We start from the raw sequence: 144,179 nt of genomic DNA, 5'->3' as shown, positions 1-144,179 counted from the left end.
CAGAATCCTGCCTCCCGCTTCGGTGAATACTTAATGCTTCAGAGAAATGACAAGGGACATCATAGTGCTCCTGACCCATTGAGCAGCACTGCTGAGTGGGTATAAGAATGCCCATGGCAATCAATCAGTTTGCTCACAGAATGATGGGATTTGATTACTTTCACTCAAATACAGTGCTTTTCACCAGGTAAAATGCCTCACTAATATAAATGGAAGAGCTCACCCTCTGGATACTGTGACGAAGTGGGACTGTTCTTAATGTTTTCTCTGAATATTGTGGGGGTGCCTCAGTTTCCCCTATGCAGTTCTTAAGTATCTAGGTGGTGGGATAAGGGTGTATGATCATTGCAGAGCCCTAGAGGGCAGGTGTGTGCAGGGGTCTGGACACAGAGAATGGCCAACACCGTTTCCTGGCAACTAATGGCCTGGCCCTTCCCCACTGCAAAGTGATAGCTAAAGGGTTAAAGACAAAGAGATCAGGTGACCTCCTGGCCCGGGAAAGGGACAAAGCCCAGAGGAGGAGGGGTGGGAGAGAGTTTCAGTTTGGGCTGGCTGGGGACATGGAGTGAAGTGCAGACGGGGTTGTCTGGCTCACTGCCCCCCAAAATGGACCCGGCTGAGGGGTCCTGTTCTCTGTACCTACAAGCTCTGTGTTAGACCATGTTTCTGTCATCTAATAAACCTCTGTTTTACTGGCTGGCTGAGAGTCCCGTCTGACTGCGAAGTTGGGGTGCAGGACCCTCTGGCTTCCCCAGGACTCCGCCTGGGCGGACTCACTGTGGGAAGCGCATGCAGGGGCAGAGGATGCTGAATGCTCCGAGGTCAGACCCAGGAAGGTGGAAGCTGTGTGTCCTGGAGACAGTCTGCTCGCAGAGAGGAGACCTCACCAGAGTCCTGACTGGCTTCAGGAGGGACTGGTAGGGAGCAGTTCCAGAGCATCGCCCTGGGACTCCGTGACAGTTACCAACTGGGATATAGATACAATGGACCTCCATCCTAGAGAGCAGATCTGTTTGTTGGCAGGGAACTTGCCTGATGAACAGTATTTAAGTAACCTGCACCCCTGCTAAAAACAGCATGAAGCAGAGGTGCCCCCATTGCTGTGATTGAGCCCTTGTCTTCAGGCAGGAGCAGACCATTCACAAGAGGACAGAGATGGGACATTAATATCTCAGTTATCAGACTGAGGCAGGTTAAAGGATATTTATCAAATGGCTGTTTTAAAATGTGCTACAATGTGTTTCTGGCCACTCCAGCAGAGAGTGCCTTGATAAGCAGGCAGGTGAAATACATACCTGGAGAAACACCCCATGGGGGTTTGCAGAGCACCCAACAGGGTTTGCAGGGGTGGATTCAGCCATTAGTGACAGCCTAGCCTGAGCAAAGGGAAACAGCAGAAGCAGGGCAGACCGAGATCAATTTAAGGACTGAATCTGCTCCCCTCATCTATGCAACCCACTGAAGAGCTATTGAACCAGATCCTCAGAGGTTACAAACTGGCATAGAACTATGTTGATTTACACCAGGTTTGTGTTTGGCTCTGTACTTTGTCCTTCTGTAACCCCTTCCATCCACAGACCTAAGAGCACTTTACCAACTACAGCTATTAACAAATTATATCTCAACACCCCTGTGAGGCAGAAAATTAATATGTCAGTTTTGCAGATGGGGAAGCGAAAAGGCTAAGGCACATCTTCAGGCTGAGTGCAGGAGCACTTATCACAATTGCGCATGCTCCACTTCATATGAATATTTAAATAGCCATTGAAGCAGGGACTCCTAAGTCTCCCAGGCAGAGCACTAACCACTAGACTGCACAGTCACACACTCTCTGACGCAATGAATAGTGAGGTATTTTATACCAAGTGGAACGACTTCACCAGGACAAATTGAGAGAGACTCACCCCATAATTCCCCATAGCCCAACTCAGTAAGGAAGCAGGAGACCAAACTTCAAAGCCCTGCTCCAAATCAGGCAGAGTGGGGATTTGAACCCTGCTTTCCCATATCCCAGCTGAGTTCTTGACCCACTGGGCTATTGGGAAGGAGGAGAAATTACCACCTGTCATGAATATGCGTGGGGGGAAAGAGTAGCAATCTTTATGTATGCCAGCCATTCAGTAATATAAAATCCCTCCTTGGCAGCTGTACTGGATTGCCTTACCTGTAAAGGGTTAAGCAGTTCAAATAACCTAGTTGGCACCTGACCAGAAGGACCAATGAGGAAGAAAGATACTTTCAAATCTTGTGGGGGGAGGATTTATTTGTTGTTCTGTGTGGTGTTCTCTCTCTGGACGGAGGGAGAAGCCAAGCAGGTAAAATATCTCCTGAAACATACCTGGAATAATCCATCTAAAACCACAGAAACTGAGTAGGACAAGGAAATGCATTAGGTTATCTCTTGTTTTGGCTTGTGAATTTCCCTATGCTAAAGAGGTAGTTTCATTCCTGTTTTGTAATTGTGAAGCTGAGCCCAGAGGGGAATCCTCTGTGTTTTAAAATCTTATTACCCTGTAAAAGTTACCTTCCATCCTGATTTTGCAGGTGTGAGTCTTTTACTTTTTTCTTTATAAATAAAGTTTTTCTTTTAAGAACTTGATTGATTTCAGTGTCCTGAAGACAAAGGGTCTGGTCTGTGCTCACACTGCTAAGGCAACTTGTTGGTATTTTATTCTCAAGCCTCCCCAGGAAAGGGGAGGACAGGGCTTGGGGGGATAGGGATTCCAAATGACTCTTCCCTAAATATTTTGTGTAAATCACTTGGTGGTGGCAGCAGTATCAGTCTAAGGAATTGGTGCCTTTAGAGAAGTTTTAACTTGAGCTGGTAGAATATAAGTTTAGGGGGTCTTTCATGCAGGTCCCCACATCTGTATCCCAGAGTTCAAAGTGTGGGGGGGAACCCTGACACCACCACACCTCAGATGTGTTTTGTGCAGTGCCCAGTGGACCTGCTCTGAGACGGCCTCTAAACACACCTCTGAGATGGGGCCCTACAAGCAGGATAGGCAGGGAAATGCCTAGCTGAGGATTCTGCTAGGGTTTAAGCACAGAGCAGCTTGGCAGGGTCAGGACTTAGACCTGGTGCACACACCCACCAGCAGAAGTTTAGGTGCTTAAGGGATTTTAGTATCAGAAATTTAAGCATGTAGGGAATTTAGGTACCAACAGGGTTAGGGGGGCACCTGAGCAGCAGTTCTGAGGATCTAAATTTTGGACTTAGGCACCTAAACCCTTTATGGAGCTAGCTCCAGGCCATCTTTCCTCTCACATAATCAGACCAGACATGTCATGTTTAGGCAATACAAATGCAGCAACATCATATGAATGGCTTGATTTCCATCACCTCCCAATCCCATTCACCACAGTTCTGTTTCATGGCTGACAAAGCAGTTTCCACTCCTTTGTCTACCTACCCCACTCCAGGACTTGTGCAATATTCCTTGTTTACTCCTGCACAGAGCACCAGCTGCAGGCCCATGTGCCACTGAACCCTCGGTGTTTGAATGGAGCTCAAGGGATGCTTTGAGGTGGTGAATTCATACCAGCCCGAGAGAGTTTAGCAGACAGCCCCCCCAGCTCAGTCACAAAACCCCACTACTCCAAATGTCACCAATCCATTGCCAGAGTGACCAGACCACCACAGAGAGGATGGTAGGGGGAAAGAAAAAAAACAACAACAAAACAACAACCCAGAAATAACAAAGTCACTGTAAAAAAAGTGGGGTAGGTAATCAGTCTTTAGTACCATTATCTACACCCAAAGTCTTCAGCCCCATTTCCATACAAGTTCACAGTCTCCTAGGGAGGCGGGTCCAGCCTATACCCCCTCCCTCCAAAGTCAGTACCTTTTGTCCAAGGTGATTGCTTCCCCTCCTGACCCTTTCTGGGGCAGCTTTCCCCCCTTAGTGTGCCTACCACATCCCAACCTCTTTGGGTGTTACCTTTCCTGCTCTAGGCTGTGCTGCATCTCTCTTTTAGAAGACCCACCCCCTCCCATTCTCAGCAGCCTTAGAAAGTTGGGTCATTGGGGCCAGCTGTGTCGGATTGGGGTTTTTTCTCCCACTGTGGGACAGTTCACTCTGTCACAGATGCAGAGGCTTTGTGCTAGCCCTAAATTCCACTTAAACCAGGGGCCAAAGGCTCATGCTGGCTCTCTGCACAGGGCTGAATTTCGGCTTTGCTAAGCACCTGAGCAGCCTTTAACCAGCTACTAAATCTTCCCAACCAGCTACTAAACTTTCCTGGCCAATGTAAACCACCCACCCACCCTCCTTCCAGCCTAAACAGAGCTCAGTTGTTGCAGTCTTGCATAGACTAGAAGAGACCAGCACGACCATCTAGTCTGAACACCTGCACGTTGCAGGCCACAGAACCTCGCCCACCCACTCCTGTAATAGACCCCCTAACCTCTGGCTGAGTTATTGACGTCCTCACATCATGATTTAAAGACTTCCAGTTACATAGAACCCACCATTTACACCAGCTTAAACCTGCAAGTGACCCATGCCCCATGCTGAAGAGGAAGGTTGACCCCCACCCCAGGCCTCTGCCAATCTGACCTAGGGGAAAATTCCTTCCAGACCCCAAATATGGTGATCAGTTAGACTCTGAGCATGCAGGCAAGATCCACCAGCCAGACATCAGGGAAAGAATTCTCTGAGGTAACCCAGTGCCTTCCCCATCTAGCATCCTATTTCTGGCCATTGGAGATATTTGCTACTAGCAATTGCAGATCAGCTATATGCCATTGTAGGCAGTCCCATCACAGAATCATAGAATTGTAGGACTGGAAGGAATCTCAAGAGGTCATCTAGTTCTCAAGAGGTCATCTAGCAGTCTGGTGGTCTGCACTTGAACAGGACTAAGTATTATCTAAACCATCCTTGACAGGTGTTTGTCTAACCTGCTCTTAAAAATCTCCAATGATGAAGATTCCACAAACTTCCTAGGCAATTTATTCCACTACTTAACCACCCTGACAGTTAGGAAGTTTTTCCTAATGTCCAACCTAAACCACCCAACTGCAATTTAAGCCCATTGCTTCTTGTCCTATCCTCAGAGGTTAAGGAGAACAATATTTCTCCCTCCTCCTAGTAGCAACCTTTTATGCACTTGAAAACTGTTTTCATGTCCCCCTCAGTCTTCTCTTCTCCAAACTAAACAAACCCAATTTTTTCAGTCTTCCTTAGGTTATTTTTCTAGACCTTTAATCATTTTATTGCTCTTCTCTGGACTTTCTCCAATTTGTCCACATCTTTCCTGAAGTGTGGCACCCAGAACTGGACATAATACTTCAGTTGAGGCCTAATCAGTGCATAGTACAGTGGAAGAATTGTTGTGTCTTGCTTACAACACTCTTGCTAATACATTCCAGAATGATGTTTGCTTTTTTTGCAACAGTGTTACACTGTTGACTGATCTTTAGCTTGTGATCCACTTTGACCCCCAGATCCCTTTCCTCAGTACTCCATCCTAGGCAGTCATGTCCCATTTTGTATGTGTGCAAAGGATTGTTTCTTCCTCCATGGAGTACTTTTCATTTGTCCTTATTAAATTTCATTCTATTTACTTCAGACCATTTCTCCAGTTTTGTCCAAATCAGTTTGAATTTTAAACCTATCCTCCAAAGCACTTGCAACCCCTCCCAGCTTGGTATCTTCTATGCCATTGTCTAAATCAGGTATTCTCAAACTTCATTGCACCGCAACCCCCTTCTGACAAGAAAAATTACTACATGGCCCCAGGAGGAGGGTGTGACATTCTGTACCTCAGGGGAACACCCTGCACCCCCATGTTCATCCTTATAATATGATTGTGTGGTATCTAATTCAAAGTTTGTCATGTCAGGTGCCTTCGGAAGGCTCACGATGTACTGAGCATTGTTGTTATAGTAATGTTATACGTTGTAATTTCATGTATATAGTTATGAGGCTGAAAATGTGTCCTCATCACTTAAAACAAGCCCAGGCAAAACTCTCCAGGAGCAGAGGGGCAGTGCACACCTTATCAGGGCATGTGTGGGACAAACCCAGCACAGCCTCACAGGAACAAAGGATCTATTGGACTCTCGAGTGAGTCACCCCCCTTCCCTTGGTCAGTTTGGGACTATGATGAGGTAATGCTCACCTGACTCTGAAGGGGGGGCAAAGCCAAGAGGGAAGAAAGGACATGATAAAAGGGAGAGACTTTTGCCATGCTCTTCCTCCTTCTTCCACCTCTATCTACAGACACCACCACAAAGCGCTGATCAAAGGGGACAACCTGGCTGAAGGGTAACCAGCCAGCATGTGGTGAGAAGCATCTAAGTTTGTAAGGGCACTGAAAATGTTCAGATCAGCTTAGAATGCATTTTGCTTTTATTTCATTTGACCAAATCTGACTTGTTGTGCTTTTGACTTATAATCACTTACAATCTATCTTTTGTAGTTAATAAATCTGTTAGTTTATTCCACCCGAAGCAGTGCATTTGGTTTGAAGCATGTCAGAGACTCCCCTTGGGATAACAAGCCTGATACATAGCAATTTCTTTGTTAAATTGATGAACTCATATAAGCTTCCGGGATCCAGCGAGCATAACTGGACACTGCAAGATGGAGGTTCCTAGGGTTGTGTCTGGGACCGGAGATATTGGTTAGTGTCATTCGGTTGCACGATCCAAGCAGCGGCTGGCCAAAAGCACTCACTCATACAGCTGGGACCAGCTTACATGCTAGAGGCTGTGCGTGAATGGCCTGGGAGTGGAGGTTCTCACAGCAGAGCAGGGTAAGTCTGGCTCCCAGAGTCGAGGATTGGAGTGACCTAGCAGATCACCAGTCCAGATTACACCAGGGAAACATCACAGTGACATAGCGAGCAGGGTTTATGTATGGCTTGTTACTCCAAGTGGAGTTTGTGATGGGTTCAGTCACAGAGACCCCCTTGAGACTGTCTCCGGATGTGCCAAGATTACCTCTGAACCTGTTTTCCCTGCCAGCTTGGGACTCCAGAAACCTGTTTTGTTGAGCCAGACACATTAGCCTGCTGCAATCCAGACCCAGGGTCTGGTCCTTGCCCCCAAAAGCTGCAGACTTTAATCAAAAACTGTTCAGCATGTCACCTATCTCCAGCACCCAGACACCCAGCTCCCAGTGGGATCCAAACCCCAAATAAATCTGTTTTACTCTGTATAAAGCTTATACAGGGTAAACTCATAAATTGTCCGCCTCTATAACACCGATAGAGAGATATGCACAGCTGTTTGCTCCCCCAGGTGTTAATCACTTACTCTGGGTTTATCAATAAACAAAAGTGATCTCATTAAGTATAAAAAGTAGGATTTAAGTGGTTCCAAGTAATAACAGACAGAACAAAATAAGTTACCAAGCAAAATAAAACAAAACATGCAAGTCTAAGTCTAATATATTAAGAAACTGCATACAGGTAAATCTCACCCTCAGGGATGTTCCAATAAGCTTCTTTCATAGACTAGACTCCTTCCTAGTCTGGGCCCAATCCTTTCCCCTGGTACAAAGTCCTTGTCAGTTCCAGCTCACGTGGTAACTAGGAGATTTTTCATGACTGGCAGCCCCCTTTGTTCTGTTCCACCCCCTTTTATATCTTTGGCACAAGGCAGGAATCCTTTGTCTCTCTCTGGGTTCCCACCCTTCCTTCTCAATGGAAAAGCACCAGGTTTAAGCAGGATTCCAGTATCATGTGACATTTTCACATGTCCTGTGAGACTTCATTACCTACTAGCTGGCACACAGGTATACAGGAAGGCTTACAAGTAAACAGAGCCATCTACAACCAATTGTCCTAGTCAATGGGAGCCATCAAGATTCTAAACCACCATTAATGGCCCACATTTTGCATAACTACAGTAGGACCTCAGAGTTATATTTCATATTCCTAGTTTCAGGTACAAGAAAGATACATTCATACAGATAGGATGACCACACTCAGTAGATTATAAGCTTTGTAATGATACCTTACAAGAAAACTTTTGCATAAAACATATGCCAGTTACATCATATCGACACTTATAAACATATTTTTATAAAACATATGGAGTGCAACGTCACAGAGTTCACACTTTAAGCACTGATATTTGTGATTATAAGTGAGTCTTAAGTGCAGTGGCTAAGAACAGTCAGGAGGAGGTCACAGTTTTGTTATTTTCTGTTTGCTTCTTTCGGGAAAGGGAAGTAGGAACAGAAAAGCAGAAAGATGGGTGAAAGCAGTGAAACAATTGTGAAGTTGGAGCTTTTTAGGCTGCAGGTTGCAGAAAAAGAGAGGGAGCACCAGAGATTCTTGCAACTGAAAGAACTGGAGATAAAAGAAAAAAGAGAGAGAGAGAGAGAACACCAGCTGGACCTGCCAGAGAAACAGACCTAGAGGCCCCCAAACCCAACAACTCCCATCGCTCCAAAAAATCCACAAGTGGGAACACTTATGTCCTGCATACAGTGAGGAAGATGGTATTGCTGAATATCTGACTACCTTTGGAAGGCTGTGTGTAATACATGAAATCCCTGACGATAAGACAGTTCCTACCCTGATTGCAAAATTAACTGGTAAAGCTTGAAATGTATTCAATGGAATGCTTATTGAAGATGCTTTAGACTATTGTAAATTTAAAAATACTGTTTTGTGAAGTTTTCAGATTACCCCCAAAACATATAGAATTAAATTTAGGAATCTTAAAAGGGATTTTGGGATGAGTAATGGGGAATACGTAAAGAAAATGAAAGATTTGTTGAGAAAATGGGTGAGGGGTAAAGAGGTGGCAAGTTTTGAAGGAATACTTGATCTTGTTACTCAAGAGCATTTCCTAAGCATATGTAAGGCCAAAGTAAAGCAGTGTCTAGGGGATAAAAATGTAAAGACTGTGGCTGAGGTGATGTTTTTAAGCCGATGGGAGAGCTCTCTCCTGTCACCTTAGAGTGTCTTCATCAGACGTGCTACAGTGTGCAAGTTTGTAGGGTAGGCCTGCCCTCTGTGATTCAGCTTAATCACCTCCCACTGTTTTTAGTTCCTGGAGGAGCTGTGGTAACCCTCCCCACATGGAGTAGAACACAATCAAACCCAAACCATTAATAGATTTAGTACAATATGCCTCCCAAAGATATTGCATACAACTGTCATATCTATACACAGTGATCACGTCACCTCTCAACCTGCTCTTTGACGAGCTGAATAGGCTGAAAGCCTTCAGCCTCACATTGTAAGGCTTGTTTTCCAGCTCCTCAGTCATGTCTGTGGTCCTCCGTTGAACTCTATCCAGTATTTCCACATCCTTCTCAAAGCATAAACACAGGTATTCGACATGCTGTGTGAACAGATAGGAAAGACCAGGATGAAGATGATGCCCGGGTTACGGGCTGGAGTGACAGACAGGATGGAGTAGTGTCCACAGTGACTGAAAAAGGAGGAGTGGGGAGGGGGGTTTTATGGGATGGGGGAGATTAGGATCTCTATATTAGTTATGTTGAACTTGTGTGGCTAGCTAGACAGCCACAAGGAGGTGTCAGAGAAACAGGCCAGGCGTTGGACTGAAGGAGACATGTCTGGGGTAGAGATGTAGATCTGTGAGTTGTTGGCCTAGAGATGGCAGTTGAATTTGTGTTTGGGGGTGAGATTACTCAGGGATAAAGTGAAGACTGAATAGAGAAGAGGACCAAGGACTGAGCCCAGTGGAACCCCCTCAGAAATTTAGAAGGGGGATGTGGAGGATCCTCTGATGGACACACTGAGGGAGCAATTAGAGAGGTAGGAGAAGCAGGAGAGCACACTATCATGGCAGCCAAGGGGACAAAAGTGTGGTTGATGGGGTTGCAGGCAGACGACTGGCCAAGGAGAATGAGGATGGAGTACTAGTTCTGACCTCTGGCAAGGAAGACATCACTGGAGACTTTGGTGAGAGTGTTTTTTCCATTCTCCTTTTGGCCCGCTATCAACTCTAGACCACTGTCTGCCAAAGCATCATCCCATTCCCCTGCCCAGGGCATATTCCTTGGGCCTTGGTCTATTAATCACAATTTTAGGTCAGGGGAGCAGCATTTATGAAATTGCTCCAGACTTATAAGCCTCTTTAACATGTGGAGCTCCCCAACCAGCCTCCCCTCATTTTCACATGTAACCCCTTATCTGGATTGCCCCTCAATATAGCTCACATCCCTTTCCTCTGACCCCCCTGGGGTTTCTTCCTGTATGCCTCAGGTGTCAGTTTGAACTTTTGTAGCACAGCCTGTTTACAGTGTCCATAACTGCCACAGACCTCCGTAGGCATCTGGGTGAACGCGTCTAGTGCCTGGAGAGCCACTGGACCTGGTCCTTGTCAGCCACTCAGTTTAACTTACAGCTCCGCTCAAAAGCATTTATAGACTCATCCATACCATCCCCATCCCTATAGCGAGGTAACCATTCAGAATTGATGCACCTGCGGGGCCAGGTGACTGTGGTCTGGTCCCACCTACCGCTAAGGGTGCTGCTCGCATGCTGTCTCCATGTCCAGTCCATGTGGCCTCTGCCTCTCTCGGGCACTGAGCCATCTGGCCTCCAGTTGCAGCTGATCTCTCTGAAGCTATAGTGGTTCATATCATTTCTGATATGTTCAACGTAAGCCTAAGAATTTTACAAAGCAAAGAGCGAGGGTCTGGAACAAAGTTATTTTTATGTAGCCAGTGCAGCAGCCATTATGTGCTCAGCAGCAGCTCACACACTGCCCTAGACATTAGAACCAGTTTTTTTTTTTTTTTGCCAAAGGCTTAATCTTTATTGTATTTGCTTATATATAAAATGCCCCTCCAGTGCTCAGGGCATTGTATAGTCTTGGCACAGAGTGCAAACGGTGGGCCTGTCCTGCTATCAATACAACACACACTCACAAGAGACCTCCACCCTTCCAGGAGTTTTCCTTCATTCTTAGGAAACAGCAGATGTAAACCTTAGCCAGAACTCCCTCCTGAGTCGGCTCTTGGTAGGGTTTCTCCATGCATGACCTCTTCATCCCTCCCCCAAAGCTTTCCATTGCCTTAGAGCAGTGGTTTTCAAACTTTTAAGGCTGCATATCCCTTTCCAAATAATGTAGTCTACCATGTACTCCCATCTGAGATAGGGTCATAATATACCTATGATTAGCTTGCCAAGTCTTACTAAATAAAGTGCGTTGTCCGCCATTACAGGATATTTCTTGCGTATCCCCGACAAGAACATTCATACCACTAAGGGTCTGCGTACCCCAGCTTGAAAACCACATCCTTAGAGTGACACTCAACCAGTTAACTCCTCCACTAGGGCTAAGGAAGCCCAGTATGACTGCCAAGGTGAATCAGTAAAATCGAGAGATACAGGGAGGCTGTTAACTGGCAGTTGCTACAAAGGAGAAGGCTCTTGCACCAACAGTGACAAGGTTGTGAAAAGGGATGCTGGTGCCAAAGGAGCAGAAGGAGATGGGGAGGGGAGATGAGGAAGACGAGAGCCTTAAGACAGGATGGGGAACATTCATGGAGGGTTTTAAAATCCTTGAACTGGATCCTGAAGTGAATCCCAATGTGACTGCATTTGAGGGTGAAGATGATATGGTCCCACTTCTTCACCTGTACAGTGGTCGCAGCATTCTGCTCACACCAGCTGATGTTGGGAAGATCACAGAACACGGGACTTCAATAGCCAAGGTGAGAAAAACTGAAGAGGTGGTTGAGAATTTCGGTAGAGATGGAGTAGAGCAGCCACAGACAATGCTGAAGAGGGGGAGTTACAGACATGGAAGATGTGATGGAAGAAGAAATGTTCAGGGTCAGGAATGATGCCAAAGCTATGGAGAGCTGAGGCAAGGGGAAAATCTGTGTCAAGGAGGGTGTTAAAGGAAATAGATCGATCTTGAGGAGGCTTCTCTTGCCCAGGAGAAGCACTTTCGTCTTCACACTATTTTGTTAAATAAAGTTTAGATGAAGCCACAACTTTAGTTGATCATGACAGGTGGCGTGGGTGAACAAGGAGAACTGACTAATGGTGTCTGGCAACTCCTGCCATCCTTGGGCAGGGATTGAGCCACCCCATGCTCAGCGCAGGACTCAAGAGTTGACTGCAAAGGTCATTTTAAGCCAAATTTACATCTCATGGTCCTGGAGCAAACCAAGGGCCAGGTCACCCCCTGGCACAAGCCTGAGCAGCTTCAGGGCTGCACAAACTTGGGCTGGTCTATAATAGCCCCAGAGGGGATGTCATGGTGACTGAGGATTACTAGACTGCACTGGCCACCCTTGGCCCTTTTAGTCACACCCTCATACCAAGGGCTGAAGGGGTTGGCATAAAGGTGGTCCACACCACCCAGGGGTTCCCCTACATTGTGGGAATTCCCATGTAGCTGCTGATGCCAACTTTATGGCTGCTTGCCACTGCTTGTACAGGGCCAGGCATTGACCTATACGGAGTCAGAGGCCTGAAAGAACTAACCTGGCCCCTCCACCCAAGTGGGAGGGAGGGGATTTGAAAACAGACTGGAAAATGGTCAAATCTAACCCTAAAGGCCAGCCAAATCAAGGAGGAGAGATTTAAAGTGCAGGAAAGGCCAAGCACCCAGGCTCAGGGCACCACCCATGGGATCGCTGGGCAGCAGCAGAGTTACCGGGGGCCAGCCACCTTCTTCCAGGAAAGCATTTCAAACGCAGAGACAGGACTTGCCCTCCAGTGGCTCACCTGGTGGGGCCGGGGGGAATGCTGGGGGACCTCAGGGGGCAGTTTTCTGTCTAGTTCTGCCAAGCCCCGGATTGCTGGACTCGGAACCTCTCCCCCCACCTCCCCTTCGCTCCAGCCTCTGGCTGCTTGCTCCGATCTGCATGTGAGCTTGGCTCGGGCCCCAGCGGCTCTGCCGGCTGACGGCGAGTGCGTGGGAAGCCCGGTTCCAGCATCGCCGCCTTGCAGCCCTGCAGGCAGGACAGTGAAGCGCAGCCGGCTCCGCTCCGCGGCAGCCCAGGGTGAGCGCGCAGCAGGGGCCAGAGCCGCAGCGCCGAGCAGGGAGCTGGGTGCAAACTCCAGAGTTGCTTCCGCCGCTCGGATGCGCCTGGGAGCTGTCTGCAGCCGGGCGAGGGAGACAGCTCTCGGCCAGGCACCTCTTGCCTGCGCTCTTGGGAAGAGTTGGCGCTGGAAGACGGCGAGAGCCCCTGCCGTCAGCCTGAGCACCGCCGCGGGGCGTTCCGCAGCTCCGGGCGGCGTGTCAGAGAGGCGTATCATAGCCCTGCACAGCTGGTGAGGAGGCGGGAGAGGCGCGTGGGGCCAGAGCCCCGAGCGGGATGGGTGCGGGGGCTGCAGGGTGTTTCCGCGCGGGCACGTGGGGGGGAGACAGGGAGTGGGACCGCTCGCTGCTGGAGTGCGCCTGTTGTGGGACGCTCCCAGTCCCAGGGCAACAACCAGGAGGTCTTTGTGGGGCTGCCTGTGTGTGTGTGAGAGAGAGAGAGTGTGTGTGTTGGAGGAGTGTGTGTGTGTGTGTGAGGGGGAGTGTGTGACTGTGTGTGAGAGAGAGGGAGACAGTGTATGTTGGGGAGTGAGTGTGTGAGAGAGTGTGTCTGTGTGTTAGGGGAGTGTGTGTGTGTGAGAGAGAGAGATTGTGTGTTGGAGGAGTGTATGTGTGTGTGTGTTGGGGCAGTGAGTGTGTGTGTGAGAGAGGGAGACAGTGTATGTTGGGGAGTGAGTGTGTGTGAGAGAGAGATATTGTGTGTTGGAGGAGTGTGTGTGTGTGTGTGTGAGGGGGAGTGTGTGACTGTGTGTGAGAGAGAGGGAGACAGTGTATGTTGGGGAGTGAGTGTGTGAGAGAGTGTGTCTGTGTGTTAGGGGAGTGTGTGTGTGTGAGAGAGAGAGATTGTGTGTTGGAGGAGTGTATGTGTGTGTGTGTGTTGGGGCAGTGAGTGTGTGTGTGTGAGAGAGAGAGATTGTGTGTTGGAGGAGTGTGTGTGTGTGTCGGGGGAGTGAGTGTGTGCCTGAGTGCGTGTATTAGTGCGCTGTCTCTCTAAGAAGAGGCACCAGGACACAGACACGCTCCCCTTGACCCCCACTGCAGCTCAGCAGAGACCAGGTACAAAGGCTGGGGGAGAGGGACACTCCGACATAAGCAACGTCCCCCCTCCGCCCCCCACTCCCACAGGCTCCAGCTCCTGAGCTTGGTCAGGGATGGCTCCATGGATGGGGGGCGGGGGGTGAGGCAGGAGCAGTGGGGGCTAGAGATGGCCGTGAAGCAGGGCAGTGGGGGAGTAGGTGCCCCCCCTGCAGCTCAGTCTGTCCACTCTCTCCAGGTGCTGCTGCACTTGCCTGGTTCCCTCTAAGCCCCACTGGCTGTCGGAAGGTTGGATGAGGAGGTACCAGCACGATGCCACGTTGAGTACCATGCCCTGGGCAGCAGCCCAGACTGCTCTCCCCTAAGGCCGGCCCGGGTAATATCTCTGTGTGTGGGTGTGTGCGTGCCACTCCCCAAGTGTAATATTCTCAACGTACGTGTTTGTGATCCAACAGGCCTAGGCCCTTCTCTGGGGCATCCTCCGGATCACTGCAGGAAGCCTGGCCATGCCAGCCCTGACTGTGTGTGCGCATCGTGCACCGATGTGACCCGTTTGTCTGGATATTTGCCCATGGCTCGCCCCTCTCAGGAGGAGTTTCTGGAGACTCAGCATGTGAGGAGTCAGAGAACCAGCACCTGAAGAGAACTGGAGGAGCCCAGCTCACCACCCTGTCCCAGCCCGTCTGCCTTGTGAAGAGAAGAACCTGGCCAATGTTGGGTAACAGCAGCAGCCCCAATTGCACTCTCTCCAGCCCACCTCTTCTGGGGGAGATCTGCAAGCTCTTCGTCATGGTCCTGCTGATCGTTGCCATCACCCTGGGCAATGTGGTGAGTCTCCTGGTCTTCCTGCAAGCCAGGCAGTTCAGGACCTCTCAGGGCTACCTGAAAACCTCCTTGGCCCTGGCTGACCTGGCTGTGGGGCTCATTGTGGTGCCCTACTCCATATACAGGGAGGCGAGCAGTCTAGCCTCTGGCATGGGGCAGGGAAGCAGCAGTTATTCTATCCCATCCTTGCCCTGCTTCATCACCGGACCCATCTTCGCCGGCTGCACCTTCGTCTCCATCACCACCATCTTTCTGCTGTCAGTGGAGAGGAGCGTGGCGGTGCTGAAGCCCCTGCACAAGAGGGCGGTGATTACCAAGCGGCGGACGGTCTGGCTCATCCTGCTCTCGTGGTCCGTGAGCTTCTTGCTGGCAGTGGTGCCTATGATCTCCAGGTCGGACATCACCTTGCAGTATAACCCCTGCAGCAAGATGTGCACCTACACCTTCCCAGCAGGCAGGCTGCCTGGCTCCGCCTGGAACGTCATGCTGCTCTTCCCAGCCTTCGACTTCTCCCTGCTGGGGGGCACCTTCGTCATCAACTTCATCACCTTCGCCGCCATCCACCAGTACTGCAAGGCCCGCAGGCAGCTGGGCAGTGAGGCACAGCATGGCAGCCACCTCTCCTCTGACATCACCGCGGCCAAGACCATTGGCATCCTGACCTTTACCTTCTCGGCCTCCTTCAGCCCTGTCGCCGTCTTCGTGGTGGGCTCCGTGCTGGGCTACCAGTGGTGTCAGTTCTCCTTCTACGTCTTCTGGATTCTGACCTCCAACAGCTGCTGGAACGTGGCCATCTACAGCGCCTGGGACCCCAAGTTCCGGCAAGGAGTCAGGGAGCTGTTCAGCAAGCCGGTGCTGAACTCTGCCTCCCAGCGCCCCAGCCGCTCCACGGAAGGGGACAGCTCAGCTCCAGCCTGTGTGGCTGTCCTCAAGGAGATGTTTCACCCAGAGAATGCCTGATGTGAGCTCTATGCACAACACTTTGCCAGGAAGGCCCCTGTGTTCCTATCATACAGGCCCCTGCAGCCACAGGAAGTCAGTGCAATCTGGGTTTGTGCCAGCAGCTCAGCTCTGCCCCACCAGCTGGGGCTGATGGGGAAGTCTTTATTAGGCTACTTATTTTTGCAGAGCGATGTCATGAGCTGGGATCTTGGGGAAAGGCATATTTTCAGTGCTGTTATGTGTGTATGGATAACTCGGTAACCATTTAACTCTTGCAGAGACAGGTTTTCTACCCCATGGATTGAAATTGCAGGAGTACATGGCTAAAACATAAACAAGGAGGGGGCAAAATATGATTTCAGACTGTTTGTGACAGCACTAATCTTCCAGAAATGAATGGAAATATGTTTGTCAGGATTTCTTCCCCACTCTGAACTCTAGGGTACTGATGTGGGGACCGGCATGAAAGACCCCCTAAGCTTATTCTTACCAGCTTAGGTTAAAAATTTCCCCAAGGTACAAACTTTGCCTTGGCCTTGAACCCTATGCTGCCACCACCAAGCTTCTTACACAAAGACCAGGGAAAGAGCCCACTTGGAGACATCTTTCCCCAAAATATCCCCCCAAGCCCTACACCCCCTTTCCTGGGGAAGGCTTGATAATAATCCTCACCAATTTGTACAGGTGAACACAGACCCAAACCCTTGGATCTTAAGAACAATGAAAAATCAATCAGGGTCTAAAAAGAAGAATTTTAATTAAAGAAAAGGTAAAGGAATCACCTCTGTAAAATCAGGATGGAAAATACTTTACACGGTATTCAGATTCAAAACACAGAGGATCCCCCTCTGGGCAAAACCTTAAAGTTACAGAAAACAGGAATAAACCTCCCTCTTAACACAGGGAAAATTCACATAAAACAAAAGATAAACTAATCCGCCTTGCCTGGCTTACCTATACTGGTTATAATATTGGAGACTTGGATTAGGATGGGTTGGAGAAGATGGATTTCTGTCTGGCCTCTCTCAGTCCCAAGAGAGAACAACCACGTAAACAAAGAGCACAAACAAAAACCTCCCCCCCCCATCCCCCTGCAAGATTTGAAAGTATCTTGTTTCCTTATTGGTCTTTTGGGTCAGATGCCAGCCAGGTTAGCTGAGCTTCTTAACCCTTTACAGGTAACAGGATGTTGCCTCTGGGCAGGAGGGATTTTATAGCACTGTATACAGAAAGGTGGTTACCCTTCCTTTAATATTTATGACAATGTTTCTGCTCTGTGCTGAGCTACAGGGTGGCCATATAATGTAAGGAATCCACCATACCATGTAATTAACATCCCTTACATCGTTATTGCTAATTTTAAAATGGTTTTTAGAGATGCCATAAATGTGCAAGATCCTTTACAACTAGGGGGAAAACAGATTTCCCTACCCTGAGCCAACTTCTCTCTTTCCCCCAACCACTCACACTTCCACTCTTATAACACCAATAAAGCATTGGCAGGGTTTACCTTGAAGGTCCTGTGTACAGTAACAGGCTTACAGTGGCACAGCTGTTAGATGAGATAAAACTCTGGACAGCGGATCAGGTAAGAAAAGGAGAATGCAATTCTGGGGCCTGCGGTGTGAAGTGGTGCTCGCTGATGTTGACAGAGTGGAAAACATTGCTGGAAGAAGGAGGTTTTAAGTCTTCTGTGAAATGCTGCTCTATAGCTGTTGTTTGTAGAATGCCTATTTGACATGCCACGGGACAGATGCAGTATCTTTGGGGGACCATATATTGTATTAAGTTTATGGATGTTTTAGATCTCATTGTGAGCCAGAGAGTCTATGCAACTCTGTGGGGGGTTACCACAGCTCCTCTGGGAACTGAAATGAATCACTCAGGCTGTAAACACCTCCAGAGAGGTACCACCCAGTAGGGAGGTTTGCCTAGACTGGTTCAGGCTGGGTGTTCCAGGAAGCGAAGAAAGGGCTTTTGGTATACAAAGGCTGAGTTTGGGGTGACTCAGGGGCCTCCTTTATGATTCAACAAACAAACAGACAGGACCTTCTGTCCAAGGGGGAGCCAACGCTTGCAGAAGGGTTGGAAAGACTTTGGCTTGCTACAGCCCCATAAGACTGATGGGTGATCTCGGAACAGTCATTGTTTTTTATGTATTTTCTCAGTAATGATTTTGCCTTAAGAACAGATGCTTTGCTTTGTTAAGGTTAGTTGGTAACTAGTGTACACTTCTTGTAGCCCACAGAGAAAGGTTAACCACAAGAGGAAATCAGAGTGAAGTGCAGAGGGCCTACTGCAAGCCCTCTGTCTGGAGGGAGCTAGAGAAGCAGGTCTCTGCCTGAGAGAGGTGATGTCTAGGAAGCCTGAAAACTTTAAGTGGGTGCCCTCGAGGAAGACCAGGAGTGGAGTCAAAGGAACAGTTAACCCTGCAACTGTGACATGCTGTGGCAGCGGGACAGTGGGAAACTGCTAGTAAAGGGCCAACAGCAGAGAACGCAAGTACTGTAGAAGGGGAAAGCACAGTGAAAAGTCTCATTGTCTTTTCTGGAAAGAAACAGTGAAGCTAGAATCAGGGGGAAATAAGAACATAAGAATGGCCAAACTGAGTCAGACCAATGGTTCATTTAGCCCAGTATCCTGTCCTCTGACAGTGGCCAGTGCCAGGTGTTTCAGAGGAAATGAACGGAATAGATCCATCCTACGTCATCCAGTCCCAACTTCCCCCATGGCCCCATTTCATGGAGTTGTACTCACCTCTCGCGAGCGCCCCCCCTGGCCGAGTGCATGTGTTTGCACTCTCTCTCTCTTGGTGGTGTGTCTTTGGAGACTCAGCCTTCTGTCCGAGTCACACACAATCTGTCTGTGCAATGAAAGCAAAGCAAAACCCCTTCTGGGGTACAAGTCCAACAGGGATCTCTCTCAGTTCCCCCTGTAATGTCTCCCACAAGTTGTCCCTGCTCTGGGATAGAGCAGCGCTCTGGGATAGAGCAGTGCTCCAAGGCTCCCTCCCTGGAGGTAATGTCTTTGCCCTTTTAGGACCTTTCTGGCCACAACTCTCTAGCAGGGCCACTGCAGTTCAGTTTCCACCTCTGGGGGTGCCTCAATGTCCAGGCCACTTACCCTAGTGACTAATGGGAGTTGGGGGGACCCAGGCCCACACACTACTCCAGGTCAAAGCCCAGGGACCCTGTAGAGAGCAGCCATCTGCTGTGTCCCTTTAACTAGATCACACGGCTTCTCTAAATTCCCTGGGCCACTTCCCCGTGCCGTCTTCACCCTTACCTCAGGGCATTGTTCTAATGGGAGTCCCAGTAGCTAGCCCCGAGCCATCCACTCTCGTCCAGCTCTAGCAAGGACCTGTTCTCAGTCTGGCTCTGCAGATCTTCTTATACTAGCCTGCTTGGTTGCTTGGGCCTTGATTGGTTGCTTCCCACACAGCCATTCTAGGCAGCTTGGAGGACGTCTCTACTGCCCTTTTCTGGGGTGGGGTGTGTCGGGGCCACAAGGCCTCCAGCAGGGACATCAGGGCCTAGTCCACCCCATCACACTCCCACCCTTGCTCCACCTCTTCCCCAGAGGCCTCGGTGGAAGAGGTGGAGCAGGAAGGGGTGGAGCAGGGGGAAGAGGTGGAGTGGGGAAGGACCTTGTGATGGAGCAGGGGGCAGGGCCATCATCAAGGTGCCGGTGGCCCCTCCCATTTCTAGGGAGCTTCTGGAGCTCACGTCCAGCATCCCCAAACTCTTAAAAACTTCCTTTTGGTCTGTGCTGAATTACAGCTGTGAAACATGGACATTCAAACAATCAATAATGAAGAGACTACAATCCTTCGAATTATGGTGTTCCAGAAGAATTCTGAAAATATCAAGGCTAGACCATGTAACCAGTGGAAAAGTACTGGAGATTATTGGAACTCAGCAAATGGTAGTTAGATATTTTATGAAAAGAGAGGTTTGATTTGTAGGGCATATTTTAAGAAGGTCAGAGGGCAATGCATGTGTATGGGCACTGGAAGGGAATGTTGATGGCAGAAGAACACAAGTCAGGAAAAGATGATCTTAGATAAAAAATGCGGTACCCTGGGTTGATCAAAGGATTATTCATCCACAAAGAGATTAGCAGAGGACTCTACAGAATGGGTTACCATGGTTGCAAACCTCCAGTAATGGAGATGTCACATAAGGAGGAATCATAGAATCATAGAATATCAGGGTTGGAAGGGACCTCAGGAGGTCATCTAGTCCAACCCCCTGCTCGAAGCAGGACCAATGCCCAATTTTTGCCCCAGATCCCTAAATGGCCCCCTCAAGGATTGAACTCACAATCCTGGGTTTAGCAGGCCAAGGCTCAAACCACTGAGCAGTAAGCAGTGTAGCTCCACTGAGGTCAAACGGACTATGCTCATCCCCATCAGCCAAAGAGCTTGTGCTACCTGTTTGTCTCTGGTTCATCAGTTTTGCTCATCTTTCTAGTACAACAACACTGCCAAAATATGACGAGTGCGGAGTGGTCTGCATTCCAGCGGCAAAGATCAGATGCCATGGACTGCACAGAGTTACAGATAAAATTAAGGTTTCAGAGTAGCAGCCGTGTGAGTCTGTATTCGCAAAAAGAAAAGGAGGACTTGTGGCACCTTAGAGACTAACCAATTTATTTGAGCATGAGCTTTCGTGAGCTACAGCTCACTTCATCGGACACATTCAGTGGAAAATACCGTGGGGAGATTTATATACACAGAGAACATGAAACAATGGGCGTTACCATACACACTGTAACCAGAGTGATCACTTAAGGTGACCTATTACCAGCAGGAGAGCCGGGGGGAGCGGGAGGGAAGCACCTTTTGTAGCGATAATCAAGGTGGGCCATTTCCAGCAGTTGACAAGAACGTCTGAGGAACAGTGGGGGGTGGGGGGTGGAATAAGCTATTAATCAGCATTCAGAAATGCCCTAGTCCCTACATAATTTGTGTTTTGGGGACTATATCTCCCCCTTCCACAAATACAAAAGTAGCAATTAAGGATGCACCTAGGTGACCAGAGAAGTGTGAGAAATCAGGACAGAGGGTGGATGCACCTCCTATTGAAAGACAATGAGAGCTGGGTGCCTGCTCTACTTGAGTGTCCCTGAAAATCTCCCCCTTCCTGCCCTGAACACCATAGACATGAGGAGCACTTTTAGCTCTTTATATCTATCAAGCAATTTACATGTTTCCAGGCTGGAGCCAGGAACTTGCTCTTGACTGTGAGGCATCAATGGAAACTTTGCAATCAATTTGTTTTGGCAGCCATTCATTTTCACATTAGAAGAGGTTATTTCAGAAGTTCATCTTCTAAGGGATTCCCAGCTTTCTGAAGTTAGCTGAGCTTCTGTTCACACACACTGACAGAGAGACAAGGAAATGTACATTTTTCCTTTGACAGCTATTAAACCTGAGCTCATCACTGAGCTAAACCATTGTATTAATTTCCATTGCAAATGAGATGAGTGTCTACACCTACTCTAGTGATAAAAGGCCAAACATTTCTACTACTTAATTAAATGAACACATGTTTGAATCATGAAGCTGGTAAGTGATTCCATCAGAATAGCATCATTACCAATTGTAACATATTGTTATGGGTAACTAGACATCTTTTGAATGTTTTTGGCAGCAGCATGTAATACTGTCAAACTTTGTCATTCCTTTCACCTGGTATACAGTTGATGTTCTTGTAAAATTTGAAATGCAAATTTAGATGCAGTAACCCTTGGAAATAAAACCAGTGAGGATGCAGATTCATATGCTGGATACTTGTACATATTTTTATTTATTGTGGGCAAATACTGTTTGTGTTACAGTAATGAATGGATTGAGGAGATAGATTTAGTACCACAAAATCATATGTACAAAGCTGAGAGCCATACAGTACAGACATAGGGTCTGATTTAGTGCCGCCCTATACCTGGTGTCATTATTTACACTAGTGCAAAGCTACCATTTTGATTTGCACTTGGTTTGAACTGACAAAAATGACAACATGAGATGCAGAACAACAATGAAGTGGGCCTACATTATTTAAACTTAACTCTCCCCATTTTTACAAGCAAAACCTTAATACCCAACAGTCAAACAATTGACCATTGCTGCTACTTGAGTGTATTCATTTAAATGTGATTTGCTTACAATGTGTGCATGTTCCTTTCTAGTATTTCTTTTATTCCTGCCTGGAAAAAATCTTCTTCCCCCCTCATCTTGAAAGAGAACCATTTTTAAGCGGAATAAAGTGTCTCTGAATAGCTTTTGTGAACCACCAACATCCCACAATGAACAGGTGAATTCGGAGAGAATTGGGGGTTTCTAAAGAGCGATTCTAGAAAGAGCACCAGATTACCTAGGAACTTATGTCCAAGAGCAATTCAAAAGTACATTACAAGCAAGTTATCAAAGGGCACTAGACTTACTAGCTCATCCTTGATTATAATAGCCAACAAAAAATAATAATAGATTCTTATTGGAAATTGTTAATATACCAATTTCTTACCTTATTTCCTAGGATTCTTTGTATCAGTTATCAGTTTCTGTGACCTTAAAGTAACTACTTTGAACCAGATCCTGCCACCCTTACTTTTCCACACTCCTGTCTGATATAGCTCTGCCAGCAAAACTTTCCAGTGGCTGAATGTCAATGTCATTGAATTTCAATAAGACTCAGGAGCCTAAGGCCCAGATCCACAAACAGATCTGGGATTTGGGTGCCACTGAGATTCTCAAAGCCCCACTCAGCTGGCACCTACACAGGGAGGTGCCTACATTTCCACTGTTAATGACCCGGCGGCACCTAAGTTTCTGCTACTGGGCATGCACACTGCCATCTCAGTCCTAAGTCCCAGTAGGAGTCTCCCTCTAGGCATTTCCCCACCTATCTCATCTCTGCGGCCCATCCTGGAGGCATTCTCAGAGCACACCAGGTGGTGGGCAGGCGGGGGAGGGTGAGGCAGTAGCCTCACCGAACACACTTTAGCCCAGTGCTTAAGGTACTCACCCAGGATGTGGGTTCAACTTCCCTTTCTGCCTGATGTGGCAAAGGGATCTGAATTCAGGTTGCCACCTCTCAGCTGACTACGCCTCAGCCACTGGATCACAGTGTCTCTCTCACTTTCATTTTTGCCCAGAACGTCCCATAGTTCAGGCACAAATGTCAGGGTTTGTCTACATGTGGAATTACAACCTTGTGTTAACACATGCTAATGATCACGCTTGTCAGGTCTAGCATAAGCAGGGCACAAGCATTTGCTGCTGGTCCATATTTAACCCTAGGGGAGCTGACTTGACTAGGAAAAAATGTGGGTTTAACATTCAAAGTAGCTACAATATTTCAAAACACCATTAGCACCCAGTGTGGGCACTGTGTAACCACTTTAAAATCCTGCTAGCTGGCTGTGTAATGACAAGGTTGGCGCCACAGTTTAAACACAGCTAGCAGCAAACGTGTCTGTCCTCTGGACTGTGAAGTGATACTCTCAGCTCTGGCATCCCTGTCCTGCTTAACTTTCCCGCAGCCCAGCTGGATCCTCATGCAGCCAGAGGGGCATCAGGGATGGCCTGCAGCTTCTGCTCCCCATCTCTGCTGGAGGCTGCTTCAGCATCTGTTCTGCAGGTAGCAAGGTGGCCTCTTTGCATCTCATCTCTCTGTTACCCTGCTGGATCTGAGTGGGTAAGGAAGGAGCAGCTGGAGGGGAGGAGGAGACAGAAGGAAAAGATAGACAGTGAGGGTCTCAGTCCTGGCCCTAGGCTCCCAATTCTAGGCCTGCAGATGCTGTCACCCAGCACCTAGCCACAGCCCCTCCGAGTACCCTGCCACTGCTGCCTGAGGCAGGGGGTGTGCCGGAGGATCAATGACTTGTCAGGCACAGAGCTGCATAAAACTAGGCAGCTGTGTGTCTTGTCTGCACTAGTTGTTACAGTTGCATTAGTTACCAAGATTATAATTCAAGATACATAGACAATTCCCAAGGGAAGAAGGAGGCCCCAGGTATGCTCAACTCAATTTGTTCTTTTAAAGGCCACATCCTGACCCCATCAAATTGCAGTCAATTGCAAAACTCTCCTTTGATGTCAAAAGAATCTGGATTTAGTTCTTATTGCTTTTATAGTTTATTGATTTGGTTTTGCACTCTGACAGCAAATGTATCTGGATTGCAACCAGATCTTGAGAAGGAGAGAGAATCCCTCTGGATTCTTCTCCTTTTCCCATTTATAAGGGCACAGTCAGATTTAAATCAAATCAAATCACAGGGTCAAATCCATCCCTGCTGTAAGCCCCAATGGAGTTACAACAGGGGTGAACTTGCACCATGCTTTAAAATCATTAAGTGTCTATGCTACTAACCTTCAGTCAAAATTTCCAAATCTGGCAACCTAAAGTTAGACTCCTGTCAAGGTTCCTTCCGCACTCTGAACTCTAGGGACGTGCATGAAGGACCCCCTAAGCTTATTCTTACCAGCTTAAGTTAAAAACTTCCCCAAGGTACAAACTTTGCCTTGTCCTTGAACCCTATGCTGCCACCACCAAGTGTGTTAAACAAATAACAGGGAAAGAGACCACTTGGAGATGTCTTCCCCCAATATATCCCCCCAAGCCCTTACACCCCCTTTCCTGGGGAAGGCTTGGTAATAATCCTCACCAATTTGTACAGGTGAACACAGACCCAAACCCTTGGATTTTAAGAACAATGAAAAATCAATCAGGTTCTAAAAAGAAGAATTTTAATGAAAGAAAAGGTAAAAGAATCACCTCTGTAAAATCAGGATGGTCAATACCTTACAGGGTAATCAGATTCAAAACATAGAGAATCCCTCTAGGCAAAACCTTAAGTTACAAAAAGACATAAAAACAGGAATATACATTCCATTCAGCACAGCTTATTTTACCAGCCACTTAACAAAAGGAAATCTAATACATTTCTTGCTAGATTACTTACTAACTTAACAGAGTTTCTGAGACTGCATTCCTGATCTGTTCCCGGCAAAAGCATCACACAGACAGACAGACCCTTTGTTCCCGCCCCTCCACCCCAACTTTGAAAGTATTTTGTCTCCTCATTGGTCATTTTGGTCAGCGAGGTTATCCTAGCTTCTTAACCCCTTACAGGTGAAAGGGTTCTGCCTCTGGCCAGGAGAGATTTTATAGCACTGTATACAGAAAGGTGGTTACCCTTCCCTTTATTTTTATGACAACTCCCAAACTCATATTTAGCACCAAAGTAAATTTTATTTGTAGATGCCTAACTATAGATTTAGGAGCCTAATTTTAGGCACCTAGCTTTGAAATTTTTGTCTTTGGGGTACTAAAACTGAATTAAAACCAGATTAATTTACCTTTACCATCCAAGCTGTTGGCTTACTTTCTACATTTCTTTCCATTTAGACAGCAAAAGCAACCTGGTTGGTTTCACCCGTGAATATATGTTTCATTTTCCGGCTCTCCTGCACTAGCTCAGTGTTGCAATGGTTGCAAGGGAAGGCTTACATTGGAATTGTTCTTCTTCCACTTAATTTAAACCCATTTGCACATTAATTGAAAGACAGGGTAAGAAATGGAGCAGAGACAGGGCAGAGTGAAATAACACAGGGACACTGAAAAAAGGAGTAGACAGAAAAACCTTAATGAGAACATAAATAGCCTGTATATTGTACATAGGGTTCCTGCTTGTGGCAGTCTCACTGGGAGAGTTCTGGCCCTACGCAGAACAGCCTTTAGTTAGAAAGACAAGGAGAATGAGAGAATATCTTTTATTGGACCAACACATTTCAGACCAGACGCTGACGTGCTGTAAATTAGCATATGCCGATTTGCACCAGCTAAGGATCTGACGCTATATTTTTACACTGCATCTCCTTTGGGGGAAAAATGGGTTTACATTAAAGGATGGAAAGGTTTGCAAGTCGAGCTAGGTTTGTGAACCCTGTGACCCTCCCTGCAAAAAGAGATAGGGACCGACTTTCAGCAGTGCTGAGAATCCATGGCCCCAGTCAAACTCTGTCGGGTTGGGGGCACTTCTATTCTCCACCCTGGCGCCAACTCACTGGATGACTTCAGGCAAGTTACTTCCCTGTTCTGGGCTTCAGCTCCCCCCAGCACTAAGGTGTGAAATAGTTCCTTGCTCCTGGGCTGGAAAGTGTAATGCAGGCAGGAGTGGGTGTCTGAAGGCCTGTCTTCCCCACAGGTGTGAGGTGAGGACAGAGTTCCAGCCTCCATCATGACCGCCCTGGTTGCTTTACTCTGCCCCCTGCCAATCGCTGCTGAAGCCCCTTACTCAGAGCATCTGGCCCAGGGCAGAGACGTCAGTGTCATTCTGGGCCTGATTTTCAGAGATGCTGAGCACTTCAGGTCTTACTCAGGCAAAACTCCCACGGATTGCAAGGAACCCAGCGAGCTAATCTCCAGCGCCGTCACAGCAAAAGCTGCTGGCCTTTGGGCTATTGCTAGGCTGCCGTGCAATCCTGTTCGCTCCTCCAGCCCTACATTAAAAACCCTTCGGGGTGGGGTGGGAACAGGAAGAAATGGTGGCAGGGGTTTAATGGAGAAATGTAAGGCACTGGTGATGATGCTCTCAGTGCATCATGCCCTGGTTTGGTTGCCTTCTCTAAGGGAAGTAAGAGCCTAAGGGACTTCACTGGGAAACTGTTGCAAAGAAGTTGGCACTCAGTTCCCCAAGCCTGGCGTACAGCGTGAGCACAGGGGGAGGGAGGGCACCGAACCAAGCGGTTCTCCCACACGTGACTGTTCTCAAAGCTGCATGTGTGCTCGGGGCATTTCCCCACGGCCACTTGCAGGGGCTCTAGCCTGTGGGACAGCTGGGCACACCACAGTGCTCTTGCAAAGCCCCCTCACGCCGATCCAGGCTGGACCCCAGCCACCAGTCCCCGAAGAGAAGCAGGTGCTCGTTACCTTTGGCATCTGCCCTTCGGGTCCTGCCACCTCCAGTCTCCTCCTCGCCCCCAAGAAGAGGAGAGCAGCGATCCACAGGATCCCCAAGAGAGACAAAGCCAGCTGGAGATTCGGCCATCTCATTGGTCAAAAGTCCCGCCTGGCTGGGCGCTGCGTGGGGCGGGGGAGGAGGAGGTACCAGGTGTGGAGGGGGTTGGGGAGTGGGGAGGGAGAGGCTGGCTCAGAGCAGGAGGCAGGAAGATGTTGGTGTGTGCCTGGCTGGCAGCCCCCCAGGAGTAGGGGGAGGTGCTGCCGGCTGCACTGTTTCCCCTGCCGCTGTCAGCCACGGCGTCCCCCAGCTGGGAGCTATAGCGTAAAAAAAAATTGGGGGGCACTGCTTTTTGTCACCCCCAAATCTTGGTGCCCTAGGCGGCTGCCTAGTTCGCCTAGTGGTTACACTGGCCCTGGGTTTACTTGGTCCTGCCTCAGGGCAGGAAGCTGGACTAGATGACCTCTGGAGGTCCTTTCCAGCCTGACATTTCTATGATACTATGATCATCCCTATCAGCAGATCAAGGCCGGCAGGACCTAATTACATGTGATTAGGGACTGGAACAATAGAGACTGCCATTAGAAAACCAATCAGAACCATTCTGTATCTTATCTGCACAGAAAGCTGGCAAAATGCCTAGGAGGCAGTTTACAAAAAAAAAAAAAAAATGAATTAAAGCAACAAAAGAGATTAAGGGAGAGGGGACGCCGACAGGAGAAATCAGAACAGGAGACTGGTTCACGTCAAAGTGAAGGCAATTATGAGGAATTGAGAGTCGGAATGTCAAATTCCCCCCATATGCATTCAGATCACGTCCCACTCCCTATTTCTCAGCAAAAGGGACTGTTCCAAAATGAAACGGCATTCATACATCAGAGTAAAAAACACAGGGAGACCCTGAATGCTACGTTCCACCTCCAAAGCAACGCTTTATGGACAAATGATGATACAGGAACATCGAGCTCTCTATACTCAAAACAGACCATTTAATATTGAAGGTAGACAGGGGTACTGTTTCTTGAGGAAGTGGGTGCAGCCATGGCTCTGCCCTTGCCCCCCCGCTTCGCAGACTATACCACCAGCAGCAGCCCTAGACTATCATGGTTCTTGCATTCAGTCCTTCCTTTGCAATGCTCCTGTTAACTTCAGCAGGGTCTTGTCTGAGTAAATGCTGGAAGATTTGGCCCCAAAGCAGACTAGGGTAGGACTCTGCTTCCTGGCCATTCCAATACCTCAATGAGTTTTAATAGAGGGGTTGTCTATGGGCATTACTAAACACAGCGGTCCAAGGATCCTACAGAGCCTGTGAGAGAGCTCTCAGTGATTTCTATCACTTCCGCTTCCCCAGTGGGACAGGCCTGGTGACATGCACAGGACAGAGCCAGATTCTCCACTTCAGCTGTTGGAAATCAGGACAGCTGATAGCATAACACATCTGTGAATAGCCAGGATTTCCTAGTTGTCTGTATCCTGTTCCCTGTGATCACTTGGTACATCAGTGTCAGCCAGGGGAGCACTCCAGTTCTCCTGCTCCATAGAGCACAAGCTGCTTGAGCTAACGGAGACGCTGAGCAGCAAAGAGTCAGCTGCCACACAGCCAAGCACTTCTGATTCTATCCAGTGGAGGGCGATGGTGTGCAAGCATGTGCACACACGTGCATGCCAGGTCACGACAACTGGCTGACAAGAATGATGCACCAAGACTTGCTGAGGAGCAATCCCTGCATCCAGCACATATCCTATAGAGTGGGGCGCTCTTCCCCACGCCCTCAGCAATTCAATACAGAGTTCTTCAGGGCCGAACTTTCCAAACAATGAAGGGCTGGCGGACACATGTGGGGAAAATACCATTCACTGTTCTGGTTTGCAAACCAAAGGAGGACAATCCCCCAGCCAGTGCATGAAATACATCCTGAGCATTTGCACAGGGAGTGAGAGGCTCGGGGAACTCTTGGGCAATGCAGCTACTCAGCACAGCCATCAGATGCGGGGGTTCATCCCTGGCTGCTCCGTCCTCCGTGAGAGGCAGCTCCTTGCTCTCCAACTTGGTTAATTGACAATGGTAACAGGGCAGATGTGTTGTGTGCCACCCAAAGATGGGGAATGAGGTCACAAGACAAGTTTCCAGTGGGGACCCACGATTTAAAGTAACAGAACAGAAAATACCCAGGCAAGTCTGTGCTGTCATGTCAGCTTTCTTTTTGGGCCTGTCATATCTGGCTGGAGCTGCAGCTTCAAACAATTTGCATTCAAACATGGCAACACAAAGAGAAGGTCTGAATTAGGTACAATGTGTGCTCTGCTTGGAGCAACACAAGCCCACCAGTGCTTTAGAATGGGGTGGAAGGGTGAAAAGGGAGGAGTTTCCTCTGTCGATCAGAGGGACAGACTCATGGAAAGCCATTTTTTGAACTCTTCAAGGCAGAGGCTGCCTCTGTGTGCTTGCACCTAGCATGACAGGGCCTTGATCTTAACTGGGGCTTCTAAACACTACAATAAAACAAATAATTAATAAGGTTATGACGGGTGGCATGTTACACATGGACTTCAAAGTTCTTTTTCTTACCGTGCGAGCAAATGTTCAGTCTTGGGAAGACGTACTGTGGTGTTAGTTGGGTATTTTCATGGTTCCATGTAGAGGGAGCCACGTGAACAGCAGGAAAGTTTGCACTGTCCTGGGCTTTGATCAGAGTCCATAGGTCCTGGAACTAGGGGTGCTGGGGCTGCTGCCGCACCCTCTGGTTTGAAGTGGCTCCCATCATACACAGGGTTTACAATTTGGTTCAATGGATCTCAGCACCCCCACTACGCACATTGTTCTACCACTGCTGTCAGAGTCAATTCTTGAGGCAGAGTTACTCTCTGGCAATTGGACATTGATGTTGGGCTGAGATTCCTAAAAGAAGGGATTCCCTGCCTGCTGTTTGTGACCACCTCTGTTCCAGGACTAATGTAAATAAAAAGCTGCACTTAGAATATACTGAGACTCCCCATCATTGAGTGCTGATTTCTTCCCCACTGGGATGCTTACCTGCAAGACCCTGGATAACTGATACCACTTAGCAGCGGGGCGAGAATAATCATCGTAATTTCAGCCACACTTCCTTTCACCCTTACTGTTTGGATCTTTAACTGCACCATGAACACTTGCCCTGTGCCCTTGTGAGGCAAGTGTGGTGAATGCTCTCATCTGGTTCTGTACCTGCTGTGAACACCATGCAAACAGTAACTAATTCACCCTCACCGTGGCGTGTGCGGGAGGTAAGCATTGTCACCATACGGAGGGGAGAGCTGAGATAGAGAAGTGGTAGGCTGCCTCAGCCAAGGTCACCCAGTGAATCTATCTTATTGGAGGATTTTATACTGCCCTCTATCACCACGCCAGATTTCTCAGTCTGGTTTTCTCTTCTCTTACACTTTTCCCAATCCCTTACTCCTCAACCATCTTCACTGGAAGAGAAAAAAGATGTTACCCTTCATGTAAGTAGAACCGAATAATACAGAGCAGTTACTCATGTCTGCAAAGCACTTCCAACAACAGCTGGACTACTGAGACTAGTAATTCCTCTCAAATAGTTCGCCAAATTGCTGTCAGACCAGACTAATTCCAAATCACGACCAAACTGGCCTGGATCCAGATGGTGACTTAGAGGTGAAAGACTTTGCAGATACTCAGGTGCTTGTTTATCCATTTGGCATAGCCCTGATTTAAATGTTTGCTAAATACCCTGGAGCACGGGAATGAGAAACCTATGGCACAGGTGTCAGGCTGCAATGTTTGTCAGAGAATACATAACAGACAGCACTGCCCAGTGCACACGTCTTTAATCTACACTTCAGGAAATAACTGGAAGTGGAGCCTTTTGGAAAGATAATATCCTTAGACAGAAATTAAATTGCTCTGGCTCGATACAGATTCCCCTTGCATTTTTCCTGGTGGTAGGGTCAGAGTATTCTTGTGATGTGAAGCTTTTTACAAAGCAATTTAAAAAAAGACTATAATAAGCCATGCAGCACCTGTATTTATGTTCAGCTTCAGCAGCTATCACCTTTCCCAAATCCCTAACAGCATTGATGGAAGGAGGGACTAGTGGTTCAGGTATTGGACAGGGCCTCAGGAGGTTTGCAGTCAGGTCCTGGCCCTGCCACAGACTTTGTGGGTGATCTTGGGCAACTCACTTAGACCAAGATTTCCAAAAGCAGCTAGTGATTTTTGGTGCCCTATGAGACCTATTACAGGGGCTGATTTGCAGAAAGCATAGAGCATCCACACCCTGACAATCAGGCCTCCTTGGGTCTCAGCTAGGGTTCTTACTGTGCATTAGAAGTGCCCTCAGGGAGTTTAGCTCTGCACACTTTAAAGAGTATTATGCTAAAGCAGACAAAGGCACTTTTAGTGTGCAATGAGTGTCCACAGGAGGAGTTAGTGCAGAGCAACTAGTGCACTGCAAATTCACACCCTGCCTTGCTACTCCCATTTTAAAGTGGGGCAAATCAAAGCATACTAGGGAACTGGTTAGTGTGCATCAGCAGGGTCCACATGGATTCCTAGTGCGCAGCCAGCTGGTGCAGGGTACATTTACATCCTGGTTTGCATGAATTAAGCAATAGTGTAGATAAGTCCTTAGTCTTTCTGTGCCTCACTTGCTCATCTGTAAAATGGGGATGATAATCTCTCCTTTCTCCCACCCATTATCTGCCTTCTTACCTCGTAAACTCTTTGTGGCAGGGGATGTCTCTTACTGTGTGCGTACAGCCTTGATCTGGGGCACAGCCTCTAGGCTACTTCAGTACTAATAAATAAGAGTAACTGGAAATATTTTGGCCTGAGGACGCTATTTAGAAGAGCCCTGATAACACTAATACATTTCACAGGGAGAAGGTCACCCAACTTTGTCCCATCCCCTGACTTGCGGTGCAGCACTCAGGAAGTCATTTTAATAATCAGGATCTCTAGGCTTAGTCTATTTGCTTCATTTAGTGTAATTCTTACTTGAGACTCTATGCGACTCTTCTTTTCCCCCCTCTTCACCTATTGGCTATGTTGTCACAGCCCTGCTGACAAAAATACATAAGAGAAAGGCATTAGATACAGTTGCTCCATGGAAACATAAGCTTCAGGCAACTCTAAGCTGTTTCTTCACTGTTCAGTGGTTGTGAGGTTGCCGCTTGTCCTGTTTTGGAATAGTATGTGTTTTATTCACTACAGCACCCTAGGGGCCTGAGCAAATCAGTAAACTAACACTGAGATTAAAAATGAAAAAAGGTCTGGAGAGTTCAGGAATAAACTGAAACAGGAGAGAACCACAGGGCTTGGGAGGCAGTGTTTTAGAGACAACATGGTATTTTTGGATTTCACCCCAGCACTCATTTTTCAGGAGCCCTTGGACTTCCGGGGGGCAGTACTGCTGAAAAACGGATGGTGCTCGTGTAGAGGAGGGGACAGCTGCTGTTTCACTCAGAGCCCAGGCTGGAACCAAAGGTGATGAGCGGCAGGTTGTTTTTGCTGGGGAGCTGTCATAGACTCCTCCCAGAGCGCCCCCTGATGGTATGACCTAGCACTGCAGCACTCCCACCTCAGTTTCCCACAGCAGTGACCAGCCAACTCCTGCCATACAGGTGACCTAGCCAAGCAGCTTTAGAGAGTTCCACCCCTTCTGGGCTAGCAGCATCCCCAAAGTAACCACAAAGTCTTCACTCCAGCATCACACCAGGCCCAGCCCATCCATCCCCACGTGGCTGCGTTCTCTCCTCAGCCCCTCCTGGGAGTTACTCCCTGGCCTTTCCACAGGCCTCTGCCTGCCGTGTGCTCCTGCCTTCTGGCTCTGCACAGCCTCTGCTCTCCCCCCAGCCAGCCCTTAACTGCCAGGCTGTCCTCCTTCTAGCTCAGTCCACAAGCCTCTGACTCCCCTCGGGCCCAGTCTTTATACCCCTTCCCCCATCTGGCCTCACCAGCTTCCTCCTGGCCCAGACATCCCAGCTTCAGCTCCCCTGTTCTTCTGGTTCCTCAGACCAGCACAAGCCCATATGCTCTCCTCCCCCGCCAACAGCCATCCCAGGGCTTTGCTCCTCTAATCTCATGCCTTGCACAGGTGTAGCAGGGCAGGGCCAATGGAGCCAGGCAGACTGGCCCCAAGCCCCTTGGTCTTTAAAGGGACAGGCCACCCCATTACAGACCCACGCAACTTTAGTTCATCTGGAAGATCCAGCACAAGCAGATATTAGGGCTGCTTGTAGATGTAAGTACAACTCAGGGGCCAGATCCTCCAGGCCATTAAGGCTGCTTCATGCTGCTCTCTGAAGCCAACTTAACCAGCCACTTGAGGATTCCCCCAGTGCAAGGGAACCCTTTGGCGGAGTAGAGCTGCTGGAGCAATTTCTGTGCCACCCCTCCCTCCCAGCGACTCCTGGCTGGCATGGCACAGGTGATGTGACCACCGAGTGCTGGCGATGTAAAGGGAAGGGTCTCCAGCAATGTCCCCGTGACATTGGGATACCAACCCAGAAAAGCCCTGCACTCTACAGCCCACCCCCAGCATGCAGGGTTTGGGAGGCGCTTGGTATCTTCACCACTTACCCAGTGTTCTCCTGGTCCCTGCATCCTTCCTGTCTGTGCTGGAATCCTCAGCTCCGGCTGGGCATGGCCCCACATTGCCAGAACTTTGCTTCTCAGACTCCCTGAGGGTCACCCTGCCCCGGGTCCCCAATGTCCAGGTTACTATTTCATAGAATCATAGAATATCAGGATTGGAAGGGACCTCAGGAGGTCATCTAGTCCAACCCCCTTTCATTTTCCCCTTTGCACCAGACCAGCAGACGGTGTAAACCGGCCTTGATTTCAGTGGAGCTGAGGATTGGCCTGCTGGATGCTTCCTGAGCAAACCTCTTAGATTGCAGCTTTGTCTCCGTCACATACGCACTTGTCTGTAGTTGTCAAGCCGCTCGCATCCCCTGCCTCAAATGCTGTGCCGGGTTCCAGCTGTAATTGGACAAGAGTGAGGGACAGGCTCAGACTGTATGCACCACGGGGCTTGTTTGCCTCCTGTCACCATTCAGCTTTCTACCACCTTCATGCTCTGCAATCAATGCAGTCCTGCCGGGGGAGGGGGTGATCAATGCACAGGAGGCTCTGTCTGCCCTCTTAGTAGGGCCAAACTGAAGCCCTGGAGATTGACTCTGTCTCTGTACAGAACAAGCAGAGCAGAGGCAAGCTGCCCTTACCCTGCTCCAGCCCTGTGCTTCAAGGGGATCTAGCTCTGTCTTGCTGCATGAACTTGGGCTGCATGGACAGTCGTAGAGTCACAACTGACTCTGGACTCCCAGTTCCATGGTCCCAGTTCAGGAAACCATCCCTAGTTAGGACAGCATTTAAGCACATGCTTACGTCTCAAGTAAATAGTACTTAAATGCATGCTTAAAGTTAAGCACATGCATATGTGCTGTCCCAAATAGGGGTGGTGTCCGGCATGGGGGCTGAGATTAGTATAGTCTCCTAGCCCCTTTAATCCCAAATCACTTCACAAGCTATCTACACACAGGTACAGCTGCTGCTGAAATGCAGTCTCCCCTACCGTGGGAAGGGACCAGGCAGGACCCCACAGAAACAGCGGGGAGAAGAGGGGTTTTTTTTCTTGGCCAGGATGACATCAGAATCTATTTAGAGTCTAAAGCTGTTTGGGGCAGGGACCGTCAGGGCCCCATTCTCAGTGGGGCCTTTGTCATTACCTTAATAAATTTGATTAACAAGCAAGCTGAAGGGGAGGAATGGCCATACAGCTTTGGGTTGTTTCTAGCTAATATTTCTTTCGCTCTGCATCCTCCTGGCGCATCCCACTTTGCTTTTTGGCTGCTGTTATTGCGCTTGCAAACAGCACAGCCTGTTTTACTTCTCTGGCCTTTCAAATAAGAAGTTTAGTCCTTAATATACTCAGTATTAAATTCAGATTTCATTTCAAAACAGATTTTCAAAAACTATCGTCGATTTTTATCCAGCCTGGGGGAGAGAGAGAGACAGGACAGACCATTTTCTAGCAATGTCTTTGACAAGATGTGAAATCTGATCTTCATTTTAAAAGGAGGTGCAGAGATGCCTCTTCAGACCTGAAGAAGAGTTCTGTGTAGCTTGACCGTTTGCCTCCCTCAACAACAGAAGTTGGTCCAATAAAAGACATTACCGCCCCCACCTGGTCTTTCTATAGAAAAGTGACCATTTTCTATTGAATTTTATAGGACTCTCCCATAATTTAATTAAATCAATTTAGTTGCATCTTTGCAACCCCTTGTGTGGGCACTCAAACTGGTTTCAGAGTGGCTGATACCAATTTAGCTTAATTTGATAACCCTTGATAATCCTGCCTAGGTCTTGATGGTGTGAAGGGTTGGGTTCTGGTGCCCTCTTCTGTTCCAAAGCCAGTAAAGCCAATTGCATAAGGAAAGCGAAGGCTTTGTTCACACAGATCTCACTGGAGGCTGCACTGACCTCATCAGAGCTCTCTTTGGCAGGGCTCTAGTTGGGTCACTCCCTGGCAGGAAGCAGTAGCGAAGGGCCTTGCAACTCATGGGACTTTTTGACATGTGATCCGATTTGGTGAGCAGCATGAAATCCCAAACTGCAGGGCAACCCCGAATTTTGGGACTGAGCACGTGGGAGGCACGTTCTTGGAGATACAAGGAGGTCATCCCTCTCCTTGGTGTCCAGATGACCCCATCACAGGAGCCTTAGCTAACCTCAGAGTAGGCAGACACCAGGTCTCCCATCATCAGAGGAAATTCACACTGATTATGCCAAGATCCACAGAGAATTATAATGCACCAAGGACAGAGAGCCAGAGATGTAAGGAAATGAGGCCCTTCTAGAGAGTTGGCCAGGTTCCTGGGGCATGGCTGCCTCCTGCTTTTTTCCCCTGGCAGGGGGTGCTGTACCAGGGATCATGGAGGGCATCCAGTTGTGGGGAGGTACAACATGCCAGTACTCTTGCCTGGAGTAATGAACCATCCCCCCACATGGCAGCAGCAACCCCCCTGCCCTGCCTGCCCTATGAGACCCACCTTTTACTGATGTTGCTTCTCAATCCAGCCATTAGGCCAAGGCCCAGTCGGTAGGAGGCGGGATAGCTAGGAGCACAGGATGGTGTGGTTGCAGAAGGAACCAGCGGGAGAAGTGCAGTGGGTAGCTGGTGGGGCAAGGGATGCAATTAACTCCAGGATCCTTCAGGCTGCGGCCATGTCTGGAGGTACAGCAGGCTCAGATCTTGCAGGGGAGGAAGAGGAGGGATTAGAAGCTGAGTGGGGCCCGGGAAAGTGCTGGGGACAGGAAAGGAGGGTGAAACAACGCATTCAGTTCTTGAACGAGCTGTACAGCCAACTCAAATGAGTGTGGAGGAGACGGGCCCATGGTCTTACTCCTTCTGCAGGCACCAGGGGCACAGACCCAGCACCCTGCTAAGGGGTGTAGCAGCAGGCAACCTCCTCTGTGCACTGGGGAGCCTGACTTTAGCTATGGGCCAGTGCAGAGTCTGGGGGAGATTACTGTTGCCTCCCTTAGCCTGGGGTTATAGAAGGCCAGTCCAGCTGAGCAACAGCCACGGCTGCCATAACTTGTGTCCCTGCAGCGATGGCCCTGTGCAATGCTACAGAGGCACATCCCAGCCATTCCACCTGCTGTGCCTCACCCGGCCTGCCTCCCACACCTGGCAGAATTCCTCAGGGCAGCTTTGTGGGTGGTGCAAAAGGTACTAGAGAATTATCTGCATTGTAGACACAGCCCCAAGTTGGGACACAAGGCACAGTCTAGCAGGGTGTTGTGAATGTCAGCCCACAAGGTGATGTAATACCCTGGTATGTGTTATGGTGTAAGGGTTTGATTAACATGTTTAGAGTGTGCAAAGGGCTCGGGTGGAGCATCCTGCTGTGTGCATCGGAATTGTTGTTATTAATCACACTCAGCTGTTATGTGTGGAGTAACAACAGCGATTCACCCAATGACCAAAGGCTTCCTGGTGGAGATAACCCCAGAGACGCACCTGCATGTGGCCAGAATACACAGCTGCTTATCGTCCGGTCTGACTCGAGCCTCCTGCCTGCACGGCCCTGGGATAATGAAGCGAGTGGATTAGATTTCAGCCTTGGCTGTGTCTCAGCAGGTCCTTGAGGTCCTCTGGGGGGAGCCTACTGAACCTGAACTCTGAATTCGTGTGGGGAGATAAGTTCATGGAGGCTAGGTCTATCAATAGCTATTAACCAAGATGGTCAGGGAGGCAACCCCGTGCTCTGGGTGTCCCTAAGCCACTAATTGCCAGAAGCTGGGACTGGATAACAGGGGATGGATCCCTTGATAATACCCTGTTCTGTTCATTCCCCTTTGAAACAGCTGGAATTGGCCACTGTTGGCAGACAGACTACTGGGCTAGGTGGACTATTCGTTTGACCCAGCATGGCCATTCTTGTGTTCTTATGGGAAGTTGCACGGAATTAATATGCCTGCGCACTGCTGCCCTCTACTGGATGGACTTCTGTGTGACGCTCCCACTATTGTGTGGCTGGAGGGCAATAAAGGGGTACAGGGGTTCTCAAACTTCATTGCGCCGCGACCCCCCGCTGACAACAAAAATTACTGCACAACCCCAGGACGGGGACCAAAACCTGAGCTTGCCTAAGCCCCGCTGCCCGGGTGAGGGAGCCAAAGCTGAAGCCCAAGGGTTTCAACTCCAGGCAGTGGGGCTTGGGCTTTGACCCTGGGCCCCAGCAAGTCTAAGCCAGTCCTGGGGACCCCATTAAAATGGGGTCATGACCCAGTTTCGGGTCCCAACCCACAGTTTGAGAACAGCTGCCCTGGTATGATGCATTAGTAATGGGAATTCTCCTTTAGCTCAGGTAGCCGAGGTCTGTGTTTTGGAAATGAAGGTCAGGTGAGGTCTCTTTTCCCCCTGCAATAGAGGAGGGATGTCTAGAGGAAATAGAAGCAACATCTATGTCCCAGCTACGGGGCAGACAGGCTTGGTCACAGTTGTACATTAGGAGACAATATTCCTCTAGGCAGGAATGGAGTGTGCTCTGGTGCTTAGTGCAACCAATAGGGAGGCAAGATTCCAGAGTTTTAATCTTGTCTCTGCCATTGACTCGGTCTGTGGCCTCCTCTGCATCAATTTACGCCGGTGTAAAACGGGAATACTAATATTTATGTACCTCACACATGTTGTGAAGTTTAATCTTCGAGGGCCTGGTTCTGTCACCCTTACACTGAGCAGTCGCCGAGTTTGCAAAGCCCCCTATGAACTGCTCTCAGAGTAAGTGGCTACTCACATTAAGGCTCGCACTGCCTGAGAATCCAGGGCTTTGAAGTGTGCAGTAATTTTATTATTACGCAGCAGGTAACCCAGCCAATAGACTGCCTTGGGTGGAGGATGCTGTGAAATATAAGTCATTCATCAATTGTGGACCGTGGTGCCCACTAGCTCTTTTTTTCTCCTTCGAAGGAGATAGAAAATTGGGCATGAGGCTACAGCTGTATAAATGTAAAGGTACCCAAATGATCAGTGTCTGATACGGGACTTCCATCAGGACCACGCGTGCTCTACGTGAAGATCACACCCCTATATCAACAAGCCACGGCAGAGGTGTTTTTTGTCTAGGTGGGAAGGAGTATATGGATAACATCTATCTTTGTCACCAGCTTGAGACCCCCCCCATAGATGAGATGACAGGTGGCCAATAACACGCCTGACTCTGCCTTCGCTCTTCAGCACGGCCTTAGTGATGGGTCTTGCAGGCCACAGACTGCTTCGAAAGAATGACATTTACCTTGTAACGACAGAAAAACCTCCCTCTCCCAATTCCCTACTTTGGGTGCACTGAGCACACTCACCCAAACTGAGCACGCACGGTCACCTTCACCGTTGTCACTGCCCTCTCTCTGCTGAAGCAGGCAGGTCGTTGGGGGGGAAGGGAGAAGTCACTGTAACGGTTTTCCCTTGAAGAAACTGAGGTTCTCCTGAAGCATCTGGAGTTTGTGTCAATAGAAACCAGGGGTAGAAATCGGGGGGGAACACGCAAATGCTTTGTTCTGATAAAAATTGAAAGAAAAATCTGGCCGCTTTCCTGGCAAAGAGATTCCCACCCACCCCCTGGCTTTCGCGGCACACTTACAAACTCTCACGTTTTCTCACTTCTGTCGATCGTTATTTGTGTTGGGGTAGCACCTTGGGCCCCAGGCAGGGATCAGGTCCCCACTGTGCTAGGCACTATCCAACAGATAACAAGGTGGGCCCTGATCCAAAGCAGTTACAGGGCTTGTCTGTGTGTGAGTCCGGACCAGAGGGGTGTAAATTCTAGTGCACACCAGAGTGTCACGTGCTAAGTGGCCTGCGTAACCCCTGCTGATGCACACTGAAACATCCTTGTGCACAATGCAGTAGTGTCTGAAATGGGACGAGATTCCTGGGTGCTAGGGAACTTTCAGTGGGTGCCACATGGGCCAATTAGTGCACAACACATGGGTGCATACTAGAATTTACCCCCCCTCTGTTGCAGAGTCACACACTGTTTAAACAAGCCTATAATCGAAGTAGATTACTTCCAATCTTCCCATTGTATGCCTGCTAAGAAACCTCTCCTCTTGGAAATTCCCAGGGTACCATTCTCCTCCCAGTGAAACTGGTGTAAAACTCCACTGATTTCAGTGGGGTTACTCCTGTTTTACACCAGTCTAAATGAGAAGGCAAATCAGGCTCCCCAGGCCTTGTCTACACTGGGGAAGTTCCTTCCCAACTTCAAACTGGTATTAAAACCAGTTTGGGAAAAATTTCCCCAGTGTAGACAAAGCCTGAGGGTCCCATTCTGCTCTGTTTGCCTGACATCCCCAGCTATCTTTAATTAGACCACACATGGCCACAGTTGCCAACTTTCATGCGGTAAATAAGCACCCCGACTTTCACAATAAACCACAAAACAAGCTAATCCCATTTCAAAACAAGGCCAAACTCAGCCAATCCCTAAGAACCCCAACACTCTATGTGACTAGATCCCCCCCAGCGTGCAGTCTGGGACTGTGGTGGGCCCGCTGTGCACCCCTGACTCTCTCCTACGCTTGCCCCTGGCCCCTGCTTGCCCCCCCTTGCCGGGAACCAATCAAAAAAAGAAGCAACAAGCTACAAACCAAAAACTAGCCAACAAGCAACTCACAAGCCAATTAAGCCAAAAACAAGCCCAATTTTTGCATTTTTTCTGCAGGTTTGGCATGTCTGCACGTGGCACAATCATCTTGTGACCTGCTCTTTGTAAAGATCTGTTTGTTGGGTAAAGAGCTGTCTGTGCCTCTCTAGCATAGCATTATCCTTTGCAGAGGCTGAGCACGGATGGGTCAATACACATTCAGCACCCCCCCCTCTCTGGATGCAGGGCCACATGTTCAGCGTTTATGTTTCACTGGATTACGGTGGGTCATGCCAACAGCAAAGCCTAACTGATCATCTACTAGTGCATTTCTCAGCTGGTGCATTTCTTGGCCTAGTGTGCCAAGCCTATGCCAAAAAATGCTTGCAGCACTCTGCTAGGAAGGAGAAGAACAAAAGGATACTGCAGCTTCTTTCTTCTGTCATTGCATTTTCATACCCCGTTGCTTTCCTGCTGGTCTCCAATGCAGCATCTGTGCATTGGTACATTGTGGTGGCAGCATTTCTTTACGTGCCCGTGTTCCAGTGGGGTCTATCAGTGGAGGGAGGTATGTTTTGCCCCATGTATATGATACTTTAGGTAGCACTGAAATGATTAGTCCAGGGTGGCCAAAACCTTCCAGGCTTATGGAGCACACATTGTTACTACTCAGCCTCCTTCTCACTAACTCCTTCCCCTCACATTCCCTCCCTTTCTTCAGGGTCAGACACTTTGTTATGGGTTGAGCCTGTTGTCTGACCCTGGTCCCATTAACTCACAGCAACAGGAGCAGTGAGCAAAGGCAGGGAGGTAGTGTTGCTTAGTGGATAGAACACTGGACTGGGCTGCAGAAGAGCTCGGTTCTAGTCCTGGTTCAGCCACTGGTTTTCTGGGTGAGTGTCACTTCCCTGTGCCTCTGTTTCTCTATCTGTAAAAAAAGGGATAATGACACTGACTTCTCTTGTAAAGCGCTTTGAGATCTACTGATGAAAGAGGGGGGTATTGTTGTGTGCACTCATGCTGAGTGCTAGCTTCTGCCCTATGGCTGCACATGTGCGAAGTTCTAATGCAATCTGAGCGGTGCACAAACCCCGGCAGCAGTGCTGGTCCAGAGATTAGGAGCGGGAATGTAGCATCCCTGATTTAGGAGGGTACTTCAGCATATGTTTAATTTTAAGCAAGTACTTAATTCCTATTGACTTCATATGCAGCTGCTTAAAGCTGAGCATATATTAAAGTGCTGTCCTGAACACTGCTGACTTCCTGAATCAGAGCCCCTGACATGAGCCTAATAACAGAAGGTGACAAATCATAGAATCATCATAGAATATCAGGGTTGGAAGGGACCTCAGGAGGTCATCTAGTCCAACCTCCCGCTCAAAGCAGGACCAGTCCCCAATGTTTGCCCCAGATCCCTAAATGGCCTCCTCCAGGATTGAACTCACAACCCTGGGTTTAGCAGGCCAATGCTCAAAATGTTACTATCCCACATTAATGCTTTATTAGATTAATCCCTAACATGCAGGCACTTCCTGGATGGCTAGCCAACCAACTGCTGAGTCAGATATCTGTAGCTACACACACACCGTACTCATGGGTAAGATAATACAGCACTGTCAGAAAGAAGAGGAGGTGATGGTTCCACTGTCAGTCAAAACCGGTTCCCGGATGCATTGTGAAAGAAGTCATTTCCTGGATGATTTTTTGGTTTGTTTTACGTTCTATTGTGAGTTTCGAGACATCTGCAAAGCACTGTCATTTAGGGAAAGAAAAGGCCCAAAGGGAGGTCCTAGCACACGGTCTCGTTTCTTTGCTAAGGTACAGCCTGATCCCATGCCCATGGAAATGAATGGAAGTCTTTCCTCTGACTCAGTGGGCGTTGGATCAGAACCTTGGCAAGGCATTGTCCATTTTGCTTGTAACACTTAAGGTGTGTAGGACTAGATCTGCAGGCCTGGTCGAGCAGTGCTCAGCACAGGACCAGAGAATATGGGAAGCAAGTGACTGTACACCACCTTTACACCCCTTCAATCCTGAGGTTATGCCAAGAGGAAAACCTAACTGACCCTTTACAATGTTGCCAACTCTCATGATTTTGTCATGAGTTTCATGATAATGATTGTTTTCCTTAAAGCCCCAGCTCCTGGAGTCAAGTGGATCTGTGATGATTTCAGCCTTCATTCTTAAAGAAAATGGAAATTTCTAGCCCTCGTGGCTGTGGAGGAAGCATCCAGATATGACCCCAGTGTACCCAAAAGGCTCAAAAAGCAGAAGGCAAATAAAAAGAACCCCCAATCTATTATTTTTCCATAATCTCATGATTTGAAAGCCAATCTCATGATTTTTGGCAAGTCTGACTTGTGATTTTTGAGCATTTGGGGTTGGCCGTACTGCTTTTACCAGTTCACTTCCCGGCTGAAGATGGCAGGAGTAGTGTGCCAAGCTTGTGCCTGTGTGTTCGCATTGGTTCAAGAGTAGAAGGATTTTAAGTCAGTATCGTCCCAGAAATTCTATCCCATGCATTTCCTTCAGTAGCTCCCCTGGTGTAATTGTTTTAATTCAGATGAGACCAGAGAAAGATTTTCAAAGATAACAGTACTGAAGCAAGCCCTGTTCACGCTAGCACATTAAAAGCATGCTACAGAACCATTAGGGGCAGTTGTCCAGTGGCTTTGTGTTGCTTGAGCAGCACAAAATGGCCAGAAGTGGAGGGCCAAGGCTCTGGCCCTTATTTTTCCTTTGGACTCCCTTATTTTGGATGAACCCCCTCTTGTAATATCTTACCCCCATGGGCTATCCCCTTTTTCTTCCCCAATTCAGCAGAGCACGGAGTAGCTGTACATTGGAGTCGGAGACTGGAAGACCCCTTTGCGTCTCTACCGTACACTGCATGGCAAATGAGACGTAGCACATAGCACTATCAGACCTAACAAAAGCACTTCCTGCAAACCTGATTCTAGCCTAGAGCCAGGCACCAAGAGCCCAATTCTGAGCACATTTACACTGGCTTTACACCCATATAATTGCTATGACTTCAGTGGAGTTATTCCTGATTTGAGGCTCGATCCTGCAAGAGTGCTGAGTGCCCTGTCCCCAACCCAAAACTGACATGCTTAAGTCCAAGCACAAGCATCGTTCCCCCTGAAATCAGCACTTCATTAGGACTACGCACTTGCTAGTGTTTTGCCAGAACGCTCTGCACCTTGCAGGATGTAGCCCTTGTATGGATCTGAGGTCAGAATCAGGCCCAAACCTTTCCAAGGTGGATGGAGCAAAGATCTGGGCATCGGAGGCTCTATTTCTGACTCAGGCCATGATTTGTTGTTTGATTGTGGGCGAGTCACTCCCCGCCCTGTGCCTGTACAATGAGTGATAACAACATACCTAACAATCTCACAAGGGCGTGGAAGGATTCCTCAATAAACGTTGGTGAAGTACTCCAAGATCCACTGAGGAAAGGACTTTAAAATTTCGTTGCTGTTTTACTATATAACATTCCACTCAATATAGATTGGTGCTGTAACACCAGGCCTCTCTGAAGAGCAAAGGTGAGATGGAAGGAGGGAGACAATGCCAAAGGGTGAGGGCCCAGGATGGAAATCAGTGACAGGTAAACTTCTCTGGGGAAGGCAAGAGCCCATCTGACCCTTCTTCCCCAGAAACACTCCCCGGGGGCGGAGGGGAGGTAGAACAGAGTCCAGATCTAAAATCACCCCAAGTTTGGCTTCGCAAAACTAAAACCCAACTGGCTAAAGTTTTTGCACAATCAGTCCCCTCCCCCATCTAGGTTTTCTGTCTACTTCTAATGCTACTTAATGATTCGTAATAACTGATCACAATAGCACTAAGCAGGCCTATCATCCCCAAAGTACAACACCAACATTAACTCATTCATAGCACCCCAGGATGCTGTCAAGTTACTGCGCTCCTTGTTTTATTATTGAGGTGAAGAGATTTGCTCGAGGTCATAAAGCAAGTCACTGAATGGACATTTGCCTTGGCTTAATTATTTGAGTGACTCAGAATTTTTCTCCCCTTAGCCTCTGCCCGTTCCTCCTCCTTATTGGGTGTGCATGTCCTCTGTTTGTCAAATACCTGTGGGACAATAACTCAGCTACACACAGTGTGACTGTGCGACCTAGGACAGTAACAAAAGGAACCTGCTCGGCAGTTCACACAACTGGTGCCTCCTGTCACATTCTTTCCTAGGGTTCTTATAATTATAGGGCATTGCAATGTTGACAGAAAGAACAAGAACAGGCATGTCTGCCATATGACACCGAGAGTGTGAGCTGATCCTCTCATCGTGTCAATGAAGTTTTGAAAAAAACAAACAACTCCCCCCCTCCCAAAATGTGTAGACGGACCCTCAGGGCTTAAGGGATCAGCAGCAGCTTCTGGCCTCAGACATTACTGTCTGCACTCAACCCAGGATGCTCGTGTGATCAGATGAGCTCTCCCGACAGAAGGAAATATTTATCTCTGTCCCATCCACGAGTAGACACATAAGCATTAGCGCTGGTTCAAAACTAGGACAAAAAATAATCTGCCAAACTAGCAGCTGTTGGTGATGGAATTCAACATAGGAAAATTTCCTGCCGATAGTTGGTCAAAAACAGGGAGGGGGGAAAAAAACATGGAATTTTTTCCTCAATTTTTCCCACTGAAATGTTGATGATTTTTTAAAATGCAATTGCAGCATTCAAAACATTTTGACCACCATCACCACAGCGTTTTTGCCTTCCAAGCAGGGAGGTGAAGGAGTCCTCCCTGTTTCAGATGGGCAAACTCTGGCAAAGAGAGGTGACCCCACTTGCCACAGACTAGACCATAAGCTTTATAACAGGGGTTCTCAACTTCATTGCACTGATACCCACTTCTGACAACAAAAATTACTACACAACCCCACGAGGGGGGACTGAAACCTGAGCCCTCCCAAGCCCCACTACCCCAGGGTGGGGAGACAAAAACCAAAGCCCAAGGGCTTCAGCCCCTGTAATTTGAGCCTCGCTGCCCAGGGCTGAAGCTGAAGCCTGAGCCCCACCACTCAGCTGAAGCCCTTGGGCTTTGGCTTTGGTCCCGGGACCCAGCAATCCAATGCCAGCCTGGCAACCCCATTAAAACGGGGTCATGACCCACTAATACAGCATCATCCGAAACATCCCCTGTCCACAGAAATGTACGTCAAGTGGCTTCCACCTTTATCATAAGGGGACACATGTTTTGTTCGCATTATCTGCCTATTGAGGACAGTGTAAAAGACATGGTTGCAGATGGTATGCTCCAAACTGGACCCACTTCTTTCCTTAAATATATGTTTGTAAAGTGCATACATAAGTGTAAGTTATCTGATGAAGTTCGCCTCTCTTTCTGTTTGTGACTCACTCAAGAAGCAAGCCCGATTGCTACAGATGGATTCATCATCCACAAGCATTCGCCAAATAGTTGATGCAAACAAATTCCAGCTGTTGGGTTGTCGGAGACCTGTTTGCTCCAAATGGGTCACCATTCATTGCTATTAGCTGTTTGTTATTTGCAGCATTTGATTTGTCACCTAAATCATATGGCATTGTCTCTGGCTCCTGATTGGAACATTTTAAACAGAAGAATAACAAAAAGCGCTGAATAGGAAATAACCAATAGTAATGGTTAATTAGGCTTTGCAGAATATGATTATTTTAAAAAATTGTAACACATGCATGGATGTTTATTTTTAAGCTTTTTTCAATTTTTATTGATTTAAATTGTTACAATTGTGGGAAAGTAGGGGTGGTGTAGACAATAATTATTTAATGACAGTCCACACTGAGAATCACAACTTTAAAGTGTGATAACCATTAAAACACAAATTGTCAACAGCACATGGCAAAATATTCAAAGTCAATAGTCTTAAATCTAACACTCAGGAGTTCACAAGCAGCTTTTTTCTTACTTTGTCTGTCTGTACATTCTGATGATCATTGATGGAAATATTTTCTCATCAGTTTGGGTGTGTATAGTGAAATTGACATTTACCAATATAATAATCTAATGCTTCCAAGCCTATGAATAGTGCACTCCCTGGTACGAATGTCCATGTATGCTACAATTAATGAATGTTGGGGGTCTGCAAACACCAGGGCCCCCCTCATACAGACCCAGAGAGTCCTTTGTGGGGTACCAGGCCCTATGATCTTCATTCCTCCTGCACAAGGGAAGCAGCAACAGGCAGGCGGTGCTTGCAAGGTGGACTATTGAATTTGGAGCACCATCTCTAAAGCAGCACACACTAGCTCCTGCCAAGGTGTATGGGGTAGGCCTGGGCTTTGCCACCTGTCCTCGTTCTCCCACTGGACTCAAATGGACACACCAGGCCCAATGGCCCTGTCTCCACAGAGCCTGCCAAGGGGGGAAGACTATTAAAATTATAGAATCGTAGAATATCAGGGTTGGAAGGGACCTCAGGAGGTCCTCTAGTCCAACCCCCTGCTCAAAGCAGGACCAATCCCCAACTAAATCATCCCAGCCAGGGCTTTGTCAAGCCTGACCTTAAAAATATCTAAGGAAGGAGATTCCACCACCTCCCTAGGTAACGCATTCCAGTGTTTCACCACCCTCCTAGTGAGAAAGTTTTCCCTAATATCCAACCTAAACCTCCCCCACTGCAACTTGAGACCATTACTCCTTGTTCTGTCATCAGCTACCACTGAGAACAGTCTAGATCCATCCTCTTTGGAACCCCCTTTCAGGTAGTTGAAAGCAGCTATCAAATCCCCCCTCATTCTTCTCTTCCACAGACTAAACAATCCCAGTTCCCTCAGCCTCTCCTCATAAGTCATGTGTTCCAGTCCCCTAATCATTTTTGTTGCCCTCCGCTGGACGTTTTCCAATTTTTCCACATCCTTCTTGTAGTGTGGGGCTCAAAACTGGACACAGTACTCCAGATGAGGCCACACCAATGTTGAATAGAGGGGAACGATCACGTCCCTCGATATGCTGGCAATGCCCCTATGTATACATCCCAAAATGCCATTGGCCTTCTTGGCAACAAGGGCACATTGTTGACTCATATCCAGCTTCTCGTCCACTGTAACCCCTAGGTCCTTTTCTGCAGAACTGCTGCCGAGCCATTCGGTCCCTAGTCTGTAGCGGTGCATGGGGTTCTTGCGTCCTAAGTGCAGGACTCTGCACTTGTCCTTGTTGAACCTCATCAGATTTCTTTTGGCCCAATCCTCTAATTTGCCTAGGTCCCTCTGTATCCTATCCCTACCTTCCAGCATATCTACCTCTCCTCCCAGTTTAGTGTCATCTGCAAACTTGCTGAGGGTGCAATCCACACCATCCTCCAGATCATTTATGAAGATATTGAACAAAACCGGCCCCAGGACTGACCCTTGGGGCACTCCACTTGATACCGGCTGCCAACTAGACATGGAGCCATTGATCACTACCCGTTGAGCCCGACAATCTAGCCAACTTTCTAACCACCTTATAGTCCATTCATCCAGCCCATACTTCTTTAACTTGCTGGCAAGAATACTGTCGGAGACCATGTCAAAAGTTTTGCTAAAGTCAAGGAACAACACGTCCACCGCTTTCCCCTCATCCACAGAGCCAGTTATCTCGTCATAGAAGGCAATCCCCAGACCCTTGGAGCTCCCTTGTCAAAGCAGTCTACCTAAGCCAGTAACTCAGCACCTTCCAAGCCTTTCTGCCCAGACAGGGACCTGGTGACAGAGATTGAAGTACTCATCCCAGACACGGCTGCTGTAACTCACTAGATCTGGATCTGAGGGTGGAAGCAGTGCAGAGGCTCCAGAAGGCTGATTAATGCCTTCAACAGGTGCCACAACCACTCACCGTGCCCTGTGCTATGCTCTGTTGTATGAATTCGGATGGACTACATGGGCCCAAAAAGTCAACAGTGTTAATGTGAGCCTGAAACTGTCCAACCTTAAACAGTGTGTTTGCGGTTTGGCACACAGAGACCTTCGCCTGGTTAGTACGATGGCAAATGCACCATTAACAATCTTTTCAACTTTGTATTAAAGATACAGAAAAAGTGGGGAAAAACAGTTAAAACATTTGAAATGTCAATGATTAGGTAAGGCTGTAATTTTAAGAGCAACCCTCGTTCCCTTTCTCTTTAGCTAGAGAGAGTCTTTATACGAAACCCCCCCTTGTTTGACAGTCTCTTAAGGCTATAGCTATGCTAGAGAACTTACAGCAGCCCCGCTGCACCGCTGTAAGCTCTCCAGTGTATCCATTCTATGCTGATGGGAGAGAGCTCTTAATTAATTAATCCACCCCCAACAAGCAGCCATAGCTTTTTATTACAAGTCCACTCTGAGACCTGGCAAACTTGTTCCAGCATTGAACTGTTTAGGCATTGCTTTTAGCTGCCTCTTTCTTGTCACAGGCTTAGAGCAGTCTTGCAAAGTTACAGTCTTGGCTGGCTAACGCAGACTCTGAGACAGAAGGCACATGGAGAAGGATAGGAAAGAGAAGAAACAAGATGGCGATGGAAAAGGACATCCTGGGGGTTAGGTGTGGGTGTGACAAAAGTCTTATATCCCTGGTGGTTGGGATTCAGCCAGAGCCAGTGGAGGTGGTGTTGTCATCTGGGTCCCTCTCTTGGCTCAGTCTGGTCAGGACATCTCTTAGGATCAGGGCAATGAAGGCCCAGTGCTGTTACTGTGGATCCCAGAGTCCCAGGAGATGTTGGTGGTGGAAGCCATGATAGTGAAGCTTGCTCCTTCCCCTTCTTTCAGTCAGCCATTTTCCCCTTTTGCTTCCTCTCTGCCAATTTTCCTCTCAAAGTCTCTTATTTCCAAAAGGGAGCGATGGGCAGCACAGCCCATCCTCTCATTATTTTGTTCACCAACAGGCCTAATTTCCAACACACCCCTTTAATTCACTGGTTTCCAGTCTCATGCTGGGCTTGGTTACCCAGTGTGTTCTCCACACAGTCCTTGAGTTGTAGCAGTAAAGCCAAACTCAGTCTGGTTTTCGCTTTTTCTGAACAACCTTGTGTAACACTCCTAGCTAGACCTTTGTTACTTTTCTCCCAATCAAAAATGTGTTACCCTTTGTTATTACAAGGGACTAAACCATAGACTTCCATCCATTTTCCCCACAGATGGGCTCACAACTGAGGTAGGCCTTCTAGGTCCCAATTATTGCAGCAGGTCACTTTCCAGATTCCCATTCGTTCCACTTCCAGTGTTAGTCCTTTGACCCTGACCTCTAAAGCCATTGAGTCAAAATCTAGCCACATCAGCGACTGTCCTCTGGGCTCCCAATGGCTGCACAGCTCCAGAACCATGCAGGACAGCTGTACCAAGACAGGGGGAGGGGAAGTGGTGCTAGCAATCTAAAACCTGCCTAATCATGGGGAAATGTTGCACAAGGCAGCTACTCCCTGCTCCCCCACAGGACCCTGGAGCATCTGCCAGGTGAGAGCTTTCTGTTCTGTCTGGGAAACAGACACCTACCTTGGTGCTGACTAATCTGCCAGGGACTGAGCATCAAGAGACACTAGCGGGCAGACTGAGCCCTAGGCAGTAATGACAGACAGGTAAGGGCACCATAATGACTGGGCTGCTTTACAAAGCATCAAGGGGCAGATTTCCAAATGGTCCCTCAGTGCCTAACACTAATTGATTTCAATGGGAGTTGAGTGGCTCGTTGGTTTTTCCAAGCTTCTATCTGGATCTTCAGACTCTAATTACCTTTGGAAATCTGGCCCAATGTCTCTACACGCAGTCCTCCTGCATCCCCAGCACTTTGAGACGGACCTCTGATGACTGGGTAGCAGCCACAGGGGCAGCTGGAGGAAGAGGTGACAAGCCAGGTCAGAAGAGTATGACTGGGGTGAGATGAGGTGAGGCAAGCCATCATGTGGGCTGTAAGCCAACCATCAAGAGAAACTCAAAGTTGCTCCCATCCCATCCCAGCTGAGAGGCGAGAGGGTCCCGATAACCATAACCACAAGGTTATATTTAGGTCAAATGTGCCTCTGATTCCAAAGCTGCCCTCACCCTGTCATAGCTAGCAGTGTCCTTCACCTCCTCCCGGGAGAGCTTATCACACAACTATAAACCAAAGTGCAACTACAAAAATAAACATTCTCCGTGGAACAGCCTCAGGGCGAGATCAGAACTTTAAAAGGCCATGGAAAGCCGATCCCCCCAAGGACAAAGCAATCAGCAGTGCTAGACACTAATCTGAAATGCCACCTTAACATTATTTAAAATAATTTAAACAGGATCATAAAGTTACCTTGTGCTTAGCGTAGATTAAGATGAATTTCCTCCACTGAAGGCTTTACAGCCCAGGAATCCATTTTCATGCACTGTGTTGTATAACATAAATCTATATGGAAAGTTTTATGTTTTATGCTGTAAAAAGGCTGGGTGAACTGGTTCAGATAAAATGAGAACCAGCCTGATCTTTCATCCTAGGTTAAGTGGCCATTGATCCCCTTTCTGAGATTCGAATGGGTTCAGGAAACATTTCAGCAGTTGGGCTTTAATTTTTCATGTGCAAGGTGGGACTAGAAGCCAAGACTGCCAAAAAGCTAGTACAAGCAGCCACATAGTCCAGCGACTCCAGCACTAGACTAGGAGCCAGGAGACCGAGCGGTTCCAGTCTTGTCTCTGCTGGTTTAGCATAATGTCTCTGGTTTACTCATCCCAGCCTCCTTCTGTTCTATTTCCCCGACCTGAAATAAACAAACAGCAAATAACAAACTGTACCTTTTTCTTTATTTGATTCCGACCTTCTCGCTTGTGAATCTCTCACTATCTAACCAGCAACCTGGGTGTAGATCCTGCTGACTGTGCCACTGTGACAATTCCCAGGGGTACACAGGATTCTGAAGCAACTGGCTGCCACCTGCCCTTCACGTGAGGAAACCTGGTGTGTGTCTGGCAGGGGTCAGCTCCCTGACTCTCCAGGCCCCTCATCCCACGTGAGTTCCGCTGCCCTCCTGCAGGCTAGGGATGGGCACACTCCAACCTGAGTCTTCTGAGCATCCCCCTGCAGCATCCAGCCCTTTATCCACTGCACAGTCACAGAATCACTCTTTCCCAAAGGCACAGTACACCACAGATTACTAGCTACAGTTTAGACACGCCCTCCTCCCCGCTCCACTCAACAGACAGCCCTTTGACAGGTTTATAATGAAAACAAGAATAAGTTTAATGAACGAATAGAGAATTAAATGATAGCAAGTGGGATTAATGGAAGCAAAGGGTTAAATATATAATAAAATCATAATGCACATTCTAGATCTTACACTTTAATTAACACAATGCCCTCCGGTCTAATAAGGTCCTGCTTACCCAAAGTCCTCCTCTCCCAGTGGTTTTCAACCAGGAGGGCTGAGACCCTCCTTTCACAAGGATCAAGCCTGTTGGCAGCGTGTCTCCCACAGATGAAGAATGTCAAGGCATCTTTCTGCACCCCTAGATACATTAGGCCAGTCCTTTGTTCTATACCTGTAAACAGGGTGCCCTCCATGGCTGTTCACCTCTTCCTGTTAATTTTTTCTCTTGAAGTCCCCACCATGTGTCCATTAGCACTGGACTCAGTAGGCAAATCATCTGCCATCGTAAGACGCACAATGTGCAATGGTCACCCAGGGAGAGAATGTCTCCCAGCACCTCCTGCCTGGTGGAACCTGTAACGAAGCACGCTGTCGCTGGATGACCTGCCTTTAAGTACAAGGCCTTAGGAACGGAATTACCAATATACGTATCAGCCGCACGTACATGTTGCAAAGGTTATGATGATTTGTGTGAGACAGGCTTTCAGTAGAAACCTTACACAATACTGTGGTGAACTTGAATGTAAATATGAAACCCAAAGGCTCCCTGTAACCCTTGTGCCCTCTGGCAGTTGGCATCAAGAGGTCTGAGGGAGCGTCACAGCTGGTCACTCATTCTGTGACCTTGGGCAGGTCACATAGGCCAAAATTTTCAGACGTGACCTCTCTCTGAAAATCCCTCAGTTTCTGAGTGCTCAACCTGAGCTGCTTTGGGCCTGATTTTGAGATGCAGTGAACACAACTCAACCCCAGTTAAAGTCAAGGCAAGTGGGGAGGGTTCAAAATCTCAGCAAAACAAACCGTTTCAAGGGGCCTCAAGGTGGGGACCCAAAATCAGCAGCTCCTTTGGCAAATGTGGGCCTCAGCCTGTTTCTGTTCCCCAGTATCTGTAAAATGGAGACAATAATGTTTAGCCACCTTTGTTAAAAGCTTGAGATCGAGGGATTAAAAATGCGAAGCAGCATCAAATTATGGCACTTCTGATCCAGCCGCTGCCAGAAAGTGCTAGATAACTCGTGGGAAAATGTTAATTTCAGACCACTTTTGAGAGCAGCATGCAGCCTTTCAGGTCTTTATCCTAATGCAACCTTCTGAAATTTCCCCATCATCATCCATCAACTCCACTGCTGTTAGAGTTTGCATGAAAAGGGGCGGGGGGGCGGGGGGGCGGGGGGGCTGGGAAATCGGTAGTTTTTTTACACAGACACCTGGGAAAACATTTTTGTTTTGATCCACATGCATTCACACCTCCCATGTCAGCCCAAAGCTCCAAGTTGGAGCTGCTGGGTTTCCTCTGCTTTTGTGTCAGACCCAACAATCCGAGCTTCACTTGAAACGAGACCCAGCCTCCCCAAAAGGGTTGTGAACGGTAGTGAACCTTTTGGTGAATCTGGTGTGAGTTTACAGGCTGCCCGAGTCCCTCGCCAATTAAGGCTGCAGTTACAGCAGAAGGCTTTTGTGATATGAATAAACCCCTGCATGGTTCACATTCATAACTTATCATTTGCCATGTCCCCAGGACCCTCTGAGGATACAAATATGCGGGAGTCTTTCATCGGACTGTTCAGCAGATCATTTTTTATATCTGTGTGTGTATAAAGAATGCGGGATGGCTGATGCCTGTCTACAAGTGACTACATGAGAGAAGATGACCGAGTTCCCCTGTGCTTTTGCTTCGAGTCTAACTGTATAGTCTATATTTAGTGCATTTTAAAGATAACCCTTTTGTTCTATTTCCAGCCCCCACGATTTCCTGGACTTTTTGTATGTCGCTGGATTGCAGCTTCAGACTTTTTATTTTCTAATATCCATCCGTAGCGGGGGGCGTCACCCACTCCTGCCCTAAAGGGCTTGAAATCAGCCCTGGGAGAGGGCTGAGGCTGCAAGAGGGCTGCTGCTAGGGAAAGCAAAAAGCCTTGGCTGTTTGGGGAAACAGCCACAGCTGCGGCCACGCCTCAATCAGGGCCCAGCTGGCCTTTATAAGAGGGCACTTGGCTAGGAGGACACAGTCTCTCTCTAGATGGTGAGAGGGAGGGGCCTGACTGTTGGGAGCAGAGTGGAGCAGGGTTGGGGAAAGGCCAGAGGAGTTGGGGAGCTCTGGCCTGAGAAACCCCCAGGCTGCAGGCCTTGATGAAAGCCTAGGAAAAGGGTACTTGGGGTTGCAGAGGGCAGCCTAAGGGTAGGTAGAAGCAGCAGGTCCAGACTCTCCTTGCCGATGATGGGTGGCAATTATACTGCAGTTTGCCCCAGGGAGTGGGGGCTAGATGGTGACTGGCAGTAACCAGACTGAGGTGAGGTGGGGATAGAGGGTGGGGGTTCCTGGGGGGAGACCCAGAATTGTGGGTGTATTGCCAGGGGGCAGCACCCTGGTGTGAAAGGGGCATTGGGGTCTGAGAGGGACTCAGGGCCCAGTAGCAAGCAGGGCACTGGCCTGCAGAGGGTGCTCTGGAGGCTGGAAACGCTAATTCTCTGGACTACCAGCAGGAGGTGCCGCAGGGGGGAGTCCCACCCCACTACACCATCAATTTAAACATTTAAAGGTGACTTAAAAGGGGGAGGGGAAATAGGGTTTGTGCTATTTTGGGCTTCTTTATAATTTACAGAGAAGGCCAAAAAAGAAGTAAGTTGTTTTTTCCCTGCTTGATTTTTTTACAATAAAAATTCAAGTCTTGCCTACCCTGCTTTTCCTGGAAGTTTCTATGGATGACTAGTAGGATTACAGCATCATAGGTACTAAGCCAGCAAACCTTGCTCAAGTGACAGGGGACATTATTTTTGTTAAAACTCTTTTAAATGAGTGGGGTGGGGGGGAGAATTGTGAATATATTTTATTTAACTCCAATGCCTGCCAAAGAGCTGGGAGGAAAGATCTCTATATGAAAGATGCAACATCCCATCCCTTCGAACAGGGACGTGAAAGCTCCCACCCAGTCCTCTAGTTCTCCAAAGAGATCTCCAGCAAAAACAGAGCATACAAGGCTTGATGTTCCTGATTGTCCTAAAATAAAAAGAAAAGGATTTTTTTTGTTTTGTAACAAAAACGTTCACACAGATCCCTGTGCATCATGAAGAAGGACTCAGGCTCTCAATTTTATTATTTCTTTAAGCTGGTGCTCAGAAGTGACAAAACCTCCCTTTCAGCAGTGTTTAGATGAAGCTGCTGCTAGGGCTCTGTGCTGCCCCTTCCCCCTCCCCCACCCACAGGAAATGTAAATGTAAAAGCTTTAAAAAAAAATCTTGCTTCCCAGTTTTTGTTCTTTTCAATGACTCTTTATTGGAAAGATTGGGACTCAGGTAGGGTTGCCAACTTTTGTAATATTTAAAAACTGGACACTCCAGCAGGAGTTCTGGAACCTCCCTCACCCCACCTCTTCTCCCCCCACCCCCCAAGACCCCACCCCATCCTGTCCCTTCCCCTCAAAGCCCCACCCCCGATTTGCTCCTCTTCACCTCTCCCCCGCTGCTTACTGCTCTTCCCCTGTTTCCCCTCTCTCTCCTTGGGTTGGGAGGGACTTATCTGCGGAGCCAGGGCTGGGAGCTGTAGCTGCCTGACTCAGGTAGGAGGTGGCCCTGGATGATTAAGGGCTGGTGTGGGTGATGACCCAGTGCCTTCCTACCTCCCCCGCCTGCAGTAACTGGACTTTGGGTGTCCAATCAGTAGATCTGTTATGTTCCCTTTTCAATCAGACTTTCCAGTTGAAAACTGGAAACCTGGCCACCCTAGACGCAGGTGTTCCATCCTCTGATGTGAAACCTGAATGGGTGGGGATTTGTGCATACCTCCAACACCAACCCCCGAAGAATAGAACCTTTGGGTGGGAACAGATTATGTCACTTCTAAGCTCCTGGTTTTCTTTCTGGTTAGCTGTTAAGGGAGTATTACTATCTTAGAACATTGAAGTGGGTTCAATGAGATTAGACAATGATAAATGGATAGAAAAAAATCAAGCTAAGTTAGAAAGCTGGGGTCTCCATCCAGCTATTCTTGTAATTTTAAATTTACTATTTTTTCTTAGTGCTGCAAAATCCAGACATCTGCAGGTCACCAATTCTCACTGGGCATTACAGCTGATCAAATCATAGAACCATAACAATAAATAAATGACTGAATATGTCAAACACTAGACTTTTGGTTGATTCAATCGCTTTAGTATTGGCGGTTCATGAATCATTGGAGGTGGTTTGGATGATTCGAGATTATGTGGTGATGGATAAATGTACGTGTGCATTCAACACTGAATTTGTGTCTTTGACTGGGCCCTAATGGGTTGTGTTCCAGCACCGCCTCGTGTGTAGGTCATCCAAGCAGGAACCAGAATAAGTCATGTGACGTGAGTGACAATGTTCAAAGTTTGAATAGCAAATTGGAACCTTTTCTTGCAATACTTGTGGGATATGTTGTAAAATTATTGTTGTTTATTATTTAGGACGATGCCCAAAGACCCCAATCAGAATCAGTACAAGGCACTGTACAAGCAAGTAAACTGACAGTTTCTGCCTTGGAAAGCTTGCAATATAAAGCCAGAGTGTCAAGAACCTTGAGTTCTAATCACAGCTCTACAAAGACCTCCTTTTGTGACCTTGAACGAGACAGCAGATTTCTCTCTCTGTGCTTCAGTTTCCCTAAGTTCAGCATGATAGCCATCTGCTTTCCAGGGGTGTTGTGACAATGAGACAATGTCTGCACATAAAGCTCTATATACAGTAAGCAAAAGTGCCAAGTTCTGTACGGAAGCTCTCTGGCTGGCAGGTAACCACCTAAACTAGTCATTTGGCATGGGATTTTCAAAAGCACCAATGATTTATGAGCAAAGTCCCATTGAGTTGTATGCCTAAATCACTTAGGCACTTTTGAAAAAAATCTCACCCTTAGTGCTGAAGCCAATCTGAGCTTCCAAATGTAGGATCAGGCGCCCTGACTTAGGCGCCCAAGTCCAGAAGTAGGGCCCTAGGTGTAAATGGTTTGGATACAATTAGAATCAGCCCAAGATTCAAACTCACCTTGAACCCTTTGTGAGGTTTGCTTCCTCTTTCCTAATTGCCACTTTTCTCTGTATGCCTTGATTTCAGAAGGGAGGGGCTGTGTCGGTTCTGAAATACCATGCATCAGAGTGACAAGGTGGATGCACTTCTGTTGGAGAGAGACGCAAGCTTTCAAGCTCGAAAGCTTGTCTCTTATTGGACCAGCTTCTGTTGGTGAGAAAGTTATGACCTCAGCCCCCTTGTCTCTCTAATAGCCTGGGACTGACACAGCTACAACACTACATACGTGGATCGAAGCATCTGTTCTCACAGAGTGGCTGTGAAAGCTTTTTGGGCCTGATCCTGAAAAGCACTGCTCACGCACCTGGCCCTATCCTGCTTCCATTGCCATGAAAGGCAAAACTCCTGTGACTGTAACAGGGTAAAAGCAGTTCAATTCCTGTTCCGGCACAAAACCTGGGGTAGTCCCTCACTCATGCTGGCATTCAGTTTCCCCAGGGATAAAATGGGAATAATACTTCCTTTCTCCCCAACTTTATCTTCTGCATTTAGTAATCCCTAGCTCTTATCAGCACTTTTCATCCATTTTTAATGGATGATCACCCCCATTTTACCGATGGGCAACTGAGGCAGAGAGGCTAAATGACTTGGCCAAGGCCATGCAGGAAGTCTGTCTCCCATGTCCTAGGTCACTGCCTTAGCCACTGGACCTTTCTTCCTCTCCTGAGTCCTTCCTCTGTTTAGATCATCAGCTCTGCAGGACATTGACTGGCTCTTAGGATGTGTTTGTGTCTGCTGTACTCCTGTAATACAAATCATTAGTCATCACAATAAAAGGGGCCAGCGAGAGCCTGAGCCTGCTCCCATTGATGTCTCTGGCTAGCTTCCCATTGATTTCACAGGGTGCAGCAACACAGACAGCAGCCCAGGATAAAAATGGCCCGTTTCTCAACGTCAGTATAGACGCAAGTGTACTCCATGCTTGGGCCCCTGACAGTGACAAGGTCACAACTCCCCTGGGGGTTTAATGGCAGTGACAGGGCAGAAATGGGCAGTGCTTCCAGCCCCCAGCGGCTCTCAGATCAGAGTAACTGTGCTAATAACCAAGTTCCTGTCTGCTTCCTGCTGCTATTCTGGGGAGTGCAGCTTTTCATGTCGAATGCGCCAGACTTTCACCAACACTACAGCTGGCTCGCAAGGTGGGAAATGCCCCGTGCTGCCCACCTGGGGTGGGAGGGTCTGGTTCCATGGCCCCATTTGCTTTTTAAACCTCAATTCCTCTATGCTCAGTCCATGGGAAGTAGGGGCAGCAGGCTTCCCTCGTGTACTGCCCTGCCAATGCGTGCCAGCCGCCTCGAGGCAAAAGAGGGATTCGGCCTCCATTGCTTTTTAGTCCTACGGCTCCTCTGTTGAGACCACTAGGCAGTGTGGTGGTTTTCCTGAGGAGGCATTTGAGCTTCTCCTTGGAAAACTCCAAATCAATGTCACTGCTTTACCCTTGTCTTGACATTTCCATACCAAGCGGGTCTGCCACAGCAATACCAATGGCAGCCCAATGGGTCTGTGTCAATTCCATTGGGACACCAGTATAAAAACACTATGGGCTAAAGGAATCCCATGTGTAACACTGATGAAGCCAAAGGAGTTACACCAGTGATGAATTCAAACCTCTGATGCCACTTGGGCCAGTAGTAGTAAGAGGAAGGGGCGTTCCATCTCACTACTGGGGTTCCCTTATGCTTAGTCTTATCCAGGATGTGTGGGAATGAGAACACTCTTATGCCCACTAACCACCACCCTACCCCTGCTCCTACAACCTGCCCCTACCTTTGGCTACTGGCGTTCCACTGGCTAGCAGCGGTACGGGAAAACCGACTGCTCGGCGACTGTAAGGCCACGGCTTCATGCGTACAGAACAGCCCATGTCAATCAGGAGCCATATATTTGCAAATTACCGGCCGCCCCTGGATGTGGAATGAGAAGCCCTGGCAGCAACCACTCATTACGAGAAGCCGCATAGTCAGGAGGTTAGAACAGGTAACGGAGATTCCAGCCACCAATCTATGTGCGTTTGAGGCAAATCGCGGTGATGTGGTTTGCCCAGTTTCCCCATCCGCCACTCAGTGATCATACCCAGCTAACGGGTGTTGTCAGATTTAATTCAGTAATGTTTGACGATTGCTTGAGAATTCGGGATGGACGGGAGTCTAGAAGGGCAGAACAGGATTATACCAACACAACTGGCTCTTTCAATGTCCCTTTCACCCTGACTTCTGTGTAGTATCCAAAATAACTCAGGCAAACACTGAGTTCAGCAGACTTCACCCAACTCCTCCTCTTTTCCAAGGATCATTATGTTCATTTTCCAAGATAACAAATATATACTCTGAGTCACTGAATCAAGCAACTGATAGAAATGATACTGGATAAGCAGGAGATACTCAATCCCTGAGCACTTCTGCTTTGGCTGGGAACACATAAGGGCAGCAGGAGAAGATCTCAGACATGACCTGCACGGCAACAGCATTTCAGCCTGCTCACAATAACACTAGCTAGGCTCAGAGCAGAGGATGCGATAAAAGGAAGCTCATTGCCAGTGCCTAATAACAGGGACGACAAATTAATCACATAGGGTCGAACCCTGCCCTCCCGCTCCCCAAAACCACCGCCACATGGGGCCTCATGGAATTGCTCCGATTCCACTGCAGAAAGGGTGGCAGGATATGGGGACCCCATGTCAGGGGCTGTATCACCCTACATGCTGCTGAGCTCTGCTGAGGCTCCACGTGTATGGGGGCTTGGGGGCCGCGCGTTGCCAATAGCCTCATGACTATGCAGATCCATCAGCTGTCCCTGCCTGTGAAGGAGAAGCACACAGCTGCTAGAGACAGGATAGCCTTTAGACAACTGCCTGCGGCCTGAAGTTTCCTTTCCATGGAGAAGGGTGGCCTATGGCTAGTGCTGGGCTGAGGACTTGGCCCACACTCATTGCTGGGTAATAACACACATTATTAAGCAGTAACACCCCAGTTGCTAAATGGTCATTGCCCTGCAAGGGACAGTCACTGAAGGGATCTCCTTGCCTGAGATCTTGGAAGAGAGATTCTTTTGCTGAAAAGGCCTCCTGAGAATCCCTAGGGACCATTCTCTGCCCACAGCATTCCAGAGCCGGGTTGCAGCCGGGAGTGGCTCTGGGATGATTCACAGCTAGCGGACCAGACTCCTTCCTACCACATCCAATAATTCCCTGTGGGCCAAATCTGAAGCCCTTAAACTCCCCCTGCAGTCAATGTCAGTCAAGGTGAAGACTGGTCACGGCTAAGTCAGAGCCTCAGGATCTGGCCCAATCAAACAAAGACACAAAAAGGCCAGTGTGCCCAAAGCACCAGGAGGGGACGTAGGGACTGCTGGGCACCTCGAGCACCATTCTGGGATGGCTGGTGAGGGCAGCAGCTTGTCCTAATTTGGTCACCCTGCAGTGCCATGTTTACAGGTAGAACTATTTATAAGCGCTATCCCAGGACACGTGTCTGTGACCTTCACAAGCACAGCCATCAAACTGAATAGCTGCTTGCTTAGCATTCACAGGGACTCGCACCGGCCTTTTAAGAGCCAGACCGTGCCATCAGGGCCCAGTCCCGCATTGGGGGGGCTAGAGGGCAAGCTCCAGGAAGCACAATGTTCCCAGGTGGGCAGGCAGACAGCACCTTCAGCACCACCCCGTAGGGAGAGGCAGTGTGCACCCCCGCAGTGACCTTTCAGTTCCACTGGCTGATATAAGGGGGGCCGGAACCCTGCCTCCTTTGGGGTGGCTGCCACCTCCAGGGTCCTTGTGCTCTGGGTCCTTGAGGTGGTGTCTGGCCCCTGTATGGGGGCACAAGTGGGGCAGGGCTCATTAGACACCCTATGATGGGGGTAGGCACCACGTGGCCCTAAACAGACGTAGTACTGGTGAAAAGTGCAAGGGTGACACCCTTTATTTATCCTTGGGATAAGCACAGTGCAGGCAGCAGCAGTGCAAGCTTTCGTCATACTGCTCTGCTGGCATGTCTCACCCCAAGTGAGCTAGAGGAGAGCAGAATTCAGCCTACCTTACCCAGGCCAGGCTCATCCGCCCTCCTGGGCCTGAGAATCTCTCTAACTGTGCTGAGACCCCAGGCTATTAAATCCTGACACCACCAGCTCAGTTTGCTCAGGACACCGAGAACACAGCAGCGGCTGGTAACTTTGCCTCACTGTGACAGAGGCCTAGATTTGAGCCCTCACGCTACCATTGAAAAACCTCCAACGCTCAGGCCCAGCCCCCCAAGCCACCCAATCTCCGCACCTACTGATTACTAAACCACCCCCCCCATTTATGTATCGGAAATCACCGGAGATTTAATCTACCTTGATTTCTCTGCATCATCTCTGATATGGAAACACAGAACCCTTTGCAATCATGTCAGAGGGTCTGTTCAGAAAGCTCATCTGCAGGGTCAGAAACTAACAGAAGCTGGCAACATATGTTTCTATAAATGCTGAAATAGAGAACTCGCAGCTGTTTGAGCAAGGCAAAAGAAGAAGGCACTATGTGGGGGGACGGGGAGGGAACCAATAGAAAGTTTGTTCAGCAAAAGCTTTCCATGGGAAAAAAAGCATGGAATGCAGAAATCAAGGGATCAGATGATGTCTCTTTGCAACTGTATATCCCAAAGAGCTGGTTAAGGGTTATCCCCATTTAATCAATGGGGAAACAGAGGCACAGAGAGATTTAACAGCTAGACTGGCACTTTGCAATCCATGCTGAGCTAAAGGCAGAGCATACTTGTGCTGCCCCAAGAAGGGTAGAAGTGGCACCAGTCCTTTACCTGGCACAGTTTCCATCCCCTGCTTTGCAGCTCAGCTGCACTAGCCAGAGCGCCCAGGGAGGAGGCCCACCACTTCCCCACCCACCTAGGTAGCATAGGGAAAAACAGCCTGGCAGCAGCCAATGCTCTTCTTCCTTCCCACCATGATGGTTAGCAAACACAAGGGCATTCTCTTTATTGACACTGCATAAGCATCCAGCAAGGGTCACAGTCTGGACAGCCCCAGGAAACTTGTGCAAGGTCACACAGCAAATCAGTGAGAGAGTTAGGAACAGAACCCATCTCTCCTGGGTCCCAGCCCAGTACCTTAACCTCTGGCCAGCCCACCAGACCTCTTGCACCTCCACTCAGAGGATCTCAATTTTTTTAAAAGACAAACACAGGGGTTCTCTCCCTTTTAGGACCTGCATTGACTGCACAGAAAGGGTTAAAAGTGCATTTCCTCTGGTATTTTTACTGCAGCCGAGAAATGTCACTGGCACGACTCCAAATGTACCAAAGTTAATTTTAGCCCCTACATTTTTCAGCTCAGACAGGACGGGTGGTGGGGAGCAGGCGGGGGCATGTGTATGTGTGCAGGGGGAGCGAGTAGGGAGTAGTCTGTGCACACATGCCAACAAGTACGCATGATGCACACAACATAAAATCCACTTCTACCTTCTGAGCACAAGCAGCTGCTGGATTAGGCAAGGACTTTAGTGTTCCTTTCCTGCCTTTTCTGTGGCAAAGGCTACTGAGACCTGGACATTTATAGCTACCCAGATCCTGGAGTTGCTGTCTAATTCTCTTAGGTTTCTCTCCTCAGTGGGACCGTGCAAGCAGATGTGTCTCACCAGCAGTGATGTTGGAGACTTGACCTGAAGGCGACAGTGAGCTGGAAACAGATGACTGCCTTTTCCTGTTTTGGGCTGCAGCAGCGGGCCGCTCTGCAGTACATAGGGCCAGAGTGCCCGTCATGCCATCTGGAGCTGCTCTACCAGGAGAGAAGTACCCGCTGTTTAAAGAGAGGCCATGCACAAAGGTCTTGATTTTCCCTGGTTCTCTGCAGGCCCCCAAGGATCCCTTCTCCATATTTTAGTCTGGTTTCCTCCTTCCCAGACCTTGCTTTCTGGTTACCGCCTTCCTGGGTAATGAGGACCGGATAGGATCCCAGCAGTGCTTTAAGATTAATTGTATGGTAGAGACCCTATGCAGATTATCCCTGCTCCTATAAGAAAGCTGTCAAGAGGTTTGTGTGGAAAGAGAAGGGCAGGGACACGCCAAAGTCAGAGATCAAAGCAGTGACAAAGCTGGGAATACAAGGCACGTGTCCCGAGTCCCACTCCCGTGCCCTATCCACTAGACCACTCTGCCTCTCAGTACTGCCCTTGCATTAGCTCGAGGAGACACTGCAGAGCAGTGCAAGTTGCTCTTCCTTCTCCTTCACCATCCCCAAAGGTCACACATGCTGCCACCAGCATTCTTCCAGGCCTTGATAACCAGTGGCTAGAGCAGGGGGATGCTCTCACCACACTGGCGAGGGAGGAAGGAAGGTGGGGAAGTATTGCTCAGCCATGCCAGGGAGAAGAGATGGAGCTGTGCTCTCCCCATCTTCCCCTTCCTTTAACCACTGCTGACAAATTGAGGGGCAGACTAAGAATTTGAACCTGGGTCTCACACATGCCATGGCACCACCCCAGAAAAGGGATTTTTTTTTACCAGATGTTATTCCCATTGGGTTGCGCCTCTCCCCGTCCAATGCACTGTCTTTAAGGAGCCCATCTGCATTCACCTGAAGAGGGGAACAAACTGCACCTGTTCCCAGGGCTGCTGAAAGGGTACGTCAATGTGGGATTTCAGCTCGGTCAGATATACCGGCACTAGCTGTCATAGAGCTAGCAGGCTAAAAATAGCAGCGTAGCTGCAGCTGCTCGGGTGGCAGGCCGAGTTAGGCACCCTGAATACGTACCTGGGTGTCAGACGGGGTCATCTGGCGGCAGCCAGCCTATCTCACTGTCTGTGCAGCTGCCTAGCTCAAGCGTGGACAGAGGTTCCCTTAGGAAACGTGGTGCCTCTGAAAGGTGCCAGCTTGGCAGCCCTGCAGACTGATGCCCACTAGTTGTTCTCAGGACAGACTCAGCACAGGGAACACAGTGCAAGCTGCCCCCCACTACCCTGACAGTGTGCCTTACTCCTCCCACCGTGTAAGGGCCCACCGCCAGGTCACAAAGGCAGCTGGCCATATTTTGGGACAAACAAATTGCCTGCTATTGTCATATCCCTCCCCAATCTCTCTGCCACAACTTGACACACCACTAACCACCAGGAGGCTGTGGGGGAGCGGGGAGAGGACTACACTAAAGCAGCTGGACGAGGCTGCTGGGTTTCAATGAGAGCCAACCACATGGCGATGGCTTGCTGCAGATTGTTCTGTGCAATCGTACATGCGAGTCTGTTAATCAAACCAGGACTTGCTCCATCTGGGATGTAACTGGGCCTCAGAAATTGCAGATTAGTTCTCCACTTTGATACTATTCAAAACACACACACAGGCCACGGTCCAGGGAAACAGTTGGCCAGAAGGGCAGATGTTCTGAAACACAGCTGCGTGCTCAGAGCCCTGCTGCTCTTTCATGTACAGCATTTCACGGGTTAAAGCCAGTGGAAAAGGAAATGGAGTAAACATTCTGCAAGAATTTAGCTGTGCAATTGCCTGCTCAATGACAGTGCTACTAAGGCCCCCTGTGTATTGCACTGAAGAGTTATCTCAGTATTATTTGCTGAGGTCCTATGTTGTCCTCTGCATTGGAAAAGCCCATCCCTGCCCTGAGGAACCTAAGATCTAAGGGTGAAATCCTGGCCCAATTAAACTCAGTGGGAGTTTTGCCATTGACTTCCATTGTAGCCAGGATTTCATCCTATTAACAGGAAAACACAGAACACTCTGGGAGACCCTGAGTCAGAGATCTTGTTTTTCTAAGATAGATTAAGGGCACCAGTTTTTACTGACTATGGTTAAGGTTTGTGGGCTTCACAGCAGAAGGCCAACAAAATCAATTGGACCAAACAAGACTGATCAGAAAAACAACTGTCTGCACCAGCTGATAAGAACCTTCCTGAAAGCAGCTTTAGTAAATTTGGTGAGCTCCTTAGTCAGCAGCCTGCCAGTCTCCTGAAATCCTTCTATCCCTCTTAAGAGGTGTGTGAGCAGCGAGGCTTGGAAGCAGCAGTTAGGCAGGCACGCGGGGTGGGTAGGACAGAAGTCTTGCTCATTCAAGAGGATCTCTCTAGAACGCCCAGGATCCAGGGACTTCCCCACTTCTGTTTCCTCCTTGCTCTTTTCCCCAATGTTGCTGTTAAGCCAAGGCAGCAGGAGATAAAATAACTAGGAGCTACCTGGCTGCTGAGCAAATCCCGGAAAAAGCCGCAATCTTGGGCCCTTACTGTTCTTTTTGAAAGCCAACAGCCCCAGGCTTCAGACACAAGGAAGGATCGAAAGAGTCCTTTGAGAACATGCCAGGGCTTAGGGAAGAAAGAGGAAGATAAAAGCCCAAGCCCAAGAAAGGCAATTGATTTAGAGATCAATGTGTCAAGCATTTGTTCACTGCAGCGAGCTCAGCTTGTAAGTCTATGACCAAGCAGCCCAGTGGAAATGACTAGCACCAAGAAATCAGCAGTGTTACAGAAGAAGCATAGAGAAGCAGGGCCAACGCATTCCTCTACCATCAACACAGCCAAGAGCTAATAAAGACAGAACTCTCAAGAGTGAAAGAGCAGGAGTCCTACAAAATGGGCCAAACCTAATGTTAGTGAAAGGGGCTAATATGAATGGCTGGGGCAAGTGATAACATGGGCAGATGCTATGCAATCTTCCCTCTGCCAAAGCACCTCAGTCTTGACTGGCCACAGGTCCTTGTTATTCCAGCTCCGGACTCCTTTACTGCTTTGCCAATATACTTCAGCACTGAACTGCAGCACCTCTCTGCTATCCTAGTTATAGGGCCCGCCCACAAACTTCTGTCAATATGCCTCAGTCCTGACCTGCATCATCCCTTGCTATTCCGGTCCTGGGCCTCCACGCTTCAATCCTAGCTGGTTGCTAAAGCAGCACTGGAAGTGTCATGCTGCCATTGTGATGTCAACAATTGACAACTAGGATGAGGGCAGTGAGCTCATCTTGCTTGTGAGCAGAGACAGGATTTGTACTCTTGTCTCTGTGGGTAGAAGTCAGTGCTGCAGCTGATCGGAAAAATTCCGACAAACATATTGGGTAAGAATTTGCCAATTTGTTAAAATCTAAATGTTTTGTGAAATGGTTCTGTTGGGATGAAGTTGCCTCATTAACCAGGAGGGAACCCAGGGCCTCCAAAGTGCACAGTTCCGGGGCATCCAGCAACTGGGGCTCTATGACAGCCCACCAGGTGGACAACCCCAAAGCTGGGGCTCCATTACCTGTCCACTGAGAATTTTGAAATTTGGGGGTTTGGGTCCAAATCAGAATGAAACCAAATTTCAGAATAGTTAAATTCTCTGTGAAACCCCATTATCTTTCTCCGCCCAGCCCACATTAGTGCTCTGGGACTAGGATCCCATCAGCAAGTAGGGTTAGGCCAGGTCACTACTGAGATAGGAGACCTCCAAGCAGAAGCCAGGTACTACAAAAAGCAGCACCGGCTATTTGTTAGGTAGTGCTTTGTCATGCAAGTCAAAACTGAACCAATATCCCTTGCAAGGCGGCAGGCACTTGGAGCCACCATCCTTTCGATAAGATGCAAAACCAATATAATGAAACATCATGTGATGCTTTGGAAAGAGAAGAGGTGCTAGTTCCCATCTCCTGATCAGATTCTTATCTGGGGGATTAAACCCTGCCTCCTTGAATTCCCCTGCCGTCACATCTGGATACGGTATACTTCACCACTTCCAGGCCCAAGCCATCGTGTAATGCCCCTGTGTGCTGTAGAGCACTTGATGTGTTTTTAGCCGAGAGGTAGCTGCATTTCGGTGGCAAATGAAGCAATCCCTCCGTGTATCCATTTGTAAAATGCTTTTGCATCCTTCTGGCTGGCTGGTGCTATAGAGAATGTTAAGAGACGATTGTTATTCCCATGACTGCAGCAAAGCAATCTGCAAACCACTGAGACCGGATGAAATCGACACAGGAGCAGGTCACGCAAAAGAGCTGAACAATTTTCTCGCCTGCTGGGAGAACAGGGTCATTTCATATAGAACCGTGAAATGGAAAAAATAAGCTTGATGTTATTGGTTCCTAATTACTCTAAGGGAAATGTTGGTCCGGGGGCATCCCCCTTGCTCCAAACTGCAAGCAAGGTAAAGTAAAATTAAGCATGTTGATGGGAATATGTTACCACTCTACTAACTAGCACTGACCACGTTAGATCTTTGTGTCTCTCACACTGACTGCACCCCAGCAAGCATGTCACCATTCTGGCTGCGTTCTTTGTAGAGCGGCTATTACTGTTTCTCTTTACGTCGGTGCCTAACTGGCACTCGAATTGAAAAAGAGAAATGGAAAAAAAGGGGCGGGGTTCATTTACAATCACAGCATGCCAGAGCAGGCCGCTCAGGGGTTCGCTGCTCAGTACATTTGGGAGAGTGTGCAGAATTGGACAGACCCCCCTCAGAAATTGGTCCTTTTAGCTGTAGATTCTTCCTACAGTTTGGTTTAACTTTTGCCCCTTGTCCCAAGGAAGCAGTGAAATACCACAGGCCCAGTTCTGATCTCAGTTAGGTCAGTTTTCCCCAGATGGAATTCCATTGATTTCAGTGGAGTTGCTCCTGATTGACATCAATGTGACAGAGACCTGCCTCAAGCCTAACGAGCTGGCACTGAACTCCTGCTCTAAAAAAGTCACCAAAAGTGCCAGTGATCCTCTCATGAGAGCCCTGACCAGATCTGGTGGCTCAAGGAAGGCCTCCATCCGGGCCCAGAAATGCACAGGTCTAGAATCAATCAGGATCAGCTCCCAGTATGACCTGGCTTACTCCAATGAAATGCAAACACTGACCATGTGGTAAGGGAGACGTTGAACTTGTGTTGACCCTGCCTCACCTTGAGCCGGGGTTAAGCCCATCCTAAGGGCAGATTGAGAGTTGAGTCTGGGGTCAACATTTGAACGAGGAGCCTCAGTCACCTTTTGTGCCACTCTCCAGCCCAGAGCAACTGTCAGCAGCTGCTAATAAACCCTTGAAAATGAGGGGTTTATAATGGGAGTGATGGGACCTCTAACTAGCATTAGAGCAAACCCTCTGCTATCTCTCGCAGGCTCAGGGAAACAGGCTCCTCTGGCACAATGCAGGTCACAATGCTTGTACTGAAGCAAGCAAGAGCTGGAGGTCAAGTATTCTCTGTCAATGGGATCTGGGCTATAGACCGAACTTCCAGAGCAGAATCAACGAATCAAGATGCTGATCAGCCTCAGGGAACATGACAGAACTTTCCCCTCACATAAAGCTTTTCCATCATAAACGACACAACTTTCACAGCAGCCACTGCCTTCCTCCAAAATAAACAGAAACCCTACCTAAGCAGAGCTTCCTATAACACGGAGAAAGGGAGATGTCTCTACCGAGTCCACTAGGGACCTTGCTATGCTGATCTAATCTCCAGGATATCTGTGCTCCTCCCATATTAATGGGCAGCAGCAGGACAAAGACCTTCAATCGATAGGAGATCGGCATATATCCATCCATCCTTTCACCCTGGCTAAGGCACAGCAATTCTATTTGTTCTGATTTTATCCTGCTGACAACCGCCACACATACTAAATAGGGCCTGCTTATTGCCAGGCATGAACTCTCTACCACTTTTCATTCCACTCAGTTTTCAGTATACTGGAAATCTCATTTTTGCTGGGTTCCCAGGTGGCATGTGTTATTTCTAAAACCAGACAGAGCTGGGTACAAAGGAAGGAGAGACTCTTGTCTTCAGAACAATGCACATGACACATTCTTGCTATGATGACTAGTTCAAACAATTTGTTTTTAAGTTTCAAATGAAAATAGTAATTATAATACCAGCACTTTTCTTCCACAGATCTCCTTGCACTTCCAAGAAGTGGAGAAGTATCATTATCCAGCTTTTTTCCTGCTATGGAAATTGAGGCACAGGAAGGTTAAGTGTCTTGCACAAGGTTATAAAGCAAGGCAGTGGCAAAGCTGCAGATAGAGCACAGGATGGGGTTCTGACTGCTAAGCCATGCTACCTTTGACCTATCCACTGAGCCTGGCTCCATCCCTGTACATAAGCTAAAAAGGGGAATTTAAAACGGAGGTGTCCGTGGCTATTAACAGTCTCATAATTCATCCAGATTAAAATGAAGTACTACTTTTCAACTTTATTTCACTTCCCCCTTTCCCTGCATTTTGCTTTCCGTGTTGGGTTCACACCCAAAACACAAACCAAAACTCAGCTGAAACTGCAAAATTTCATCGGCAAAATTTTAGCTTAAATTAAGCCTCTGTTACATACATTTCCAGGAGAAACCCTGCACCAGTTTAAGGCCACTCAAAACTCAACACAGCTTTGCTGAGAAGTTTGTAAATATGGATGAACCTGGCCTGAGGTTGGGCCTTTTAATTTTAAACTGGTGACAAAGGAGCTTCCCTTAAAATGGAGGTCCTTTTCCTTTGGGGAATAAAGGTCAGTTCAAAATAAAAGTCCTAAAGTGAACAGATGGTCCAAGGCCCTAGTTCTGCAATGTCTCGGTATTGTTCTCGGACAACTGTACACCAATTTCTGCCCTGAGACACAGCCAGGCAGATCCCCCTAGGACAGGGGAGTCGTGCAGGAAGCCTTGGGCACAGTCTGGCTCTGGAACCAGATATGTCAGCCAGAGAGATTCAAAATCTCCAGCAGCAATCCTCCAAACTGATTATTCTCGGACAAGACAGGGATTAGGTACCAATGGTTCAACCCTGGCATTTATTTTACACGTCCAAACCAACAAGCCTCCCGTAAACAAAGCCCACATTCAATGACAAGAACAAAGGGAGTTGTATTATGAAGTTATCGGTTGCCTTTTTGCTTTTCAGTACACTATAAACTAGAGAAGGCAAAAGCCATAAACTTTGCTGATAAATTACTCTCATTTTCAAAACAATTGACAACAGGTGGGCAGCTGTTTAAGGATTTTTCCATTGCAGGTCATTTTCCCAGACTCGTTTATGCCACCATTATCCTGGAGGTGGTTTTTTGTGCCTCTTATGAGAGACAACTGCCTATGCCGATGGGCACTAAGTTATTCAACTTTCTGCCTGGGGATGGTTCCAACTCTAAGCAAGGCTGAATGCAGAACAGTTTACTTTACTATTATTGAATATTATCCTACCCCTTTCCACTGGGCTCAGAACCTCCATTTGCCATGGAGTCCAACCAACCTGTGTTTCAAGCCTCCAGACCGGCTAGCTAGATATTCAGATAATGACCATTACAGCTATTTGTCATAAGAGGAGCAGCAAGAAGAGATAACTCCATCTTTTTGCCCTCCCCAGTCTAATCTTAAAAAGGCAGTGTGGTTTAGCAGTTAGAGTGGAGGACCTGGCATCAGGAAGCATGGGGGGGGGGGTTTCTATTCCATACTGACACTCACTTACAATGCAAGCTGAAGCAAGTCACTGTACTACTCTGTGCCTCAGTCTCCCCACCTGTAAAATGGGGAGGACACTTGTCAATCCCACAAAGTTTATCAAGTGAGTTGAGAATGTTGGAGGAAAGGTGCTGTCAAAGAAAATGCAACTCAGGACGCACCTCTGGAGCCCTTTCTTTTCCCCCTCCCCCAGCGTTAAACCTATATCCATGAGCAGGAGAGAGGGAAATGGAGGTTAAAGATTGAAGCTGAGTGTTAGACCAACAGAGAAGCCAAGTAGAGTTATAGGTAAACCAAGGACCAAATTCCAGCCTTGGCTGCTAGCAGAGATCTCTCACTAAAGTCTATGGCAGGGGTTCTCCACCTTTTTCTTTCTGAGGCCTCCCCGCCCCCAACATGCTATAAAAATCCCACGGCAATTGCCCAGGGCCCCACACCACAGGGGGCCCCATGAAGCTAAGTTGCTCCGGCTTTGGCTTTCAGCCCTGGGTGCTAGGACTTGGGCCTCTGCCTTTTGCCCTGGGCCCCAGAGAGTCTAGCGCTGGCCCTGCTCTCTGGTTTATTTTGGCAGACCCCCTGAAACCTGCTTGCGGCCCCTCATGGGGCCCCAGACTCCCGGTTGAGAACTGCTGGCCTATGGGGTCTGTGCCTGTACAGAATTTGGCTGAAGGGTCTGCTGGAATTTAGGACACATTGCCGAGGGAGCACAAGGAAGGACCCACAGAGATCAGACTGAGGATGATGCAGGCCTTTTAAGAAAGGGAGGATACAAAAGCCATTGATATTTTTATAGCAGCTTTTGGCAACATTCCCAACTACACCCCAACTGGTTATCATTTATATGCACAGAGAAAAGGGATTTAGGTGCTAGGTGTAACTAGAAGGTTAAGAGGATGAAGTATAGAGATTTGGATTTCCAGGACTTCATCTGGAGGGAATAACTCATGGTCTAAGTATCAGGTTCCAAGTAGCTAGATTCCTGGATCCCATGGCTTCAGTCCCACTAACATCAACTCAGTCCTGCATCCTTCCAATGTAGTTAAGTTGAATTGCACACAATTTAACATGTCTGGGAGACTTCGGCACGAGACTTTAAAATGCATGGTCAGTGAAGATCCCATGGCACTTTTCATAAGGGCAAAATTTACCCATGTCCTTCTGCAAAATTTCCCTGTACAATGCTCTTGATAGTTGTATAGCTGATAGTTGTGTTCCACACCAGAGCTAGCTGCATTTCAGGGGAAAAGTGATTATGTATGGATCGTAAAGCACTTTGGGATGCGAGCAGGTGCTATGTAAATATAAAACAGAAGAGCTTAGGGGCCAAAGGGTCTGTTTCTAGCCCTTACTTTTCTCTCCTCTCCCAGCCTATCAAATCACAAGAGATTGAAAGAACGATGCCTGAGTAATGAAAAGATTACAAAGGGCTATTCAGTCAGCTACTTTCTGCTCAGACAGGTTTTATCTAGACCTATGAGTTCATAACCCTTCCTTATACTGTACTGCCACTGTTTACACAGAAGTTATTGTATATGTACCTTTCCGTCCTCCAACAAGTTTTAGTGCAACAAATAAAAACCACCTGCGTTACCATGGGGAGCCAAGCACCTGGTAGAGGAGCTAAGCACAGGCAGAAGTGGTGGAATCTGTAAGATAAATACCGGTGCCACATAAAAGACAGACACCCTTCGTAAGAAAGGGAGTGATGAGGGTTCAGGACAAGGACGTCAGGAATGAAAAACAAAGAGGAGGACAAGGTGGCCACCTTTCAACGAAGGGAGGGCGAGCAGACAGTTAAGGGATGAGACCAATATAACAGACGACCTTTCATCTGCTACAATTACGTTCCTGCTCCATTCCTTGTTGGCCAACTCCGGGCCTTGTTCGAGGTGTTGCAGTGCCGTACAATGGGACTTCTGGAGCGTGTACGTGTCTGACAAATCCTCTTGAAAGCAACAGAGTTACAATAGGCCCGGAGCTGGAGGTTTCTAAAGGTCCATGCCTACTGTGAGACACTCTCTCCTTTATTCTGCCTTGTGGGCTCAGAGAGGACATAAAGAAAAGTGTTTTCATTGCTCAGGAAAGCTACTTCATTAGCAGCACCAAGAAGCAAAGTCTTGTGTTTCTCCCCAGAACAGGAGCAGCATGAGCAGCAGCAAAGAAGATATCCCCCAGCTGTGACAATATGTCTCTGCGATAGCCTGGCTGGACCAAACCAAGCGAGAAGTTCAGTCTCTGTGACCCGTGCAGCCATTGGCCTCTTTGCTGAGGCTGCCAATAAGATTGCTGATTAATGCCAGCTGGGAGGTGGGCAGTTGTCACACACAAACAAAAGACCATTAATTTATTTCGCACAAAGCAAGGAAAAGATCAGAGCCAGAGAGATGATATGAAGGGAAAAAACACCCATCCCCCTTCTCTACCCTATGCTTCCAACACTGGGTGGAAGATGCATCAAAACATATTATGCAAAGGATGTAAGGTTATGCAGCATCAAGATGCGTGCCCCCAAATTGCCCCAGGTATAATTAGTGGGATCATCTCCCTGGCTCAGGTTTCCTTTTGTCCAGGCGCCCAAAAGAGGCTTGTACAGAACAAGACGACATTGCCAATCCAGCTGCTTAGAATGCTTGTCTACAGAGTCAACTAATCTTGTGCTTGCCTCTCCCCATCATGCGGCTCCGGCACAGCCTCTGTGAAAGGACCTTTTGCAGAGGCCCTAACATAGAGAGAATCCAACTAGAAGGACAGCATACTATTGTGTGACTCCCCGCCCCGCTTTTCCATAACGAATCCCCAGAAATAGCTGCATCTGACTGTGCAGACTTCACAAAGGGAGCCTTGTGTTCATGATTGAAACGTGTTTTACAATCCTTATTTCTACAGGCATTTCAATGATGGATGGCAGAAAGCTGCTGTCATCTCAAATGAGTGAGTGTCGGGACAATTGACCAAAGCCGGAAACATGCAAGCTACATTTGAGTTTAGGCCCTGCCACTTCACATTAAAATATGGGCATAGGGAATGGCAAATACTCAGGAGAACATAACTGTAGCACCCAATATTATTTCTAGGAGCATTTTTAGCTCTTTGCTGTATGTAAGCTCCTTAGCACCATATCATTGCTAGAGAGGTATATCTGGTGCTTGCCAGGGAACACTACGTCTCATGGAACGAACATATGCTGGATTTCCCCTCTTTCGTTTAATGGAAAACTCAAACAGTTGAGCTGTTGACCAACGGTTGCACAAACTGTCACAGACACTAGCTAAAGCCACCACGGCCAGAAGGAGCCGTTCACTCCAGACCATGATTTGAGGTAGACGTGACCAGAACACCAGATCTGATCCAATCCCCCACACTTTGGGGACGTTCAGATTCAAGCTTTGTGTCTGGGGTTTCTCTCTCTTATGGGCCCAACTTGAACATTACACCTTGAGTCACTGTCCTCCGGGAAGATCAGAACTTCATGACTTAGGCCCATCTCTTAGGTTTCCAAGTGGATCCCGGTTTGACTGAGTCTGGCCTCTTCCCACAGTAAAAGCCAAATGGAGGTTTCTCGGGGCCAAATGACTGAAATTGCAAAATAGCCAAGATGTGTCCTAGAGGTGGAATCCATTTGTCACTGAGAAACCTCTATCTGGACATCCCGGTCTTGAGAGCAGAAACCAGCAGAGCAAGATTCCCATCCAGCTGAGCAGAGTAATTATCTCGGCTGAAACATCTTTAAAGTTTTGACATCTAATTCCCTTCTACAAACATGCAAGGTGTCACAAGGTCAGGACTGAGGAGGAGCCCATTACATAAGCCATCTTTGAAATACTCACTGATTTCCCAACTACAATATGGGATAAACCCCAGGCCTAACAGAGTCTGAGGACAAGTTTCCAAACTGTCTCTATTGAACACAATGGCCTGGACCAGAGGATGGATGACCTGGACACACACATGGGGAGAACTGAGAAGATGATACCAGCACTGGAAGAAGTGGAACAGGAGGGTAAGGGCTTTACCCTCTTGGCTAAGGAATTTGGTCATATAGCAAGGAGGCTGGAGGAAGAGAAACAGCTGAGAGATGGGAATAATAGACAATTAGCTTCCCTGATAGAGTTGATGGTACTTGTTTATTACTATTTTTATTTAATAAGCACCCCCAGGCTGCCAGTCAGGAACAAGGACCCATTGTTCTGGACTCCGTACAAACACATCAACAGACATGGTCCCTGCCACCAAAAGCTTACAATCCCTCACTGAAAAATACCTTATTTATTTCGGCTGGAACTTTTCAGAGCAGCGTAGCTCACTTAAGCCCTTTGAAAAGCCTCTATATCTAATTCTTTGTACTTAATACATCTCTACATTAGAGCTGGGTGTCATTGTTTTGGTGAATAGTAAATTTGCTGAAAAATGCAATTTCGGGCAGTCAAAACTATTCACAAATTCAGGTCGAATTCGGCAAAGAGTTACAGCTGAATTTTTTTTAAAAGGGGACAGTTTTTTTTCAAAACTATTTTTTAAACAAACTGTTTCAACATTTTGTTTTGAAACTAACATTTTCAAAATGAAATGGTTACTTTGTTCAACCCCAATGAACTTGTTTTCGCTGTTTTACTTCAGTGAGAAAAATGGGGGCGGGGGGACTCAGTTTCTGTTCAAAAGGAAACTTTTTGTCCCCTGGATTTTTCGGTTTGGCCGTTGAACTAAATGACCATACTACATCTAAGGGAACAAAAGCCAGACTATGCATGAAGGGTGTCTTTTGTTTCATAAAAAAATGTTTGATTTGCTAAGGATAAATCAATTACTCCCTCTGCAGAGCATTTATCTGTTATTTTACTTGCAATGTTATTCAACGATCACTCCAGATTTACATGGTTTTCTCAAAAGGGCAGAAGGATGAATTTGTGGTTAGAACACAGGACTATGAGTCAGAAGATCCTGGTTCTGCTACAAGTTCCCATGTGAAATGAAGCAAGTCATTTAATCTGTTCTCAGTTTCCTTCATCTTTAAAAAGAAGGACAATACCCCCTTCCTAAGTCATGGATCCACTTTAACAGTAAAAGGTGTAAATTCTCATCCTAACAACCCACCCCCAGCCTGTTTGTTTCATCCACGTAATGCATCCTGCCTGTCAAGTAGATTGTAGTCTCTCTGAGGCAGTGACGGTCTTTCTTATGACATGTCTGTACAGCACCTAACACACTGGCATCCTGACCCTTGACTAGGATTCTTAGGTGCTACCATAATACCAACAATGAAGAATCTTTTGGAAAATAGGTCTAAACACTCCTTAAACCAGGGGATCTCTGCTCTACTAAATACTTAAAAATTTGAAAAGAGATAACGTGCAGGGAAATGAAATAATGGAACTAGTTTTCTTTTAACAGGACCCCAAATGGCATGGATGATGGATCATCACAGGCTTTTTGGACATTCACATAATGGGTGACTCAAGACCCCATTACAAAGAATAGTTCAAAAATGCAATAAATATGTCCCTTTGGGGAGCAAGGAGTTGAAGGTTGTTCATTTCATTTTCCTTATTTATTACTCTGATATTGTATGGAGTGTGTATATTTAGGCTCTAAGTATGTTGTGTGTGTAAATTATGTATATCAACTAACTAAAATCTCTGACCACTTCTAATTGCAAGGAACAGCAATATGGTCTACACAATTAATAGCGCAGACTCCAGACACAAACATCAGATCCAGAGTTTGAATAGCCCAAAGTTCAGAGCTGCTAAGATCCCAGGTTTCAGTTCAGACACATCTATGGGCCTCTGTTTCCAGGCCAGATTGTGAACCCCTTCCTCACAAAATGAGCAGTTACTCTCCACAAGTAGTCCCATTGACTCCAGTGGCATTACTTGGGTGAGTAACTGCTCAACAGACTGAACAATGAGTTTATAATCTGCCCCACACAGCTAGCGGAGCCCTGAACAGGATGATGTTACGGCCAATGTCTTTAGAATCCTACAGTAGGGACTATCATGGTACTGGCTTGGGTGAAGTCAGAGTAACCTGATATGATATCTACAGGACTAGACCAGACAGGGAATATTTTATTTGACCTGACAGTACCAAGCCCTGAAGCCTTATTCTTTGTGGGCTTAGTGCAAACCTAATCAAACCATTGTTTATAGGGTCCCTATTTGTACATAAGTGTATGGCTAAACTACTCAAAATTCCTTGTGCATTTTTTCTTTTCTTAATTAAAGGGAAAATAACATAGAGGGTTGAGACTGTGATGTCTACCGGTTTGTTTGGATGTCACTATTAAAACAAACCAGAGAAGCACATGTTGTCCCCAATCCTTCAATGATCTCCAGCTCCTTTTGCCCACAAAGTCAGTGGGGGTTGTGAGCAAATGCAGAGGTCTGTCCATTTCATTGCCAGATCAGTGTCTTCGTTGGAACTCTGCAGCCCCTAGAGTAGATTCTATATGAATTCTTCCTTGCAAATTACAACATGTTTTATTACGATTAAACACTTATATCGCGGCAGCCCCCAGAGGCCACTCAGCTCGGAGACCCATTTACAACACAGTCATCCAAAACGTTCTGCACTGAAAATATTTTTTTAAACCCTGTTAAGGAGCAAAATGTTATACACCATAGTCTGTCTGTGCAGGAAGCTTGCACGGAGGCCCTTAGTATGAACTAAGAAAACCTCTTCGGCCCTGATTCTAGAATCCGATCCACCAGCATAAATCCCTGCATGCAGTACCCAGTCCCAGTATCCTCAGATTACAGGAGAGGGGCTTCAGTCTGAATGTGACAAACCACTACGCCTGTACAGGATTTTTATTCCAACTCACCGTATGTTTCTGTTGCATTCAGGGGATAATAGAGGAACCTTCCTAGAGTAATACGTTGCAATGGCCAATAACAAAAGACTTAGTAGTCAACTGGTAAAGAGTCTGCCTCCTCTTACAAACATTAGGGCCCAATCCTCAATTTGTGTAAATCATCAGAGCTCAGTTGAAGTCAATGGAACTACAGCAATTTACATCAGCTGAGGAGAGGGGTTCAAATCCCATTAAGGTTATAGTTTTAATACGATATTTTCTATTCACGCCCCTGCACACCAATATGCCTATAGACTAGTTTCTACCACTCTTCTAAAAGCAAAATGAAATCAGATCCCCATCATTTGACTTTATTAGAAAAAACTGAAGTGAATATTTGAGTGCAATAAAGCCAGGGTACTCTCAAAACAGCCTAATCCAGTGGTCCTCAAACTGTGGGGCATGTACCCCTAGGGGGTCTGGAGGAATGTTTGGGGAAGAGGGGTGGTGTGGCAGGGCCCAGGCCAGACCCCATGGGGAAGCGGGGAGGGAGCGCCATCCAGCCCCCAGCATCCAGCTGCAACCATGGTCCCCACCCCCGTCCTAGTGCCCAGCCATGGCCCTGCTCCTGACTGTAGTCCCGGCACGCGGCTGCGGCGCCCATCCGCGGCCCCATGCTCAATCCCACTCCTGATTCCCCAGGTGCAGACCAGGTAAGGGGTGGCGTGCCAGCAAAAAAGTTTGGGGACCACTGGCCTAATCAAAAAAGGCTGCCATGTGACCTAGTGTGTTAAGGTGGAGAGTGGGGTGCAGGACTTCTAGGTTCTAATCCCTGTTCAGCCACTGTCAAATTGTGTAATCCTGGGCAAACTACATTAACTCCCTTCATTTGGGGGCTCCACTACAGACACCCTGGGCATAATTTTCAGTGCTGCTGGGCACCTACAGTTCCAATTAGTCACCAGATCATCATGCCCTAAGCACTTCAAGGGGAGCACCCAAAAGGAGCGACACTTGGACTTTAGAACATTCTGATGTTAGCTTTCTGTGCCTCAGTTTACCTTGCAGTAAAATAGGGATAATAGCTATCTCATGTGGCTGCAGCAATGCTTAACTGGTGTTTTTACACCGCTTAAAGATCCTTCAATTAAAAGGTGGCAGGTGTCCAAAGTATTATTTAAATTGTTAAAGTTAAATAAGACTCAATTAGGGTTAATTTGGCCTTGTCTCCCACTCAAGGAATTCTGGCTTGCAAAAGAAGAGATGCCCATTTAGCCCTAATGCTACCATATTTGACTCAGCCATTTAAATGGCTTTGCTAAGAGGGTTGTTTTTACAGACGTCCCATCCCTGTATTGCTTCCTGCTGTCCTCCAGCGCGGGAAGCATTCAGGATCAGGTGAAATAACATATAGGTTCGGCCTTTGATCAAACAGTGCTCTGGGCAAATCAGAATCTGGGGCCACCAAACATGTCGAGTTCTTGTTGTTACTGTGGTTGGGGCACCAAAGCCGGGACGAGTTGCCCAGGCTGCAGTTGTGGGGGCAGAACGGGGGGTTCGTGAAAGCACTTTGCACGTTCCCTCTGAAGCTCTCAAAACTCTTCCCATTCGCTCGTCTCGTCTGACCTCCTGTATAGCGCAGGCCAGAGAATCTCGCCATTTACCCCTGTGTTCAGCCCAGTGACTTGTATTTGACTAAGGCAGACCTCACAGAACGGTGCACTATCGTTATCGTGGTTTTAATCCTGGGGAAACCGAAGCAGAGCAGGGAAGCGAGTTGTCCACCATGAGTCTGGAGGCTGTTTCGCCCCAAGAAACCTCATGTTTTTGTGCCTTGCAGTCCACACCCCGCACGCACACCGCTTTCTTCGGCTTCTGGCCATGCAAGCTGGGACTCGCCTGAAGTGCCCAGAGGGATAATGGGAGATTCACGGGGGAGACGTAGACACCAAAGTCCAACATCTAGGCACCTGTGGAGTTCATAACACCCTTGCTCAGATGCTGCCAGACGCTGCAGGCGCCCACGTTTCCATTGATGGAGTCCTCAAGGCTACTCATTTTGGCAGCTGGTCACATGTACAGCCTCGTAAGCCCTGACATTGCACACCTAACTCATGCTTAAGCCCTGGAGGGATTCACAAACCACGTGTTTCCCTGCCTGTCTTGAGCTCGGGGCCTGATCCAGTGGGCACACACTGAGCACATCTAAACCCACACCAGAGACACCCATGGAGGAGGAGGAGGAGGACGACGAAGCAGCAGCACATCCCCCTAATAACCTTTAGCCCAGTGGTTCGAGCACTCATACAGGACATGGGAAACCCAGGTTCAAATCCCCACTCCGCCTGAGGTAGATTAGGGATTTGAATGTGCGTCTGCTACCTCTCCTGAGTGCGCTCTGACCACAGGGCTATGGGGTACTCTGAGGTATATCGCTCTGTTGAAGATGTTCCACGATGTATAAATAACTAAATATTCATTGGAGCAGGGAAAGTGCTGGGTCTCCCATGTGCAAGATGAGCGCCCTAACCCCAGGGCTATAGAGTCATTCTCACTCCAGCTCAGGGCATACTGAAGTATTTCTACACAGTGGAACAGAGATCACAGCTAGAGATAGCTGCTGCCCTGTCTGTCTGGCACCTAACACCCAGCTCAAAGGGAGTTAGGTACCTAAGCCCCTTTAAGGGCAGGGCTTAGGCATTATTGCCCCTCAGTCTCCCTTATGATTCCCACCCTCCCCGAATGCACAGCTGGTTTCCTCTGGGAGCTGCATTCCCTGCCTGTCATGGACACAGAGCGGGGGCCAGCAGGACAGGGTTTATCTCCTCAGCAGTTTCTCTCTCTCTCTCCCCCATTATTTCCCAACCCATGTGATTTCCTTTCCCCACTCACCCCCACCACTTGCTTCTTCTCCCCGACTCTCCTTGTGTTAAACAGTGGCTGATTAAAGTGCAAGCGACCAAGATCATTGATAGATTTAGGCAGCCTGCTCCCTTTCTACTATGGTTTGCCTTAGGCTCCTTGCTTGGGAGCTGTGGAAATCCTACTAGGCTTCCAAAAGCTCACGTCTTTTCCTCCAGGCCCACTAATGGACAGTGAGTTGTTTGCCTCTCAGGTCTTGCTGCTAAAGAGACAAGAAGAAATCTGACTGTGGATCATAGACCCTCTCCTTTATCTCCCTTAAATAATAATATTTCATCATCAGTATAGCACGTAGGAGCCGCAGTCACGGACCAGGACCCTAGATGCTGTACAAACACAGGAGGGAGGAAAAGGCCCTACCTAAAAGCACCTCCCCTAGTGCAACGGCAAAGCACTTCACAAACACTAGTGAATTTAGAATCACTGCAAGTATCATAATACCCATTTTACAGATGGTCCAGCAGCCACTCTGGGCAACCTTGCTTTGGGGTCCATACAAGGGTGGGGTGTCTTTGGTGTGGATTCTGTATCTCAAAGCCCATACTTTTAAGAGTCCACCTGACGACACGATCACTCTTTAGCATTTTGACATACTGAACCTTTCCCACACCATCCACCCTAACGAGGGAGAGTTTTTATGATTTGGGGCATACAAAAATCTGGCAGAAGCGTTCCCGTACGTGAAATGCAGGGTCAGTTAACATGGTCAGTCTCAATAGCAATACGTATTTGAATGACAGGGACAGAAAACAAGAGAGACTGGGAGTACAGCACAGGCCTCAATTTTCATTTGATACACTGACCCCTCTTTTTAAGGTGAAAAATGTTCAAATGATAAATGTATATCGTCAACAACAACCATGAATTGTAACCAAATATAATGATTCCAAAATGCAGTAAATGATTACTAGTTTCTCTCTCATGCAAACTAGAGTTTAGTGTCCGGATAGAAATAATGTGGGTGAGTACTTGTCACCCCCATTTTCATCTGCCAATGCTAAAGCTGATTTTGTGAGCTCATTGCAACACACCATGCCTCCTTCCCATGCCCAGAACACGGTACATGGCAGTTTGGTACGGCTAGATCCACATCTAGAAGGTGCATCACACACAAAAGAGCACTTGCTTAATTTCAAAATATTTGGAGGAACAAGCCAGACGTTGTCAGGTACAGTTTTTGGAAACAGACACTGCGTACCCATCCACACTGCAATGGGTCAGGTGGTGGTGCATCTAGATCCAAAGCACTTTTCCACACGCATGCCTGAAGATGAGCTCGTTTTCTAGAAATGCTTCAGTTGGTGGTAAAGTGCTAAGCTCTGGTGCTGATGAGGTACGCTTGCTGAATTTTGCTGCCCGTGATTTCTACCATGCTTCTGACATGGTGGCACAATTTAATTGTCCGTAGCCTGCAGGCATGAATTCAGTTGCCTGTCCAATGGCATCAGGCATTGCTGCACTGATGTCAGCAGAGAGAGGGAGTATCCAGTTCACACAATCTGCAACACAGTGACTTTGCTGAAGCCAACATAGGTAGCTACCATCTCACAGCCTGAGTGTGCAGTCCTGGTACAGTGTTCTGGTGGTGCTCTGCAGCAGCATGGGATGTCTATTACTGCTCGCTCTTGGACTAGGGGTTCTATCGTCACTAAAGATGTTAGGCCCTGTTCAAGGTAATGGTGCAAGAGTAAGATATACGTCAGTGTCATCTAATAATACATCTACCATTTGCTGTACAAGGATGTTGCAGCTTCCTCATGCAAGATGGCCACATCTTCCCTGTTGATCACCACATCTTCCTGGTTTGTTTCAGCGGGGTGTTGTCTCTGCCTGTGATGACTAGCTTGTGGTTTAGTGTGTCATTGCTGCAACTTCTTGTCTTGATTGAGTTCTGTACCAAACGTGCCAATCAACAGTTTCTTATTTTCAGTAACTGTCAAGATGACTTTCTGTGGAGGGAACTGTGTATTTTGCACTCAACTCAGGCACTCTGCTTGCTTCTGTAGCTCCGCAGCTCTGTAGATTTCGTGACACCCTTTGTGCTGAAGTCTTTGTACTTGTCAAAAACAAGATATGCAACATCTTCTACTAACTCGTGTACAGTGTCGACTCTGAAATCAGTCACAAAGTCCTTGAAACAATTTGCTGGCCAGTGTACTACCCAAAGAACTGTGGAACTGGCAAAGACTATGCAAGGGACTTCTTCTGAAGTTTGTCTAATTGACACCTCTCTCTTCAGCTGCTTCTTTAGGTTAGACTTAGCCTTGGCAGTCCTCATGTCACCAGTCCCTGCACACTGACATTAGTACAGGAGCCAACTCATGGTGTTGAAATATTCTTGATATCAATCTGTCATGAACTTGCTTATAGGCCTAACATTCTTTAATATATAAGGTTAGTGTCAAATACCTTTGTTGGTTCAACAAATTGGGGGGAGGGATAGCTCAGTGGTTTGCGCATTGGCCTGCTAAAGCCATGCTTGTGAGTTCAATCCTTGAGGGGACCATTTAGGGATCTGGGGCAAAACTTGGGGATTGGTCCCCCTTTGAGCAGGGGGTTGGACTAGATGACCTCCTGAGGTCCCTTCCAACCCTGATATTCTATGATTCAACCTACACATGCTTTTTTTGTCACTGCCAGTGTCTCTAGTAGCCTTGGCATTGTGTCATAGAACCCTGTAGGCCAGCTAAGTTCAAATTCTTGCATTTGGTGAATTCAAACTGTAAGCATGTCATCTACATAGAGTGGCACCACCCGTCAACCACAGACAATGTTTACTATTGCCTCTGGGTGCTTAGTGGGGTCTCAAGGATCAATGCACAACTCTAGCCTCTTAGTAATGGCCTCTCTATCAACTGCATCTGCAGCAATCCTTGACTTCATTTCCTCTTTGAGGATCTCCTGTATTTGTGCCTCATTGGTGTCGTTTATGTTTGCAGTGTCTTCCACCAGCCTGCTGCCTGAGTGGAGGCTAGGAGCATGGTTCTTGATAGTCTCTGGCTTCACGAAGGTGGTTTCAATGTACATGTCACTCCATATATAATATTCCATATTCCTCAAAGTGGTTCATGATACGGTACGTGCTCATCCTTCAGAGAATCATGGAAATGAAGGGCTGGAAGGGACCTCAAGACGTCATCAAGTCCAGCCCCCTGCACTGAGGCAGGACCAAGTAAACCTGGACAATCTCTGTCATGTACTTGTCTATCCTTTTTCTTAAAAAGCCTCCTGTAATGGGGATTCCACAACCTCCCTTGGAAGCCTATTCCAGAGTTCAGTTAGAAAGATTTTCCTTAATATCTAACCTACATCTCCCTTGCTGCAGATTACGCCCATTAGTTCTTGTCCTTCCTTCAGTGGACCTGGAGAACAATTGATCCCCGTCCTCTTTATAACAGTCCTTAATGTATTTGAAGACTTAACAGGTCCTGCCTCAGTCTTCTTTTCTCAAAACTAAACATGCCCAGTTTTTTTTAATCTTTTCTCAGAGATCAGGTTTAATAAAACTCTTACCATTTTTGTAGCTCTCCTCTGGTCTCTCTCAAATCTGTCCATATCTTTCTCAAAATGTGGCACCCAGAACTGAACCCAGTACTCCAGCTGAGGTCTCACCAGTACAGAATAGAGCAGGACAATTATCTCCTGTATCACACTCCTGTGAATACACCCCAGAATGATATTAGCCTTTTTTGTGGTTGCATCACATTGTTGACTTGTGTCCAGTCTGTGATCATAAACTATTCTAAGACGATCACAAGATTTGAAGACAAAAATGCATCTCCCTACATTACAATTCTGTAAAAAAAATTATATAAATAGGATTCAAGCGACCCACATTATCCAAATCAAATTATTTTAGTAGATAAAACACATATACCAAGTGAAGAGCAAACAAGCCTGCAAATTGCAACTAGGTAGTGATAGCTCGCATGGAAATTAATGAAAAGCATAAAACAAAACAAAAACAAAAGGGCAATGAAGAAAACAGCTGACCGTGGGTGTGGTTTATAATCAGTTAAAGTCTATAATTTTCCAATATTTCCAAATTAATTTGCAGACGTGAATATGTAAGAATCTGTTAAGTAAGCATGTTCGGAGAGCACAAGACAAATATACCTCGTGTCTCAGGTGCGGAGGGGAGGGAAGGTGCATTAGCAGCTAGGTGTATGGCTAGAACAGGGACTAATACAGAGACACATGTGCCTCCTGGCTAATTATGCTCCATAACAAAATACTAGTGCGAAGTTTCCAGGAAAAAGCAACTGAAATTCAATTGAAGTGGGTTCACCCTCACCTACCTTGGGACTGGGGGGTGGTAATAAGTGCTCATATTTCAAACCGCTCAACAGTCACAGGATGGCAGGAGGCAGTTGCTTCTAAATTCAGCATCCACAACCACACACACACACACACACAACCACACAACCCCACACACACACACACAACCACACAACCACACACAACCCCACACACAACCCCACACACAACCCCACACACACACACTCTCTCTCTCTCTCTCTCTCTCTCTATGGGCACTCCAACAAGGTACTGCCCAACCCCTGCATTTGGCTACTGGGCTGAAATGGGAAAGCAGAGGCCACCCAGCGTGCCCAAGGTCAGACGGAGAAGAAGAAGGGAGTCCCGTGTGGGTGGGACGGGCAGAAGGCGGGGGCTGGGCTGCCCTTTATCCTGCTTGCAAGGGGGCGAAGGAGCAGATTCCTGGGAAGCCCACTGAAGACCTGGCATTTGGGGTCAGGGGAGGCTGCTGCTCTCTCCCGAAGACAGAGTGGGGAGGAGGCGCATGCTCAGTTCCGCACCCCCAGCCCGGACCTTGCCTAGTGCCACGCTGCAGCCGGCAATCGGAAGCCCCCCACAGCCGCACCCCAGACTCCACACGGGTCCCGGCTCTTACGAGGAGCAGCTCCGACTCCTCCCCCATCCCCTCGGAGGGGCGCGTCCTTGAAGCCCAGCCCCAACTCAGCTCTGCCTCCCATTGGCTGCTTGTCCGCCGGGTTACGCCCTCGACGGGCTGGCCCCTTTGTGACGCCACAATCAGCTGTTTGGACGTTCTAATTTCTGATCTGGTCTGAGATCAGCAGCAATAACAGAAAATAATAATAATCACCCTGAAGCCAGTGGAGGGAGGGTCCGGCCCCAACTGCAGCCGCCGCCAACAGCTTGCAATGGTGCATATCTTCTGAGAAGAACAGACACACCACCACCACCACCTCCTGCATCTTTTTTTTTTAATTTCCATTTATAATATTGTTGTTGATTTTAATTAAAACTACCTCACAGACTGCCTGAAGCTGGTGCTTTACGATATTTTAAAAATCTTGTGGGTTTCTTGCGGTGTTGTTTACAAAATAATTGCTGACATTAAAGGCAAGGTAAGTGCCATCCTCTGTTCTGAAATGTGGCCGGCTAAATTCAAACTTGAGAGCCATCTCTTTGTACTGCGGGCAGTATATATATATATACACATATATAATGTTGTTTACGTTTTTAAGATCTCTCTCTCTCTCTCTGAATTGAATGGGTTGGGTGTTTGTTAAAATCTCGGTGTGAGGGTGTATTAAGATTTAAGAGCCATCTATTTTCTCGCTGGTGTGTGATTTAAGGTCCCTTTGTATTTAGCTGGCTGTGTGCAGGCAGGAGCATCTCTTTGTGTTTTAGTACGTTGTGTGCATTACGATTTGAAGTGGCTGTTGGGTGGAAGGGAGAAAAGAGCTCATTACCTTGTTGGGTTTCAGAGTAGCAGCTGTGTTAGTCTGTATCCGCAAAAAGAAAAGGAGGACTTGTGGCACCTTAGAGACTAATAAATTTATTTGAGCATAAGCTTTCCTGAGCTACAGCAAACGGAGACTATTAAGCTATGAAGAGGGGTTGGTCTTTTGTTGTTTTTATACATCAGCCGTGGCCTGTAGTGACTAGGGTGAAAGAACAGGGTCATTTTGGATCTGGAGAGAGGCTCTTACTTCAACCACACAAGAGTCTCTCTCTCTCTCTCTCCTTGGCTTCCCAATAATGGGGCGGCGGGGGGGGTGATCATAATGTCGAGGCAGGTTTGTGAGAGCAAACGGCTCCAGCTAAACCTCAATCCTCCTAACTACATAAGATGGTGATTTTGCTTGGATTTGGTACTAAACAAAAGACATACGAGGTCGCCAAAAACAATGCACTGGGACTCGGGATCCGGCGGGTGTATTCCTCTCTTTCCAGCTCATATGCAGGAGGAGCCGTTTGTCTCGACTCCCTTTTGCCACAAGCAGTGGGGTTTAAATCAGTACTGCACACGAAGAGAAGGGGAGGGGAGCAGAGAGCCCGTTTAGGTCATAGCAGGCGAGTGGGAAGTGTACACCCCAATCAACTGCAGGTCAGAGGGGTGACGTGCTGCGGCTGCTGCTTTGGCTCAAGCTGTTTCTCCGAGCCAGAGACAGCGGCTTATGCTGAGACGATCCAAATCGGGCCTGTCTCTGTTCGGCTAATACACTTCTCTCCCGCAGGCGTTTACAGTGGATGGGCAAAGCGAAGTTGGTGTCTGGCTTGTTTCCTGATCGATTTCCCATTTCTTCCCTCCCCCCGCCCCCTGCTTCACTGCAGGGTTAGCATTGCTCGCTTGTATGCACAAGAGAGCGCGAATTGCACCAGATCCGCTCGGGTTTTGGCAACCAAGCCTGCCTAGGGAAGGACAGAGGCTGTCCAGAGCCGTGGTATGGGCACCACGGGGCTGGGTGTTTGTCCAACCCTTCTTTGGAAACTGGCAGTGGTGCCAAGGAGGGTGGCTCCTGGCTCGCCTCCTCCTCGAGAACATAAACAGGAACAAAGCCCCGGCTCCTGGAAGGGGGCAGATTTCTCCACCCCCCGTCCCCCCCCTCCCCCGCGTCTGCAGAAAAAAACAACTGGTGGCCAGTTGCACCGCTCCAGTCAATACCCCCTTGTCTCTATTTGTTGTTTGTTTCTCCACCAACGGATTAAGATTAAAGGCGGATCTCTATTCCCATTGGCTGGAAGCCTGTGGTGACGTGCGCGTGATTTGCATATGACATTGGAACCCAGCCCTCCTCCACAACACATACTGAAGTTGTCCTCTTTTGACCTGTGCTGAGGGATGTAATGTCCTCAGTGCTGGTTTGCAGAACATTCCTTTGACAGCTTTGTAGGCAAAAGACAGTGGGTAATATTTTTATCTTTGCCTTACCGAGCAAGGCAAGGTCAGGCTGCTCAACTGAATAAGGCTGAGCAAGGGGGGAGAGGGGGGGAGATATTAATGCTCACCTTTGATCTAGGAAGTTATCCTTAGCGCTAGCTACACTGCTAGCCAGAACTCAGAGGTTGCTTCACTGAGCTATATTAATGGCTATATATAATTTGGTGTTGTCACATGCAGATTAGCAAACCTAACCTATTTTTTTTCATACCATTAAGATGACAAAATGTTCAGCTATGCCATAGTACTTGAGTGAAATGAAACGCTACGGCTGGATAAAAATGTTCCACATTAAATATCCTTTAATACCTAATCAGTAATGCAGATCCTAGATTGCTTCATTAACTAGAAAAAATAAATAGGAAAGTTATTTTAGTGGTATGGCGGCTCCATAAATATAGCTAATAGGGGAGGGGAGAGAGAAAATACTTTAAAACATTATTTGCAACTGCTTGAGTAGGTCTGAAACTCAAAAACTTTTTGAGATCAAACAACTTTCAAATGGATCCCATACAAAACTGGTGTAATCCCTTTCTTATAAGTTATTTGGGCTGGAAATGCTGCCATCATGAAATGCTAGTTATAGATTTATTTAAGCTAAATCCTGTACATCCCATATTATTGAAGTTTTGACTAGTTAGATTTTTAGACCCCGATTCAGCAAAGCACTTAAGTGCATGCATGAGGAGGGATAGCTCAGTGGTTTGAGCATTGGCCTGCTAAACCCAGGGTTGTGAGTTCAATCCTTGAGGGGGCCACTTAGAGATCTGGGGCAAAAATTGGAGATTGGTCCTGCTTTGAGCAGGGGGTTGGACTAGATGACCTCCTAAGGTCCCTTCCAACCCTGATATTCTATGATTCTATGAAGTCTTATTAACTTCAGTGGGATTTAGGCATAGGCTTAAATGCTCTGCTGAAGGCCCTGGTGTCTTTCATGTTAGGCCTGAGCAGATTGACCGATGCAAATACCAGCACTGGCCCATTGAAGTGTATGCTACAAACCTCTCTGCACTATGGAAGTTTACAGGAACAGCCACAAATCTCACTGTTCAGCTGAACTTGTTTAGTTGCACATTAGCCCTACGGCAGGCAAATTCTGGCTGCTGGACTTGTTCTTACCACTTGCTTTTCAGGTGGTTAGAAGTCATTAGATCATCGTCTACTCTAGGGGCCAGATTTTCATAAGGGCTTAGCAGTCAGCAGCTTCCTTTAAGTCACCTACATTATTAACTGGCCAGAGCAATAGAAGCTGCGAGATGCTGAGCCCTTGAAAATCTGGCTCTAGTTGTGGGTTCTTAGGAATGGGGAAAGGGAGTTTAGCTTCGGTTCAGCAGTGCTAGAACTAGTAGAAGCCCTGGGGTCAGAAGTGTGGGGGGGAATCATTTTGTAAATTTCCCTATTGTAGACAGAATCTAAGGGCTAGATACATCCCCCACCCACTCAGAGCCCAAACCAAGGGCTAGATGCCATTTAAGCGTAGGGAGATTAAAGCACTGTCCCCGCTACAAGAAATACCCACTGCTGACCAGGGATGTCAATAATGGGCACATCTGAACAGGTATTGACCATGGTTTTCTGCAAGCGTAGACAAGGACATGCTCTGTATCAGAAGCCGTGATTAAAATTTCTGTGGGGCTTTGTGTTCTGCCCAGGGGCGAGTTTCACCCTAGTCCTTCCCTTCCTTAAAAAGCTCTCCTTTTCCACAATACCTACAAACAAAAAACTTGACAATGGCTGGCCACTGGTGCACTGGGACCACAGCCTATCAAACTAACCAATATTGTCACCGTGTTTCCTTGTGTTCCCCCATCAGCTGGTGTCCATCTGTTGGATCATATTTCGATTGTAAACTCTTTGGGGCAGGGACTGTCTTTTTGTTCTGTTTGTACAGCACTTCACACAGTGGGGACCTGGTTCATGACCAGGGCGCCTAGGTGTTCCAGTAATAGAATAATCTAGTTTATAATTCTGCCACATTTAGTCTCAGATGTATTAAAAAAACAAACAAAAACACAGCAACTTTGCCCTTCAGTAAGTTCCCCCCCACCCTTCTTCCCAATAGCAGCAGAGAGACCTGCTTTAAAAAAAAAATTCCAATTGTCACAGTAAACATTCCATGGTTTACATCAAAATCACTGAATATCTGAATGAATGTATGAGATGCCAGCAGTTTTTCTTTAAGGAATAATTTTGCACTAACATCTAGTGCTTGCCGCCAAGAGTAAAGACATCTGAGTTATAATAAATGATTTCTTTGGCCCTGATCCTACAATAAGCTCAGCCCACACAGATCAACCATGCACCCACAGAGCCCTACTTGGGTGCTGTGCAGATACAGGGCTCCAAGCCCATGGTACTCATTGCAGGATTGAGACCTTTGTATCTTGAAAGTAAAATGTTCCAGATTAGCATTCAGGCTTATGCTTTTACATAAAAATGAGCTATTGGCTTGTTCATCCCTTGATATACATATACACAGGTACTCCTATTAATATTGTTACATATCTGCATCAAAAGGAGACCAAGGTGGCTTCCAAAAATCCACACGCTAAACCATGGTGCTTTTAGAAAAGGAGTACTTGTGGCACCTTAGAGACTAACAATTTATTTGAGCATAAGCTTTCGTGAGCTACAGCTCACTTCATCGGATGCATTCAGTGGAAAATACAGTGGGGAGATTTATATACATAGAGAACATGAAACAATGGGTGTTACCATACACACTGTAAGGAGAGTGATCACTTAAGGTGAGCTATTACCAGCAGGAGAGCGGGGGCGGGGGAAGGGGAACCTTTTATAGTGATAATCAAGGTGGGCCATTTCCAGCAGTTGACAAGAAAGTCTGAGGAACAGTGGGGGGTGGGAATAAACATGGGGAAATAGTTTTACTTTGTGTAATGACCCATCCACTCCCAGTCTCTATTCAAGCCTAAGTTAATCGTATCCAGTTTGCAAATTAATTCAAATTCAGCAGTCTCTCATTGGAGTCTGTTTTTGAAGTTTTTTTGTTGAAGAATTGCAACTTTTAGGTCTATAATCGAGTGACCAAAGAGATTGAGGTGTTCTCCGACTGGTTTTTGAATGTTATAATTCTTGACGTCTAATTTGTGTCCATTTATTCTTTTACATAGAGACTGTCCAGTTTGACCAATGTACATGGCAGAGGGGCATTGCTGGCACATGATGGTATATATCAGATTGGTAGATGTGCAGGTGAACAAGCCTCTGATAGTGTGGCTGATGTGATTAGGCCCTACAATGGTGTCCCCTGAATAGATATATGGACATAGTTGGCAACAGGCTTTGTTGCAAGGATAGGTTCCTGGGTTAGTGGTTCTGTTATATGGTGTGTGGTTGCTGGTATTTGCTTCAGGTTGGGGGGCTGTCTGTAAGCAAGGACTGGCCGGTCTCCCAAGATTTGTGAGAGTGATGAATTGTCCTTCAGGATAGGTTGTAGATCCTTGATGATGCGATGGAGAGGTTTTAGTTGGGGGCTGAAGGTGATGGCTAGTGGCGTTCTGTTATTTTCTTTGTTGGGCCTGTCCTGTAGTAGGTGACTTCTGGGTACTCTTCTGGCTCTATCAATCTGTTTCTTCACTTCAGCAGGTGGGTATTGTAGTTGTAAGAACGCTTGATAGAGATCTTGTAGGTGTTTGTCTCTGTCTGAGGGGTTGGAGCAAATGTGGTTGTATCGTAGAGCTTGGCTGTAGACAATGGATCGTGTGGTGTGGTCTGGATGAAAGCTGGAGGCATGTAGGTAAATACAGCGGTCAGTAGGTTTCCAGTACAGGGTGGTGGTTATGTGACCATCGCTTATTAGCACTGTAGTGTCCAGGAAGTGGATCTCTTGTGTGGACTGGACCAGGCTGAGGTTGATGGTGGGATGGAAATTGTTGAAATCATGGTGGAATTCCTCAAGGGCTTCTTTTCCATGGGTCCAGATGATGAAGATGTCATCAATGTAGCGCAAGCAGATCAGGGGCATTAGGGGATGAGAGCTGAGGAAGCGTTGTTCTAAGTCAGCCATAAAAATGTTGGCATACTGTGGGGCCATGCGGGTACCCATAGCAGTGCCGCTGATTTGAAGGTATAAATTGTCCCCAAATGTGAAATAGTTATGGGTGAGGACAAAGTCACAAAGTTCAGCCACCGGGTTTGCTGTGACATTATTGGGGATACTGTTCCTGACGGCTTGTAGTCCATCTTTGTGTGGAATGTTGGTGTAGAGGGCTTCTACATCCATAGTGGCCAGGATGGTGTTATCAGGAAGATCACCGATGGATTGTAGTTTCCTCAGGAAGTCAGTGGTGTCTCGAAGATAGCTGGGAGTGCTGGTAGCGTAGGGCCTGAGGAGGGAGTCTACATAGCCAGACAATCCTGCTGTCAGGGTGCCAATGCCTGAGATGATGGGGCGTCCAGGATTTCCAGGTTTATGGATCTTGGGTAGCAGATAGAATACCCCTGCTTGGGGTTCCAGGGGTATGTCTGTGTGAATTTGTTCTTGTGCTTTTTCAGGAAGTTTCTTGAGCAAATGGTATAGTTTCTTTTGGTAACCCTCAGCGGAATCAGAGGGTAATGGCTTGTAAAAAGTGTTGGAGAGCTGCCGAGCAGCCTCTTGTTCATATTCCGACCTATTCATGATGACGACAGCACCTCCTTTGTCAGCCTTTTTGATTATGATGTCAGAGTTGTTTCTGAGGCCGTGGATGGCATTGGGTTCTGCACGGCTGAGAATATGGGGCAAGTGATGCTGTTTTTCCACAATTTCAGCCCGTGCACATCAGCGGAAGCACTCTATGTAGAAGTCCAGTCTGTTGTTTCGACCTTCAGGAGGAGTCCACCCAGAATCCTTCTTTTTGTAGTCTTGGTAGGAAGGTCTCTGTGGGTTAGTATGTTGTTCAGAGGTGTGTTGGAAATATTCCTTGAGTCAGAGACGTCGAAAATAGGATTCTAGGTCACCACAGAACTGTATCATGTTTGTGGGGGTGGAGGGGCAGAAGGAGAGGCCCTGAGATAGGACAGATTCTTCTGCTGGGCGAAGAGTATAGTTGGATAGATTAACAATATTGCTGGGTGGGTTAAGGGAACCACTGTTGTGGCCCCTTGTGGCATGTAGTAGTTTAGAGAGCTTAGTGTCCTTTTTCTTTTGTAGAGAAGCAAAGTGTGTGTTGTAAATGGCTTGTCTAGTTTTTGTAAAGTCCAGCCATGAGGAAGTTTGTGTGGAAGGTTGGTTTTTTCTGAGAGTATCCAGTTTTGAGATCTCATTCTTAATCTTTCCCTGTTTGCTGTAGAGGATGTTGATCAGGTGGTTCCGCAGTTTCTTTGAGAGCGTGTGGCACAAGCTGTCAGCATAGTCTGTGTGGTATGTAGATTGTAATGGATTTTTTACCTTCAGTCCTTTTGGTACGATGTCCATCTGTTTGCATTTGGAAAGGAAGAGGATGTCTGTCTGTATCTGTACGAGTTTTTTCATGAAGTTGATAGATTTCCATTCCATACGGCTAAATTCAGTGTCTTGCATAATGACAGGTTTCAGAGTAACAGCCGTGTTAGTCTGTATTCGCAAAAAGAAAAGGAGGACTTGTGGCACCTTAGAGACTAACCAATTTATTTGCACATAAGCTTTCGTGAGCTACAGCTCACCTCATCGGATGCATACTGTGGAAAATAGAGTGGGGAGATTAATATACACAGAGAACATGAAACAATGGGTGTTACCATACACACTGTAAGGAGAGCGATCACTTAAGGTGAGCTATTACCGGCAGGAGAGCGGGGGGTGGGGTGGGGGGGACCTTTTGTAGTGATAATCAAGTTGGGCCATTTCCAACAGTTGACAAGAACGTCTGAGGAACAGTCGGGGGTGGGGGTGGGGGGAATAAACATGGGGAAATAATTTTACTTTGTGTAATGACACATCCACTCCCAGTCTCTATCCCAGCCTGTTGAAGAAACCCCAGACTTCTGGGTAATAACTTGAAGTCCACTGTTGACTTTTCTCTGCATACAGCATGTAATGCATTAAATTTATCCTCAGTGAAGTGCCACTGACTCCAGTGGATTTATATCAGGGACAAATTTGACCCATTGGGTGTTGCTTTCAGCAAAGCTGTTTTCACTGTGGGAGTTGCGGTGTATTTGTGTGCCCAGGGTTTGTACTTCCCTCAACTTCTCACCCACAAGGGTGAGAATACCCCTATGCCCACTTCAGTGACAGAACAAAACCTATCAACTTCAGCGAGGTGTTGGGACAGGATTCTTAAAGGGATGCTGCCAAGCATGACATTTCTGGGGAGGGTGAAAAACCCCCCACACCTTTCTTTCCCTCCACCACAAGTTATTTAGAGTGGTTATTTTGTCACTTGAAATAGCTATAAAACTCATGTATGATGTTTGTTTGCGTTCTGCATTTCACTCAGCTTGGGGAAAAACTCAATAGTTTCATTTTTCTGGTTCTCCTGCACAATGCCAGAGTGTCTTGGTCCACAGTATGTGAGCGATCAAAGCAAAAGTGGTCTTCTCCACTGAATGTAAAACTTACTGATAAAAAACATTTTTCTTCATATTAGATTTCCCAACTTCAGAGCATCTCTTCAGCATTTAATAACTGATAAGGCCCCGAGCCTGAATTCAATCTTCACAGACTGACCCTTGAGCCCAAGTGACATGCCACTGGAGTCGATGGCTCTACATAGATCCTAATCCTGAAATTGGCTAACTTTGGGCATCAATTAACATGGACAAAGTTCCCTTTGGGAAATGCATTAGTGGATTTAGTTCACTGTTAGTTGGCAGCCACTTATGGACACTGAGGTTGAGCTGCAGAGATTTTTTAAATAATGATGGACTAAATGCACTAACCCAGCCTTGCAAAGCTGCTCTGAAAACTTACGAGCCCAGGAACAAGGTCTTCTCCCCCACCCTTTGCTGTGAAGACTGATGCTAATGAAGATATTGATATGTCACTCACCCGTCCAAAAAACTTATTACTGTCTGGGTGACCACAATGCTGGAAGGCGGCATAGAGCTCCTCACCCTATCTCGTTTGCTAGAGCAATAAACGTAAAGTATGTATTGCATCCCCCTTCAGCGGCTATTAGCCTTACTGCTGTTGCCATATAATGGAGTTTTTCCTTTAGCTAGTGGTGTTTAGAGGTGTGTGCCATGGCATCAAAGGTCCCATGCTCAAGTGCTGCTGCTGACCTACGGGTGAGGGCGATTACTCAAGCACATAAAACACAGGTGTGGTCTTGAAGAGCTATGGGGTTAATATAGTTCCCAAAACCATCTGCTTAAGAATCCTGTTCTTGTTAAATGTCACAATCCCAAGATGTTCTTTCATGGCATAGCATTTTGATCTCCAAGAATAGGACGATTATAGGCACCAAAGGGAAGAATTATTTGTGTGTCTTTTTTTGTAGACATAGCTGAAAACAGCATTTCCCAAGAGCATCATAGGCATGCACTCGATTGGTGCCTCCAATGCATTATACTGACGACTGTACGGGGTATTCTTAGCTCAGCTTCGGAAGAATGTAGTGTTTGTCGTCAGTCCCTGTCCTGCTGTGTAGTATTTATGGAAAGTTTCTGGGATCCTGGTGCCATTTTCTGAATAGTATTACAGCCTGCGATTTGAAATCTGCTGCCCCTGTTAGCTACGAAGAAACAGACTCCCACTCCTAGCTTCAGCAGCATTCCTATGCATCATAGGTCTTTGTTGCCATTCCTTTCTCCTATTCTTAGCTTCTAGGGCTATTTGCAGAGACAGTGATTCACAAAACAAAGCTAATTATGTATGCAGATCTATGGGAAAAAATAAAGCCTATAAACAAGCTCTTATCTGAATCTGTTTAAGTGCTTAAAAATATGGAATGGTTAGAGTTTTCAGAAGAGTGATGACAAACGTAACCCTTAAGAAGCAAGTTTAACCTTCAGGGGGTGTCATTTGAAGACTGCTTATTTTCTGCGATGGGTCCGGCCACTGGGAATTGCTGTGGCAGGGAAGAGGTAGCCTCTTGGTGCTGGAAACCGAGGACGGGCCAGGATTCAGAATTCTGACTGGTCCTCTTCCTTCTGTTGGGGCCACTCCAGTTGGCCCACCTTCCTTTGCTGCCAGTTCCTGAGTCAGTCTTAAGGGTAAGGGCCAACCTAGGGAAAAGGCAGTACTGACTGGAGAACAACCCATACAAAACTGTGGAAAATTCTGCATGGGATTAGCAGAGTGGCACGTGGAGAGGAGAAAAACCCAGAGGAATTTATAATCCTTTGAGGGCAGATAAGGGTTAAGGTAGGTCAGGTCATATCTTGTGCCTTGAGACCACAATAACAGTCTCCCGCCTCCGGAGCCCCAGCCAAAACCAAGTGTCAGCCAAAATGTTGTACCACAGTGATTGTACTTGCTCGTATACAGGGGAGAATGGGGTGTTTCTTCTGCATACAGTGAGTTGCCGCTCTGAGGCTTGAGGTCGATGTCTCACAGATGGCACCTTGTATCACACAGAACTTGGTGGCACCAGCCCCATCTGTGTTTGTTTTTTTCCCCCCTCTCTCTCCAGCCCAAACACAACGAAGATTTTGTCCATTCACCCTTAACTGTCAGACTGTGAGCAGATGTCCCCTACCCAGGGTCATCCACAGATAGTCTGAACTGTCACTCCATGGCTAGCTTCCTTTGCAGCTGGGAAGAGGGAGTAGATTTATGTACTCCAGTCCCTACTTCACACTATGACACTTTGCTCCTAGACTCGAGGAAGCGATGCACAGGCAGGGCCAAGGCCGGACTGCTCACCTAGCCAAGTGATGGGATGCTGTCCCAAGCCTACAGGAGTCTGCAAACCTGTGCGGTTTCTTGGAGGAGTTTTCCCTGGGTGCCCTACACAGTGCTCCACAAAGCAGCAGTGGAGTTCTGTTAAGAGGGAAGAGTTTGTGGGGAGTTTATCACTGTCTTTTACACTGTGCTAAACACTAGAACTGGTTGGAAAGAATTAGGGGAGGAGTCTTTCCCCTGTGGAAAAAGTTTGACTTTTTTTCCCAATCAAAAGTCAAAAATTGGAACTGTCCATTTAGGAATGCCATCATAGTGCCTCTTGGAAGTTGTAGTTCATTCTCCCATTCTCCTCTGTATGCTGGCCTCAGTGATACGACTGCATCTCCCACAATATGCCAAAAAGTGTGTCCCCTTTTAGGGAAGTTTCCACACACCCACCTTTAATTTCAGTTAGATGGATGTAGGTTTTGCAGTTGCCACATGCTGTTAAACCATGTTGTACCCCAGAATTAGCTGCATTTCACCGGTGGGTGAACTGATTCCTGCGTATCTATTTGGAGACAAGAGACTGTCGTTACTCTGAACACTGGAGTGGACAAAGCATCTAAGGCCATCTACATTACAAGAATGGACTCTGGGGACCTAGTTACAACAGATGCAACTTAGTGTAGACAGGACCCAGCAGCGTCTCCACAACTGCGATAAAAACCCAGACAGCAGAAGAGCTGAAAACCAGCTCCCTTTGACAGAAGAGAGTATTTTTTTCAGCCATACTGGCAACCGAGCCCCACTCTGGCAGCTCCTCTGGCACGGCTATACCATCCCCAGCCCTGCTATGCAGCTGCATCTTCTGAGTCCTGTCTGGGGTCTGTACAGCAGCCCTGCCGGAGGACAGGGCTCGGGGGGAGGGGAAGGGGTACAGCTGTGCCAGAGGAGCTGCCGGCATGGGGTTCTGCTCCTTTCGCCGCTGCGGTTCCCAGGATCGCCCTGAACCGCAGGCCTCTCCTGGGAACCGCGGGCCAAAGGAGCTGAACGTGGGACTGCTGGGTGGCCGCACGCCGGTAGCTCCTCTGGTGGGGCTGCTGTACAGATCCCGGACAGGACTCAGGAGACACAGCTGTGTGGAAGCCCCGCCCGGCAGCCCCATGTTCTGCTGCTCCTTGTTTTTCCGGTACGCCGTACCGGCTGTAAATAACTTATTGGTACAACAAACTGCACTACCCTACTTGCACCACTGGTGGGCTGTACTGGCAAAAGTGCAAGAATCACACACAACACAAACATGCCCAGAAGCGTCCTTCATTAAGCATGACCCTTGTGCATTCTTTACAGTCAACCTTGAATGACCAAGCTTGGCATCAGTTATGCCTGATGTTGCAATAGGAGTTAAAAAAAAACAAACAAAAAACCTGCTGTTTTGGCCAAGGACACCCAAGCAACCCTATCTCTTATGACAGGTCTTTCAGGCTCTTATCTCTCTGTGCAGGAGAGATAAGGACCTCAGTTTGAGGTTTCACTTAAGAGATCATCAACTAGATGGAATTCAGTTTCTCTGCCTTGGAAGGTTGCCTCTGAAAGCCCAAACCTGAGATTCCAGGGCATTTCAAACCTGATCCCTAGGCAACTGAGCCACCCAAGTCATTCTGCATTATCTTGTAGGGCATCCCCTGGATTACACTATGTAAGATTGGCAGGCCACTCAGGAGGTCTTCACATAAAGCGGAACCTGTTGCTGTAAGTGCCTTTTGTTAACTACTTCCCACTTCCATTCATTGTGGAGGTTCATAGATGGGGGTAGGGAGCAGGAAATGAAAGGAACCTGCTCACCCATAAAGTAGTAACTAGTCTGCTGACGGTGGGCATGTCTTCACTGCAGAAGTAACCCTGATGGCTGGCACCTGGTTAACTGAGCTTAGGTGTGAGCAGCCATACTGCCAGGTTCTACCCAGGTTACCAGTACTGCACTCCCCCCATGTGTCATTAGGACTCCTGGGGACAGGGCTGATGAAAGGGGGACAACTTTATTAGGGCCCCAAGCTAAACAGCCCCCCCCCCGAACATCTCAGGTCTGTGTAAATAAAGTGGGGGAAGTGGGCCCCAGATTTCTCTTGATGGGCTTGTCTGGGGGCATATCCCATGGGTCTTTGCACTACAGTAAGCTTAGCAGCTGAATTCCTGGTGAATTGTCAGATAACTAGTCTGTTTGCCTGGGCCCAGGTGGAATTGTGGAAGGCTCTGGAGGACAATCATAACTTAAGTGATTTAATTTGTGTCCTCAATGCTAGGTGATCCAGTTACCAGCCTAAGTGAAAGCAGCACCTAGGTTTTAGTTTACAGCTCCAGGTGGGCCAAAAGCACCACCAAACCTGGGCAAGAGGATGGCGTGTGGGGAAGGAGGAGGGCTCAGCAGTAACTCCCAGGTTTACTTTGCAGTGAAGACAAACCTTGTGTGTGTAGAAGTGGCCGTACTAGTGCCCCATCTTCTCTCCTTGTGTTTATTTTGCTTTAGGCTCAGGTAATTGTAACAAACCATGTGGGTCTAATTCCTTCAGGCAAGGAGCTGAGACCTACTCACCAGGGGGGATTCCCTGACTCTATGGGGGAAAGGAGCAAGTTGGAGGACTTAAGTGTTAAACTCTAGCTTGGAAAAATGCAGCACTCAGAATCCCCTCCACCAGGTGCATCACCAGGGTTTTTAAGGCCCCTTTACAGACAAACTGAGGAAACAATTTGCTGCTCTTTCTTTAGCATCCAGTGGTTCAGAATAAAACACTTGGTGAGGGAGCGAGGCGGGGCACCGTCACTTTAAGACACAAGTAGCATGTTACTGCTATCCCATCTTCCCCAAAGGGGGAACCAGTCGACAGCAATTTCTGAGGGTGTTGCTTAGTTGGTGTCAGTATGGGCAGGTTCCATAAGAATAAGCCAAAGGCCACCCCACTTTCTCTTTTGCCTTGAGCCAGGCCTGGTGACTATCCTCACACAACCACTTATTTCACACTAGCAAGACCCCCCATCAAGCCAGTCTACAGTTAATACCATGGGGGCCAATTCATCAGCTGGTTTAAGTCAGGAGAGCTCCATTGAAGTCAGTGGCACTATACTGATTTACAACAGCTGGAGATTTGGCCCAGAGTCTGCATTCCCATTAGTAAGAACCCCTTGTGCCCTTACTGAAATCGGTCTTCCACTGGACACGCTGACTGGTTTGTTGTTCCAGGATTGCTCAGAAACATGATTGCCTACACAGGTTTGTTATTGTAGGGTTGCTCATGGCAAGCACTGGGCTACTGATAATTATTAAACACTTAAGACATCGTTCCATGGCCTTTAACAACGGATAAGAAAAAGCAATTTTGGGGCCTACTAGACCTAATTGTAGCTGCCTAGCTGGCAAAGGCAATAGCTTCAGGAATATAGAGCCTTAGACAGTGGCTAAAGCAGGGGTCCGGGAACCAAGAATTTTAGTGTCCGACTCTGCCAAACTCACTGTGTAACTTTGGACATCCAACTTAACCTATCTGTGCCTTGTTCCCCCCCCCCCCCCAAACTGAGAAATAGGGATACCACTTCCCTGCTTGGAGGAAGGTTGAGCATCCGTTAAAGTCTATATTCTAGAGTGTTGGGGTTTTTTTTGTGAGGTTGTTTTTTTTTTTGGGGGGGGGGGGGGAATGAGATTTCCATTATATACTCAGATGGCCTAGTTTATAACTCAGCCCTAAAATTCACACAGGCAAGAAACTTGCTATCTTGGGGCAAATCTCTGAGCAAAATGCAGACTTTAAAGCAACAAAAGAGAAGGTCTGTGCTTTCAAACACTCTTCAGTTCTAGGATCTCAGAAAACTCCTAGGTTCTTTAAACCAGAATGCTTTGGGCTATTCGTCTGGTGTTTCCAGAGAGGCCATGTAGAGCTGTGTTGCATCTTACAAAAACCTGGACAAGATTGCCCCTTCACCATGGTATCCAAGTGCATTTCGTTCTTATTCCAGTGATGGACTGATTTTAGACGCATTTCACATGGCTGTAAATTATAAGACAAAAGACTGCCTCCTACTTTGGGCCCCGATTCAGCAATGTACTTAAGCACCTGCTAAGCTTTACGAATATGCTCAAGCCCATCCCTATTTAGCAAAATGCTTCAGCCCATGTTTAAGTTCTGCTGAAGCCAATGAACATGCTTCTGTGCTTTGTAGAAGTAGGGCCCTTGTAAATTAACTCGTAGAGGACCACCAGACTCTTCCTCTTCACAGACTCGACCTAGCTCTCCATCCCCGTCTTCCTTTTGCAGGACCAGTCAGTGTGCAGTAGATTGCAGAATGGGCTAGACGTTAAGTTTGCATGTTGTTCTGCAGCAAACATCAGTTAAAAAAAATAACCTATGGCTGAAATTCAATATGGGACAACTGCCAAGGGAAGTCCACGTGTAGGCCTAAAAGATTGTCAGTGACCTTATAACTTAGGCCATTTTCACAAGCAGTGCAATTTAAGGACACAGCAACCCCCATGGCCCTGGTTATCAACCAAATTCAACCCCGGTGTAACACCTCTGAAAGTAATGGAGTTACACCAGGGATCAGTTTGGACTTAGAAGTATACTCGTGTACAAACACCATGTTGTTTAACAGTTAAGGCGGCTCAAGATAAACAGCCAGCAACATAAGCAGAAAAGAACCTAAGCAACCAACAGTTACCTTCTGTTGTATAGTCAACAAAACACCGAACCTGTGACAATTGATAGAAGGCATATGACCAGGTCCTCATCCTGCTTAAACCAACTGAGGATCTGGCCCATAACCCTTAACCAAGCCTTTCAACATATTTGTTTTAGATCTTCTCTCCTGATCAGTTTTGTTAATTAGAAGGAAAAATCTTAAGATTTAGAGGGCAATTTAATTGGAGTGATAGAGAGAGAGAGAGAGAATTCTCTCTCACACACATCTATCCATCACTAGGGTTGCCAATCCTCCAGGATTGTCCTGGAATCTCCAGGAATGAAAGATTATCATGTGATGAAGCCTCCAGGAATACATCCAACCTAAACTGGCAACCCTACGTTCACATCGGGTCACAGATTGGGCTGTGTTAGTTCTAAACTTTCTGTACAACTTGCTCACATGACAGAGGACATGCAAAAAGACATGATAAAGTTTCAGTGCTATATTGCTAGAAGGCGGGGCACAGTGGTAAAATTCAGCTGACTTCTGCTCTTGGCAACATGTGCCTTTAGCAAACGTAGACATGTTCATGAGCCTTCAGATGACTTGCTGATGGAATCTAGTACCTGCCATGCTGTAAAGAGGAGCCACCCGCATTAAGCCATTGTAACAAAACCATGGCAACTCAGGAATGATCACTTAGATCTTCCAATGCTGCTGTTGATGGGAACTTAGATCCTCCTGCTGCAAAAGCAAGCTGCACTACGCTTGATCTACCCTGCACACTTTTGTCAGTATAACTACGTCCACTCCCCCACCCCACAAGGGACACAGCTATACTGACCAAACTCCCTATGTAGGCAGTGGTACGTCACCAGGTGGGCACTGCCCATTGACATAGCTATCGCTTCTCAGGGAGGTGGAACACCTACACCCATGGGAGAAGCATTAGATAGAGTAGTCATCAAGCTCTACTGCAACGTGTATGTGTAAACAAGCCCTAAAGCAGGGTTGGATTAAAGCAATCTGGCATCCTAGGTACACCCCTGTTTGGGCTCCTACTTGCAAGCCATCTGATGGGTTGGTGGGATGGGGTGGGCAGGTTGCCACATCATCTCCTTTGGGGGCCTGCTGGGTCTCCCTGGACCACCCAGGCATCAGGGAGTTCGGGTCTGTCAGGAAGGAGGGGGTATTTGTGCCCCAGCCACCCAGAGGCCTGTGTGGTGTGTGAGGGCTCCGGCAAATACCAACCTAGTACAGCCAGGATGGAGTGGTGGCAACAAGGGACCCCTGGAAAAACCCCAATACCACTCACCTCATTCTCTGCTGGGGCAGTGTTGTTAGGGCTCCTTAGAGCAGCACCTCTGAAATCAACACCGTGGAGACACACAGGGTAGGACACACCTCAGAGCTTTTTTCCAGGCTTCCAGCGCAGTCAAGCAGGCAGCTCTGCATCAGTTACGCTCAGGTTGTGTTTTCAGGCTTGTCTTCGCCTCCATGAGAACTAGTCGTTTTCTCCTTTCACCTGAAAGCCGGGAGTCAGACATTGCCTGACTCCATGGCACTCTGCACAGCCTTGTGCCTCAACCCAGCTCTGCATGAAGGAGCTGGACAGGGGGTAGCATGCAGATCACCGTTCTCAGACTAACTACAGACATCTCTTGCTGGTGGGCAAGATGCTCCCAGGCTGTGTCCTTGGTCCACTCAGCCTCCCTCCCACTCTGGCAGGGCCTCCTTCACTTTGCTGGCTGCTGTAGCCACTGCATGTGGAGGAGGAGTTGAGGAGCCACTGCTCCTTTTCCTGGGTGTGTGGATGCGGAGCCATGCTGAGGAGCAGCCAGGAGCCACTGAGGAAAGAGCCAAAGGAGAAAGGGAACAAGAGTGAGGAGAGGTGGCTGGATGGGAAAGACTGAGGGGCTAAATAGGAAAGGAGAAGAGAATGAGACATTTTGAGGGGAGGTCCTGGAGAAAGATGCACTTCCCTCTTTCCCTGCACTGAGCGAGACGGAGGGAAAGAGAGAGGAGTGAAAGAAAACCAAACACTAGCTAGGAAGGACGCACCATGGTAGGAGCAGAAGGAAGGAGTGGGGTGAAGGCTGGGAAAGCAGGTATAATGCAGGATATAGAGTAAACTCAGTTTAAAACAAATTATTCACTAGACACTCAGCAATGTGATATTAGACCCAGGGCCTGTGGAAATGCAGACAGCTTGTAGAGCTATCTGCCTCTGGAGTGTAGCAGATTGGACCAATGCCACACATCACAAAAACAAGAGTCCAGGGAGCAGCTTACAAGCTTTATTTCGGCCTGCCTCCTACAGCCTGCAACTTACTAAAATACTGTGGCTGGACTGCTTGGACCTGCCTGTGTCCCATGGACTCACCAGGGGGCTGGCAGCTGCCCCTCTGATCTCCTGACTGGAAGCAGGAGTGCTACAGGCCTGTCCCAAGAAGGGGAGAGCCCTCTTAAGTCAAGCCTCTTTTGGGGCCTGACCCTTTGCCCATTGATGTTAATGGTGCAAGATCATACCCAGGCGGCAGCAGGGGTCTGCCACACGCCCCTAGAAGTCAGGGGAAGACTCCCATTGATTTCAGAGGCTTTGGATCAGGCTCTAAGTCTGTGTGCGCTCCAAAGCAAGGAACCAGCAACCCAAAGTAGGTGGCTCCTCTGAAGGTGGATAAATGCCGGTAGCGTTGAAGCCTGGTTAAAGGAACAACTGCCTGAACTGACAGCACTAGTAACTGACTCAGCGTTAAGCTCTTAGACTTTCTGGGGCCAGTGTGAGGGCACTGGGGTGTAATCAGAGGCAATGTTCTAGACACCCTGCCCCCCATGCCAATGTTCACACTGCAGAACCACTATGGGGACACCTATAAGAACAGACAAAGGGTGCTGGATTTTTCCACTCTTTGGTTGGAAGGAGCCAGTCTCATGAACAAGCTGGATTCATAGGAGTCCAGCGTCAGTCTAGTCCACTCAGAAGCGTGGAGGCTCACAAGCCAAAATGCAATAGGTTGGTCTTATTTCCACCCTGAGCAGCTTGGCATGTTCCCTTTCAAGGGCTGGTTATGTGCCAGCTCTGAAGTCCACAGGAGCCCACCATGAACAGCCTTTGTCATCTGCATCAGGTCAGAATGGGTCAGTTCCTTACCTCTCATGGAAATGGCTTCCCCTTCTCCCCCAGCCAGGCCAAGCACTGTGGGAGAGCCACGTTCAGTTGCATCCCACTCTGCTCAGGAAGTTGGTAGCCAAGGCCTCTCTATAATGTGAACCACAGATCCTATTCCAACCCTCCCTATGCCCTTCAGAGGAGCTCTGTGCTCCGGACAGGTGCCAACTGCGTTACCCAAGTTGCTACTTCCAGCCCAGTCCACACCATGGCACGAACACAGCTCCTTCCTCCATCGCCTTTTCCAGGGTCACTAAGTAATGGTGTCAGGAGGGAGTTGCTGACTGGACTAGGGGCTTAAAATCCTTCACTGCTCTTAATAAGGGCCCAGCTGGGCTCGTTGTAAGCAATTTCAAAGGCTGGGATAGAGCAGGTTTTAAAGAGACTCAGAGACTCAGAGAAGAGTCATTTCACTCACCAACATCCTTTCCTCCCAGCCCCCCTCATTGCTGATCTGAGCCGTCAACAACTGTCACTTCTGATCCAGAACAATGCTCTGCAGTTATCTAGTGACCTCCAGCTTCAGACATGGGGAGTGGAGTGGGAATTCATCCCAGGGCAGAGGGCCCATACAAGCAACAAGTCACTGCTTACCCCCCGCCCCATGCTGAGGCCTGTTCTGGTGCAGGTTTCACTCTTGAGAGGGCGGTCACTTCTTCCCCCTCGCCCCCGCTTTACAGATGGGGATGTGTGTGTGTAGGGGGCAGGGGGGTTATGCCAATATTTTCAGAAGTGGCCACTGATTTGGGGCACCTGAGTTCCTGAGTGCTCAGCTTGTGCCCCCTGGGAGGTGGTTTGCAGAGCTGTGGAGCACCCACAGCTCCTCTTCAAGTCAGTGGGAGCTAAAGATGCTGAGAACCTCTGCACATCAAGCCCAAACTGTGTCTTAACACCCAACACCTGAGCTGCTCCCCCAGAATCTCCCCCCCCTTTGGAGGACTCAGCAATAAGTGACTTGCCCAAGGTTGCACAGAACCCAGCTCTCCTGACTCATGGACCAATGCGTTCACTGCTGAACCAGCCTTTGCTCTTCCTGCAGCCTCTGCTCAGTTCACCTACCAATGCCATGTGCCTCTGTATGTGGTCATCATGATTGCCTCCCTCACAGTGCTGCACTCTCTGGGCTTTCATTATGCCCCATCATGTCCATATAAAGCACCAGCAGACACTTGACTGACGGGTTTAAGAGGCAGGAGATGGCTCATTGTAAACAAGGAAGTGTTTCTTTTTGGGCTGAATCTTGCCATTGTTCCATGGAAACCCTACGAAGGCAGCAAGAGTTTGTGGGATCAGCCACTAGTGATGGGAAAAGCCAGGAAGACACCAAGTCAGGGACATCTGGGTCAAGTATTAATTTATTTCTGAACGGTTGCCAGAGTGAGATGGTGGTTCTTCCATTGGCCTGGGAATGAGAGCTAGGTTCTCTAATGCTAAGTCCCTGTACGAAGCTGGGTTGGCACTTTCTGTCTCGGCCTCACAATACCCTTATATAGGATTGGTAGATTCACGCTTCTGAAGGACTGTACTGTCTGCATTTGCAGAGTAAACTCATAGAGTGCTAATCCTGGGGCTGATCCTGCAGCATGAGCTCATGGGAGTAATCCCGTACATGTCAGTGGGCCTATTCTGGATAGAGCTCCATGCAAGGAATGTTATATGGATTCTCCTCTTCTCAGTACATGGAGGGACTCCACAATTTAAATGAGACGCTCTAATGGTTTGTAACATGCAGAGGGCTGCTACAGGAACTCTAACAGGGGCAGCTTGAGTGCATGTGTATTGAGATCAGGAACTAACGTAGACCAAACATGTAGAATCAGGCATGTGATGGTTGGAGATACCAGCAGCTTTGTAGATGAGAGAAGATGGCCCTCTTCTCATAGGGAGAATGACATTGTTACCGGAGTGATGCGACCCTCCTTCTTCCCTAGCTCTACAACCCCATTTCTCAAATTCTGTAAGACTTCAAGCACAACTTTTTTCTAATTGAAAGCTGAGTTCCACCCATCTCTTGTGTCCTCTCCACGTCGCCTGCATAGCCGTTCCCATCAAGGTGTTTAAGTGCCATATTGATTAGCTTTGATGCTGCCAGTTACACAGTGTTCTCCAGCCTTTCATAAACAACGGAGCAAGTCATTAAAGTGCTCCATTGTGCTAGTTAAATAGACTGTGCTTAAGCCGTGCCCCTATCTGGAGACCAGGCCTGAAGGGCATTTGTAGCCAGTGAATGGAAAGCTTCCTGAATGCTTTTTTAAAATAGTTGAATGCAAAAAAGTCCAGCTTTACTGCAGCACCAGGGATCAAGTGCTCCATGGTCAGCAGTTCAGGTGGTTCATATGACCACGTCATGCCTTTGCAGTATTTTCTGTTCCTCTGTGTTAAGTGTGAGCTGTAAGGTGTCTATCAGGTTATTAAATAGGATGAGGTTTAAAGCCCTAGATTTGCAGAAGGCTGAATGTCAACATTTGTGTTGACACAAACCAGGAAAGTGTCAGGTGGCTTTACATCCAGAATGAGTTTATAGACCAAATGACCACAAACAGGGATGCCAGACCTTAGCCTTCCCAAGGAATGCAGCCCAGAGCCTATGGCGGGGGTCAGGGCAGATTTAAGGGCCAGTCTATACTCCAAAGTGGAACCATGTCAAACAGAGAAACCATATTGTAACTGGCTCCCCCAAAGCAATTACATCTGCACTGGAGATTGGTACTACCAGGGCACAGCAGGCCTTTGCAGCAGATAAGAGGAAGCAGAGTGCAGTGGGCTAAATCCTGGCCCATGGCTCTATCCCGTCCGGACACACAGAGAAGATGGAAAGTGGCTCTAACCGGGCAGCTGGACCTTCATAAGAATAGCCATACTGGGTCAGACCCAAGATCCATCTCGCCCAGTATCCTGTCTTCCAACAGTGGTCAATGCCAAGTGCCTCAAAGGAAATGAGCGGAACAGGTAATCACCAAGTGATCCACGTCCTGTCACTCATTCCCAGCTTCTGGCAAACAAAGGCTAGGGACACCATCCCTGCCCATCCTGGCTATCCATTGATGGACCTATCCTCCATGAACTTATCTAGTTCTTTTTTGAACCCTGTTATAGTCTTGGCCTTCACAACATCATCTGGCAAGGAGTTCCACAGGTTGACTCTGCATTGTGTGAAAAAATACTTCCTTTTGTTTGTTATAAAATGATGAGGAGCAGGTTTAAATGTATAGTTGGGATTATATTTTTCAATATGCATTACTTTGTCAGGTAGTCTGCTGTACACTGTGTTACTTGATTTACTGTACCTGGGAGAGGTGTGCATACATGGGTCTAAACCTGGGACTCAGCCTAAGATCCTGTGGCCACAGCATTTGCCCGAGAGCTGTGCTTCAGTCTCTCAGCTTTGTTATGTTTCTAGCCCTCATAGTTGAGAGGAAAGCCTTGAAAGCGTGAACTGAGTGTAACTGGTGCAATATTATCTTTCCGAGCCTGCAAGATTCACCACAATGACCTAGAAGTCCGTGTACAAAAATCCACATTCGATTTTTTTTTTTAAAAGAGAGATGAGGCTAGTCTAAAACAAGTTGGATTTACTAACACAAGAGGTCCTGCCTTCTTCATTTCCATGCTTAGTACATTAAGCCTCTGTTTGTAAATATTTAGATGACGTGCTGCAGAATTTCCAGCCTACTGCACCAGAGCACCTCAGAATCCTGGAATCTTGTTACATCTAGATCTAGCTCATCTCAGACTACCCCGGTACTTACTGCATGCTCGGTGGTTTCATGTGGGCCAACAACCCACCTCTAAGAAAGCACTGCACCCTGCAATAGCTCAGTCCAGGTTGGTACCATAACCCCCCCCCCCATACATGTACAAATATATCAAACCATGGCCACAGATTCTCCATTGTTGGTGAGCCTTAAATATAGAACCTTAGCACCACACACTCCAGCCCCTACCAACCACATGAGCTAGAAAGCCAGCTTGTAGGAGAGTCACGGTTCACTGAACCTCATTACGGACCTGATCCAGAGCCCATGAAGGTCAATGGAAGTCTCTCAGTGGTCTTTGAATCAGGATGCTTAAGAGGAGAGGCAATGCAGTGTTAGTGGAGGTTGCTCAGGTGAAGGGACAGCTCACCTGGGGTTTGACTGTGCAGGAGAGGTCGTAAGCGTGGAACGAGAAAAGCACTGAGCTGCTGCCCAGTTGCTCTTGCAGCCCCAACTCTGGCTGCACAAGCTCAGGAAGAGGCTCTGAAGAGCTGCTTTGCAGGCAGGGCAGGCTGTAAGTAACAAGTTCTGGGGCCAGACACTAGCAAGGGACAGGGACACCATCAGGCCAGCGTGTTACACAAAGCTGTTGTGGGATGGCTGGTTACACAAGCCAGTTACCACTTCTGTCCCCCAGATCTTTGTGTTAGCAGCTTTCAGGTCACTCTGCCTCAGAAGGGATAAGGGCCAGTGCCTCACCTTCACCTGCTTAGAGTACCCACTTCCCTTCAGGTCCACCATCTCCCTCGGCAGAATGGGTGGGTTGGTGCACTGGGATCTCTGGTTATTTCATAAGCTCCCCTTCGCAGGGATGCGGGGGTGGGGGTGGGGCGCAAGGAACAAGAGAGTTCACACAAGGCATAGAAACAAGTTCTGTCACTTGCTGTCATGGCCTCAGTGGTCTGTCTGGCCCTCTTCAGACCCAAATGTCTATCACCTGAGGGGCACTGGTTTAGTCCTTGGCCTCTCAATGCGAGGACTCCCCATGCCTCAGGGCTGGGCTGCCATTCTGCTCAAGAGTCCTTCTCACCCTCTCCCCTGCCTCAGCAGTCCCTCAGCCCTGGATGAGAAGCTCCAACAAGTCACTCTGCAGGCAGGGGTCCCTCACAGCCTTCTCCCTAGGCCTGTAGTCCGTCCACCACCCTTGGCCAGCGTTGTCTACTCACCCCTCCAGGAGGCACAACTGAAGGTGCAGGGGAGTCTGCTCCCTCCCTCTACACCAGGCTCCTGCTCTGAGGCCCTAAATAAGGGAACAGCCATCTGCTCCAAAGTCTTCCATCCCCACAACTGTCCCCTCAGGTCTGCTTCCCACACTGCGCAGGTGGGGCCTCTTTGGCGTTTACTTCAGGCCTTCTTCCCACCACACTTCCCTAAGTCTGCCCCAGACCCTTCCTGGCTAAGCCCCCGTCACGTTCTGCCCTCAGGTCTCTCTCCACAGAAATGGGGGGAGGGGGGTTAGACCAGGCAGCATTTTTAATAGCAAGAACGGCATCCAGCCCGATCATCAGACCCAGCCACGTGATCCCACTCCTATGCGGGATTCAGGGAACCCCAAACACAAGGGACCCAATTCCCTTTGAGGGGCAGCTCACCCTATGACAGCCACCTTCTCAAGCTAGAGTCCTCACTTACACAAACATATGCATGCAAAGCAGGGAGATGCATGCAGAACTGTGTCTTGTGGATGCAACTTCAATTTCCCAAAATCTAGCCCCGACGTGGTTTTAAATTAACTTTTAATCCCTGTTTTTGTCTCATTTGAATGTTTTTTTCCTATTAATACGTCACACCTCCCTTCTGTAGGTCTTCAAGATCTTTATTGACAATAATAAAGTTCACCTCACCCCCCCTCCAAGTTAGAGAATTAGTTTCCCCATCAGTAAAATTGGGATGATAACAAGGCATAATATGGTGAAATGCCCTGCCCAGGGCTAGAGGCAGGAACTGAACAATGATTGCCTGGCTCTGAACACTATGCTGTAATCACTAGACAATGCTTCCTCCCAGATCTAGAAAGAGACAGACAAACTCAAGTATTCAGCATTGGAGTGTAACTCTGTTTATTTGACCTTCTCTCCCCTTTAACGTAATGGAGTTGTCAGAGGTTGTTCTGAAGGAGCCAATTCTATGCTGTGCCCCCAGGAGATGCAGCCACGGGGAAGAGGCGAGGGAAAGGTGGCATTAAGTCACCTTTACACCCTCTGAACTCTGTGGTGTTCAAAGGATTCAAATGACCCCTGATATAAATGAGAGCAGCCCCAGCTGTTTAAGTTATCGCAGTCCTTGAGCTGCCTATAGACTGTAGTGCACCCCAGAGTCCCTGGAGCATTACAGGCCTGGCCGAGTCTCATTCCTAAGCTGTTCTCTCACCTTCTTTTGTCTTTCCGTTCAGTTTGTCTCCTCCTAAAACCATCACATGCAAAAAAAACCAAACCACCAGGATAGTCCCACAAGTTCCATCAGGACATTGACAAACCACCACTCATTTCTCTCTGCTTGGGCATTAGACCCTTTCCCCTAGCCCCTTTGTCTTGTTTATTTAAATGATAAGCTGCTTGGGGCAGGGACGGGACTACTTTGTTTGTCCTAGTACAATGGGGCATTGATCATGGCTGGTCTCAAGGCACTACCATAATAGACAATATCCCAGGGTTTGGCACAGGGGCATATTGGGGCTGCTTATGGCAGGCCAGTTCTTGCCCAGCCATCTGGGACACATTAACTGGCCCTTTGCTCTGCCAGAGGAACCAGATCTTGTCTCAGTTGTTCATAGCGTAGCCGAGACTCTGCTCTATTCTGCTACGTAGTTTATTGATTTGGGAAGAATATGTACGACAAGGTTTGTATTACACACCAAGGTCGTTGTAGAACTTGACTATAACATCACTGTAGCGAACTAGCTCATGGGCTTTTTGTCGGGTTATTTTCTTCTTACTACTATACAGAATTCTAATTACATGTACAAAACCGCATTACAAGAGTGGTATTAAAGTAGCATAGCCAAGATTGCAGTAGCTAGGAAATGCCAGGCATTGCCTATGCATTTTCTGTCACCTCCTCATAGCCTGGGAAGGTGCTGCAACTCCCCTGCTTTAGTTTCCCTTCACTCAGAGCTCCTCAAATACTCCACACAGGCCAGAGGTACCAAAACAAAAAGTGTTTCCCTTCTGGGGTCCTCCCCCAGTCAAGGGATCCCACAGCCCTCCACCAGAGGCTGTCCTCTGCTCCAGGCCAGCTTCTTCCAGCTGGCCCCTCTATCTTCCTCTACTCCAGCTCCCCCTGGCCCTACACAAGCAGCAGAGACTCACAAAATAAGCTCAAAAGGAAGAGTCCTCACCTAGCGTCTAGCTAGCAGAGCCTCTCCTTCCCAAGGGTCTGTCTTCCTGCTCGCCAGCAGCAACTCCTCAACTTCACCCACAGAAACCTTCTTCCTCTCTATAGCCATCTGGTAGCCCAGGCCTCTTCCTTATCCACCAGAGACCTGATCCAGTGTGGTGGCCCACAGGTCACATGACTTGGTTAATTTTCCCAACCTGGGGAGGAGAGTTGGCCTCCAGTCTCCTTGCCCAGCTAGTCCCAGTTCCTTTCTTCCTTCCTGGTTCCTTGTCCAATCGCTCTCTTTCCCTCCTCTGGCCTCCAATCTCCCCCGCCACGTTCTCCACCTCCACAGGCTCCTGGTCCCAGTCTCACCCTGCAATCTCAGTGTGCCTCCTCCCGGCCACTCCCATTTCTCCCCCTGTGCCCCAGCTCATCAGCAGATCCGTCTCAACCCCTCCTTCCTCCACCCCACAGGTTCTCAGTCCTAGTCTCCGTGCCAGGCAGTCTGACTCTTTCCTCTGGATCCTTATCCGGTCTCCGTCTCCACCCCACCCCAAGCTCTCTCTTTGATCTCCCCAGCTCCCAGGCCTAGTCTCCTTGCCCAGCCAGACCCAGCCTTCTTGTCTGATTCCCACTCCCAGTTTCCCTCCCACCCCAGGCCCCAGTTTCTCACTCAGCCCTGCCAACCTGTATTTAGTCTCCCCCTTCCCCCAGCTCCTTGGCCCACCTCCCCCCCGACATTGAATGAGGCAGCTTCCTCTTCCACACTGTTCCTTTCTGTCCAAGGTATGAATGCAAATGCAATGGAGATGGGCCAGCACACACATGCTTTTGGTTCTGCAAAACCGCATTGGTTCATTTTCTTTCCAAACCCAGGGTGTCTTGGATGTGGGTCCAATTTATATCAGCCTGAAAAATCTGGGCAAGAGGGTGGTCAGATTAGTGGCTATGCCATGTTTTCTGCACTCCAGCAGGGAAAGGGCTGCTTTGAGGGCATGGAGCAATGAAGCACTTTTCCTGCAATCTTTCATTACTCATTGTTCCCAGGGTAGATAAATATTAAATTAAAACCCACCCCATCCAACCACAGGGACCTCATCCCTTAGCACAGCCATTGGTAGAGGTAGTTAGCTCTTGGGCAGCAGCCTATCCAGTGGAGAGAGCAATGGACTAGGAATTGGGAAGTCTGTTCTCACTTCTGTCACTTAGCAGCTCTATGCCTCAGTTTCCCCAGCTGTAAAATGGGGATAATGATACACAGCTTTGCAAAGTGTTTTGAGGTCTAAATATTTATTAGAGCTGGACAGAACTGGTGGACTGACTCAACACATTTCAGTGAAAAATGGGGAGAACATGGCTATTTGTAGTTGCTATTTATTATTTCCTTGTGTGAAGCTACTTCTCTGTCTGCAAAAGAGACATTCAGCCAGTTTAACAATCCTGCTGGCTGAGATTTACAGGCCAGGAGTTGCCTGTCAGTAGATGCCTGCTCCAGGTATATATATTTAGTGTCTCGTCTGTTTCCTCTTGATAAGAGGTGAATTCTGTTGACCAAACCCCAAGACCTAATTCTAATCAGCTTCCCAATAGGATCATGCCGTTATGTCCTTTCAAATCCCTTTCCAGTTTTTCATCTGCTGCCACAGATTCTGCTGTGTAAATCTGGAGTAACTCCATTGAAATCAACAGGCTCCAGATTTATGCCAGGGGGATGGAGATCAGAACCTAGCTCAGGGTCTAATTTCCACCACTGTAATTAAGATTTATTGGACCCCCCTCCCTCCAACACCTCCAACTCTCACCCAAGTAGGAGCACACAGTGGGAAGACACGAGGATGTGCATGACTCAAGGGGTGACTATCCCCCCCCCCAATAGCTGTGAACCAAACCTTAATCCTTGTTTGGTTAACTCACCGTGGGGGAAAGGGATAGAGGGTGGCCTGGTCATTTTCACTGCCTTTTGGCTTCCTGCTGCTGCACAGAGGAAGCAGCACTGACATAATACAGGAAAGTCTGTTCTCATGCATTTTCCAGCCCAGCTCTGCAGTTAGGACTGCATCATGTGCTCCGTGTGACCATCTGAACTCTTGAGTGTTTGTCCAGTCCAGCCCCTTTGCCCATTCCTAGCTTTTCATAATGATAATATTTGCCACGATATCATACTTTTCACCCCTAGATCTCACAACACTTTTCACAGATGGGCAAGTGTCAACAGCCCCATTTTAGAGAGGGAAACTGAGGCACAGCAAGGGAAAGTGACTTGCCCGAGGTCACACAGCAGATCAGTGGCATGGCGAGTATTAGAACCCAGGTCTCCTGACTTACAGTCTGCTCATCGCTTATTCCTTATATAGTGCCAGAGAGCTAGACTGCACTTTGCAAACTCTGTGCGAGCACCAGTACTAGGCTGGTTTGTTTGCTTTCGAGGAAAATAGGTCAAAATGAATAAAAGCAAAAGGGAGTGAGGGGAAGGTTATTGCTTGAGGCACGGGGAGGGGAAGGGGAACGCTGAGTGAACTCGGCATTGCAGGAGGTGTCTGGGTGGTAAAAGGGTGATGCTATCAGAGAACAAGGGGCTGCAGCAACTTGTCCTTGAGATCCACATCAGGGTTTCTTCTCCCTCCTCCCTGCAGCCCATCTGAATCCCTCGTGATGCAGGAAGCTTTGGTTTTCCACAGGGCATGAATGAATTTCTCCTTTCTTCGCAGGCCTTTGCACTGAAGCCAAGTGAAGAACCTCATGATTGCACTATACATAACTAGACTCAGCTAAGCTTTCGCTAGGAAGGAAGGGGTTCCTGCCCTTCGGAAGGACTCGCCCACCCAGACAGGACTCTTAAGCGTCACTCTCCCACCCAGCACCACCAGCAACGTCCATCTCCATCTCTGAGGCAGGCACTGGACGCTGGGTTTTCCCTCTCTCTTCCCATCAAAGCTCACCTTGGAAACCATTCCCCAGCCATGTTCCAACGCCTCACCAGCCTCTTCTTCAGTGACAGCAGCACACCCGAGGGCCTGGAGGAACCCAAACCCTTTGTCTCTGAGGAGGAAGAAGAGGATGGATGGCTCATTATTGACCTTCCAGGTGAGAAAAGCAGAGGGCGGGAGAGGGGGGGCACCACTTAAGAGGCCTCTTGTTTCACCATAGGCCTAATAATGAGTGAACAACTTCAGATAATATCCATCCCTTCCCACCCCTGCCTCTGAAGCTTTGACCCAAGCCCCAGCTGAACCTCCAAGGTTCTGAAGGGTCTGGTTAACTGCCCCCCACGCCCCGTTATTATCTTTCATCCTTACTCTTCCTCTGGCCAAGGCAGGTCCCACTTCCAGGTCAGTGAGAGGAAGGGTTGTTCAGTGGTTAGAGTGCTAGTGTAGGATTTGGGAGGTCTGGGTTCAAGCCCCTGCACCCCAACAGACTTCCTGCGTGACCTTGAGCAAGTCACTTAGTCTCTCTGTGCCTCAGGCTGCCAGGGGTGTTGCGGGGCTAGCTAAATATTATAAGATGCTGTGGTGATGGAGGCCACGCATGTACAGGAGAGAGCTGATGGGCAGTGGAGGGGTAGCTTGCCCTGCTGCTATCTGGGCTACATCTGGAAAAGCAAAGCACCTCATGGCGAAAGTACTTTAGGTTGGTACCGCGGTCGTTCCCAGCCCTACAGCTCACAGTAGTGACGCTGCAGCCCTTGGGGCTGTAGTAACCCTGCGGACTTTGAGGATTACACAGCTGTGAGTGCCGGACCTTGCGACGTGTCTCTTTTGCAGTGCCTGGAGGGGGTGTTTGAAGGAGACAAGAAGAATGAGGGGAATTTCACCCAACACATGTGCTCTGAGTATGCGGAGAGAATGTGGGTTTCTCTCCCTATCTGCCCTGCCCCACTATCCCTCTGCTGGTTATAAATCATCTGGAGGCTAGTGCTGCAGGAGTTACCTCCAAGGGGTGTGAGGAGAGGAGACCTTCAGGATCTGGAGAGCAGCTGGGAGCCTGGGATCAACCCCACTAAAGCTGACAGTGCCACACACCACCTGCTCCTGGTTTGTTTGCTTGGAGAGTTCCTAGCACGGCAGCGAATTGCAAAGCAAGAGGCTGGAGTTATGTTTCTAACTTCACTGCCAAGCCAAACACGGTGAATCTGGAATCAGTCATTCGATCGCTCTCCTAAACTGACCCAATCAAGAGCAACAATCTGGGTTGGACACTCTGCAGCTGGGTCATTCAGGATTGCGCAAGAGAAAGCTGCAAGCTCCCAGTGGCATTACTATCACAGAGAGCGAGAGCATGCAGGCAAAGTGCCAAGGGATCTCTCACCCGCGCTGGGGATGCCCAGAAAGCATTTTCAGGTTAGCATCTTGCCTGAAGGATGAACATCCAAAGGATTCTGAAACCCATCCAGAAATCGAGGCCCCGCTAATTCACATACAAATCAATTGGGCAAAGGTTCTGAGGTATTAACTTTACCTGTACGATGAGCCCTCTGTTGGGTGTAATCTGATTTAAAAGGTTACTGAAGATCTCTTTATGTTCGTTTAATCAAAGAGTATTTTACCCTGGTGACCTAACACAAACTCATTTGGCACTTACTTGTTTGTGGACTGTTCTCCCAGAGTTGGGAACAGACATGAAGGATACGGAGAATGCCCATCCTCTCCCATGACCCTTTTAAAAACCAGTGTCTTATTGAAAGCTAATGTTTCCCAGGCCTTTCATTTCTTATTGCTTTGTTCATTTAATAAGAAACAAATTTTAAGATTGGAAAATACTGTTGTTTTTGCCAATATGTTTGGTTTTTTACCCTATTTTCATTTTCCAAGCCATTGGGAGCGAAGCATGATTTAAGAAAGTTTGGCTGCACCCCACAGTTAGAATTTATATATTTTATCCAAGCCTCTTAATTAAATTGTGTGCCCAGAGGAAACTGTGAACACAAATGAGTAGTGTGTAAACACTTATCTGCCAAATTTGGGGGTACAAATGGGTGTCTAAGAGCTGCCAGCTGCCCAGGTAATTTGTTGTGGGCAAAACGTTGTGATCAAAGTTCGTGGGCCAAGTTGCTCCTGGGGCAACAAATGATTCTATCTCTGACCAGAGACTCTATCAACTCAAAGTCACAGATCTGAGTCTTCTTAATTTCGTGACATATTGCTCTATAGCATCATCAGTTTTTGCATGCATGTAAAAAAATGGTCTCTCTCAAAGGTTTTATTCCTTTTTGGCATGCAATGTTCCTCAGATTTAGTCAGTATTTTATTTAACTCCATGCTTTCACCATCTTCAAACATTCATTTGTGGCATTAAAGCCAATGTGTTAAGAGAGAGACTGCTCTGTGAAGGAGATTTAACTTTAGAAAAAGCTCTCCAGATATGCAGGGCAGCAGAAGCTGTGAAAGCACAAGCTAAAGAGCTGGATTCACCAGAAGAGGTGATCCATGTATTAAGTACAAAAGAATATAGCTAGAATAGGTCAAATCAGAAAGTGGAACTACTTGTTATGAAAACCACTGCTAGGGGGAAGACTGGGTACAAACTGTCATGTGGAAGGTGTGGATCACAGCATGGCCCCAAATAGTGTGTTGCCTTTGGGAAATGCTGTCATAAATGTGGGGCAAATAATCATTTTGCAAAATGCTGCAGATGCCAAATGCAGAAAGCATTCGGTTGAAGACAACATGATTGAGGAGAAGAATTTTTCATAAACATACTGAAATCAAGCAAGCCTGATGAAAGGGACTGGATACTGCCTATGACAGTGAATGGAACGATTATTCCACTGAAACTGGACACAGGAGCTCAGGTTAACATTCCGTCTGAACAAGATCATGAGAGACTGAAGATAAGGCCAAAACTGGAACCAACAAAAATAAAAGTAGCTGGTTATTCTGGAACAAATATACCAGTGAAGGGGAGGTGCATTGCTAGCATCAACCATAAAAACACCACGTACTGGCTCCCATTCATTGTTGTGCCAAAGGAGGTGACACCAGTTTTAGGCCTGGCTGAGGTTGAAAAACTCAGTCTGACAAAACAGGTGCTCTCACTACATGATCGTACCGTACCTGGCTAGGAGGCACTCTTTTGGAAATACCATGATCTGTTCCAAGAGCTGGGCTGCTTGCAGGGTGAACATACAATTCGGATAAACAAGGAAGTCCCTCCAGTTGTCCATCCATGTAGAAAAGTGCCATTTGCACTCTGTGATAAACTCAAGATTGAGCTTGCAAGGATGGAAGCAACGCAAGTAAGACAAAAAATTGAGGAGCCAACAGAATGGGTGAGCTCGCTGGACATGGTGGAGAAAAGGAATGGCCACCTACGCATATGCTTAGAACCTAGAGCCCTCAAAAAGGCTATAATAAGAGAACATTTCAAACTACCAACCAGAGAAGAGATTATGGCTCAATTTGCAAATGCACAATATTTCAGCAGAGGGGGCTGGAATGATTTTTATAGTGGGGGTGCTGAGAGCCATTGAACCAAACTGTAAACCCTGTATATGATGGAAACCACTTCAAGCCTGGGGGTGCAACAGCACTCCCAGCACCCCTAGTTCCAGCACCTATGTTTCAGTAAATTGGATGCATCCTCAGGATTTTGGCAGCTAAAATTAACTGAAGAATGCTCAAAATTATGCACATTTAATACCCCATTTGGAAGATATACATTCTTACGCTTACCCTTTAGCAAAGCTTCAGCCCCAGAAGTGTACCACAAAACCATACGTATGATCTATGAATGTATTAATGGTGTTGACACCTCAATGGATGATGTCATCATCATATGGGGCTCAGCGTAAAAGGACTTTGGGAAGTACTGGATGCAACTGCAGCTGCAAACCTCAAACTAAACAGGGAGAAATGTGTTTTAGGGGTTACAGAACTGACTTTTGTTGGGGATGTTATTTCCAATGAAGGTATAAAACTTGATAAGAGGAAGATTTCAGCCATTGAAATGATGCCACATCCCCAGTTGAAGAAAGATGTCCAGCAGTTCTTGGGAATGGTGAATTATCATGGAAAGTTCATACCTAACCTATCTACAAAAGCAGCAGCTTTGAGAAAACTCCTAGAGAATAAAAATGAATGGTGTTGGGGTGCAGAACAGGAGGAATCATGGGAAGGTTTAAAACAACAACTGATACAAAAACCAGTGTTGAAATTCTATGCACCAGAAAGCCCTATTAAAATCTCAGCAGATGCTTCACAGTCTGGGTTAGGTGCCATGATTTTACAGAAGTATGAGGATTGTTGGCAACCAGTGGCATATGCATCCCAATCACAGACTGAGGCAGAAACCAGATATGCACAGATTGAGAGGGAGCTTTTAGAAATATTGTTTGCCTGTGAGAGATTCAATCAGTATATTTATGGACAGACAGTGGAAGTTGAAATGGACCATAAGCCCTTGATAGAGTTATTTAGTGAACCGCTAAATGATTGTACCTTAAGGATTCAAAGAATGATGGTAAAGCTGCAAAAGTATGATTTGATTGTGACCTACATGCCCCGTAAATTCACGTTCACTGCAGATGCACTTTCCAGAGCAGTGCCTCCCACGAAACCAGAGAAGACTTTAGAGACAGAGATACAAATCTATGTAGATCTGATTATAAAGTCAGTTCCCGCAGCTAACAGGAAACTGCGCCAAATAAGAGGGGAAACAGAGAAAGATGAATCACTGGGGCTAATAAAAGAAGTGATCATTAAAGAGTGGCCTGAAAAAGTAAGGCATTGCTGTCCAAGTATGAGGGACTATTGAAATGGCAGACTTGAACATCCTCTGATAGATGGCGTGATTTTCAAGGGCAGTAAGGTCGTAATTCCAATGAACCGCCAAAAAGAAATGCTACAGAAGATCCACGAGGGTCATTTATGAATTGTTAAGTGCAAACAACGAGCACAAGAAGTGCTGTATTGGCCGTGGATCAATCACGGCATTACTAATTTGGTAGGAAACTGCTTTTCCTGCTTGAAATACAAGCCATGTCAACCAGCAGAGCCTCCGAGACCTCATCCAGTTCCACAAAGGCCTTATGAGAAGGTTGGCGCTGACTTATTTACCTGGCAATTAAAGGATTATTTAATAATCCCAGATTATTATTCTCTGTATCCAGAAATTCACTCACTGCACCGTACTAATAGTAAGTCAGTGATAGTCAGCATGAAGGGAATCTTCTCCAGACATGGATTCCAGATGAAATCTTTAGTGATAATAGGCTGCAATTTTCCAGGGCAGATTTTAGGCAATTTTGTCATAAATTGGAATTTTCATCACAAAACATCAAGTCCAAACGATCCCCCATCAGACGGACTTGTGGAAAGGTCTATATGGACAGTAAAGAACCTTATGAAAAAGATTTTTAACAGTGGGGGTGATTTGTATAAAGCTGTACTGGTTTACTGAAGTACACCTCTGAAGAATGGCTTTTCTCCAGTTCAGCGGTTAACGGGAAGAAGGATCAGACCTAATTTACCAATCACTGATAACTTTCTGAAATCTCATAACAATGAAACCATATGGAAGGTGAAAGAAAATCATAAATGGAAGCAGATATTTTATTTTGACAAAAGGGTCTGTGACCTCCCCTCTCCTAACCCAGGTGATAGAGTGTGCCTGAGGAATCACACCTCTATTGGGGCCAAAGAGGTAACATTAAAGAACAGCTGCATCCAAGGTCTTAGGTGTTCCAGACAGACCAGGAGGACACATTTCGACAGTAATCGAAGAGATCTAAGACTAATCCCAGAAAGTTCCAAAACATTGACAGTCAATGTGGACTTTGGCATTTCCCAACTGACTGATCATTTATCATCAATGGGAGAAGGAGAAACGGGCTGGAAGCAAGAGAACAACTCAGCCTCTAATGAAAGGCTGATACTGAGAAGATCAGAGAAGGAGATTAAACATCCTGAAAGACTCAGAGACTTGCCAACCTGTCAGAAGAAGGGGTATTTGAGGAAAGTGAGTGGTAAAGACTCACTCCAGAGTGATGTGCTGGTAATCTCTTCTCTCTAGATAGTTGACATATTGGTTTATGGAAATGTACTAGATGGGCTGCGAATTTAATGCATGTGTTATTAGATAGTCGTTAACTGTTTATATATATGGATAGAAGAGCTAATTGGGCTTTTTTAAGAGGGAAGATGTAGAGATATGTTTGTGGAAGATTATAATTTAGAGACACTCCCTTATAAGGGACAGTATTATGAATAGAGGAATTTAGAGGTGTGCCCTGGAAGCTGGGGTTGAGAACCCAGTGCAGCTGTGCGCAGCAGTTCACCACAGAAGTTCTCTAGTTTATTTGATTCCTTTTTCATTCACTGGTTTGTTGTTTAATGAACCCCAAGCTCATTACATGCATCAGCTGATCTCTGTCGGGATGGTGCACAATGGAGGCTCTCAGAAATCATGCTTCCCCTCCCCCGGAAGCTCTGGCACTGCCCACAGGTTACTGGGCTAGATGGACCATTGGTCCAACCCAATATGGGACTTCTTGTTTGCTTATGAAGGCAGTTTTGTTCGCCTAGAAGTGAAACTATTCCCAACACCGCTTCAGGCCGCACGATGGCTGGCAGTCCTTTGCAGCAGTGATTGGGAATAGTTTCACTTCTAAGGCCATTTTGTTCCCCTAGAAGTGAAAGTGAAACTATTCTCAACACAGCTTCAGGCCACGCTGCCGTGTCTAGGTGATAACACTGAGTCGCACTTAGAGATTGCTATTTAAGGTTTACCATTTTCAGCCCTGACCTTGCCCACAGCAGTTGTCAGCAGCAGGTCCAGGGAGACGGGGCTTCTCCATCTTAATTAAAATGGTTTGTGCCTTTTCATTTTGGCGGTAGATCAGCTCACTCAGCCATTTGCAATGACTGCTTAGGACCGTTTGCACAACTTAAGCAGAGAACTTGAGAAACAACCCTCTGTGCACTGCCTTTCTATTCCTGCCGCTGCCTCGGCAGCCTCTTTATTACCAGAGTTGCTCTTCCTTTTCAGATATTTTTAGATATCCTGGAAAGAGACTAAGAATAAAGCTACCAACTGGCACAAAGAGCAAGTCCTGGTTGTCTTATCATCAGGGCACCCTTTGCTTGATGGAAGGAGACTGAAGAGAGCTAGTCTCTCTAACCGTGAGCTAGACCCCTGGGATCAGGTGTTGCCCCTCCCTCAGAAGTATTGGGCTGGCCTCGCTCTTATGAAAGTGCCCAGGTGGTGGTGATGGGTCTAAAAGCCACAGCACGGATGAGACTTTAACCTTCCCTCCCAGTTTTTTAGCAAGCACTGACATTTGACACCAGAAACAAGCTGGAACACGGCTGGAACACGGCGACCAGATTTTTCCAAGTGAGAAACTGGGCTACATGTCTTGGGAAGGAGGAGACAGTGCAGTGCATGGCTCAGAGAGCGTTCCTGGGGAATCAAGAGGGTGTACATGGGACTGCGGTAGGCAAGGACTGACTGGGAGGCTGGTCTGGCCTGCAAATGCCCGATGATTCCTTGGTTCTGTGGGATGTCTGATGACTCATTGGGTGGAGGAGGTGAGGTCTGCAGCATGTGGGGAGGTCTCTGAGGCAACCAGGCTCAGCCACCCTGCTGTGAGTGTCTCTGGCTCAGCTAACCAGAAGCTCCTTCAGGTAGCCTAAGCCTGTGATGGTTTACAGGGATGGGGAGAGGAATGGGGAACATCAGATTTTGTCAAACTGACAGAAACTCCAGGACAGGCCCTGAATGCCCACTTGTCAGGTGCATGCACACATCCTAAACAGTCCCCTTAACAACCAGCAGTTGATGTCGTGCAGGCCACAGCCTTCCTGCTAGAACCCCACCAATGGGCCCCTGAATATAAATCCATGGTACACCCATATCTTCAATACTTCATTCAGATGTGGTCACCCCATCTCAAAAACGATATATTGGAATTGGAAAAGGTTCAGAAAGGGGCAACAAAAATTATTACGGGTATGGAACAGCTGCCATATGAGGAGAGATTAATAAGACTGGGACTTTTCAGCTTGGAAAAGAGACAACTAAGGGAGGATATGATTGAAGTGTATGAAATCATGACTGGTGTAGAGAAAGTTCTTATGCATCAAAGGCTGATGAGCTTTTCCTCTGCATTCTGCCTGCCTGTCAGGTATCAATTTATTCCAGCCCTCTTTTGGAGCCTGGAGTTATTCAAAACACTTGAAGGCTAAGCTGGCCAGGTCCACCCTATGAGCTAAAACTGTAAGGACAAAAGCCCAATAAGCCACCTACATAGGGTTAAATGTTACTCACGTCTTTGTCCCTTGCTCACTGCCTCGTTTCTGTGTGCCGAGTCACTTAGCTAGATCATTTCAAATGGGTCCCTCCTTTCCTTCTCCAGCCCCAACCTGGGCTTTGCTTTGTGAGACCCTCACACAACTGATGAACCACTTGGACCCTGAGGGTCCAGGCCCAGCTTTCAGAGGGGGTTGGGTGTAGCAGCCAGTAGCGAATTGGGGCAGACCAGGAGAGCAGCAGTAGGCAGCTTGAGCCGGAATGGACAGAAGCATCTTCAAGCTTCAGTGGGGGTAGGATGGGGAAGAAGAGTCTATTGGGATAGGTGGAGAGAGGGGAAAGCTATGTGGCTGGGTATGCTGCCTCCTAAGCACTCCTTGTGGCCCAGAGTGGCTCTGCCACATCCTGCCTAAGTTTCCTCTTCTGCTCAGGACCCCTTAAGAACTCCACACAATCCAAATGGTTTAAGACAAAATTCCTCTGCTCAGCTTCTACTTTGCTGAGCCCAAATAAACTCTTTTCCACGCAGAGGCCAGCTGCGCCCAGTTCCCCCTACTAGAGGGTCTGTTGTCTGTAGTTCTCCACCATCACTCCCCATTGAGGCACGGCACAGGCCTTCTCCCCCAAGCTGTGCAGATTCACATAGGTTCCTGATCCTGGAGAGGAGCCTTCTTCACCCCAACATCAGAGGCTGCCTCTTCCTGCTCTCTGAGCTGCTGGAGGCCACACCCCACATCTTCCCTCTTCTCCAGCTTCTGACCGTCTCCCCCTGGCTGTCCACCACGCCTCTGTTTGTCTAACCCTCCCATCCTGGTTTAATCACGTGACCGTCTCTCACATGACTGAATTCATTCTCTCCACCTGGGGCAGCAAATCAGTGGTGTCACAGGTGGGCTGAGCCCTTTCTCCCTTTAAAGGGCCAGCCCCCCTGTCCCAGGCTGGGAAAGGAGGCAGGAAGAGTCTGTGCAAAAAGCAGAGTCCTACATGCCTGTGACCTGGCAGGATCACGCACATGGTGCTGGTTGCCCAGCCTGAATGCCTGAGTACCACAAGTGCAAAACCAGAGGCCAGTCTGACCTATGTGCGCAGTGGAAACTGCAGCTCACCTGGGAATTTTCGGTTCCTCTTCCACTTCATGTCACAGTTACACTTATTGCCTGTCTGGAAGGAAGCCTCCATGGGAACCCAAGTGCTTGGGGGATCAGAGGGTTGTTTAGCCAGGATCCTCCCCTCTCCTCTCAGTTACACAACTGGTTTGAGCAGTAGAGGTTCCAAGAAGAAAAGAAAAACAAGCAACCCGAACCACTCCAAACTCTCTAAATAATCTCCAGTCAGGCCTCTCGGCAGCTATTAATAGCCCAACATCCAGGGACCGAGAGAATGACTCCCTGCTGCATGGAAGTCTAATTCTGGACCAGCGTAAGCCCTTTGGAAATATGTCCCCTGAAATGAAGTCTCCCATTGGGAAGTCTCTCCCAGCCCAAACGGCATCGCCCCTTTCGCCCTGGCTGATGAACAATTGACCCAGCATTTTTTAAATGATTATTTTCCCAGAATTTAAAAAAAAAGACGATGGCTGTTGAGGATCTCCAGTCCTTTTACAACCGCCTGTAAGGAAAGAGTTATTCCGCCCTTTGTACAGAAGGAAAAACTGAGGCATGGAGGGTATAAATCATTTGCCAAAGGTTGCACAGGAAGTTAGTGGCAAAACAGAGGGTAGCAGCCAGGATTTTGATTGTGACTTGACTTTGCTTTAACCACTACTTCACACTGCCTCCCATTGTTATTATGGTCATCCATAAAATTCATGCTGGCCTTAAAGAAATTAATACAGAACACCTATATAGCACTTTTCATCCGTCAATCTCCAAGCAGTCTACAAAGGAGGCTAAGGGTTTCTAACCATGCCTTACAGCTGGGGTAAGTGAGGCAGAGAGATCAATGGTCTTTCCCAAGGTCACCTAGTGATTCAGTGACAAGGGCAAGCAGTAAATCCGGGTCTCAGCTCTCCCAGCCCCCACTGGACCACAGTGGCTCACTGTAGGCAGATGCATCATTGATGGGACTAATTGAAGCCATCAGTGTCAAACTAGGGATGGAAAGTCTGCCCAGCACCTTGTGCTTTCATATTTCTTTCTTCCCTTTGTCCTGCTGCAGACATGCATTCCGCTCAGATTTCACTCACCCCGCCAACCCGCAGAGGGGTTGAACACTAGACTGCACAAGTAGATCTTTGCTCAGGGCTCCCCCTTCCCTAGACCAGCCCCCCAGTAATCTCTTGATGCCTGAAGCACACTGAGGAGCTCAGCAGAGGTCGGGGCAGTCCTGACTGAACCTAGCCATAATAACATCTTCCTTCGCTATAACACAGCCAATATGAGAGCGAGAGCGCCCTGGAATCACCCTCTTCCACCGGAGCTGCAACAAACTGATGACGAGAAACAGGGAGAGGAACTAACAGACGAGAGACAGTCTGAGCAGCTCCATAAATTATGACACGGCTGCCATTTAGGTTTAGGAAGGCCCCATCAACATCACAGCTATGATGGGGTCCGGGGACCTGGTTAGAACACAGTGCTAAGTTACAGGGTTGGCCACATCACCTTAGACTGTCCAGGTTTAGAATCCAGTTCCAATATGCCGTTAAACTCCATCTCTACCACCAGTTCAGGGAGCACGCGCCTTGGAAGGGAGTCTCCTGTCTCGAGTCTGGCGCTGCCATAACCATGTAGCCTAGCACTTGGGAATGCTCCGCTTGGATACAGGAAGGCGGAAGAAGCCCTGCAGGCACAGTTATGGGATAAGGTTCCTCCTGACTCCTGCCAGTCCGCGACTGGGTTAGGTGGGGTGGACAGAGCACGTCTCTCCGAGAGCAAAGCACAAGCGAGACCAGTCCCCCATGCTTTTCCCTATCGGTGCTCTCATCATTCTTAGCGGTCCCTCGGGCACACGGATGCTTGGCCGAATCGAGGTGGCCGTGCTCTGCTGTGGTGGTGTTTTTATTTTGCACGGTGGGTTATACTTCAGTAAAGGTTTTATCGTTTGAAAAGAAAGAAATCAATAATGCAGTTGGGGTGTCATTTTTACTAATAATGCCCCCTTTTTCTCCCTCCCTTCCCCCCCACCCCCACTGTATATTGTATGTGTGTGTCTCTCTCTGCTTCTTTATTCTTCCCCCTGCCTGCCCTGCCCCCACTCTGCATGGCTTCAAACTACGGTGGTTTTTTTGGCTGCTCCCACCTTGTGGATGGTGGTTCTTGTCTCTCATTAGATAGTTACACTTCAGCCCCAAGCAAAGAGCAGCGGGTAGGTGAGAGGGATTCCGTTTGCACTTTCAAGTCCCGTCCTGGGTCCCCCACACCTACCACTTCGTCGCCCCACTCACTCAGTGACTGTGTCAGCAGGCCTGTGCCCTCCCAGCCCGACCCCTGCTTGATGGACGAGAGTTGGTTTGTCACCCCTCCCCCCTGTTTTACTGCAGAAGGCCCTGGCCCCGTCAGGTTGGAGAGCAGCCCCATGGAGGACCTCTTGATTGAACACCCCAGCATGTCCGTCTACGTCACCAGCAACAGCATTGTGGTGGAAAGGGAGAGCCCTGACGAACCGATCAGTGAAGGGTGAGTCCAGCCTGGGTTGCTGTGGATAGTAATGATAGTACATGGTGTGTCTGTACCTCATGGCAAAGGCAGACAGGTGTCATCATCTCCGCTTTCCAGCTGGAGAGGCGGAGGAATGGAGGCGTTAAGAGACTAGCCCAAGGTCACACTGCAAATCAGTGGCAGAGCTGGGATTAGCGCTGCAGTTTTGGGGGACAGGCCTTGCCCAGTGGCTAGGGCGCTCTAGGTATCCACGCAATGCCATCTGGCTAAAACACTAAAGAGAGACTTTCATATTAAGGGTGGGAGGATCGTCCATGGTCTCTACAACCTTGTCTCCAGGGGAATGTTCTTTCCTTACAACATTAATTTTTGGCACCCACAAAAGGATTTTTGTTTGTTTTGCTTTTTTCATCTGGGATCCTATCCCACTTTCATTCATTGGCTTCGAAAGTGACCAAACTCTACCCTGGAAAGAGTTAACATGGTCTAAGATTCATGCGGGTGCCTCCCTATTTCGGATTAACTACACCAGTCCTGGCAGTTCTCCCACTGCTGTCCCACATTGCATAGCTCCATGCCTGGACTGGCTCGTCTGTTTCCCTGCCTGCCCTCTGTTGCTCTGGGGGCACCTGGACTGGCTGTCCTCTCCCTGTTTAACTGGCAGCCAGGCGTGCCCCTCTGCAATTCCAGCTTGTGGAGAGTTTACACTCAGCCACATACCAAACCATGCCTTGTGGTTCCACACGGACCTGGCAGGAGGGCCTGGACTTCTCGCTTTCTGGGGAGAGGAGCATGTCCAGGACCTTCTGAACAGCAGTTAATTGAATGCCAAGATCAACAAGCTGGCAGAGAAAATGCAGGAGATGGGGCACCCCTTGGTCATGGCCAGGGCAATGGGAAAGCAAAGGAGCTCTGCTATCATGGACCTACCCAGACCACCCCATATTCATATTGGTGAACGTTCCACAGTAATCACCTTGACCTTGCTGTTGTTGAACTCGGAGGACTGATATGGGGGCAAGGAACAGGCACATGGGTCCCACCCATGGCTTCTATACAATTTGGGAACCCTCCATTCACAGCCCTAATAGTTGATCTACCCCCACCAGCCTGACCAGCAATTGAGAGTGGCAAGCTTCCAGATGTTGGTGACCCGGCCCTTCTCCGTGCCGAGAGGAGCTCTCCTGTTCCACCACCGCAGCTCCGGAGCGAACTCCACAGAGCTCTCCGGGAAAGGACCTTCCCACAGCCTGAAGTACTGCCTCCACCAGTTCTCCATTACTCTCCTGTCCCACCAGTCAGTGCTGTAACGTTGTTAGCAGGCCCCTGGCCAAGCTGTCAGGATTGTCCTCCCCCCTTCCTGGGGAGTTAATGGTAGAAGCCAGCATGAAGCATCCTGATATGTCCCCCATGTCCCCTTATGTTGTGGTCATGGGCAGTTTAACTTACATCTTTACTGTGGGGCTTCTTGATCTCCCTGTCCCATCCCTGTGGAGCTCAAGAACAAAGAGCTTGCCATCTGGTTATGGACTTCCCTCCTTATCGTCTTGATGATGGATGGATGCGTTGATGTCCCTGGATGATGCTACAGTGACAGAGTGGCTACATCACTTACCCAACATCTAATTCATTGTGCAGTCAGAAGTCATAAACCAGAAGAAGTCAGGACTAGTTTGCCAAGCCCAGAAGCAGAGCTCAGTCCGGTGAAGTCACTCCAGGAAAGAGTCATACCGAAATAACTGTTCAGTTTCATCCTCCTCCTCTAGCCATATTGACACAGCATCACTGTGTGTGAATGATTCCCCTTTATCCCCAAGTGCCCCTTGGTACCCTAACACCTTGCTTACCATCACTTCCCCTCTCAGCTCGAAGGACTCCATGACAGGCTGTCTTGCCTCAGTCATAACCCCACCCTCCCCCTTGGGGCAGGTTTATTACAAACAGTGAAAATAATCCATAGCAAAAGTCCCCAAACATAGTCCATTTATCACCCCAGTGCACCTAGTCCATTGACACAACACGTACTGCGCTCCAGCATCTTCCACAGCACCTGGGCTCTTCATACGTCCTCTCCTGTCCTTCTGTCAGGACACCCTTCCAGCTGGAGTGCAACTCTGCTCTTCCCAGTGCCAATCCCCCCTGTCCCTCGCTGGCTTCTCAGCTGGGAGTTCGTCCTCACTTGGGGAACATTCATTATCCCCCCGTTTCATTAATCTCTCATCTCAGGCAAGCCAGCAGGGAGATGTTTCCACTGTTCCCCTGGGTACTCTGGCTCCAGTTCTCCAGGAAGGAGAGGTCAGCTGATAAGCCCCTCCGGCTGCTCCCCTGCTCTCTTCAGAGATCTCCTCCCTCATCCTTATTAGCCCCAGGTGCTGCTCTGCCCTCTGAACTGGCCAAAGGTGGAGCACCTGTTCTGGCACAGGGGGACAGGACCTGCTTCATTTAAAGGGGCCAGCACTCCTGTGACACTGCAGCTCTCCTAACCCACCCAAAGCTACCTGGCTGTGCGGCTGCCCGTGCGTGTGTGGAGCAGTCTGTTCATATTAATGACAGGGTCACAGCACTCAGCCGTGTTTCCTCCACGCTGCCGGGCAGCGCTTTGTAAATAGTCCTTGTTCTCAAGCAATGGACCAATTATGGGATACTAGGGAGCTTGTTCGTTTGAGCCCAAATCCCAGAATTCCAGTGGGTTCCAATAGACACCCCACAATGCACTGCAAGAAAAAGCCCAGAATGCCAGACCCCTAGCCGCAGAACATTGCACCGGGGATATCTGTCCAGAATGGTGCGCAGTTATTTCCAGAAAGTACAAAGCTTTGTGAATGCAGTGATTGAGAAGGGAAGTAGCTTAAGATGGCATAAACAATGCAGTGTGGGCACACTCTTTCAGTCATACCACCTGTATCATTACAGCAGAAAACCAGACGCCGAGAAAACGATCTTGTGGCAATAAGGCTTTGGAGTAGACATGGCTCCACTCACTTTTCGCTGGTGTCTCGGAATTTACCACGTTTGCTCTTTAGGAAGGATATTTGTTGGCTTTTCCTCCTCATCTCATCCACGTCTCCTCCACCCTGGTCCTGCAGTGCAATTCTAGTTCTGAGTGCAAAATTATCCACTCTGGAATGCTGTTCTTCCTGCAAATTGAGCTCTCCTGGGCATCGAACCTTTCCCCCCCACCCACTTCTAGGCAGAAAAATAACCCCAGAGAGGGGACTGAAGCCCACTCCTTTTCCAGGAAAGGGGACCCTCCTGGGAGACAGCAGCAATCCTTACTTCCAGTCCCACACATTCTCCCATCAGCAGCCTCAGAGTTCACAACCAATGCCCGGAAGTGCAGCCACATGGCAAGTTACAAGCCACACAGGCTGCTCAGTGTTTCGGGACATGTTACCAGAGTATCACAACAGCACATACACACCAAAGGCAAACTGGGCTAAGGCCCAGCCGTGAGCTCAATGGCTTTTGGCATTAACACTCCATGGGAGTGTGGGTCATATACATCGTTATTGTTTATACAGCACCACAGAGGGGCATTGCCCAGTTCAAGAGCAAAATTCCCCAGGGCAAGTCTCAGAGGACGACGCTGAGCATCATCGGCTGGGATTTCATTTGCCCTTTGCAAACTCCGCTTTCATCGGGCCAAATTCTGATCCGGCTGGAGTCAGTGGAAGTTTGAAAGCAGAGGGTGAAATATAAAGCAAAATGGCTACAAATAATAGTTAAAAGTAGGGAGGAAATGAGGAAAGCTCAATTTGCCCTTGATTTCTCTCATTGTTGGAGGAGCACTTCTGCTGACCCAGCAGCTGGCTTGGAACCTCTCTTCTCCCCCTGAGTCATCTGTGCTAAAGGAACCTGGATTAACCACGCCAGTCATTTGATCCGGGCAAGTCCTGTTCCTTTTAACAACTCTGCTTATTGCAGACTGGCCTATGGACCAGTTCACTCATAATTCCATTGGCCTTGTAAAGGGCTTTTAACAGCATTGCTTACAGGAGACAGCAGGCCAAATTCAGAGGTGATGAGTAGGGGAAGGGTCTCAATTAAATGCCGATTACTAAATCAAAGGGAGCGTAAGATGGAATAATTTGCATGCTGAGCGGTTAGAAGAAACCACCTTAGAATCGCCTCTAAATTTGTCCCTGTCTGTGTGTTTGTCTATAAGACACACGTGCAAAGCCAGCTAAGTGGCTATTAAGGGGATGTCAGCCTGGTTAATACGAACATTTTAAAGAATTAACCGCCATACTGATCTTGGAAAAATAGCTTTATTTCCATGATGCTATCACCATAGTACCACATGCCACCTCCAACGGAACGATTGTTGGTTGTGCTGAGCAGGACGTGGGGCTCATCTCTTCTTTTGTTGTGTGAGCATTTTCACATTTGACTCAGAAGGGAGCTGTCAGGAGTCTCGTGTGACTCCAGTTGGCAGTTGACCCCTTCGTGCCCAGGGGAAATGCAAAGCGGTGTCTCTCCTATCTGAGGTCATCCTGAGCTTGACCATTAATGAGCGTGTCTCTCTCTCTAGGGATGTGCCTGAACCCCGGCTGGAGCGCCGCACCCCACACCACCCCACCTCCCTCACGGCAAAAGCTGCCATCTTGGAGAAAGTCAGCCAGGTCCGTCGGATCCAGCGGGCAAAGCAGCTGGCGGAGAAGCACAAGCTCAGTCAGAAGGTCATGCAGCGGCAGAACCGTGCCAGAGAGCGCCACCCCCGGTGGGCCAAACACCAGGGCAGCTTTGTCTACCAACCATGCCAGCGCCATTCCAACTACTAAACTACTGCCGGAAGTCTGCACCGTGGGGCATTACCCTTTTAACTCTCAAGCTTCACCTCCCCTCTCGCGATGCTTTCCCCAGCAGAGGTGTCTTCATCCTTTCTCTGGAATAAACCTATCCTCATGAGAGACGCGTTTCAATTTCTTCTGAACTGGTGATGCTCCACCACGGATCCTTGCTGGGCTCTCCTTTGGTTTCACTCCCCTTTTTACACTAGTGTGTACATTTACTTACCTATTATTTTCTTCCTTCTCCACTTCAATACCTTGCCCTCCTCTCCTCCCCACCACTGCAGCTTTCGCTTTGGTGCTGAGCAGGAGAGAAAGGCGGCACGTCACCCTCACGTAACCTAACGACACGGGGGGACAGCTTTTAAATGCCAAGAAATGGTTTAAAAGAATCAGTGCTAAAGTGTCTGGAAAAACTTGTGTCCAACCAGTTACCCTCAGAAAAACTATTCCTAATGAGAGGTATTTCCCCAGCTCCCTGCCTCTCTCCTCAATACTTGAGTAGGTTCTTCCAGCTACTCTTGCAACGCTTACCAGTATTTGAATTTGAATTTGGTGTTCCCAATGAATGCTCTACTTTTCACTAAGCTTAACACCAATGTTACGCTGAATTTATGGGAAGGTGAAGATGCCCCGTCATTTCCTTTGTCCCTTACCGTTGTATTGGGAGCCTGTGACATCAGTGCCTTTCTTTATGACATCACACTCTTCTCCACGGAACAGATTGTGATGTCACAAATGGAGATACCAGGTTCAAGTGCAAACTGGAATGAAATAACAAAATTGGCCCAAATTCCAGGAAAATGTAATAATTTATGTGGAATAAGGACCATTCCCTTCTCCCACTTTAAAAACTGGACTGTATATCAGATCCTGTCTTTGAATTAACCTGGGAGCTGGGATTGTGGTCCTGATGATCCTTACTTGCATGCTGTTATTATCTAGCTGTCTGTTCAGAGGTGCCATGCTGGAGTAAAAGGAACCCTGCGTGAGCATCTCCTAGCAAATCTTTAAGACCTGATTTTCAGAAGTGTTGAGGATCCACAACTCCAGCTGAAATCCGTGGCAGCTGCAGCTACTCAGTGCTTCTGGAAATCAAGCCTGTGCAGTATTACTGTAGCCCTTAATTCCCCACAGCCTTTTAAAAAGAGTGCAAAGTCCATTTTATTATTCCGGTGCTTTCAGGTTACAGTCAGGTGTCTTACAATGTGTTTGGCCCACCCACCCCAAACAGCTTTGCTTAATGGACAAGTGTCACAGCTCTAAGCAGATTATTGCATGTGGAACACAAGGTAGAGATCAGGTGGTCTTTAGAAAGGCTGAACAAATCTGCCTCGTGAAATGGTCAGGAACATTCACTAGCTTAAGCAAAAAACAACAAGAACCAACCCCCCCACAATGACTTACTTTCATTTTACAATGATGAAGCCCTTAAAAAGCTCTCATCCACTGAAATAAAGAATTCTCATCCCAGGCAACAGGCTGGGCAGAAATCTGTGGGGGAGGATTATCTGATTGATTGTAAACACCATATTAGATCTTCAGAGCCAATGGTTGAGCAATGAACGAGGCGGCCTACCCACTAGACTGGGTGGTCGTTTCCTCGGTCTGTCCAAATCACTGGATTTCTGGCAAAAGGCTCTCCCTGGGCTTTTCTGGTTTTGATGCCCCGGGGAAGCCAATGATCTGTGTGTGTCCAAACAGGTCTTGGTGTTTTTTACTTTCAGTCAAAATCTGGACCCTTGGAAAACAAACCCACAAAGCAGCATTGTGTAAATCCCACCACCTCCAGGGAGCTGTTAGAGGAGCCACTCCCAGCGGACGGGTCCAGCCTCAGTGCCAGGGAAGGGCTAGGGGAGAGCAGTCCCACCATCCAACTCTGAGACATCCACAGAACAGCTGCAGGGCCACCACAGCACTATCAGGCCAAGTTAGTGCATGGAAATAATGGCCTCTGAGTAAACCCCAGCTCCCTGTGTGTCCTCCCTAAGGGGCCCTCTTTGGGCTGACGCATCTTTCTGACAGAAGAGAACTGGGCATAACTCCGTACCTGCAGCTCTCGGATTGGCCAGAAGGCTTCACTCAAAAGAGACACAAGGCAGCAGTGAATCCCAAGGGCTCCTAGCATTGTCATCTCAGTGCTTCCAGCCCACCATTCGGATGATGATACTTCTTCAGCATGATCCTCAAGCTAATGCTAGGACATAACCCATCACTCAAACCCCCAGGCGTGGCAATTCTCCTTCACGCTAGTTTAATGGCCTGTGATTTGCTGCCCCGTCCAGGGCTCGAGAGGACAGTACAGAAAGGGGCTTGTGCATTAGTCACAGAGGTGGTAAAGTATGTCGAAGCTGGTAGCAAAAGGATGTGAAACAAGAGAGGAAGCGAGAGAGATTGGGGAGAAAAGAAAGACAGGAGAGAGGGGGGGAGACAAGAAACGAGGATGGAAACTGGAGCCGTTGAGAAGGTGCAAGCCCAAGGCTGAGAACTGCATAGCACAGAACTTGTGTCTACTTGGATGGAAAAAGATACAAGTCTCCCAAGAAGAGGTATATATGGCAGCGCCCCTATTCCACAGTTACAGGCAGGGCTAACACTCACTAGACTGATAGTCCCTACAGGACTATAGGGAGTTTCTGATGGGAAATAAAGTTCCAGGCGTTCAGCCCAGTTGAGGAATTTCATCTCCATAGTCAGAATGGGCTAATAGAGTAACCCCCGGTTAACTGCACTAAAGATTGTGCCCTGGGACATGAATAGCCATATTCATCCCTGGTGGTTTTAATACTGCTACACCACAGCTGGGTTTGGATCAACATGTTTATCCTTAAAAGGCCACTATAAAGATTAAAAAAATCGTACATTAATAATACGAGATTAGTAAAACCACAAAGCTGTCTGAAAATCACATTCCTCCATTAATGCTCTTTCTTTACTGCTTGCACTTCACTCCCTGGGGGAATGAAACTAGACTATCCACTTCCCATTCACAGGCAGGCTCGCGTTCCAGTGCTCAGCATTTGCACAATGCTGTTGAGTTTGAGTTTCCACCATGCAAGGCCATGTTGAGCTCCAAAAATAAACCACTTTCACTGGAATTTCTTCTATGAACCGTGATTCAAACCTTTACCTTCATAGTAGGTTTTGTGAAATTGCGTTTTTAAAAATAATTGTAAACAGTGGGCCTCCACCATGTGAGAGCCGCTTTTAAAATGTCTAATAACTGAGCTCTTGAGACTTTTGAGAGGCAATAAACTTACAATTACCAGCCTCCAGGAATGGAGGCTAACAGACCTGGTTAGCCCAGAGAGTGGCTAATATCATTGTGCCTGCAGGATCTAGCTAAAATGCCGGTGCCATGGGAGCTTCTAAAAATACGGAGACAAATGGGATTACTTTAAACATATTTTATATTTGTTGTTCTTCAGCGTAATCAACCCCTGTTTGAAGCAGCCCTACTGTCTCTATCACTCTCCCAGTTTGGCTTTTGTTAAGTTCTGCACACGACTATTGTTAGTGTCTCCAAACTCAATGCCCTGCGGCCCTCATGACACAACTGAACAGAAAGTTCTCACACAGCATGGAAATAAATTCTAACCCGCCTAGAGAAATAAGAGCAGTGCCTGGCAAAGATTAAAAACCAGTAACATCATCCTGTACTAATGGAAAGGATGCTTGAGGCAGCTATTTCTGATTGAATCATTGGTGACTATAGTAACGAGAGATAGCTCCCAACCAATATGCTGGACCCGAACACCTCCCCACCCCCAACACACACAAACCTTGTTGACGTTCCAGCTGGCTCAGAGCTCTGTAGCTTGGGCCCCTATCTAATAGGGACCTGATTTTTAGAACCTGATCCCTGCTTTCATTGAAGTCAACGGCAAAATTCCCACAGAGCTAGCTAGGATCAGCTGTTTGTTCCTCTTTGCTTTTGCACCCTTGTCAGCAACTGGAGAGGCAGCTGAGCTCATGTGCACAATCTCTTGGCAAGACGGTTTAACAGCAGTTAAGAGAAAGAGAGAGAAGCCAGTGTTATTTCCCACGGTCTGGATGATCCCCACCCCTGTCGGTTGTTTGATTCCAGCTCCACATTGTCTCCACGTGTTGGAGCAGGGAGTAGCGTGATAGAACTTCATCTGCTCACTGCTGAAGGTCCTACCAGGTTAAAGATGGCAACACGTCTATTATTTCATTTGCAGCCAACTCCTTACCGGAGACTGGCAACGTCTTGACTTAATGGGACATTTACAGCTGTTCACATCCTTGGTTTCCTATTAAATGCCTTTTTCTCAAGTGAGCCCTGACGCAAGTTGGGACTGGTGCATTTTACATGAATGCCGACTCAAGTTCCTGCAGAGGCGAGGAGAAGCTATTGCCTAAGCACGTCAATGTCCATAGTAGAGTTAAGAATTTTTTAAGCAGCAGTGTAGGAACAGGGTTAAATTTTGGATGCTCATCAAGTCTCCTCCCCCCTGCATCCCCTGTTCAGTTCTCCTTTCCATAGGCTGTTTGGTCAATGTGTTTTGCAGCATTAGGCTGTTCCATGCAGATAAGGTGGCTTTAGAGGGAGATTTCCTTGCTGGAGCAGCCACCAATAAAGAGCGGTATGAGGTCAGTAATTTTCTGCCTCCCGGCCAGCTACCACCTGTTACTGTTACACAGTTCTACACCTCCACTTACGACATGCCTCAGGCACTCTGCAAATGACAGTGATGTCACAAATTTAACATGCTGATGTCACCCGGGCCCAGAGCCCCCATAACGCTTGTGATATTTGGAGCTGACCATTGTGTCTTGCAGACCAAACAGGTGCCGAATGGCTGCAAGAGAGAGAGAGAGAGCAAAGCTTCTTAGAAACACAAATTGCTTTGGGGAATGCTACTCACCTTGTATACCTTACAATGCCCGTGTCTGCTAAGCTGCTCGCAAACATTTCTCCCAGTAAGAGAAGTCCCTCTTTAAAAGCCTCCCACCCTTGCTAATTGTCCAAGACAGTGAAGCAGAAACTACCCAATTAGGACTTGATCCAGCAGCAATTGAAGTCAATGGCAAAGCTCTAGTCACCCTCAGACTAGACCTTTAAGTGCTGTTAAAACAGAGGCACTGAGTCCAATAGCCCGACAATTGCCTGTTTCAGTGGTGGTTCATTTTTAATGTTGTTACTTAAGTTCTATTCTTTTTAGACGGAGAATGCAAGGAACTTTGCTTGGATGTCATCGTTCTGCACAACTGCATCATATTATCCCTAGTCAGCAGGGGAAACCAAGCAAAACTACCATCCCACTTTATATTAAAAGAGTTTAGAAAGGGTTAATCAATGATTAATAATGTTTTACTGAGCGGTCAAACCATTGTTAGACAGGTCACTAGGTTACTATTACCATGGCTTACAAGCATCTAACACAGACTGTCCTCTCTGTAATGTGTTTATAGTATCTATGAATCATGTATTAACCCTTTATAAGTTGATTATAAATGCACCTGCTATAAAGTGTGACCAAATATCTAATGCTGTGGCAGAGGTGTGTTCACACTGTGCTTGGAGGTGCCCTGCAATTTGCCTGTCTTATAAAAGAGCGATCACTAGGAGTATTGGTCTGCTACCAAATTTCCTGTCCTAGTTCTTTAACGATCGAGCAGAGCCCCTCATGCTGAGGTTGGATGGCTCTCCTTTTATCTTAAAGCAAACAAAAGGTGCTTAAAACACAGAACCTTTGTGTGCATGTGTGTACATATTTTAAAAACCCAGAGTGGATGTACGGTGTTGGTTTTGGTTTTGCGTTCAGTATTTCCAGTTGGCGGTTAGTTGTGTGATTCTCCCAGCTGAAAGGTTAAACAAACCAACCAACCTCTGGCTGGGAGAGTGTTGTTCTGATCTCCTACTTTAATGGCTATGCTGAGGTTTCAGTTTCTTTTTTATTTGTGTAGGGGAAATTCCAGCATGGACTCAGGGACAAACACGTGCATTGGGATCTTTAAAAGTCCATATTTCAGAACCATTTGATTCTGATGCATTCTTTTATTTCCTGGGAGGCTGTGGATAGTAATCTGCATGTCCTAAAGGAATCTGTGAAACCTACTGGGATGTCTTTTTATTTTCTTAGCATGAATTGCTAGTACAGGCTTCCTTTTGGAGGAGGAAAAGGATTCGATCGGCACCCGTGTAACAGATTTAAAGTTACAAGTGTCCATATACTAGCTATGGGGCCACCCAACTCACTCATGTGGGTCCCAGGAATCACATGGAAGTTATTAAAATGCAATTTATTCCTCCTCTAGGCCAGTGTCATTGGAAATATCTAGCTAGCTATTTTTAAGCAATATATTTTGAGAGGGCATCAAAGCCCCCCAAGGGTTTGGGGGCAATGCCAAAAGCTCAGAGGCAGAGGTAACAACGGATCTGTGCTCTATACAAATCACAAACTCTGAGCTAGATCTTGCTCCCAGCGGAGTCCATGGGAGCAGGATGGGGTCAGGCGGGTGCAAAATGGTTTGGAAAAAGTGCGTTGAGAGTAGGGAGGGAGCACTGCGACGGTTGTTCGCTCTCTTAGGAATAATGTCATTTCTGATTTATTTTTTTTTTAATATTTAAAAAAAAGACACTGGATGGAAAATAAAGTGCTGGGGGCACGTCTGTTTAGAAAGTAAGGTTGGTTTGGCTCTTGCTTTCTCAGCGGGCTAGTGCCGAGGACACAGCTGGCATGGGCAGTGCAATGGAGTAGATCCTCTAATAGGTCTTGCCCATCTTTAGAGCCCAGGAGCCAGATCCCTGTGAGGTACTATCTCCCCCACATGACCCAGGAGAGCTCTCTCAGCCTGTCAGGCTCTATGCAAGGGGCAGGGTAGACGGGGGGGGAGGGGGGAGGAGCCAGGGGGATGACTGTCATTCCCCCTCCAACTGGGTGGAATGTACATGGAAAGGGCAAGATGGCCCCAGGCCAGATTCTCTCTTCTGCAGAGCTCCTCTCCAGGGGAGCCAGGGCCAGAGCCAGTGTGGAAATACAGCCTCTGCCTGGCTGACCCTGGCTGCCCAGAGATTCTCCCACAATTAGTCTGGTGTAGAATCAGAACCCACATCCTCTGCCATGCAGCAGTAAATCCTGCCCTTCTTAATAGCAGGGGGTGTGGGAATCTCAACCTCTTCCCCCGCACACCACTGGCCCTACTTTTTTGAAGTCAACAAGAGGTTAGCCGTTGGCTTCAGTTGGGCCCCAGGCAGCCCTTCAGCATCCATCAGAAAGCTGGCGAAATGCGCCCTCCCCCCCCTTTTTGTTTTAAAACATGAATGTAGGGCCAAGTCTGAAGCCACATATTCTAGCATTCTGCATATAACATACCTCCGAGGCAGCCCTAGCAAAGTGATCCTGGTTCAGGGGCTGAATTCAAAAGCAGGTCACAGCAGCCATTTCAACCACTTGGTCCTTGGTCACAAACGCACAAGCAGTCCGTGATGCTAGAGTCTGCCTCCTACATTTTGCCCGTGTTCCATTTGCATTTAAAGGGTGGTGAGGAGCTGCTGGGCGACAAGCTGGGTGCCATGGAAAGCACATCCGCCAGCAGAGCTGTCCTGGAAATCCAGTACTTCAACACCAGCACCTACAAGTACCACTTCTGTGAGGCATCCACGCTGCTGGGAAAGCCCAGCCTTGAGGAAAGTCAATTCATTCTAGCATGGCCCCTTTCTTTTAATATCGCAAAGTATAAGTTTAGGTATGTAGCTGATCCCAAAGTTCCTCTCTTTAGGACCCTGTTATTTCTCTTTGTATATTTTAAAGTAGTGTATAGCTGTATGTGGAGCAGTTTTCTTTTCTCCCCCCCAACCCCATGTGGGGAGGAAATCCATTAATGTTTCGTGAAGACCATGCAAATTCCCCTCAGATGTAAAAAGGCCATGTTTGCAGGGGCGCCTGGCTAGGATAATTCCCAGCCCAAATCCCTTGCATGGACTGGAGCTGAAATTGATGGTTTCCAGTCATGGAAGAAAGGTGGGTTTTTTTAACAAAAGAGAAAGGCAGATATTTTTGTTATTTAATAAATAGACAAATATGACTGCAGTAAAAAGTGAAGGTTTGGCAATGGTCACTAAACTGTAGCTAACAAAGCGGTCACTTCCCTTGATAGTGGTTCTCCACCGTTTCCATAGTGTAACGCTATATTACAACAGAAACAATCTTTGGGACACCTCACCCATCTAGCTAATGACACACACGGCTTGTTGGAGAGCCCCAGGTTAAGCACACATGATTTAAAATAAGATGGGAGACCAGCATATGTCTGGATGATGCATCTACTCCCCCAAGCTCTGAACTTCTTCAGGAATGCAGCCATTCTTTCATGGCATGGATACCTAACAGTACAGAGAATAGTATGATGCCATTGCCTGCACTGAGGGCTCACCGCATGCTGTAGTCAGCTGGTTACTTTCTTTTTAAACAGATTGAATTGGAAAAGAGGAGGAGAAGTTAAACTGCTTGAGGTCAAGCGTGTGGAATTTCTTCTGTAGCCCTAGGGCACCTTTGGAGCCTCTTCTGTAGACTCTCTGGGCCGTATCCTCCTTGTCCACCACTTTAACCCCACTGACCTCTCTCTGGCCACTTTGACTCCCATGTAGGATCAAAGTCAGGCCAACCATAGTCTTTCCTCCTTTAGTTTCAGCTGCTTCCTCTAGGCCATTCTAGAAGAACCTTTGACTATTATGCAGTTTGGTGACAAAAGTGGCTCATAGGCAGGGCTTGCTTTCACATCAGGATTGACCCGTTCTGGAAGGGAAGTTAAAGTAATTCCCCAGTGTGGTCAAAGCTGTTTCCAAAGCTTGAGGGAAGGGGCAGGCAAGGGCAAACTGGTTATGTTCACCGCTGTCCATTTCTCCTGCAGTGCAGCTGTTCCTGTGAGCTATCAGAGATACAGCCATTCTGTGAACACCTCCTTGGCCCAGCTCTCATTCCACTGAACTGTCTGGGAGTTTTGCCAATGGGAGGGGGAAGAGGGAGATCAGAAGAAAGTCTATTTTTAAATAGAAGGGGGGGGGGGAGAAGAGGAGGAAGATCTCTGGCATAGTTAGTAAATCACTTTTGTTTTGACGTGTGAGAGTTTTGTGAACCCTCATAACCAGAGGAGATGCAGCCTCCCCGTCTGCTCACCCCCCAAAAGGCAGCCTGGCACCTGCAGCCTGGCAACAGCGGGCAGCTCTCGGAGTGCAGAAGTGAAAGGGTGATAGCACTCTTGACAATCAGAAACACAGGGTCAGATTTTTAAAGGGCCTCGCTGTAGCCTCTGGCTTTATGCCTTGATGCAGGTGCAAAAAGGCTCTTTCTAAAAACGTTAGCTCATGAAACTTAATTTAAAAAATAAATCTCTCATTTTCCCCAAAAAGACGGTTATACAAAAAAGGAACAGCTCCATCTAGTATCCAAGCTGATGCTGACTTATTCCTTCTTTGCTCAATAAACACCTGTAGCTTCAAGTTCTTTCCACCTCCCTACCCCCTTTGTTTACAAGGAGGTAGAGGATGTGGGTTAGTACCTGATGAAATATTCAGCCCTTACCAGTCTAAACCCACTTGGGCTGCACCAACTTCCCTAATAATAGGTCTGCCTGATTAGGCTCGGAGATCTGTCAGGCTCATTGTTCTAGCTCAGCACCTGCTGCTTCTCCACACTAGCTGCCTGCACCTAGGGGGTTCTTCTGTCAGAGGGAGTCTACGCTAGCCCTCCTCGTTAACAGCCTGCTCAGCCTTCCCCCAGGGAGACTCAGATTCTAGATGAAAGCCTGGCTCCAGTGAAGTCAATAGCAAAGCTTCCTTTGACTTAAGTGGAGCCAGGGTTTTACCCTTTATCTCCAGGATGTGGGAGATCCTATTCCTTGTGGGTAGAGCAGTAGCATGTAACTTATACAGGGTTCACCTGTATGAGAAACCCCAAACAACTTTGCTGTTCCAACTCCTTCGTGCCTAAGAGCGAGCGGGGGAGCAAAGCTGCCCATAAATACAAACTATTTTAAACACCCAATTCTCACTGCAAACAACGTGTATCTAATTCACTTTTGTGCTTTCAAAATCCGGCTTCTACCGCTCCTGAGACAAGGGTACAACTCACACTGTAACAGCAACATAGTAATATTCTTTTCTACTGTATCATAACTGTATCTGTAATGTAGCATTTGAGTGTTGCAATATCTTGTGTGTGTGTATATATATATATATCTACAAATCTATAGATATAGATATATATATCTATCTCAACTCCCACAACTAGGTATTATACTCATAATACTCTCCTATATGCATTATACCTCTTCATAGTGTATTGACTGTGTATGTGCCTTTCACCCTTTTGCATGGTTTGGTAACCAATTAGGGAACCATAGTTAAAAGTCCTATGCAAAAAGCGACTGGGAATTTAAATTAAAAAAAAAATAAAAAGAAATAAATCTGCAGCTGTATGTTATTTTGAAAAAAATAGATCTGGGATTTTCAAAGGAGCCAACAGAGTTAGGCCCCCAAATACCCTTTATTTTGGTACCTAAATCCCCTATACACCTTTGGGAACTCTTGCTTAAAATTGGATTTCCCACCAGCTTGAGGGTGAAGAGAGAGTATAAAGATGACATGACTACCACCAGCGCTCTGCCAAAACACACTGTGTATTAAAAATCCATTTTTTCTCCCTTCTAAAGGCTTATCTAAAGAGAAGGTACTATTTGGTTTGAAAGGGTTGCCTTAGACCTTCTTAAAATGAGTTTGAGAACATTTTCTGGTTTTGCCACCTCCTTTCCCCTCCCTCCACACCACCCCCAACACTCTGACAAGCAGCACATTTTGAGTGTGTGCGCATTTGACCTGCTTAGAGCACAACCCAGATGACCAAGCAGATTAAACTCCTAGTAGGGTTTTTCCCCCAGCTCTGTTCAGCTGAGAGGGTGATTTAAACCTTAGAATCTATTGTATGCCTTACAATAGCAGGAGAACTTTTAAAACAGGGGTTTTGAGAAGACCAAAAAAAAAAAAAGCCCCATTTTCTACATCACTTATACGGTAGGAACGGAAACCTAGTTCAAACCAGGAAGCTAACAAAATACTTCCTTATTGTGTGTTACATGTTAAAGCAATGCAAGCAAGGCTCGTAGAAAGAGGGAGTCTACTTCATGTAGAATACTGTTTAAACATTTGCAACATGTTGACAGAGTGAAGGACATGACTTCCTGGGATATGTTATGTGGTGTGTGTGTGTGTATGTAACATGGTTTTGGTTGTTAGATTGTAATGCTGTCCTGAAAAAAAAAATCTAATATAAAGGAAAACCACAAGAAATTAAAAAAAAAATTCTATATATTTAAAGCATACTTTGTGTGCGTGTTTTAAATCATAAAGGGAACCAGGTGCAGTAAAACTGGTTACATCCACCATTCAAAATCCGGTAGGATATTTCACTGACTGTAGCAAGTATTTGTTCCCTGAGGATGGTTAAGCACTGCCCTAATGAGGGAAGCACCAGCGTTTTACATGTCTGTACAGGTCAGAACACAGGATTTCAATTTCACAAGCCTGCAAGAAGTTTAAATAAAAAGTAGTAAAGTGTCATGCTGCTAATCACAGTTCTTGTCCATGCAGACAGTGGGAATCTGTTGGAAGATGTTAAAATAAAAACCTTCAGCTCAAAGTGATGCATTCTTGATACAACACATCTCAGTCTGGGTACAATGGCAGGAGACCTTAAACTGAGTTAATAGCCTTCGTACTAATGGCCTTTTCTGAGGCTTGATGGAGAATACTGTCATTAAACAAAAGAATAGTAAGCTGCAGAATTTTGCTGCCATCCAAAGTGGAGGGTAGGTTTTTTTTCTAAGCTATCTCCGCACAATCATATGTTTATCTTTATCACAGCATCCCACTCACATGATGGGTTTCATTTTAACATGTTTACAGGAGGCATCTGGGCTTAGTGAACTCCGGAGAATGGCACACTGGACTCTCTGGAAGGGAGACAGCACCCTCAGCAGTAGAGCAGGAATCAGAAACAAAGCTGGTTAGGCTGAATATGGACAGGAGAAGGCAAAGAAAATGGGATAGAGACGAAAGGATGCAAAGCAGACAAACCTCAGTGACAGGGTGGAAAAGAATGAACTTGACACTAGCTAGTAGACTGACTATAGCAGTAAAATTATATAGGTCTAGTAATATTGGTAAATTTCCCTGCATAAATGAGCCCTAAGGGTTGGTAGGAAACTCAGACTAGATTTGTTTTTTCCTCTCCCACAAGCCAGGTGGCAACCCTACACTGATCATATCCACAAGGCTGCCTCTTTGATCAAACAATTTCCACCCTATGTAAATCCCAAACTAGCGCTACCAGCAGAGGTTCATCAGCTCCCCTTGCCTACAGAGCACACGGAGGGATAAATAATGCAAAAGGTTAGTGCATTTGCACCATCCACCACAGCCCAGAAGGGTGCAGAGAAGAAAGAGGGTGTCTACTTCCCTAGAATACTGTTTAAACATTTGCAACATGTTGACAGCTAACTGCCCTAGAGTCAGAACAGAACGTGGCAGTCCAAAGACACATTCTGCAACATTTTATATGTGGAAATCCTAACCACAGGTGCCGGTTGAGTTACACACAGTCAGAGTCTAGGATCTCCAACCAGTGGTGAGAGGTGCTTCAGGAATAAGGAGACACGTTTTATATTAGATATCCAGAACAAAAATGGGGACTAAGTCACAGCCATTCTCACAGGAAAAGCAAATTTAGGGGGATTGAATGACTTAGCGGACTGGTTATGAGATACAGCACTTCTCACCTCAAGGTCAAAAGTGTCCAAAATAGTTCACATCTGAGGATGATTTAGGGGCCTCTAAGTCTTGTGGTTTTGCTACAGCTTCCATTCATAAAAAAATTCACCATAACTGACTGCCTTGCTGGCAACCTCAGCAGCAAGGCCAAGAATGGCACGGTAAGAAACCAGATTACCCCCTCCTCATAGGTCTGGTCCCTCAAGTTTTAGGCCCATTGGTAGGGTTGTGTGGTGAAGACTGCACTGCCATTACACAACTTGCATCTGTTCTGTGGAAAAAGGGGAGCTTAGTTTCCACAAATATCACCCCAAGAGTTTTCACCAGCATAACAAATAAAATGTAAGGCAAGACTTAAAGAACCTATAAATAAACCCAAGGTTCCCACTTACACTAAGGTTTTAGGGAAACTGACACGTATGACATGTTGAGCTCTTCCTGGGTCTGATCCTGGTCTCATTGAAGTCACTGGGAGTTTTGCCATCAACTTCAATAAGAACAAAATCAGGTGCAGTGTGATCTCATAAGCAGGAAAACACAGAAATAATAAAACAGCTTAGTTTTACATCTTACCTCGTTGAAGATGGTAGGATTTCAAGGAAGCAGAAGTGTGGAGGTTGGAAGTGAAAAGGTAGAATAATTGCCCCTTTTCAGGGTTTTGGCAAAATCTCTGTGAGCCATATTGCCTGCCACTGGCTCTTCAATATCCCTGCATCAGGAGTGGGTAGATGTTTTTGGGGAGAAACTGATTTTATACAGTAATCCAAGGTATCAAAAGAGCATGACTGAATGTGACTCTCTGGGGGAAGTTAGCAGTTTCAGAACACAGGTAACATATACTGCCCTTTGGCCCTAGCCCAGGACAGAATTTTTCCCTCTGAAGTTTTATATGCAAAAAGTTCAGCTTTCTGGGGCAGCCCCTGACCAATCAACATTTAGCATTTTTGGCACAAGACAGCTTATTTACCACTTTATGTTCCACAGACCATTTTTTACAAGGTGCAATATTTGTCAGAATCACTTGTGTGCAAGGTAACAGGAAACCTAGGAAGACTTGTGTCTGAGGCCATGCCTACACTTACCTAGATCGGCACTGCTGCGATCGATGCAGCGGTGTCAATTTAGCAGGTCTACTGTAGACCCACTATATCGATCGCAGAGTGCTCTCCAGACAACTCCAGTAGGTACTCCAGCTCCCTGAGAAGAGTAAGCGACGTCGGCGGGCTAGCATCTCCCAGCGACACAGTGCGGTAAGTCAACCTAAGCTACGTCGACTTCAGTTACGTTATTCACGTAACTAGAGTAGCGTAACTTAGGTTGACTTACCGCGGTAGTATAGACAAGGCCTCAATTTCTTACCATGAAAGATTCCCAGCACACTAAGGCTGACCTGCTTTCTCATGTAGTACATGTGAACAAGTCACCACTGAGCGCAGAATACTTTTCCAGATAAAACTTCCAGGTACCAGATTTCAGAAAGTCTCCAGACCGCATTCTTCTGTGCAGTATCGTCCTCTTGGTGAACACTTG

At 47.6% G+C, this 144,179-nt stretch overlaps 2 protein-coding genes across 4 annotated transcripts; both read left to right on the top strand.

The window, feature by feature from the left end:
- Window positions 1–14,740: 14,740 nt before the first annotated feature.
- LOC311529425 (adenosine receptor A3-like) lies at window positions 14,741–15,814 on the top strand (the record flags this gene model as incomplete). The annotated part of the gene is made up of 1 exon (XM_084645400.1): window positions 14,741–15,814. One exon carries the CDS (start codon window positions 14,741–14,743, stop codon window positions 15,812–15,814), a length of 1,074 nt encoding a protein of 357 aa, XP_084501526.1.
- A 68,613-nt stretch (window positions 15,815–84,427) lies between these two features.
- TP53INP2 (tumor protein p53 inducible nuclear protein 2) lies at window positions 84,428–141,197 on the top strand. Of its 3 annotated transcripts, XM_084645709.1 has the most exons (5): window positions 84,431–84,741; window positions 112,935–113,310; window positions 124,742–124,780; window positions 124,952–125,087; window positions 129,601–141,197. In XM_084645709.1, the coding sequence occupies exons 2-5, from the start codon at window positions 113,187–113,189 to the stop codon at window positions 129,848–129,850; spliced, it is 549 nt and encodes a 182-aa protein (XP_084501835.1). In that variant the 5' UTR covers window positions 84,431–84,741; window positions 112,935–113,186; the 3' UTR covers window positions 129,851–141,197. The 3 variants fall into 3 exon arrangements, with proteins under 3 accessions (XP_084501834.1, XP_084501835.1, XP_084501836.1); XM_084645708.1 differs by having other exon boundaries at window positions 84,428–84,741; window positions 124,742–125,087; XM_084645710.1 differs by lacking the exon at window positions 124,742–124,780 and having other exon boundaries at window positions 84,436–84,741.
- Window positions 141,198–144,179: the final 2,982 nt, after the last annotated feature.

This window comes from Lepidochelys olivacea (genome assembly GCF_965140295.1).
Source record: "Lepidochelys olivacea isolate rLepOli2 genome assembly, chromosome: 13".
Taxonomy (NCBI): Eukaryota; Metazoa; Chordata; order Testudines; family Cheloniidae; genus Lepidochelys; species Lepidochelys olivacea.
The sequence above is the reverse complement of the archived record's forward strand: the minus strand, read 5'-3'. Positions and strand labels throughout refer to the sequence as shown.

Bases quoted from the DNA above. Each gene is read 5' to 3' on its own strand.
- TP53INP2 (XM_084645708.1), top strand. From the start codon at position 113,187: ATGTTCCAACGCCTCACCAGCCTCTTCTTCAGTGACAGCAGCACACCC. The intron at 113,311-124,741 runs GTGAGAAAAGCA...GTCTCTCATTAG, and splicing joins GCTCATTATTGACCTTCCAG to ATAGTTACACTTCAGCCCCA. The intron at 125,088-129,600 runs GTGAGTCCAGCC...CTCTCTCTCTAG, and splicing joins GACGAACCGATCAGTGAAGG to GGATGTGCCTGAACCCCGGC.